This window comes from Microcebus murinus, chromosome 23, assembly GCF_040939455.1.
Source record: "Microcebus murinus isolate Inina chromosome 23, M.murinus_Inina_mat1.0, whole genome shotgun sequence".
NCBI classification, from domain to species: domain Eukaryota; kingdom Metazoa; phylum Chordata; class Mammalia; order Primates; family Cheirogaleidae; genus Microcebus; species Microcebus murinus.
In genome coordinates, this window is record NC_134126.1 from 32130421 (window position 1) to 32256819 (window position 126399).

Sequence of the window (126399 nt, forward strand, 5' to 3'; positions counted from 1 at the left end):
CCCCCCGCCCACCACCTTTCTAATCAGGTCACAGGTCACTGTCTCATGGAAGGCCCTGCATTCTGTGTCTTCCCTGCTTACGTCCTCGAACGTCGTCATCGAACTTGCTCCTAAGCCCTGTGCTTCCTGGAACCTGGCACTTATCCCCAAAGGCTTGCGTGGATTCAGGTGTGTCATTTCGGGCGCGGAGAATCCCGCCCAGGTGGTGCTGGGCGCTCCGTCCCGCTCCTCCTCCCAAGCACAGAATGTCCGCCCGTCCCTCCTACAGTGACGCCAAGCTGACGGTGGGTTCAGGTGGTGACAGCCTGACCCCTCCGTCGTTGTGTTGCATTTCCCCTTATCACCGGGAGGCGACCTGCCGGGTGACATGTTGGCGTCTTGCAATGGTCCAACTCCCCAGTAGCTTCTCGCTGCTGAGAGCTTTTAGCAGCCACGGCCGCCTGTTGCTCGATCAATTACCTTCTTATCAGAGGTTGCAAAAGGTGATTTTCAATTTCTATGAAAATAATTTTTACTGTTAAAAAGTGATAAACCTCACATGATATGATCATCTTCTTCGTCATCATCTATCTTCCCAATTCAGCTTGTGATATAAGAAAACCCCATAAAGAGTAGCTGGGACTAGAGGCATACGCCACCACGCCGGCTAATTTTTTCTATATACTTTTAGTTGGCCAATTCATTTCTTTCTATTTATAGTAGAGACAGGGTCTCGCTCTTGCTCAGGCTGGTTTCGAACTCCTGACCTTGAGTGATCCTCCTGCCTCGGCCTCCCAGAGTGCTAGGATTACTCATAGTGATTATTTTTTTAAAACTAGCTTTCCTATGAATTAGGAACAGCATGCTGGGGGCCCCCCCGGGCAGGGTTGTCTTTCTCGGACCGTAACGTCTGAGTTTGCAGAGCATGTGTGTGCGCCAATCACAGTATAGGACCACGTAGAATCAGGCTCTTAAATGTCAGAAAGCATTTATTGAGTGGCTGATAAATGTGTTTTACTTGCACAAATAATGATGTGAGTTATTTCTCTTTCTGTGGTCTCCTGTTGATGGGCTTGTTCATAGTGATGGATGGATTCTTTTTATTGTTTTGCCTTGTTTAATTTTTAATTGATGAGGCCGAGCACCGTGGCTCACACCTGTAAACCTAGCACTCTGGGAGGCCAAGGCGGGCGGATCGCTCGAGGAGTTCGAGACCAGTTCTGAGCAACAGCGAGAACCCGTCTCTCCTAAAAATAGAAAGAAATTATCTGGACAACTAAAAATATATAGAAAAAATCAGCCGGGCATGGTGGCACATGCCTGTAGTCCCAGCTACTCGGGAGGCTAAGGCAGGAGGACCACTTGAGCCCAGGAGTTTGAGGTTGCTGTGAGCTAGGCTGACAACACGGCACTCACGGCATCAGAACAAAACTCTATATGAGAAAAAAAAATTTTTTTTTATTGATGGATGTATGCCTCTAGCGTTTTGACGGGTGCATTGTATAAGATATTTAAAAATTGTTTTAAGACAATAAACCAGATAAGTCCCTGGAGAGCAGGCTAGGCCTACAGTCTCGGGATTTGAGAATCTTCTGGCCGATGGGGATCAGAGAGGTCTCCTTGTCCACCCCCCAGCAGTGCCGGGGCCTTGTCTGGGGCAGGCCGGCTGTCCGGCGCCGGACACAGGACTGTCGCTGTGGACGGTGCCCTCACTCGGTTGCGCTCATTTCAGGAACGCGCTGGGCTCTGGCAGGAAATTCCCAGCCCAGAGAGACAAAGTGTCCCGGGACGTCCCACAGGCCCTCACCCTGGGGACACAGCGATCACTCATTCTCCAGAAATCAGCAATGCGCCAGAGCGACCCAGTCGCGGCACAGAATTCTCTGTATGATTTTTAGTTTCAAGAAAAAGAGATAGGAAAGGAAAAGAAACATTGCACTCAAAACTAAAGATCCGTGTGGCTTTTATTTTCTTCTTTTATAAGGGTAGGACTACATTTCCCATCTCTTTTAGTGTGTGTGTGGGGGGGGTGAAGACTCAAATTATCTATCGTGGTCCTGTAGGAGATCTGGGAGTCCCTCTTATTTCCGTGGCACCGGGGCCTTGCGCGCCACCTGGCACAGAAGTAAATGCAAAATACAAGTGTGCTGAATCCATGAGTTTAAGAAGAGAATCCAAAACCATGGTAGAACTCAATTCCACTTTTTTTTTCTTTTTTTTTAATTTATTTTTTAAAAATTTATTTTTTAATCTTATATATTTTTAAATTCTAGCTCAAGACTTCTATGGAATTCCACTTAACAAATATTTTTATTGTTTATTTGACTCCCAATAATTTTTATTGTTTATTTTACTCCTAATAATTATAGCAAACATATAATACTTAACATGTTCCATATAGTCACAGTCAGCACATTTAACCCTCACACATGCCCTGGGAGATAAGAAGTATTATCCCCATTTCACAGAAGAGGATTCGGAGATGGAAAGAGGTGCATAACTTACTAAGGTCACAGGGACAGTGGGAAGCAGAGCTGGGAACTGGACTCAGGTAGTGGCACCAGAGTTTGTGCACTTAACTCCTGTGTATAATCGCTAACACACACTGCCATTTTATCAACGTGCTGGTCTACTTTTTTTTTTCGAGGACACTTTATTTACATTTTAAGACTAACTTTAATCTCAAAATCACATATCCATACACCTATTTCCTTTTTGTTGATTTCACTTAAACTTAAATGCACGGTTTGTTAAACAAAGACTGCAACAAATATTTGCCATGTCTATTACACGTAACATACAGGAACAACTTTTTTTTTTTTTTTTTTTGAGACAGAGTCTTGCTTTGTTGCCCAGGCTAGAGTGAGTGCCGCGGTGTCAGCCTAGCTCACAGCAACCTCAAACTCCTGGGCTCAAGCGATCCTCCTGCCTCAGCCTCCCGAGTAGCTGGGACCACAGGCATGCGCCACCATGCCCGGCTAATTTTTTTTTTTATATATATATTAGTTGGCCAATTAGTTTCTTTCTATTTTATAGTAGAGACGGGGTCTCGCTCTTGCTCAGGCTGGTTTCGAACTCCCGACCTGGAGCAATCCCAGAGAGCTGGGATTACAGGCATGAGCCACTGCGCCCGGCCAGGAACAACTTTTAACAGAAAATGATCAACCCCTCCAACATTTTTTAAATTATAAATACAGGTATCAAAACAATCCTGAACATATATATATATATATATATATTTTTTTTTTTTTTTTTGAGACGGAGTCTCACTGTGTTGCCCAGGCTAGAGTGAGTGCCGAGGTGTCAGCCTAGCTCACAGCAACCTCAAACTCCTGGCCTCAAGTGATCCTCCTGCCTCAGCCTCCCAAGTAGCTGGGACCACAGGCATGGGCCACCATGCCCAGCTAATTTTTTCTATATATATTAGTTGGCCAATTAATTTATATTTATAGTAGAGACAGGGTCTTGCTCTTGCTCAGGCTGGTTTCGAACTCCTGACCTCGAGCAATCTGCCCGCCTCGGCCTCCCAGAGTGCTAGGATTACAGGCATGAGCCACCGCGCCCAGCCTGATCCACACATTAACATGGGTAGAAGGTTGTTGATTTAAGATGAGTTTGAGATCCACTAAAATTAATCGTTGTATGTTCGGTGCCTGTGGAAGCTTCAGATTTTCCTTGGACATCGTCAGACGTCTCAGCTCCTGAAAGTGCAGCTTTCATGCTCTGCGAGTTTTGCCGTCTTGCTAACACTGGTATGCTCCATGCATCCACCACCCCACTGGAATTATTTATTCCGTGCATATTAATTTTTTTTTTTACAAATCTATTAATAACTGACGGAGGGGCTTCTGCGTATATAGGTCCACATTCTACTTCAAGCTATGTATTCTGTTTTCACGATTTGCCCCTGGTGGCGCAGTGACCATGCCTGTCCACCTCGTAAGTGTCATATCTCCATCATGGTCAAGCCCAGCTAACCGTGCCCTCGCCTAGCCCTTTTGTCCCTCTTCGAATTCTTCCAACAAGAGAAAGCGCAACTTTAACTCGGGAGAGTTTAAAGTTCGGCTCATGCAAGAAACAGCGTGTCCTTTCATTAGCGTTCCTCTTGCTCCCTGCTGTCGTTTTGCTCGGGCTGCAGCTTCTCCCTGGAGGCCGCCTCCTGCCACAGCCCCCCAGCCCAGCCCGCCCGCCAGGCCCTTTCAGAGCGCTTTCAGAATGCATGTGTGTGGGGGAGGGGAGACAAGGGCAATGTATGTGACCTTAGCGTTTGTACCCCCATAATATGCTGAAATTAAAAAAAAAATGAAATGAATTTCCTACAACTAGTACCATAAAAAAAAATGCATTTGTCACAAGTCCACGGCTGCTGCTGTGGAGGGGGTTTCGATCTTTTGAAGGAGAAGGGACGAAAGAGGTGATAGCGTCTGTCACAGGAGGCAGAGACGGGGAAGAGCCTCAAAGAGGGGGCAGCTGGCGGGGGCTTTCGTTCAGTTTGAAACAGACACTCAAAGTCAGCCCTGAACTAGGTGGAAAAGACGTTCACTGCGGCACAGTCCCAAAAGCAAGGGCTCCTGCGCGGCGTAAACGTCTAACAGCAGGGAGACGGGCGGTTTACACCCCGGTCTAGCCACCGAAGGAAGCCTTCAGAAATGACAATTACGAAATCTATAGTGGCACAGAAAAATGTTATAGTATAGTCTGCAAAATTAAAAAAAAAACACCACACGACCTGATCGCAGCGATGTAAAATGTGATCGCGAATAGAGAAGGGGCAGGAAGAGGGTAGACAAAAATAAAAATTAATTGCACTTGGGGGCGAAGGATCTTGAGCCGTTTCAGTCTCCCTGTTACACTTTCCTATCTTTACGGCAACGATAATCTCAGGACTTGACACCTGAGAGGGCCTGGGGCGATAGGTCGCATAAAGAACAGGACTTTGTTTGGAAAGGGAGAGGCCGGGAGCCTGGCCCGCTCTGTGCCCCGGCTCTGTGCTTGTAGGACGCGGCGGGCGGCCCAGGCAGGCCGCCGGTTTCCCGGTGTGGGGGGCAGAGCGCGACGTGCGGGCGGGAGACAGTCATTCTCAGAGCAGCGAGAGCAGTCAGATTACTCACCCTCGTCTGGCACCTCCGGGGGCAAACCGCAGCCCCGCCCGGCCGGCAGCCGGTGTCTGAGGTCTGCGCTTGGGGCTCGCTGCCCACTGAAGCCAAGCTCCTGCTGCCCCGCGCTGCCAGCGGTTTGTCCCGCGCCCTGCCCCCAGCGCCCCGGAAAAGGCCCCATCGCCTGTCACCATGTGGACCAAACACTTCAGTGTTGGCCTCCGCAGCGAGGGGAGCCTGATTTTGGGAACAGAACCAGGGCCGTTTCGGTGCAGGGCCCGTCTACAGCTGCCTAGGATTAAAGCGCGGGGCACCCTCTGGTTCAACACTAACTGGCGAGAAGCAGGGTGAGCCCGCAGCTGGTGAGCCGGCGGAACATGAAGGGGCGTTGAGCTGTGGACCCGCAGGGTTGGGTTTTAAGTCCTGCCCTGTGTGTGAGGCCCTGGCAAGGCGACCACGCTCCTGGAGCTTCAGTTTTCCCATCTGCAAAATAGGGACAGCAGCACAAGTCCTATAGGCAAGCTACTTTGGTCAACGTACATAAACTCTCCAAAGTTCAATGTTTTAATCTGTGGAATGGGGACAATAATATCATGTGTCCCTTAAAGTTAATGCAGGGATTAATAAGATGACGTATAAAGGCTTCAGCTCAGTGCCTCTCATGTGTGCTCAGTAAATACCTGCTATTATTTTAACACCTACTTCAGAGAGATGTTGTAATGGGATGCTGTATATAAAAGGTCTTTGACTTTTATTATTATTATTTTTATTTTATTTTTGTATTTTTATGTTTTGAGACAGAGTCTCACTCTGTTGCCCGGACTAGAGTGAGTGCCGTGGCATCAGCCTAGCTCACAGCAACCTCAAACTCCTGGGCTCAAGCGATCCTCCTGCCTCAGCCTCCTGAGTAGCTGGGACTACAGGCATGCACCACCATGCCCGCCATGCCTAATTTTTTCTATATATTTCTAGTTGGCCAATTAATTTCTTTCTATTTTTAGTAGAGACAGGGTCTTGCTCTTGCTCAGGCTGGTTTCGAACTCCTGAACTCAAACGATCCTCCTGCATCTGCCTCCCACAGTGCTAGGATTACAGATGTGAGCCGCCACGCCTGGCCAAGGTCTTTGAAATTATATAACAAGATAGTAAAATATTTTTCATTTTAAACTGGGCGGATACCAAATTGACAGATATTTTTTTGAAACAACGATGCCTAGCGCTGTTTGTTAGGGGTGTGGTGAACGGGCACGCTCATAGAACTCTAGGAAGAATGTACATTTTTCAACAGTTGGCACAATTTTCAAAAGTCTTAAGTTATTCATAATCCTTGATTATTAATTCCACTTCTAGGAATTTGCCCTGAAGAATTAGAGACGGACACAAAGATTTTTGTATAAGGATGTTCATTGCAGAATTATTTATAAGAGTGAAAAATGGAAAAAAGATTAGGGGCTTGGTTAGATAAACAAGGGTATAGTTAAGGATGTAATGTCACCTAAAAGTCGTGTTTTAGAATCATATTCAATGACACAATAAAATATAATAAAACTTGGTAAGTGAAGAAAGCAGGCTACAAAACAAGACATAATATCTATTCAACAAGTGGTTTCTGAGGGCCCACTTTGTGCCAGGCGCTAGGTGACAGCTTGGGAACGCAATGGACTTGGGGTTTGGTCGCACAGACATTATACAGACTGACCCCAATGTAGCTGGGAAAAATGTGCATGTATGTATTTTTAAATACATAGAAAGATACTCTAAGGTATTCGTATGGTGGAATAATGGGTGTTTTTCATATTTTTCTTTATAGTTTCCTTTAAAAAGAAACAAGAGCCTGTAATAACCAGGGTCGGGGGGATTCTTCAAAGTCTTAGCAGAGAGCCTGGGTCAGGGAGTCGCCCAGTGGGAGCCAGGCTCGAAATCCAGAGCGCCTCTGTGTCCTGCCGGGGAGGAGGGAGGCAGAGAGGAGGGTCTGAGCTGCAGGGTTTGCCGGCCTGTGACCTTGCCCACGCCACTTTCCTTCCGAACCTCAGTTTTATCAGCAATAAAGTGAAGCTAATTATTCCCACTTGCCACGGGGCCATTAGAATCTATGAAATCGTTTGTATCAACTTTTAAAAAATGTGCAGGCCGGGCGCGGTGGCTCACGCCTGTAATCCTAGCACCCTGGGAGGCCGAGGCGGGAGGATCACTTGAGCTCAGGAGTTCGAGACCAGCCTGAGCAAGACCGAGACCCCGTCTCTACTATAAATAGAAAGAAATTAGCCAAACAACTTAAAAATAGAAAAAAACTTAGCCGGGCACAGTGGTGCCTGCCTGTAGTCCCAGCTACTCGGGAGGCTGAGGCAGGAGGATCGCTTGAGCCCAGGAGTTTGAGGTTGCTGTGAGCTAGGCTGACGCCACGGCACTCTAGCCCGGGCAACACAGTGAGACTCTGTCTCAACAAAAAAAATAAAATAAAAAATGTGCAACATGTTACATAGGTGTGTTTGTTTTTTTTTCCACTGTTGCTATTGTTATTATTTTAGAGACAGGGTCTCGCTCTGTCACCCAGGCTAAAGCGCAGTGCTTTTATTACCTTGCGCAAGCGACTTCCCATCCTGGCCCTCATTCTTAGAATGAACAAAACGAGCTTTACGCGAACGCAGGTCCCAGGCAGGGCCTGCTTTCCTGGAAGATGCAGCCACACGCCCGATACACGCTTTTTGGTTTTGATGACAAGGAAGGAGGGGGTGAGTTCGAATCTTGGCTTCCTCTCCTCTTCTCCTTCTTCAGGCGGTTCTGGGCTTCCCATCCTTTGCTCCCCCCACCCCCACCCCCCAGTGCCTGAGGCTGGGGCTGCCTTGGGACCAGGACCCCCTGCAGGGCGCTCCACCCCGAGGAGGGACAGGGACTCAGCGCTCCAACAGGCCAGATGTCCCCGCAGGTGTCGGCTGCCCTCACTCTGCCCCCAGGGTGGCGGGGGCTGAGTCATAGCGGGGGTGCCAGCCCTGGGGCGCTGCCACTCTGCTGAACTCTCGGGATCACTCACCCGCCCCCGGTTCCCACACCGTGCCCTGAGAAAGCACCCGTGGGGCGAGGGAGCTGAGGAGAAAGCCCAGAATCAGTCACAAGAAGTCAACCAGAGTCGCACCCGCCCCGCGTGCCCAGCCTTTGCCCAGATGCCTCCTGGTGAAAACCCCGAGCTGCTCTCCTGCCCCTGTCCCCTGCCCCTGTCTCCTGCCCCTGTCCCCTGCCCCTGTCCCCTGCCCTTGTCCCCTGCCCCTGTCCCCTGTCCTCTGCCCCTGTCCCCTGTCCCTGTCCCCTGCCCCCTGTCCCCTGCCCCTGTCCCTTGCCCCCTGTCCTCTGCCCCTGTCCCCGGGGCCACAAGGCTGGGGCGTGGGCAGCCCCGCCTGGAGCCAGCGAGTCCTGCAGGCCGCTCCGGCATGTGCTGCTGTGTGAATGCCACAGCTCGCACAGTGCTTTCAAGGAGGTGATCTTTGGTCTGTGAGGCAGCCTGAGCAGATACGGTCGTCTTGGTGGCGAGGACAAGGACGATGGTGGCCCGTGACGGAGAGGACCTCTCCCCATCTCACCGCAGCTCCAGCGGTTTGCTGTTTGGTAACAAACTGATCCTCCTGCCTCAGCCTCCCTTTGAAGAAAAGCTTATAGAAAATTTTGAAAATAAAGAAATAGGCCAAGCGCGGTGGCTCATGCCTGTAATCCTAGCTCTTGGGAGGCTGAGGCGGGCAGATTGCTCAAGGTCAGGAGTTCAAAACCAGCCTGAGCAAGAGCAAGACCCTGTCTCTACTATAAATAGAAAGAAATTAATTGGCCAACTGATATATATATAAAAAAAAAAATTAGCCGGGCATGGTGGCGCATGCCTGTAGTCCCAGCTACTCGGGAGGCTGAGGCAGGAGGATCGCTCGAGCCCAGGAGTTTGAGGTTGCTGTGAGCTAGGCTGACGCCACGGCACTCACTCTAGCCTGGACAACAAAGCGAGACTCTAGCTCAAAAAAAAAAAAAAACAAACAAACAAACAAAAAAAAGAAATAGAGGGGGAAAAGGATCTATAACCCTCTTAACACAATCCTCGAACACAATCATCGCTAACATTTATTGTATTCCCTTCTAGCCTTTCTTTTCTTCCTTCCTTAAATTTTGTTAGTAATGGGACCTCGCTCTATTGCCTGGGCTGGAGTGCAGTGGCACTCTCCATCGTAGCTCACTGCAGCCTCCTGTAAGAACAAGGCCTCATGGGGTCCAGCGATCCTCCTCCCTCAGCCTCTCAAGTAGCTGGAACTACAGGCATGTGCAACCGCACCTGGCTAATTTTCTTAAAAAAAATGTTTATAAAAAATATTTCTAAGAAAAGTTTTGTCTTGCTGTGTTATCCAGACTGCCAGCCAGCCTTTCTTTTGTGCCCTTTGGTAAAACACCCAGTTTGAAATGTGGTGTCTTTCCCTTTGTTCTTCAAATTCTATCACGTTCTTTCTTTTTTTTTTTTTTTTTTTTTTTTGAGACAGTCTTACTCTGTTGCCTGGGCTAGAGTGCTGTGGCGTCAGCCTAGCTCACAGCAACCTCAAACTCCTGGGCTCAGGCGATCCTCCTGCCTCAGCCTCCCGAGTAGCTGGTACTACAGGCATGCGCCACCACACTCAGCTAGTTTTTTGTTTCTGTTTTTAATTGCTTAGCTAATTTTTTCTATTTTTAGTAGAGATGGGGTCTTACTCTTGCTCAGTCTGGTCTCAAACTCCTGAGCTCAAGCAATCCTCCTGCCTCGGCCTCCCAGAGTGCTAGGATGACAGGCGTGAGCCACCGGACACAGCCATGTTTAAGTCTTTAAAAACTATAACTCACTGCATCAAACTTTTAAAATTGAGTGTTATTGCATTGGAAGAGAGTGTCAGAAATGAAACCACAGGGGGGTCAGAAGGTGTGAACATTTTATCGGGATGGAGCATGAAAAGTTCTAAAGCTCTTGACACAGATCGACAACTTGTTTTTGCAAAGAATCCCCTGGCTGTCCGGCTGTCTTCCGGCCAGCGCCCGCGTGCGAATGCCCGTTCCCCAGCTGCTCGGGACGCGGCCCCCACCTTCCCTAGTGGGAGGCGGGGAGCTCGTTGGTCCTCTTTCATTCTCGTCTGCACGCCAGAGAAAATGTCCAAGGGGCACATGGGGGACCCATTCAGGGATCTACTCACACAAAGGGAGGGAACTTTCTCCCCACACTGAGCACGGTTCCACCCCGGGAGGGACGTGCCGTGCGGGTCCGATGACAGCTGCAGCGGGGGAGATGGAAGCCTCCTAGGGCGTGGAGAAGCCTCTCCCCGGGTGTTTCGGGGAGCCCATCTAGTCAGAGCAACCTGGCGGGGGTGGGGGTGGGGACCGGGTCCCAACAGCCTGGGAAGTGCCTCCTCTGTACCCGAGACCCGCCACACTCAGACCCAGAGGAGAGTCGGCCTCCCTATCCCGGAAACTCGGGGCCTCGGCCGTGTACAACAGAACGATTTCGGGAGGGCCGAGACACAACCGAGCTCTCTGCCATCAAGGGGCCTGAACTGCGTCCTGCTGGCACAGGTGACCCCACTGTCTGCAAGCCTCGCCTCCCTCGGGGCAAAGGGGGGTGGGGTGGGGGATGCGCATAGATGCTCTGTCTGACAGGCTAACCTGGGAGCGGCTGACAGGTGGGGTCCAGGCGAGGTGTGATGTTCAACCTGCTCTAACCCACAGCCCCAAGTGCGCAAGAGAATGCAGCGGGGTTAGATGGGGGAGGGGCTGGACACCCCGAGAAAGGACGCCAGTTTTCAGACCCGGGCTGGCACGGAGGTACCCATCGGAGCAGGCACTGCCCCAGAGCCTGTGGCGTTGTCTGGCCAGGATCTGCCTCTCAAGAAGAGCAGAATCACTGAGTCCCTTTCCCCGTACTGAACGAAACGCCTTTAGGTCGAATCCTCCCAAATCAAAAGTATAAATAGTGAATTTCCACCCCCGCCGATAAAAAACGGCGAAGGATAAATTAGCGGCAGAAAACGGCTAATCCTGGCCAGGCTCGGTGGTTCACACCTGTAATCCCAGCACTCTGGGAGGCCGAGGCGGGAGGATGGCTCTAGGTCAGGAGTTCTGAGACCAGCCTGAGCAAGAGCGAGACCCCGTCTCTACTATAAATAGAAAGAAATTAATTGGCCAACTAAAAATGTATATATAGAAAAAATTAGCCGGGCATGGTGGTGCATGCCTGCAGTCCCAGCTACTCGGGAGGCTGAGGCAGGAGGATTGCTTGAGCCCAGGAGTTGGGGTTGCTGTGAGCTATGATGACACCACTGCACTCTAGCCCAGGCAACAGAGTGAGACTCTGTCTCAAAAAAAAAAAAAAAAAAAAAATCCCCAGCTAATCCCAAACATTTGTACTGGAAGGTCTCAAAAGGGTAGGAAAAAAGGCCCAATATGTATTTGAAAATTGAAATGATACATGTCCTCTTTGAAGTGACACCTAGCTGGCAGATGCCCTTGCACCTTTTTTGTTTCCTTTCTTTAACCTTCAAAATGGGAAATGTCCTTAAAAATAATAAGAAGAAACAATTTGCTGCCCTCCTGTGGGGTCACAGTGCAGCTGGCCGTCACGGTCCCCGCATCCCCCAAGTCCTCGTCATCCTGAGGTCAACCCCAACTCCTGCGTTGAGTTCTGTCTGGCCCAGCGTGCCACCCCCTCCCTGCCGACACTCACTCCTGTCCCACTGCTCAAGCAACGCAAGCTGTCAGGCGAGGGCTGGCGAGTGTTTATTGAGAGGCGCACTCACACACCGGAGTCTGGGGCCCCGCTGAGCGGAGGAGAATCCCACTGCCTGGCGAGGGATTTCAGGAGCCTCTGTCCAGAGGGAAGGCCGGAACGACTTTCCAGGTGAGTCCTGCAGCTTCGTGGGAGAGCGGAGAAGGGTCACCAGACACAAACCAGGGCGGGCCATCACTTGGGGAGAAATGTCCAGAGGAACGAATGGGGCGGCTCACTCCCTTTGGGGCTGGTCTCCACGGCTTTGGTGAGCTTTGGAAATGAAGCCTGGAATTGATGGTGCCCAACGACACAGTCGAGGCAGCTACAAAGACGATCCAGTACCCAGGGCTGTGGATCCCCATGTTCTCTAGAACGTTTTGGAGAGTGAGAGGGCCAGAGGGTCTGGCTTGAAGAAGGCGTTTCTCAGAAGGCACGGGCTGCTGTCGGGGACCAGAGGGGGCAGAGAAAGGAGTGGCCTCGGCCGGTGCTACTCTGGCTGAGGCAGAGAGGAAATCGGCTGCCCTCCTGTCTGGGGAGGCTGTGTGCCTGCTCTGTCTCACAGGGTCTCTCCGGGACTGGAGAAAATCAGCGCAGGCGCCGGCCGCGCTGAGCGAGCAGCTGGTCTGGGCAGCCCGGTTGGGGGTTCAATCAGCTCGGCCGGCGTGGGGAGCGCGGGCTGGAGCAGAACGGGCGCGGCCGGGAGCGCAGCCCCGGCCCGGCCTCCCCTCCCCTCGGCGCTGCGCTGCCGCCCACCTCCAGCTCCACCGGCGGGGCAGCGACCGGGTCAGCAGTTGCGGTCAGGGCCGGCCCCAGAACACGGAGCTGTCGTCCCTGGAGGGCGAGGAGGCGCCCGAGAGCGAGGAGCTGGCCCTGCGCGCCCGGCGCCCGGCGCGCCCACACGCCCCGCGGCGCGCGCGGGCTCGGAAGGAGCGGTCCAGCAGGAGGTAGATGAGCGGGTTGGCGCAGCTGTTGACGAAGGCCAGGCAGGTGGCGATGGTGAGGCCCCAGCGCAGCGCCAGCAGCAGGCGACAGGGCAGCGGCAGCGCCCCCAGCCGCGCCAGGTGGAAGACGGCCCGCAGCGCGCCGAAGGGCAGCCAGGAGCCCACGAAGGCGCCCTCGATGGCGAAGATGATGCGCAGCGAGTTCCGCGGGGCCCGGCCCACGTGCGGCGGCCGGCGCAGGCGGCGCGAGATGCAGCAGTAGCAGAAGAGGGTGACGCCCAGGGGCAGCACGAAGGTGAGCAGCAGCAGCAGCAGGCTGAGGCCCTGGAAGGCGTCGGAGGGCTCCTCGCCGCACTGGCTGCCCCGGCCGCCCGGCAGCGGCTGCAGCCCGCGGTAGAGCAGGGACGGCAGGCCGGCCAGCAGCGCGGCGGCCCACACGCCGCAGCACGTGGCGCGCGCGCAGCGCGGGGTGCGCAGCGGCCGCGCGTCCAGCAGCTTCACCACGGCCAGGTAGCGGTCCACGCTCATGCCCGCCAGCAGCAGCGCGCCCGCGCAGCGCGTGCCCGCCAGCGCGAAGCAGCTCAGCTTGCACAGGCCCTCGCCGAACGGCCAGCGGCCGCCGCGCGCCGCCGCCGCGGCCCACAGCGGCAGCGTGAGCACGAGGCCCAGGTCGGCGACCGCCAGGTGCAGCACGAAGGTGTCCACCAGCCGCCGCGGGCCGCGCCGCCCGGCCGTGAGCCGCACCACGAAGGCGTTGCCCAGCAGCCCCACCGCGAAGGCCGCCAGGTAGAGCGCGGGCACGTAGGCGTGGCCGTAGGGCAGGTCCCGGGTGGGACACAGCTCCAGCTCCTCCTCCAGGCCGTCGGACCCCGAGTAGTCCCAGGACGCCCCCCCAGGGCTGGGGCTCCAGGGCTGGGTGGGGGGCATGGCCGGGGTGAGGCCTGTGCGGACGGGGCGCAGGCGGCGGCGGCTCTGAGCGGGAGGGGGTTGCTGTTCACGGCCCGTGCCCGGCACCTCCCTTCCTGCCACCCCGGACCCGCGAATGGGTGGGCAGGAAGGTGGGGGGGTGGGAGGGGCAGGCTCCGTGGTGGAGATGGTGGCCTCCGATTTGGGGCTGTCCTGAGGGGGAAGGGCGGGGACAGGCAGAAGGGGCTGACGAGGACGAGGACCTGTCCTCAGGCCCGGAGACCTGCTGCCTCCCCGCAGGAGCCTGGCCCATGGCTTCCCCCTCAGTCGCTCGGTTTCTTCATGAAATCGGGGTACGCGCCTGACTTCCTCCGGGCCTGCTGTCGGGGTGCGGTAGGCCGTGGGTGGATGCCCGGAGCCCTGAGCCGTCCCCGCGCCACCCGGCTCCTTCCCAGCCCGGCGCTGCGCTGCTCTGTCTGGTTTCAGCGCCCAGGGTTTCGAGGCGGACGAAGCCTGAGGCTGCCTCCCGTCCTCCCATCCGAGTGTAGGAACCTGGTTCACGCGGGGTCTGGGGGACCCTGAGCGGGGACTGGCGCCCGAGCTCGCACGCCCCTGTCAGCCTCCCGAGATTCCGGGGTAAACGACCCCGAGAGTGGCTTCTCTGACCATCCAGGTCCTCGCGAAGCCAAGGGGAGGAAGGGATTTAAACCCGCGAGGGAGCGGCGTGGCCAGACTATCCTGCCGGAAAGGGGGCAACGCCTGGGGTTCACACCCGGCTCTTCCCATCTTCCCGCTTCCTGCGAGGCCTATTAGGCCAATCGCAGACGCGAGCACAGTCCAAGGCGTGACGCCTAATGACACACGGGATGAGTGGTCCCAAATTGGGAGTCAGGGCCTTAGACGGGCCGAGACGCCTTATGAAGGAGGGCGAGGGAGGGGTTCCCGGAGAAGGGTGGGAAGGAAGAGGGTGGGTGGTGGGACGTGGGGGGCAGAGGACGGGGAGGGGTGCGTCCAGTTACGTCTGACTCTGCTTAGCGGAGTCCTTCCCGGGAGAAGCCGTGTCGGGACTAGTGTCACGGTGCTGTGTGCCCTCCCAAAGGCTGCATGCACCGTTATCACCGGGAGTGAGTGACTGACGGGTCGGGCACCCTGGTGTCGCAGATTTGATGTGGATTATCAGTTGTGTTTGAGTCAGTCCCGTGAACATGGCCTCCCCGAGAAGCAGGCCGTGCTTCGGGCACGGCAGGAGATGCAACTCTTGACCTCAGAGGTTTGTCACTTAGGCGGGAGGGAGACACACACGCGCAGCGGCCCCCACGCCGGGAGACAAACCGTGGCAAATGTTAAAAACAAAGTCCTCCTGGGGCTCTGAGGAGGGAGCGACTGCATCTGACGGGAGGGGGCATCAGGCAGGGGTTGCAGGAGATGACGCTGGGGGCCAGTTCCAGGAAGGAGGCGAAGGTCAAATGAGAAAAGAGAGGAATGCGTCAGGCTAGGAGGAGGCGATAGTAGGAAGGCGAGCTTTTCCTGGGACAAGAGGCGGTCTGCCTGGTGTGACCAGAGCCCAGGGCAGGAGCCGGGTGGCGGGAGATGAAGCAAGAACGGAGGCCGAGGCCAGACTGTGCAGGGCTTGGGATTGCAGACTGTAGGCGGTGGGAGCCACCAGTCACCAATCTGGGAACGATCAATGGCGGGCAGAACTGTGGATGGGAGAGGGCAGAGGCTTAAGCCAGGGAGACTCCACAGTAGGTTTTGGTGTTTGTGTCTGGAATAGATTGTTGGCAGCGAAGATAGAAAGGAAAGGATCTGCTCAAGAGATACCTGCAGTATCAGGAGCTCGCAGAGAGGCGGCAACGATAGGCCTGGGGTTTCTCTGCTTAGAGACCGTATGGACGTGTCCCCTTAATTGTCCAGAACACAGAGGGGCAGGTGTGTCTGCGTGTCCCGTTTGATGTTGATGTGAAGTCGGGCGACAAAATAATTTTTGATCCAGAGCAGGATGCGTCTGAGAGTGAAAGAGGCACCATCATAATTAACCTGGGCCACAAACCAGGATCGTTCCGGGCAGTCCAGGACATGCGGTCGCCCTCGCGCCCTCGCTCGGGGTCCCTCTCATGTTTAGAGATCCCCGCAGCGGGGTGGAAAATGGTTCTAGAGCTCAGGCAGAGCTGCGCGCGCGTGTGTCTGGGCTGCTCCTGCCGAGAGTTTCTCTCCCAGGCCAATGGCAAGACGGGCGAGGCAGGCGGGGGGCGAGGCCGGGGAATGGGCAGTCCTGGACCCGCCTGCCCCTCCACCTGCAGTCCAGCTTCCAGGTTTGGGTTTTCCCCGGAGACCCAGCTCAGATGGCAGAAACCCGAGGGGATGCGGGAGGTTCAGAGCAGATCTTGTAACGTCTGAGCACAGGGCTGCTGTGAGTGGCGCCCATGCCCTGGCCGGCACGGGGGCTGCGGCCGCCTCCCCTGGCCAGCTGGCAGCCGGTGCTCGCAGAGCCCGGAGACAGCCAGGGACAGGCCCGACGCTGTGCACTGCACTCCCTGCGGGCACCTCAGTCCGGGCCTGGAGGGTCTGAGTAATCCTGAAAGCTAGAGATGGCAAAGGAAACCGCCAGGGGAAAAAGGAGAATGGGGTGAGCAGGCAGAGGGGGGACTGTAGGCAGGGGGTGAGGGGAAGTAGAAGTAGGTTGTTTGTTTTAAAAAAAACACAGAGAGTCTTGCTTCCTGGGCCGTGGCCCCGTACCCAAGGGAAGTCGGCGGCCCAGAGCATAGGGTGATTTTCTCTGCCGGGGCTTGGGTGGGGTGGGCCCTACCCAACCTGTCTGGATGGGAGGAAGCAGCCAAGGTCAGAACCAGGGACACTGCCCAGGCCTGGCCTCCCAGGGTGCCCGCCAGCCTGCCAGGGGACGCAGCAGCTGCATCCCAGGTGCAGTGACCAAGGCCAGCGCCCCCACGCTGCTCTCTCTGCTGCCCCCCCCCAGGACTCCCCACAGGATTCCCAAGTCAACTGATGGAAACGTCCATCCTACAGGCTGTGGACGCGGCCACTCTCCGCCGGTGTGAGCAAAGCTGCCCCGTCTGACCCTGCCCAGGGAGAACAAACTCCTGGGGCAACGGGAGCGTGACTGGCACAGCCTGAGAACAGAGGTGACACTTTAAATAAATGCTTAGAACTAAATTGCTTTCAGGAGTACATTTATTTCTGTCCCTTTGTGAGCTATATTTAAGCTCTTACAACTTATTTTTTCCCATTTTCATTTTCCTGTATAAATAATCTTATCTTTAACGTTTTTAGGAAAAATTTTGAAAACTGTACTTGCCTTTTTCATCATATAAGCCAATGACAATCACATTACAAAACACGGAAGAAGACATCCCAGACCTCACTCAGCACGGCCGTGCTTAGCGTTTTGGTGAATTTCCTTCCAGCCAGTTCAAGATGTTCTCAAAAGTAAAGAATTCACTCAAAAATCCATCGTCCTTGAATTTTTTTTTTCACCTTCCATTGCAGATATCCTCCACGCGTGTATTCTTCTACACAGCGGTTTCAGGCATATTTGTAATTAGGGCAGACACAGTGTTATGGTCTGCTTCTCTCAATGAATATTAATACCAGAGGAATCCGCATTTATCTATGTTGTTTAATTTTCTAAAGCCTTGAATTTGGACATTTAGGTTGTTTCTGGTATTTTTAACTGTTATAGAAATTTATAATACATAAATCCACTTATGACATTTTTCCTCTTCAACACTTTCATAATAATAATGCCCTTGTATAGATCAAAGGCTATACAAATTTTTATTGCTCGATACAAATGTTTACAGTGATTAGAGACTTAGAATGTCACTGGCATTGTATGTGGACATTAGGTTCAGCACAATCTTGTTAGATGTTCATCGGCAATGTGTATTTTTTCCATTTAATAGGTAATGAGGTAAATGGTGATTCATTTTAATTTGCATTTATTTGATCACAAATGAGATGGAAAAAAATCTTTCCATATTTATTTCCTCTTATTTGAACTATCTAATCATGTCCTTCACACATTTATCTATTATAATCTTATTATTTCTTTTTAATTTGTATGAACTACATATTTAAGATGAATCACAATCCCAGTTGATTCAATTATTTTTCCAGATTTTTCTTCTTAGCTATTTTGTTATTTTAGTTTTACATTTCAAATAGTCAAATCTGTTGCTCTTAGCAGTTTCAGAGGGTACAATGTTACTTTGACAATGTAAAAATATTCAGTTTTATAGTTAAAAAATATTTTTAGTCATTTTTAATGTACCTAGTGTGTAATCTATGTTTTTTCAGATTTCTATCCAGCTTTCCTAACATCGTTTATTAAATTTAAAACTTTTTTAAAAACCCTGCTCTTTGTGTTACAGTGTAGAATTTATCATATAAATTTCTTATGTCATTGCATCTGTTTCTGATCAGTGAACAAACAGATGAGATGGTTGGTAGTGAGGGTCTAGTCTAAATGTCAGATTTATAATTTGATAGCTCTGTGGTCTTGGGGCCACAGAGTTTCTAGTTTCCACATCTTAAAGTAGGCATGAGGCCAGGTGCAGTGGCTCGCACCTGTAATCCCAGCACTTTGGGAGGCCAAGGTGGGAGGATCGCTTGAGGTTAGGAGTTCGAGACCAGCCTGGGCAATATAGTGAGACCCCCCCACCATCTCTACAAAAAATATGGAAAATCGGCCGGGTGTGGTGCACCCTTAGTCCCAGCTACTCGGGAGGCCAAGACAGGAAGATCAGTTGAGCCCAGGGGTTGAGAGCTGCAGTGAGTTATGATTGTGCCACTGCACTCCAGCCAGGACGGCAGAGCGAGACCCTGTCTCTAAAATAAATATTCATACATAAAATTTAAAAAGTGAAATAAGTGTGATAATATACTTGATAGGGGTGTCGTGACGATCAAACGAGACGCTCTGGTGGAAGCCAGCTCTGATGCAGGTTTGAGCTCATGGGCGCCACTGGGTTCCTCGGCTGGGTCATCGGGAAGGGCCACTCTCGTTTCTGGCTGTCCCGCTGCTGGCGCTGGTGCCCCTCCGGGACACGGTGCTTGCTTTGCACACGGCGGGGGGTCTGCGATGTCGTGGGGATTGCGCTGTGAATCTATGAAGAGAGGATCCCCACCTAGGGGTCTGGAAGACTCAACCACCACGGTTCGTGGTGCCTACTGTCACCCTGGCGGTGGTTTCCACAGGGTGACGGACAAGAAGCTGCAGAGAAACTGCTGACGGGACATGCCTACTTTAAGACGTGGAAACTGGAAACTCTGTGGTCTGCTATCAAATTATAATCTGACAGGGCAGCGTGGTCGGCGGGAGGTGAGCAGGAACTGGAGTCCTGGGTGGGAGGAGAATCTCGCAAAGCCAGGTCTCCTTGTTTCCACTCCCCATCTTGGTAAGGACTGAACTGGGAACGGGGAGTCCTCTGTTACAGTCACTATCACTGGCTGGCCACCAAGAGCAGCTGCCCCACGCACCACAAGACCTTGTGGGGGTGGGGGAAGCTAAAGGGGGGGTTCAGTTAGAGGCCAGGAGGCAGCAGCAGCTCTTGCTCCTGCCCTGCAGCCTCACCACCTAAGGGACGCCTGGCACACAGCTGGCAAGGGCAAGGGGACCCCGCCCTGGATGCCACGGGCCCTGCAGTATGTTTCAGATGCTCATTGATTTCAGAAACTTTCAGGTACTAAAAATGGACCAGCTGGCAAAGGACATCTGAGCTAGACATGAGCACTCAGCTTCAGCCCGTACTGCTGAGGGATGACTCAATGTGAAATTCTTGTGGCCTGCAGCTGTGTGATTGTCCCAGGGCCCCGTGTACCCCAGACATCACCGTTGGCTCTTAGCGGACACGGGGGAGCGGGTCAGGGATTGGAGTGGAGGCTAGGAGGAGGAGTGTGTACGCTTTCAAGGAAAGTCTCGACTCCTCTCTTTCTTCCATAGCAGGTTTTTGCTGCTCAAGGGTTCATTTTATTTTTTGAGATAGTGTCTCGCTCTGTCACCTGGGCTAAGGTGTAGTGGTGTCATCATAGCTCATTGCAACCTCAACTCCTGGGCTAAAACGATCCTGCTGCCTCAGCCTCCTGAGTGGCTGGGACTATAGGTGCCACCACGCCTGGCTAATTTTTCTGTTTTTTTATAGAGACGGAATCTTGCTCTTGCTGGTCTTAAACTCCTGACCTCAAGTGATCCCCCCCCACTCCCAATTTGGCCTCCCAAAGTGCTGGGATTACAGGTGTGAGCCACTGCACCCAGCTCCAGGGTTCTTTGAAAAGTAAAAAACAAACCCATCAGAAACTTAAAAACAAGCATTAGGGAAGTCCCTCAATATAAAAATGGCCCGAGAATTTGTTTGGAAAGGAAGTAACATTTTTTTTCTCTGCAGCAATGATTCTGCTCACAAAAACCTCTAAACTATGACTTGCCATTACTTTTCAGTGATTTCATAGAAAGTATAAATTTCTAGTTACCTGCAGCAGGAATTTGGCAGCATCCCCTTGGCACTGGTGGGGGTCCCTCCACAGGGCTGTGATCCTACCACTGACCAGTGAAACCCATTCCTAAGGTCACCTTTGATTTCGATGGACTGTGCAAACAGTCCCTTCCTACCTTGGGGCAAGCACTGTTATAAAGTAATGTAATAGATACAAAGACTTTTGGACGGTGCTTCCTCTCGGGGAACTTACACATTGTTGGAGATGAGCTATAATGTACAAGTCACTTTGATAGAAGGCAGGTTGTGATATCGAGGTTGAAGCAGGTCAGCCTTTCTGAAGAGGTCTGTGTCTAAGAGCAGACTGAGGCTGGGCGCAGTGGCTCACGCCTGTAATCCTAGCTCTCTGGGAGGCCGAGGCGGGAGGATTGCTCAAGGTAAGGAGTTGGAGACCAGCCTGAGCAAGAGCGAGACCCCGTCTCTACTATAAATAAAGAAATTAATTGGCCAACTAATATATATAGAAAAAATCAGCCGGGCATGGTGGCGCATGCCTGTAGACCCAGCTACTCGGGAGGCTGAGGCAGGAGGATGGCTTGAGCCCAGGAGTTTGAGGTTGCTGTGAGCTAGGCTGATGCCACGGCACTCTAGCCCGGGCAACAGAGTGAGACTTTGTCTGAAAAAAAAAATAATAAGAGCAGACTGAAAACCAGGATTAATACCTTCAGTGGTTCCAAGCACTGAAAAGGTTGCAACCACCTCAAAACCCCATCCCCATCTTCCTTGCAATTCAAAATAAAAACAGTGCTGAACTGCAAAATAACTGCTTTCATGACTACTGTGATGTTATCTTGAAATGTCAAACTTTTCTCAGTTTTATCGTGCCCAGTGAGTATTTCCTTCTCAGGTGTTCTGGCTTTGCTGAAAAGGTAGGTTGGGGAAAGCCTGCTCAGGCTTTAAATGCTGATCCCAAGATTTTGATTTTACGGTGTGATAACAAGGCACCGCCGAGTCTCTGACTAGTGGGGGATGGTGTGAGCAAATCAGTGCTTTAGGAAAATGGAGTGACGATGTGCAGTACAGCTTGGAGGGTGAAATAGAATTAGGAAAAGACCACTCGAAGGCTCTTGCGGAGTTAACGCATGCGTTACTGGTGCCTGGACAGGAGGCCGGTGGCAGTAAGGATGAGGAACAGATTGACAGGATTTGATGGCTGTCTGGGCATGAAGTCGTTCCATGTTGGACAGAGAACAGGGAGTGAGAGAAGACCTCGCAAGGATTCAGTGCTGGTGGCTGGCTGTATGTCGGGAAGGGGAGTTTTACTAGGAAGCTGACGTTTGGTTTTTTAAGGGGATGGCATTGGAACGTCCAGGACAGCAGTCAGATGCGTGGGTGGGCTCAGAGGGAGCTCTCAGGGCTAGGGATGGTAGAGCAAGAGAATAAAATCTGGGGCCAGGCACGGTGGCTCACGCCTGTAATCCCAGCACTCTGGGAGGCTGACGGAGGATGGCTCAAGGTCAGGAGTTGGAAACCAGCTTGAGCAAGAGCAAGGCCCTGCCTCTACCCAAAACAGAAAGAAATTAATTGGCCAACTAAAAATATATAGAGAAAATTAGCCGGGCATGGTGGCGCATGCCTGTAGTCCCAGCTACTCGGGAGGCTGAGGCAGGAGGATCGCTTGAGCCCAGGAGTTTGAGGTTGCTGTGAGCTAGGCTGACACCACGGCACTCTAGCCCAGGCAACAGAGTGAGACCCTGACTCAAAAAAAAAAGAGAGAGAGAGATAAAATCTACTTTAACTGCAAGTTCCCAGTTTTCCATCAACGGTTAATACATTATTTAGCAAGTACAGTCTGGGGCCATAAAGTGTTTTTACTCCACGACATCTATAATGTAGTGGGGAACTCTGTGCCATGTGGCAAAGGGAAGGGGATTCGAAATCAGAAGGCTAAGACTCCAGTTTTGATGCCACTTACTGGCTTTGAGTTCCCAAATCTAAAAGCATTTTAAAGCCTCGTTGTCCTCATCTATAAAACAGGGAGAAGTAAATACTCACCTCTTCCCAAGTGGCAGGAAGTTAAAAGAGAAAGCAAGTCAAAGGAACTTTCAAGCTGTAAACTATCCACTAAAGTGGATAGTTTCTATTTGTTTTGGAGTTGAGAGCCACTCTCCTTTTTTATATAAACATGCAAATCCTCGAGTATGCGTAGCTGGGTTGGGCTAGGAATCCCAGCAGCTGAATACGACTGTAAACTAGAGGCGCTGTAAACTACACATGCCATCCTGTGTCCTCAAACCCCCCTCCAATGCCTCTAACACTTAAGTGAAGGAAGTCACAAATGCGGCCACCTAAAACAACAGATTGGGGTTAAGAATAAAATACACTGGTAGCCCAGGTATCATAGTGGCTTTGCTTAACACGTTCAAAAAAAATCTTAGTGGGTAGTGGACTTAAAAACATTATTTGTTCATTCATTTGCTTTTTCCTCTTCAGTGGAAAGTAATCATTTCTCCCTATTTTTTCTGACATAAATATAAGCTACTGTGGATAGAGATAACTTTAGCTATGAATACAGTAATAGTAAACACATGCACAAACTAATTTCTGTTGTTTAAGCATCTGGCCTTGGAATACTGACATGCTAGAAGGCCTGTATGCCCAGAGAGGCGAAAACAGGTGACTGGAACTAGATTCTAGCTCTACTCATTTGAAGAGCAACTCTGACATTCTAACCTGTGCGCCTCCACCAACCCTCATCAAATTAGGCAAAATCGGTTGGGTGAGATGGTGCACACCTGTAATCCTAGCACTCTGGGAGGCCAAGGTGGGAGGATCTCTCTCGGTCAGGAGTTCAAGACCAGCCTGAGCAACATACAAAGATCCCGTCTCTGCAGAAAATAGTAAAATTAGCCGGGCATGGTGGTGCGCGCCTGTAGTCCCAGTTACTCGGGAGGCTGAGGCAGGAGGATCGCTTGAGGCCAGCATTTGGGGTTGCTGTGAGCTATGATTGTGCCACTGCACTCTAGCCTGGGCAACACAGTGACAGCCTATCTCAGAACAAAATAAAAACTAAAACAAAACAGGCAAAACGATTGGTATCGCATTTGTTTCTTTTGAAAAGCAAAACTGCCATTTACGATGACACAGATCTATGTCTTGAGCGCCTGTACAATGCTGAGGGGTGACAATTTCAAACTCATTTTACAGACATGTTTTCCAGTTCCTGACTCCTAGGTCATAGCATTAGTTATGTTTCCTTTGCTGGACTTTATTCTTTATTGTCTCTCTGTGTAGTCAGGTTACTAAGTAAAGGTGTCTGTTCCTATTCACTAGAGAATATTTTCCTTTGCCTTAGTTAAGAACTATCAATTAGGCAGTCAGAGAACACATTCTGAAATTGTGTGCAGCCTCTAGGGTTTGTGTATATGTCTCTAATATTGCCTGAGTCGTAGGGGTAAATTCTTTCATTTTTGAAAATGAAAGTACTAGAAAATATTATGGAAATGTAGCTCTGTTCTTAAGCTACAGAACCTGTCAAAATGTCCCAAAGTAGAGAGCCACATTTATACCTAATAACTGCAGATATTTCTTTAAGTATATAATTATACTTGAAGTTCTTATTGAATTTTTTTGTTATCAGATCTCTTTTTTCTTTATTGCTGTGGTCTGAATAAGCAGAATCAGCAAAATCAAAGTGAAACGTATAGAGTAACAGTCAAGAACTGGCTTCCCATGGCTAGAGATGATCAGTGAGCTCAATTTCAAAGACAAAGAGCAGTAATTCTGGCACAATTTAATTATCAATTTACCAAAAGATAGTTATATGGACAAGATTAATATGAGCACAGACATTTATACATCATGCTATATAGGCTATCCAGGCTAAGCACAGAAAGCTACAGAATTTTAAACATTGCCTTAGTATTGAAACAACATCTAATATTATTCAAATTGTTAAATTTAAATATAGGTTAAGGGATAGAAAAACTACATGGTTGAGTTCTCCCGAGTTTAAATAATTTTACCAAAAAATGCACTTTATTCAAGAAACAGAAAAGGAGTCATTTGGTGCCATGCTTTTATTCAAATGAAAGGGGAAAAACTACACTGTACCAGGAAATAGTAAATATGACAGTATTTTACAGCACAGCATCTTAAAAGAAATCTGTAAGCAATGCTCTCGAGTGGACAGGTAAGCACACCATTCACTGTACATTGCTCAACAGTGTCCATGAAACCGTAATTAAACAGCTGAATTTGACTTTAAACAGCCAAATAAAAACTGTAACCATCATTCTAATACAAAATTGGAAAACTGAGAAGAATTAAAAGCTTTCCAAGCTGTGTCAAATAGCAGAATCTGACAGGCTGCACGGGCAATCCTGACAAGTATTTGGCAAATTTAACTGGATAATTATCATAATAATTTGACTTCTGATGATGAAAGCACCAGTGTGTTTCAGGAAGGTTGATGAAAATCCCCAGACTTTAGGAAATGGCATATTTTTCATTTGTAAAATTCTAAAAACATAATTAAAAAAAAAAAGCTGCACCATAATAAAAAATCTGCAGACTTAAAGAAATATATCCATATTCCTTCTGCATTAATAAAGTAAAATCTTATACCGAGAGCAATGAACCTGGCGGCAGTATGCACATTCCACCTTCAGACATTCAGTTCAACTGCTAGACACGCAAATTTAAGAATAAAGGATGGTCCTGTTTAGTTTTAAATAGTTCCTCCATTCTCTTGCATCCAATTTTTCTTTATTTAATAGCCAAATAGTATCACAAAGATTGCTTTGATAAGGGAAATTTAACTGAAATGAACAAATTTAGTAATATAAAATGTTTTGATTACATTCACTTATACTTTTAAAACTAGTTTAATCTAAACATGTATTTGACAATCATTTCCTTCTAATTGTGATAGAAATTGTTGTCTGAAAGGTAAAATGTGCATTTCCCTGTTTTTAATATTCATATATTATATACACACAATATGTATACACTTAAAATATAAGAGTTACATATCCTGGTCTCTTACATGCAAACAGTAGATCACAAATAGTTTTGAGCTACACATGTATCTTGCACAGGTACTGGAAAAAAATCTGTGAAATTTTTTTTACAGTTTTAACAAATATACATAAATATAAGAACATAAATTACAGTAAAATATTGACAGCATTTCAGAAAATGTTGATAACCCAGAACACTGATGCCTAAAGGCCTTATAATAATAGAAAAGTACAGCTCAGGGACATCTCATTCCTATTCTTTTTTTTTTTAAAATAAGTAATTACATCATATGAGACATTAGTTCTCTCTCTAAACAACTCAATTAGAGAAATGTATATATTTTCATCTCTACTTCCCATGAAAGAAAACAAACTACGCATCTCATTTATGATACAATACTGTCTTTCCCCCCTGGTTTACACAGTTGTCACAACACTGAAACATAACAGGGTCACATAATCATTCAAGTCTTTTCCTGAGAATGAAGTTTTTCCCCAACTAACCCTCTGGTATACACTGTTAAAGAACAAAGATTATGTGGAGGAGATTTCAAGTGTGTATTCAATTTAAGCTGTTCCACTTGAAAAGGATTGAAAAGAAGAAGAAAAACCCAATATAAGTAAAATAATGTGAAGCTATTTTAAAATTAAAATGTAGCCCTTTGTACATGTTTAAAAATTCTAAATATAATTTTATATCAGTTATAAATATAACATAAAGACCTCTTGAGAACTTGTTTTAGGAAGTCTTAACATCTTCAGACTGAAAGATGACTCTCAAAGTGTCATTCACTTCTGCCAGCTTATAAAGTGACTTGCTTTAAAGAGATAGAAAGCCTTTTTTGTTAAAAGAACAATCTAAAGTATTCTGAGTTGGCCAGAAGTGGTGTAAAAACAGCACTGATTTAATCAGCAACTTCTTATATTCTTGGTTAAGCTCATGTGGTTTTTAAAGCGAACCTACTAGCAGCTCTTTATAATACCTCTTCTTATTTAATAGAGAAATGTTAATACTTGAGTGAATAATAAATACAGAATTGTAAATGCTTGGCAGAATAATTTTTGCAAATGCTCTAACACCATTAAAATATGATGGTTACTTTTGTAAAACTAAACACTAGTGTTTCTCTTAACATCATAAGGAAGGTGCAAGTTACTTCTGAAGGTGTATATCCTACTTTCATGATCATCACATGAAACAAAATACAAATGTATCTTAGAATAAACCCCCAGGAGAGAAAAATACCAAAATAAACCATCTACAGACAAGCATGTACATTAAAAGGTTAAAAAAAAAAGCAACAAATAAAACACATAATTTGTAATCTTAGCCATACTTCAACCTTAAGTCCAACTAGTATCCACGAAAATTCAGTGCTTCAATGTATCTAAGATCAAGCAGGTGAACCCAGTAACACACACAAATCTCCATTTGTGGATCAAAACATTGACTTCATCACTTGGACTCATCACCTAAGCAAGAATCTTCTGCATTCCAAAATACTGTGGTTTACATTCCAGTTGTTCATGACAACAGAGCTTAATGTCCAGTTTTAATTAATAAAAGTCTTGTTGGCAATTAGAAATATTTTCTATAGGCAGGAAAGATGAAGTGCAAATTTACCACGAATGTTCTGAAGCAAATATTTCCCAACTCCTATGCCTTAGTGGGTAAAAGTTTTTTAGGTGTCACTGGTCTTTTGGTCTGCCACAAATGGCTGTGAATGGTAATTGCATCAACACTGGCAGATAAAGTTTTAGCAGGTATGTGGCTAAACTGTTTCCTGTCAGAATTGTATTTGTAAAGTCCTTCAATCATTTTTTTAGTGATAGATTTGGGGCCTATCCCAGTCAGTTTACTGATTTCTTCAGTTTCTGGGCAGTAAGTATACAAAGACCTGAATTGGCAGCCTGAATCCCGGAACAGGATTAAGAAGTTGTTGGCATCTGACTTCTCCATTTCCTTCAGAATAAAAAATAAAAACAAAACAACAATAAAAACCTTTAAACATTTTGCTGAATAAAGTTTATATAACTGTGTTACATTTCTTGGTCACATTTTATGACATTATTTTTAATGACAAATTTTAAAGTCTATTCCTGGTAAATCTGTAGTCCTCTAGAACCCAATTTGAAAACTAAATCTAATAATTAAAACACCTAGTTACAGATCTTTTTATATAGTATTGAAATTCTAGGCGGCCTAGGAAAGTATGTTCTCTTGAATTAATAGAGAAGACCCCTATAGTTTTAGAATGTTGTTAAATTTAATTTTCATGCAAACATGTTTACCTCCAGTATTTTTTTCTTCTGACCTTCATTTACTTTTCCAGCCAAACAGCAATGAGCTAAAGCATTTTGTATTATATGCTTATTGGATTTTGCACTGGGTTCTTTGTAGAGCTTTGGTCCTGTGGTAAGGAATTAACAACAATAATAAAAACATCACTCCTAAGTCAGAAATAGTACTATTTTTAAATGATGTAATTGTTCCCACACTGATGAAACACCATAATAGAAGACCAAATTCTGTACTCAAAAGCCTCTTACTGGCTGTACTCCAATCAAAATATTATTTTATCCACACAGGGACACACCTGGAGGATGTTCCTATGGCCATCTGAGGCTGCCGCGTGAGAGCAGTGCTGGAAATAAAATACTGCTGAAATTGTCACACCATTTAACCTTTCTTAAGTATGGTAAGGTTAGTGACCTTGAAGTAGAAAAGGTCCATGAGTAATTTAAACATTTAAAAAGGCAAGAAAATGCTATATCTTTTTTCAGATTGCTCAACTGATCTAACCTAGAGAAGCAGAGAGGGTAACATGGAAACATTATCCTATCTCAGGCTTTAAAAACTGTCAGGCTGGCTGTAAGAGGCTGTATTAAAAGACACAGAGTAGAGTCTCTAGCAAGTTCTGACTTCTTTAGGCCTTTATAGGGCTTCCATTTCCATGTATCACAGGTGGATGGAGGCAGTCTACTATTGCTCATATATGTTCCTCTCCTGTGCCTTTCCATTTTAACTCTCAATGTGCTACTCCCATTTCCTCTTGTTTCCTTGCCAGCTTCATTTCTTTAGAAGTATCCTTAACCTACAGTCTGTCCTTCAATTTGTCTAAATTTGAAGCATGCCTACCGGAGTAGCTGGGACTACAGATGTGTGCCACTATGCCTGGCTAATTTTTTCTATTTTTGGTAAAGATGGGGTTTCGCTCTTGCTCAGGCTGGTCTCAAATTTCCAGCCTCAAGCAATTCTCCCACCTCGGCCTCCCAGAGCATTAGGATTATAGGCCTCTGGGCTGCCAAGCCCAGCCTTTAGAGCCTCTTGATACTTATTAAAGGTGCACAATTCTAGATACCCAGAAATCCCAATGTTAGGGAGAGGGCTTTGTGGATTCCAGCCTTTACTCAGTACCAAGGGCTTACATATTGCTGAAAGAACTTCTCTAAAACTTCTTCAGACCCAAATCATACCAAGAAACAGTCAACATTTTTAAGATAGAAATAGAGGGGCCGGGCTTGGTGGCTCACGCCTGTAATCCTAGCACTCTGGGAGGCCGAGGCGGGCGGATTGCTCAAGGTCAGGAGTTCAAAACCAGCCTGAGCGAGACCCCGTCTCTACCATAAAAATAGAAAGAAATTAATTGGCCAACTAATATATATAATATAAAAATCAGCCGGGCATGGTGGCTCGTGCCTGTAGTCCCAGCTACTCGGGAGGCTGAGGCAGGAGGATCGCTTGAGCCCAGGAGTTTGAGGTTGCTGTGAGCTAGGCTGACGCCACGGCACTCAATCTAGCCTAGGCAAGAAAGTGAGACTCTGTCTCAAAAAAAAAAAAAAAAAAAAAAGATAGAAATAGAGGAATTAGATGTAAGCAGCATTACTCATTTTGTTTAGAAACCTATTTCAATTCATCTGGGATTAGTCACTACTTCCCTCAGTGGAGCTGTATCACTGAAACTGAACTACCCGAAAGTGACCACCTGTATTCACTATTTTTTATTAGTCTCCTGTGTTTAGACCAGAAGATGAGCCAATAAAACTTTCTTTGGAATATTATCTATAGCCTACATCTATGAGTATGTTAAATTCAAATGTTTCCCTAAAAGTGTACAGACACTAACCTGTGTATTCTGTTCCAGAAGCCACCGAAGAGGTTGTTGATGCATTTTCCCAGTCCTTTTCTCCATTTCGACTGCCACAGCGACTTGGAGACAAGAAGCCTTCTACAGACTCTGACCTAAACAGTAAATAAAATATTTTTTATGTCTCAAACAGAGAAAGAATGGGGCCAGAAAGTATATGTGAGAGTACCAACCAAAATCAATCTAGAGGCTTAAAAATAATAACATGATGACAATGTTTTCTGTCTTACAGCTAACACAAGCCAAGTCCCTAGAATATTGTAGGCACCCTATAAATATTTGTTGAAAGAATGTTTTTCCATATGAAAATTGGCAATCTACACAAGAGGATGATGATACAAAGATTAAAATTCTAACATGACTGTCACTAGAAACATTCTTTTCTGATAGGGGTATTTCATTACCTCATAATTCATTATATTCAGTACTTTATATTTTATTGTGAAGTAATAAAATACTGACTTTCAGCCTCTAATCTATACCCCAAAGAAAGAGAATAAAAAAGAGATCTTTCCTAAGTCAGAAGCAACTTATTTTGGAATTATTATAATGGGGATAAACTCGTTATATTCAGTGGGAAATACACTAGAGAGGCTGGCACTATACAGATTATGTACTTCCTATTTCTACTGACCATGATTTAATCATAATCATGCTAGCAATTACTGGCATAGAATTACTGTTAATGTTTCATAGCATATAAAATATCAATGTCAATAATTCTAAATTCTAAAACATAAACACTGAAAGTAAATAGACCTCTTTACATAATTTAGCATAACATAAAAATTTATAATTATAATTTAGACATTATAAAAATATAAAATAAAAACACTAAAGAATTTTACTTATAATTTTGTATAATCACAGATACCATATTTTTTTCTATAAAAAAAATTCATGTTATGGACTTACCTTGGTGTCCTCTTGCCTGAATGCACACTCTCGTTATCACCTGTGTTTAGCGATGCCAAAGAAAGGCTAGAGACTGAAAAAACACGACAAATTCGTGATCCTGAATAGAAACAAAATTAGAAATTTAAAAGGAGCAACTAGCAAAGAGTCTGTTCATTAGATAACACCAGCATATGAAAATTAAGCATCTCGTAGTTTCTTTTCCTTTCTTCTTAATCTAAACACATAATATGCTTGCATGCATATATATATACAATTTATTTAAAGTTAGCAAGGACTTAGTTTTAGGAAACAATGATAAAACTAACTTGCTGTTCTAAAAGCAAAGTGCTAAGATGAGATATATTGTGATCCTAAAGGAAAAAAATTACCAGAAAGAATAAAATATGTTAAGGACTATCTCATTCCTAGGTGGAAAATTAATTTGCTGATTTCACCCAATACTGTATATTAAATAGTTTCACTGACTAGAAAAGACAGAATTCTCTTTGAACAGTCAATGTTATGTTATTTTTCCTCCCATTTAGAATAACTATGGGAATTCTCTAAAATTTTCCATGGTATTTGGTTTTAATAAAGATTTTTTAAAAATAATAGTATGCTTATATAGAAATCATTTTTTAATCAAATGAAACTTGATTTGACTTTTGACAATGAAATATGTAATAATCAAGAGATGCCAATGTTTTAAGGATTAGAAATTAGGAATTTCAATTGTTTGAAATAAGTTATATTAAAAACCATACTACTAAAATAAAAGCAACAATTAGGATGGGGTAAAATTCAGTCTTTTAATCAAAAGCAGGTACTGTCCCAGGAAATGACAGTATAACAGTGAACAAAAGAGTTCCAAGCCCATCCCTCTCCAAGGGGAAGACAGAATATGCACAAACATATTAGGAAGAAAAAAATGGAGAAGGGATAAAAGACGATTAAGGAAGAGTGCCCCATTAGGTAGGGTGGTCACAAGGACTTCTCCAAAGAAATGATATTTAAATCAGTGAAAGATGTGATCACTCAGCATAAGTAATTTTGGGGAGAATATATACAGTTATTTTTGTAAGTCTAGAATAACCAAATATATTTTTATTAAATAAAAGTGAAAGATATTTCAGAGCTCATCTGTATTTATTATATATCCTCTCTTTTTCCAGATGTGGAAAGCAGTTTGGACAAATACTGCTCAGATCACATAGCTTTTTGGTGACTTGTAATTATTGATAGAACCTGGTTTCCCAGTCCCCACACCAATGCTGTCTTTACCAAGTTCTTCTCTATCACTCTTTGCATTGGAAACTTCTTGAAGGGGCACAAAGCTGTACAATTTTGGCCTGAGAGGATGTATGGAATAGGGAAGAGCCAATTTCATTCCTTTACAGAGCAATGAAGTGTAATTATATCATGGGCCAATTCCATGTATTTGAGCCTCAGGTGTGTTTTCTTAGCACAAATCAGTAGAGCAAGCACTTTTTATTACTGGATGTCCCCTTGAGTTGATGCCTTGTCACGAGCACCATGGAGCCCCTAAATGTTGAGACCTTGAAAATTTCCTTGATTTACTGTATATTTTTACAGAACAGATGATTCTGCAACTCAAGCCATTCCTCTTTGCTTTTGGGAGACATCTGGCTATTGATTTTTAAAAAGCGGGTGGGAGGGGATCATGAAATCCAGCAAGGGCAATCAGTCAACCAGAGGCTCAGCTGGTTCCTATTATGTCAACTGCACCTGCTTTACCTTCAGGTTTCAATGTGTGTGGGGCACACGAATCTATGACAACTGACAGAATAGATCATTCTCTTTTTCACAGTTTACTTATATTTCTTTGAATGGCATCAATATCAATGTATCAATAAAAAAAATTAATGAAAAAAAGCGTATGCACGTTGAATTTAAAAAAAGTTATATTCTCAAGTGCAGAAGTTATAAATTTGGACTTCTGACCATTTCTAGGAAGAACTTGTGAATTTTCTGATCTTATATTCCTTATTATACCAACATGTTTGTTGTACATTTCATGCAGATAATATTTACCCTTAAATTTACAAGTATGTAAAGGATAGTTAATAATTCAGAGAGATTATATATGAGGGCACAGTTTCCTAATAGGTTAGTATTTAAACTGGATTTTTAGCATTCATATTTGTTCTTTTGCATATATGCATGCACACATAATACACTTAATTTGTTAAAAACTTCATTTGCTCATTTTGGTTTTCCAAATAACGAACATGCATAATCTCAAACTGTGTCTCCAATTTTGCATATCAAAGCACAGTCAAGGTGGCATGACAAACCAAGCTGGTGTTTTTTATGAACAGACTCTTCATAATAAGCTGTGTTACCTGGAGGACCTTTTATTGGTGTTTTTGGAGATTCAATATGATCTCTGTGAATAGATTTCGGTCGCTGTTTTTTTTGTTTTGATACTTGAGGACGAGGTTTAATTACTGTATCCATATCTTCCATAAGTTTCAGTTGTTTTCGCCTCATATATTCTTGCCTAATAAATTCTCTGCGTGCTCTCTCATCTTCCTTCTTCTGACGTTCTTCCTCAGTTTTTCGCCTACGAAATCAAATGGTTAAATTTCTTATTCTGCGTGCCAAAGACAAATGACATTGGAGAGAATTACGAATTTGATATGAGAAGGGAGAATTAATTGTATTTTGGCAAGTTGGGGTAAAAATGGTTCATTTAAAATGTATTTGAGATAATTTAGGTCATACATGTATATCTCCCAGTAAAGTTATTTTAAATTAATGTTTTTTACACATTTAAATTAATGGTTCTGGAGAACTTCACAGTAAGATGCCTCAAACTTAGGATAAAAATATAAAATCAGGCAATACTTTGGAAAAATAAATTGACTTCTACAAAGCACCAAAAAGCAGCATTGACCCAGTTGTCTTATATACTACAAATATCTCTGGAAAAAAATCTGTTAATAAAAATAAATGAGAAACTGCCTCTCTGAGTACATACTTACCAAATTTTCCTAAATATGCCCACGCATCATCAACGCTCAAATTTAGAACTGGCACAACGATTTCCTTTACCTTGTTTCCTCTTTCTTATGCTCCATTTCTGCTTCCAGCTGTTGTTTCCGAAGCTGAGTTTCTTTTTCCCTTCTTAATCGTTTCTCCAACAAAGCTGCCCGTTTCATTGCCATATCATTTTCTGCTTTTTGATCATCCTAAGAATTTCATTGAAAAAGATGAAATATTTTAAGTGCGAATATTCTCATTTTTAATTGTTGTAGTCACATTTTGTGGTTACACTTGTAACTGAAAATTTGAACTATGACAGCCCCATGGAATATGATCAAAGTCCAGAAATTATGAAGGGAGAACTGAAGTTGTAACAGTTCTATTAAGTAACAAAGGACACTTAAATTTATTTAAGTATATTCTTTCAAAACCTAAGAACTTTGCAAAGAACCATAAAAAGAAAAAAAAATAAAGATTTTTTTTTATCCTAATACAAAACTTAAAGTGGGGAGTTTCTAATTTTTAAAATTGCATTTAAATTATATTTAAAATATATGCTCAGTTAAAAAACAAACAAAACAAAAACAACAACAACAAAATGCAGGTAAAAAGCACCCCCAAATTAGCTACCCAGTGTTATATCACATAAATAAAACTACTGCTGCATGATTTTTTTTGAAGTTGAGGTAGTGACAGTTTGCTTGATAGGTTCTGAATTACACTGGAAGTTTTTTCTTTGAAGAGAATTAGGCATGATTATGCTCCTCTTCGAAAGTTCTTTAAATCTGAGGGCTAGTTCATTATCTGTAGGCCTCCTGGGCCTGCCCCAATTTCTACCCGAACTCTAAAGGATAGCTCTAGTTCTTAGAGGGCTTGAAAATGCTTCAAAGTTCTGGAAAATTATAGGTTGTAGATATGGTTCATTGTCTTAATGACTCCTTGTCAACTGTCCTTGTCAATAAAAATTTCTTTGGTATGTAATATATTCACAACATGGTGCCAGACATTACAAATATTAAAATACATGATGCCTTAGGTCAAGGAGCTTAAAAATCACAATAGGAAGAGGTACAAATAAGGTGCTTTGTGCTAGAGAGACATTTAACTCTGAATAGAGAGTCAGAAGATACCATTCAGACAATCAGTTCAAACACTCATATGTCTGTATCTAACAAACTGCATACATTTTGAAGTTTTCCAGGAACTTTACTGTGCTCTGGGGATAAAAAGATGCAGTACCTCTTGGAGGTCACGGTCTAAGAGACAAAGCAAATCATAACAAAATAGATGAAAACTTTGAGTCACAGGTACTACAGTTATGAATATCTTTAGGATACAACAGAACACACAAAGGAGGAAACATTTAACCTCTACTATGGAATTATGAAAGGCTTGAAAGCATGAAGTTAGCCTTAAAGAATAAAGCTAAGTCCAAAATAAAAGTTATGGGGAAGAAGCTGGACAAATAGGTTTAGATTAGTCTCTAAATGTCCCTGAATGTTATACTAAGAGGTTTGAACTTTATGAAGAATGGAATGCCATGATTATCAACAGGGAGCCTACTTAAGAAGCTATAATGGTCCAAGGGATGAGTACTGGGGATGCTGAGGACGAGGAAATGAATGGGATAGCAGGTATGGAATGGAAATGAGGGTGCAGATGTGCTGCCTGTTTTACATTATAGGTTTTTCCTCTGTTTTCTGTTCTCTGCAAGAAATAGAGGTAGCAAAGGTCTCTAAAACTAGACAGTAAACTTATATTAGTGCCTATAGTAGCATTCTTTTAAAAAATGGTGGTGTTACATGATTAAGGGACAAAACATGACTCACCTCCAAATTTTCAAGCATTGAGAGGGGCCAAAAGGGTAATCATCCTGAGATCAACTTTAAAATAAGTTATAAATTTCCAACATTATGGTCCTTTTCAGAGGGTACAAAAAGATATTTTTTCCAACGTTAAATGATCAAAAGTAAAACTAGCAATTGTAATCACTTTAGTATTCTTGTGTTCTTATTGCACTATTGCTGTTTGCTTCAATTTAAAATCTTAAAATTATAAATTGTTGCTGTTGGGTGTTGTCTTTTCTATCTAAATTTCAAAATTGTAGGGCTACACAGGATCAGAGATTATCTGCTTTAGTCCCTTAATTAAAAAAAAAAAAAGAAGTATGAATAACATACATTTCCAATTATAAAAAAAGTTCTTCTCTATATTTGGAAAATATAGAAAAACATAAAGATGAACAAAATGGATGATAATCTAGTAGAGAACTTTTAAAATATTATTAGGCTTTTCTAGTTTTTCTAATATCTATGATAAATTCTAATATCTTTACCATCAAGAGATGATACTGTTCAATATTTATGTTAGTTGGCTACAGAATTGTTTATGTTGTATCCAATACCAATACTGAGATTAAAGGTCATGTGCTAGACTTTTAGCCAATGCTTTTAAAGGAGCTATTTCAATGACAACTGTTCAAACTATATATGCTTTTTAAAATATTTTACCTTGCAAGAGCCTATCTGGTCAGTTTTTAAAAATTTCTTTAAAAAGATTTTTAAAAGCTTACTGTATACTTACATATGCCAAGTTATCAGCTTTTTACAAATTGGCAATGGAATCTCTCTTTGAGGAGATCTGAATAGCTTAATTTTTAAAAGGCTTTTGTGAAAGTGAGAAAGAGCAGTAGAGGAGTAGAAACAGGGAGTGTATCTAAACATGTACCATAACTGGGATAAAAGGATCCATCACAGCTTTGAGTCCACGACGGAAGGATACCGTAGAAATCACAGTGTGCTGGAATGTTACTCTAGTCCACCAAGGGGGAGGTGCCACATTATACTTTGTAGGATTAATGACAGACTTGCAATAAGAGAGACTGGTACTAAAATAAGTAAGCACGTTAACCAAAAAAACCCTCCCCAAAACCCCACACTCATCTAATGAAGATGCCCAGAAATATGCAGATTAACATTACCTTAAAAAAGAATCCACAGCATACTTTCTGGTCATCATCAAATTGTTCTTTATCACTTTCTCCATCATATTTTTCAACAGATACATCAGCCTTTTCAGGTGGTTTCAAATCTGAGAGGGAAACTTCAATCAGGTTGACATTTTTAGGAGCGGTAGGTGGGAGAATGAGTTTAGGAGGTGGTTCTGTGGGTTGATTCAGCTGGTCCTCATTTGGTGTCAGGCACACAGTCTCTGTGACAGGCTGTGACAGGACTTCAGAAACTGTTGACTCAAAAGGTTTGATCTCCTTTTCTTCTGGATCATGTCCATCACGCCGTTCCAAAGTCCCTTTGGATTCCAGCTCCTCCTTTTTACCTTCTTCTTTAGGTTTGGATTCTTTTAACTGAGGTTCTCCATCATCCCCAAAACAGACAAACGACCTGGTCTGAATAGGAACCTGACTTGGAGAAAACCTCCTTAGCCGAGGAAGACTATCCACAGACCGGGGGGGAGTCAAGGTTCGATTCAAAGGTGTTATTTTTAACTCATTTGGCCTAGGAGTCCTTTGATTTTTAACAGAAAAAGATGTGCTTTTCCTGTTAGAGGACTGCGGAGATGGATGGGTGGGACGAGGGGAGTCTGCCAGGAAAGGCGCGACGGCTGATGACAGGCCTGCCTGCCTAGAAGGCTTAAAATCTCTAAGCTGTTTCTGTGGAGAGGGTTGTGGAGGTGAAATCACCCAAGACTGCTGCTCTCTCATCTGCATTAACATCTCCTGCTGAAGTGACAAGCGCTGCATTTCTTGTTGTAGAAAATGCAGGGACGAATTTAACTTTTCAATGGATTTTGTATATTCTAAAATCTCTCCTTCATTTAAAGTTTCTTCTGAGGGGCTTGCCAGGTTCCACTGCTTCTCAGGATCCACAGGTGTGGTTGGAGACTTTAGCCACTTGGCCTGAGGACTCTCCATGCTTTCTTTTATGTCTGCCAGAGACTTGCTCCTCTGCCCATCAGTTTTTTGTGACTCCTTTTCCTTTGCTCGGTCAGTATACACTTTCTCATCTTCAGCACCAGCGGCTTCCTCTCGAAGAGGGGAAATCCCTTCCCCTTTCTTTTTCACTACAGTAAGGAAGGCTGTCCTTCCCATTTTCTGCCTCTGTTTAGTAAAAGCGGCTTCCATTTTCTTTTTCTGGGCTTCTATAGCCCGCCTCTTTTCCTCTAGCTTCATCCTAAGATGCACCATTTCAGAAGCCAACAGCTGGGTAGTGTCCCGTCCTTGTGGAATGCCTGTTTCTTCTGGAATTTGTGCCCAACCAACCACATGAGGAATATTAAGTTCAGAGCCCTCTGGTGTAGTTTTTTGAGAACTGCTTCCACTACTTTTTCCATCAGTGTGATTCAGTTTCCTGAACTTCTGTTCAGCAAAGCTGGTCATTTTAACTCCAGAATTGGAAGAAGCACTGCTACCTGGTTGAGATTTGGTGCTTACAGTGCTTGGACAAGGACTCAAAGCATCTCTGGGGTTGCTGGTTCGTATATCATAATCCTGAAGAAATTTAGATGCATCATCCATGTCAGAGTCTAAGCTTACAGTATAATCTCTCAAAGAAGAATCTTCATCCATAGTTTCAGGAATATCTTCTGAAGGAACATGGATTCCAGTGTCTACTTCAGTATTGTCAGTTATGGGACTCAAGGCACCTTTTGTATCAGTTATATTATCGGGACTAGATGGATTTAGCTTGATGTTTGAATTGAGGATACTCATTTCCTGGCTATGAAGAAAGAAGCCATTAGCAATTTGGTCTGGCCGGGGAGTGTGAGGACATTTTTCAGTATCGTGAATTATCTGTAAAGCCTCTTCAATGCTTGGTGTCTCTATCTGATTGCCAAATTCATCTAGAAGTACTCTATTTTGTAAAGCTCCATTTGGAAGCTTGTAATGAACATTTTCATTAGAATTTAGTTCGTTTGTATTAACGGGTACATAAGACTTGAAGTCACCATGAGAATCTACATTAAGTTCTTCTTCAATACTTTCTGCTTCCTCTTCTCCATTTATTGGCTTGAAGGATAAATTTTTCCTAATGTTTTTAGATACACGATTGTTGTTCACAGTAAGTCCTTCATTACTAATAGAACGGGTGATTCCTCGGTTTGGAGTGGATCTCGGTACACTATCTTCTTTATCAAAAGAAATATCAAATGAAACGCCATGCACTGATGACCTAAGAAAAATTTAAAGAGAAAATCTTTAAAAATTCTGGAAAACAAATTAATTTTTTATACCATTGAACAACAATTATTTCAAATTATATTTCCTTTCTTTCCCATTTCTCATAATCACATTGTTCTCAAGGTGAGGTTAGGGCTAACTAGCTACCTTTTAAAGTTAGCCCCTTTAGTCTCTCTATAGCTGCTTACGTTGCCCTTTTCAAATTTAGGTATGAATTAAAAGTCTAATTGGTTATCAACAAAAGAGAGACACACAGAGATAAAAAATTAGCATTTCTTGATAATGTGAATACACTAAAAATAATTCTTTTTGCCTACCTTTTCTCTTTGGGCCATGTCCCTATGAAGCCATCAACATAAGACATAGATGAAGACCTTCTAATTCCTCCTTTAAATGAAAAAAAAAAGCCATTGAAATCACATAAAAAATTTTAATTTATAGCACTTTAACAGATTTCATATATTTGAGAATTCATTAAGAGCAATTAAAATTAAGTAGAATTGGAGAATTCTGGAGAATTAGAATTATAGAGAATTAGAGATCATTTTATTAAGAAAAATGAGCATAAAGAAACAGACCGAGCTTTTAGTGTGTAATAACAGCTAATTTGCAGAAAAAGAATGGGTATTTATTTATATTTATTCTCAATTATTACCTGGGTAACTTAAAATAGGATTTTCCTAGGCTTTTTCAAATATATTACCTGAGGCTGAAGAATGAGCTTGGGGACGTGAATATCTAGAAGGCAAATGATGATGAGACTGTGCAAATGTAGCTCCTTCCCCACTGCAATGTAAAATAATTTTGAAATATTATATTTTAGCTGCTTAATATAAATACTGTATAGAATGACTGAAGTTAGAGATAATACTATCATCTGATTGCTTATTCTAAATTTTAAAAATATGGAAATGTAATATATTGTTTAAACCAAAGAATGGCTATGATTATAGTATATATCTATATATATTTTATGTCTTTCAGCCAAACAACTTGAAGTACTTTCATATACCTCTCAATGCCCTTGTGAGGTAAGATAATGGCATATTATTTTCATTTTATAAATAGAAAATGGAGAAATAAAAAGAATTTAAATGAAACTTACAAACTTGAAATATTTTGGTCAAATCCAAATCTGTAAAAACTGTAAGTATAATAAGCCCTTGTAAAGACCTGACAGCCTCCTTGCTCACAGACCTATGTCTGCATTATCTCTATGCCCTTTTGGGGTCATCGCCAAAGCAGCAGTGGCTAAAATGAAGTTCAATCCCTTTGAGACGTGTGACGAAAGCAAGAAACACAAAAGGCCTTTCGATGCACCTTTCAGCATTCACAAATTACGTCTTCAACTCTTTCCAAAGAGCTGACACAGAAGTACAATATTCGATACATGCCCATCCAGAAGGATGAAGAAGTGTGGGTTGTGCAGAGACTCTATAAAGGTCAGCAAATTAGCAAAGTAGTCCAGGTTTACAGGAAGAAATATGTCGTCTACACTGAATGAGTGCAGCCAGAAAGGGCTAATGGCACAGCGGTCCATGTGAGTCCATTCATCCCAGCAAGGTAGTTATCATTGGGCTCAAACTGGACAAAGATCACGAAAAGATCCTTGAACAGAAAGCCAAATCTCACCAAGTAGGAAAGAAAAAGGGCAAATATGAGGAAGAAACAATTGAGAAGATGCAAGAATAGGGTAATTTTTTTTTTTTTTTTTTTTTGAGACAGAGTCTTACTTTGTTGCCCAGGCTAGAGTGAGTGCCGCGGCGTCAGCCTAGCTCACAGCAACCTCAAGCTCCTGGGCTCAAGCAATTCTACTGCCTCAGCCTCCCATGTAGCTGGGACTACAGGCATGTGCCACCATGCCCGGCTAATTTTTTCTATATATATTAGTTGGCCAATTAAGTTCTTTCTATTTATACTAGAGACGGGGTCTCGCTCTTGCGGAGGCTGGTTTCTAAGTCCTGACCTCAAGCAATCCGCCCGCCTCAGCCTCCCAGAGTGCTAGGATTATAAGCGTGAGCCACCGCGCCTGGCCAGAGTAAGGTAATCTTCTATAAAACTTTCATTAACAACTGCTACAATGAAAAAAGAAAAAAATCAATTACATTAAGATTAATATAGTGTTACACGAAATAACTTGCAAATAGAAAGTCAAATACTGCATGTTCTCACAAGTGGGAGCTAAATAATGAGTACACATGGACACAGAAAGTGGAATAATAGACACTGGAGAATCAGAAGGGTGGGAGCATGGGAGAGGGGTGTGGGAAGAGTAATTACCTAATGGGTACTACATACACTAATTTTTGGGTGAGAGTCACACAAAAAGCCAAGACTTTACCACTATGTGACAATCCATGTAACAAATCTGCACATATACCCCCTAAATATGTTTAAAAAATTTTTTTTTAAGGATTAATATAGTGAGCTGTACCTTCAAGACCTCAATAACTATAATGACATGAAGCTTTCCTGTTATTTCTCCTTATTTAATTCCACTCTATTCCAATTAATGCAGGGGCTTAGATAGTCTATTTCTCAAATTGTAATATAATGACATTTGGCCAGAATCAAACTATCCTCTCTTAATTTTTCTCTTTACATGTTTTAAGTCTGCAATGTCTCTCCTTGCAGTTAATTGAAGAAGTTAGGTATACCCACTCCCAAGTGATTGAGAGTAAATTGGGAAACAAGATATAGTGACTGTAGCTCTATAGCTCTCTCAAACCATATTATCTTTGGCTAATGTAAACTGATATGATGAACAAGTCAACCAGAGAATTCAAAAGTAAATAGCAATGCAGTATTCTTACTATCTAATGAAAGCTTAATGAGCTTCTCCAAAAGCAACAATACCTGAAGAACTTGTCCAAAGCAAATCTTGTCTGCCCCTATGGAGCTTTCCCCTCTAACTACACATCACATTTTCCTTCAGTTTTACTTGTAACCATTTGTTAGGACTGTCAGAGCACACTCTCCCTGCTCTCTTGGTATGTTTTTCTCTATTGGCCACCCCCCCACCCCCGCCCAACATCACTTCTACAATTTCTACTCTCCCTTAGATCTCCGACAGTAAGGTAATCTTGACTACAAGCAAGTAACTTATTATATTCACTCTTTTTCTTTCCCAAATACTGGCTACAGTGTTGTAAATTCCTACTGTCTCACTTTCACATCTGCATAGAGGATTTTGATCTGGTGTAACTCTTCAATAGCTGGCTGCCAAATGTGTAGAGTAGCTGCTGAAAATGTCTTTTGCTTTGCCTATCTTTTTCTCTCTCTTTTTTTTTTTTTCCTCATAAGAGCATTATTTAGGTACAATAAAATCTGTCGATGTGTCTACATTATTCCCAGGAAGAGTAAAAATCCTTGAATCCTTCAAAAGTTCTACAATGTTGGAGAAATACAATGGACCATGTGGAGACTTACAAAAATGAAAGGATGACTAGGAGCCTAGAATAACAGCTATACACCAACTCTTCAAGGAAAAGAATTTAGACCTCTATCTGGGTTATAAAAATAGTTCCTACTAGGAAAAATAGAAAAAAAGAGACACTTAGATGTCTGAGAAAAAAAGAGATGAGTCTTCCAGGGAATCTGAATTTAGACATTTTTCAATGTTAGAAATGTGGAAAACTGTACTTTTAGGTTCCTAGAAATAATAATTATGAAAGGAGAATTTAAAGATTTAATAGTACAAGAGTGATAACCTAGAAAATATTGAGTGTTTCTGAAATTTTTTTTTTTTTTTTTGAGACAGAGTCTCGCTTTGTTGTCCAGGCTAGAGTGAGTGCCGTGGCATCAGCCTAGCTCACAGCAACCTCAAACTCCTGGGCTCAAGCGATCCTCCTCCCGAGTAGCTAGGACTACAGGCATGAGCCACCATGCCCGGCTAATTTTTATATATATATCAGTTGGCCAATTAATTTCTTTCTATTTATAGTAGAGACGGGGTCTCGCTCTTGCTCAGGCTGGTTTTGAACTCCTGACCTTGAGCAATCCGCGGGCCTCGGCCTCCCAAGAGCTAGGATTATAGGCGTGAGCCACCGTGCCCATCCTGAAATTTTCAAGGAAGGAAATGTCACTATGTAACCAACCCAGGAAAGCACTGAAGAAATAATATGTAGAAAAAAGTTCCCCATAGGAAAAAATGTACAGAAGCTCTTAAATCAACAATATTTTAACTTAACATCTTTGCAGTAAATCTCAGGGATAGTTATGGAATAGAAAACGTAATGGAAATAATAACATTTGTAGTAGTAAACCAGAGGTAAGGGAAGGACATGCTTTCTTAAGTTGTAATTTATAGACATTAGAAAGTTCACACAGTAAGAAGCCCTATAAAGGTAATAAGAGTTTTGTCAAGGTTTAGATTTCACATTCATTAACATGCACTTGAAGAGAGAAATGTCTTAAATGTGAGGAGCAGGTGACAGCTTCAGCAGTACAAGCTCATATTTTGTGTTAGGCCAAGAGTTCATACAGAAATTACTTTGAATTTTTCACTAATAATCTTTTTGTTTTGTTTTTTTTTTTTGTTTTGTTTTTGAGACAGAGTCTCATTCTTTGCCTGGGCTAGAGTGCCCTGGCGTCAGCCTAGCTCACAGCAACCTCAAACTCCTGGGCTCAAGGGATCCTCCTGCCTCAGCCTCCCGAGTAGCTGGGACTACAGGCATGTGCCACCATGCCTGGCTACTTTTTTCTATGTATTTTTAGTTGGCCAATTAATTTGTTTCTATTTTCAGTAGACAGGGGGTCTCACTCTTGCTCAGGCTGGTTTCGAACTCCTGACCTTGAGCGATCTGCCTGCCTCAGCCTCCTAGAGTGCTAGGATTACAGGTGTGAGCCACCGCGCCCGGCCTACTGAAAACATTTTTAAACAAACTAATGTTCCTATCACATACTTGGATGAGAAGTCAGGATTATCCTGATATCAAATGGTAGGAATTTTTACTTTGCTTTCAATTCATTCCCTGACATTAAGAACTGAAGCATTTGATATGAACAATTTGATATCACAATAAATATGCTACTGTGATCTCTCAATAGGTATAGTAACCAGAAAACAAAAAGAAAAACTTTTTCAAAGATTTTTTTTTTTTTTTTTTTTTTTGAGACAGAGTCTTGCTTTGTTGCCCAGGCTAGAGTGAGTGCCATGGCATCAGCCTAGCTCACAGCAACCTCAAACTCCTGGGCTCAAGCGATCCTTCTGTCTCAGCCTCCCGAGTAGCTGGGACTACAGGCATGCGCCACCATGCCCGGCTAATTTTTATATATATATATATATCAGTTGGCCAATTAGTTTCTTTCTATTTATAGTAGAGACGGGGTCTCACTCTTGCTCAGGCTGGTTTTGAACTCCTGACCTTGAGCAATCCGCCCGCCTCGGCCTCCCAGAGAGCTAGGATTACAGGCGTGAGCCACCGCGCCCGGCCTCAAAGATTTTTTTTAATTATAAAAAATTTAAATCCTAACAAAATTAAAAAATCACCCCCAGGCCTAAGAGTTACCTATGAAACTGTTCACAATTATAAACAAGTCATGCAGCAAAAATCTGGTCTTACATTGGTTATTTAGAACTTAGAATATATTCCACAGATGTAGCCAATCAAAAAAAAAAAAAAAAGAAAAGAAAAGAATATAGTCTCCTACTTGTAAGTGTGGTTTATAAAAGCCTATTTGCCTATTTATTAAACATTCATTTCAGCGTAAATTTCAATAATGTGTAAGTTAAAACAGGCTTTAACAGGATAATCTCATTACAACTTAGTTCAAAATCCAACTGACATTTTATAAAACCTTATTTAATGCAATAAAATATTACTTGATTTCATTAGCATAGTGAGTGGAAATAGTGAAAATAAAGTTCCTGTGGAGTCTACCTTGAGGCGAAGTCAGAACTACACGAACTATCCGGCAAGCTTCTCTTGGCAGCATTCAAGACAGGCATTGATGGCATGTCTGCCGCAGGTTCAGCTAGAATAAAAGATAAAAAGCTAAAACCTGAAAATGACATGTTTAACATGTTTATAATATTATCTCAAGAGCTATGGACAATAAATAAATGTTTAAAATTGAATCTCTATTTCTCTTACTGCTTCTAGAGAAATCATACCATAAAGCTTCTTAAATAATTTTCAAAGTGTTAAATTTTCTTTAAACTCTTCTTGAAGTATCCTGACTTAAAAAATTCATTTGATTAAGGATGATTAGGGGGAAAAGGCCTAACATAAAATACAGATATTCAAAATAAAAATAAATTTAAGTGTTTATTTTGTGAAAGCTTTCACAGAAATTCAGATATATATGGTCATCTTTGCTTCTTTATGAAATAGCTGGTATTTTGGTAATCAGTTAAAGAAAGATAAAATTTCATTAGAGAATTAGAAAATAATTAAACCCACTGGTATAGTTTACATTTTTATAAGTAACTCTGGGGGAAGACTCAATTTCCTTTTTGACTTTGAGATCTAATGCAACAGCTATTGGCATTTTGAATAGTGGGCTTTACAGCTAAAATCACAGAAAGCAATGTATGTTAAAATCTTATGTTAACTGTAAAAAATTATACAAATATTGGTTATGATCATTACTAAAGATATCTGACTTTACTTAATGGCCCAGGGAAGGACCTCAATTCTTTTTTTTTTTTTTTCTTTTTATTTCGGCATATTATGGGGGTACAGATTTTAAGGTTTCAATAAATGCCCATTTCCCCCCCTCCCCCCAAAAGTCTGAGTCTCCATCATGACCATCCCCTAGATGGTGCACATCTCACTCATTATGTATGTATATACTCGCCCCCTCCCCCCTCCCACCTGCCCAATACCCTATTACTGTAGTACCTATGTGTCCACTTAGGTGCTACTCAGTTAATACCAGTTTGCTGGAGAATATATCTGATGCTTGTTTTTCCATTCTTGGGATACTTCACTTAGTAGTATGGGTTCCAGCTCTAACCAGGAAAATATAAGATGTGCTATATCACCATTGTTTCTTAGAGCTGAATAGTACTCCATGGTATACATATACCACATTTTATTAATCCATTCTTGGATTGATGGGCACTTGGGCTGTTTCCACAGCCTTGCAATTATGAATTGTGCTGCTATAAACATTCGAGTGCAAGTGTCTTTTTTGTAGAGTGTCATTGGATCATTTGGGTAGATGCCCAGCAATGGGATTGCTGGATCAAATGGTAGATTCACTTGTATCGCTTTAAGGTATCTCCATATTGCTTTCCACAGAGGTTGAACTAGTTTGCAGTCCCACCAGCAGTGTAGAAGTGTTCCTCTCTCTCCGCAACCAGCATTTATTGTTTGGAGATTTTTTGATAAAGGCCATTCTCACTGGGGTTAAGTGATATCTCATTGTGGTTTTGATTTGCATTTCCCTGATGATTAGAGATGTTGAGCATTTCTTCATATGTTTGTTGGCCATTCCTCTGTCTTCTTTAGAAAAATTTCTGTTCAAGTCCTTTGCCCACTTTTTAATGGGGTTATTTGATTTTTTCTTCCTAATTTTCGTGAGTTCTAAGTATATTCTAGTTATCAGTCCCTTATTGGATGCATAGGATGCAAAAATTTTCTCCCATTCTGTAGGTTGTCTGTTTACTTTCATGACTATTTCTTTGGCTGTGCAGAAGCTTTGTAGTTTGATCATGTCCCATAGGACCTCAATTCTTTAAAGGTATTCTTTGATGTATTATGGCTCAATATTCAGAATCTGCCTTAAGCAGCTTAGAGATACTAGAACGGACTAAATCCTCAATAAATTTCACAGATTTTTGCCTGAGTTACAGTGGGCTGCCTGGAGTAAGTTCATTGTACGCACTGGAATATGCTTCCCCCTTAGGTATAAATTTTTTCCTTATCTCCTTCTTTTTTGGGGGGTGGGGGTGGGGGTAGAGGTAATGGTAGTGGTTAAAAAATAACAAACTTGGGGGAGCAAAGGAAAGCCGGTAAGTAGTTGGGACACACAATAATCATGTTTTGTGTTGTGTGGGGCAGCCAGTGGTAGCACGAAAGATCTGGTCCTATAAGTTATGCTGGAAAAAAGTTCTTTAGTGGGGCTAAACTTATAATTTAGGTTTTATAATAGAAGCCAATAGAAATTTTGTTTTTGCTATGTGAAATTCTGCTTCAGAGACAATTTAGGTAGATTTAAGTAAATTTTTTGTTTTTTATTATCTAGGGATCTTTTTATAGTAACCTCCCTGGTATTGGTTTTATTCTCATTAATGTACAATCAATAAATCATGATCTTACAATAATCACAAAACCTACTAGATTTAAAAATATATACACAAACATTGTTATGGTTTAATGGTAAACTCAAGCTGTAGGTTAAGGCCAAACTATAATTTGAGTATATTCTGGATAACATAATGTTAAAAATGAATCATCTAAAAGGGAATAAAAGCATGGCACATGGGGTAAAAGATGAAAAGAGAAGAAAATGGGCCATGTTTCTAAAAGTTCCATACCATAAGACTTCAAATTCAGAGCCATTCTCTCCATTTTCTTTCTCTCCTTTATAACCATCTTAATCATCTGTTTCTCACTGAGAATTTAGTGGCTTTAAGTATTACAATACTGTACTCAGAATCTATCAAGGCTAATAGCCAAAATCTAAAAAATAATAGGCTGCTCTCTAAAAGCATAACCAGGTGAGCTTATATAAACTTTCTGTTTTTTTCTGTTTATAGGAACATTTAATATTAAAAAAAGATTGATTACCTCCTTGTGGATGAACAACACGAGGCTGTACAAATGATGGCTTCACAACTTCAAACCACCAGAAGAGTTCTGCCATGAACACCAAATAATTACTCTATATAAGAAAGTTAAGAAAATTAAAAGAAAACCTAAATTAGGTAAAACTTAATAATAAATAGAATTTTATTCTGTTTTAAGTATAGGCCTAAATCTCATTCAATCACTGGAGTATATCTACTACAGGCTGTTAAGCCTGCAATAAATATTTGCTCCTGTGAGTAAAAAATATAAGAACTGTTCAAAACCTCTTTGCTGATGATTTGCTCTATAGTTCTGGAATGGGGGTTCAATTTATCTAGCAAGCATTAATACCTATAAATGTGTAGAACTTTGAGATAATATTTAAGGTACTTTGATTCCAAATTAAATACAAACAACTTAAACAGCTATTCAATTCTTCGACACTCTAAAGAGTGGTTATCATTTTAAAAAAATAAGCTCTATTCAGATCCCTAAAAATTTCTCCAAAAATTAAGTGTACATAGTTAAATTATACACATTAAGTATATAGTTAAAATATATTTTATGTATGTGCCCAATAATGCTAAACTCAACAGTAATCCAGGTGCTAAATAACACCAAAACTCTATAGATTGTTATAGCTAATTCTTAATAATTTTGAAATATACAAAAACATTATTTATATAATTTAATGCATCTACCTAATTTTGAAAAGTTATTAATAAGGATCAATCAACAATATTACCTTTTATTATACTTTAAAGTGCTAATAATACATACATCATAAAGGCTGTAAACATAAAGAATTACTTTAATTTTAAGCATCTGGTAAGTTTTTAAAAATAATACTATATAAAACCTGTTTTCATAATTATTTAAAATAACAGTATGCATTCTAAATTTTGGGTATTTGGCATTTAATAAAATAGTTATCAAATTTATTAGTATTTAATGAATGAGGTCTTATTTCATATTAAATTTTAAAATTATCACTAGAAATATGAATGTTTTCCAATGTCTTGCCTTCTTCCTCCTCCCTACTAATTATGAATAATCCTCAAAGCTCTATACATTCTCCCTCAGAGTTCATGTATTCTCTTGGTTTTGTTTATCATATTTAAGCTGGTGACTCTCAAACATTGATCTCTTAGCTGACAGTTCCAGAATGCTATTGTATATGTAGGAAGTTGCAGGATAGAGAAAAATCAAGGGTGACTTTTAGGTTTTTGTCTTGAGCAACTGATAGTGAGATAGAGAAGACTGAGAGAAATAGGCAGTGAATGGAATCATGACTTACTGTATCTGAGATGTTCATTAGACATTTAAGTGGACCTGTCATGTAGGTGGTTGAGCGTAAGAGTCAGAGTGGTGAATAGAATTTGGTATGTTTTCTACTTTACTTTCAGCATTTGCTTTTTACTATAAATTCCCAGAATATTCAAATAGTGATATACTAACATATACTATTAATATTTAAAGCAGCCATTAAAATTTGTGATTTTAGGCCAGGCGCGGTGGCTCACGCCTGTAATCCTAGCACTCTGGGAGGCCGAGGCGCGCGGATTGCTCGAGGTCAGGAGTTCGAAACCAGCCTGAGCAAGAGCTAGACCTCGTCTCTACTATAAATAAAAAGGAAATTAATTGGCCAACTAATATACATAGAAAAAATTAGCTGGGCATGGTGGTGCATGCCTGTCGTCCCAGCTATTCGAGAGGCTGAGGCAGAAGGATCACTTGAGCCCAGGAGTTTGAGGTTGCTGTGAGCTATGCTGACGCCATGGCACTCACTCTAGCCTACGCAACAAAGTGAGACTCTGTCTCAAAAAAAAAAAAAAATTTGTGATTTTTTTTTTTTTAAGTAATGGGAATGCTTATAATCTCTAAGGGTTACGTACTGGATCTCACCCCTGCTTGCCTCCTCAGAAGCTTCACATTCTTAACTCCCTTTTTCTCTCCTATATATTTGTCCTTCCCTTCTCAACTGAATCCTTCCTACGTGGCTTTGAAACATGCTCAAACTTCTCCCATTAAAAAAATGAAACAAACCTTCACTCATCTCATGATTCTACAATTTCTCCTCACCCCTACCCTTATTTACTCTTCATAAACTTCTTTCAAGAGCAAGCCTCTACCAACACTCTCTATTTCATCCCTTTTACTCCCCAAGCCACCCCAGTGTGGCATGGAGCCACACTATTTCTCCAAAACAGGATTTGCTCAAGTCACCAATGACTTACATGTGCTCCCAATTCAAACACACTTCGCGTCTTATTTGACCTCTCAGCAGCATTTGATATTCCTGATCTCTCCCCTTTAAACACTTCCATGCCTATGCCCATCAGCTACTAAATGACTCTCAAATGTATTTATATATGCAATGGCTTATAGAGCATTTTGCTTTGGATATCTCAAAAGCATTGTGTCCAAAACTGAAATAACCATCTTCCCAACAAATCTGATCTTATTCCAGAGTTATGTCTCACTGAATGGCACCACTATGCCAGTATGCAAACCAGAAACCTGGGGGTCATCCTTGATGCCTCCTTTTCTCTCCCTTCCTGTATCCAATTCATTACTGAAGCCTACAGATTTTGCATCTCGAATATTTCTAGAACCTACCCACTTCTCTCCATCTTCATCATAACTGTTCTGATTCAACCATTTTCATATCTTGTTTGGAACATAATAGCTTTTTCTTTGGCTTATTAAGAACAAACTTTTCAAAATGCAGCCCCTTATGCTCCCCCTTTTCATTGCTCTTGAGATAAAGGGGAAATTTACTATGGCCTAGAAGAGGCAACTTGATGGAGTCCCTTTTTCTCTCTTCAGCTTCATCTAATAACGCATTCTCTCCAGGGTTCCTCATCTTACCTGCCACACCATAAGGTCTAGAAAAACAAAGCTTATGCGCATCATTGTATCTTCAGTGTTGAAGACCATTCCTGGCACAAAATGGATGCTCAAAAAAAATAATAATTTGAATGAATGTACAAATGAATCAATCTATACATAACAAAAAAGATGTCAGTAAAACATCAAAATGTTGATAGGGAATATTTCTGGGTAATAAGATTATTGTGATTTATATTTTTTCTTTATATATTTTTTAATATTTTTCTTTATACTTATCTTTATAGTACACCCTCTAAAGCCAAAGTATAAAATTATTTCTTAAGTAGTGGTGCTAGATTCCACTCTACTAGTACCGTTAATCTTTTGGAAAAACACTGCTTAAGTGTTCAATAATGAGTTAATATTGTAAGAACTCTGGTGAGATAACTGTCCTAGTAACATAACTGTACTGTGTTTGGCCACAAGATGTCAGTACAGTAAGAAATAATTTTCCCAGTGACCAAAGCTCATTATTTCTTTCTGAATTCATGATGATTAAACAGCAATAAATTTGTAACCATATTTCAGAAGTGATACCAAATCAATTTCATTTGAAAGCTTCTTCTTTCCTTCTTTTTGTTAAGCTACATATTAACATTGTAAAATAATATAAATACAGAAGGATAATAGATATACAGAATATAGAATAAAAAGTAAAAATATGTCTTAATCTCTTTCCCCCAAATCCTAATGCAACACTCAAAATAAACCACTGTTAACAGTTTTGTGTGTATCCCTCTATAGAACCTTTTCTGTGCATCTATTAATATACACGTGTACAAGTTTGTATACAAACAGCAGAAAAAGAACTTTTTAAAAATATATAAATTACATCATGCTATACATTATGTTTGTTGCTTGGTTTCTCCACTTAACGTCTTGGAGAGCTTTCTATATCAGTAAAAATACCTTACCTCCTTCCTTTAAACAGTTTGACTACCTTACAAAACATTTTAATTATGCCCCTATTAAGATGGATTGTTTCCAACTTTTCACCACCACAAACAATCCTTATACATGCCTTATGTGGATTTTAAATGTGGTTAATGTCAGACTACCCTCTAAAATGGCCATACCAGTATATACCTCTACCAAGAGGGGAAGATAGTGCTCATTCCCTACACTTCCATAAACACTTGTTTTTAAAGTTAAAGTGAAGGCTGGGCGCGGTGGCTCAAGCCTGTAGTCCTAGCACTCTGGGAGGCCGAGGCAGGCGGATTGCTCAAGGTCAGGAGTTAGAAACCAGCCTCAGCAAGAGCGAGACCCCGTCTCTACTATAAATAGAAATAAATTAATTGGCCAACTAATATATATAGAAAAAATTAGCCGGGCATGGTGGCACATGCCTGTAGTCCCAGCTACTTGGAAGGCCAAGGCAGCAGGATTACTTGAGCCCAGGAGTTTGAGGTTGCTGTGAGCTAGGCTGACGCCACGGCACTCACTTTAGCCTGGTTAACAGAGTGAGACTCTGTCTCAAAAAAATAAAATAAAATAAAGTTAAAGTGAAAACAAGGTGCCCAGCATCATGGACCAAGCAACCTCTTGTAGGCTATATAGTCTTAGGATATTCAATTGAATGAAGTCAAAGCTGTGGTTCTAATAATTTAGTAAAGAATACAAAAAGAGACCAAAACTTTTTCTCCAGACAATTATCTCTTTTAAATATAACCAATTTAAGAAAGTTTCTTTATATCTGGATCATGCCAAAAGTTGATCTAACCATCAGGATTATGTATTATTTTATTGCAAGTCTAAGGTATACCAATTTACACAAATGTAATCTTATGTCTCAATACATTTAATGAGATGATCCTTTTTCTTTGAGATTACAGAAGTGTTTAAAATTTTTAACAAGCAAGTATCAGAAAAGGCATTAACAAGATATATATGGAAATAATATTTCCTAATTACCATTCTGATAAGAATGGCAGGGTATAGGCAAGGCACGGCGGCTCACTCCTGTAATCCTAGCACTTTGGGAGGCTGAGGCAGGAGGAACCCTTGAGGCCAGGAGTTCAAGACTAACCTGAGCAACATAGTGAGACTCTATTTAAAAGAAAAAAAAAAAAAAGAAAGAAACAATAGCAAGGTGTAAACCTTCAAAATTAATCAAGATTTTTATTTTGATGTGTTAGTCATAAGGGAGTGGATACTGTATTGAGTCAGTAGGAGTAGTGGCTTCTTTTGGAAATGCCTTTACCATTGGCTTTATCTTTTTTTTGAGACAGAGTCTCGCTTTGTTGCCCAGGCTAGAGTGAGTGCCGTGGCATCAGCCTAGCTCACAGCAACCTCAATCTCCTGGGCTCAAGCAATTCTCCTGCCTCAGCCTCCCAAGCAGCTGGGACTACAGCCATGCACCACCATGCCCGGCTAATTTTTTTTCTATATATATTAGTTAGCCAATTAATTTCTTTCTATTTATAGTAGAGACGGGGTCTCGCTCTTGCTGAGGCTGGTTTCTAAGTCCTGACCTCGAGCAATCCGCCTGCCTCGGCCTCCCAGAGTGCTAGGATTACAGGTGTGAGCCACCGCGCCCCGGCGACCATTTGCTTTAACTTGTGCCCTGCTGTTTCATTCACCACTCTATCCTCAATGCTGAGCAGTGTCTGGAAATAACTCAATTAATATTTGATGATGAATGAATAAATGAACAAATCCCCCAGCCTTAGCACAGTGCCTAGTGTATAATAGGTTCTCACTTAAATATTTGTCAAACATTAACAGGGATCCTGAAATGTTCTAAAAATTATAATAATCTCCAGTTTTTGCCATTTTACATTTTCCTGACAAATGTGTTTAATGCTGCTTTTCTTTTCATTTTAATAACTTTTACACACTTGCATTCTGTAGTTTCGTCAGACACAGTGTCTTAAACAGGGCTTTCCTCTAATGATACACATGCAATACTTGGTGGTTATCTACAGAGTAGCTGCAAACAAATCCTATCATTCTTTAAAAGCAACAGATGTACCCAGTTCATTTTCACAATCTACTTTGAAATAGTTTACCAAAGTATAAATTGTATCCATGGGGGCTTCCTGTTCTTGTACATGTGACTCCCACCATATATTGAACAAAAACAAATCTTGAACTTCAAATAAATTATTATTTTAAACACTTTTTTCCTTGGAAATTACAAGAAAAAGTCCCCAAAGATTTTAATATCCATAATTATGCTACAGTTATATTGTAGTTCAAGATTTTATAAAAACTGTCTATATGATTCAATCACAAAAACATTTCTGATTTCTGAATTCATTTTATATTAATGACTCACATAAAATATAACACTAATATTACTAAAATAGTCTCTGAAGGATAACAAATAATCCTTTAAGTATTAAAAATACAGTATTGATAACAACTCAATTTTCAAAATTAGGACAATTCTGAAATTTCACCAATGTGAAATTTTAGTTATTTTCTTAACAAAAACTGAAAGCAAACACTGATGAACACTCAAAGGATCAATAAAGGTGACAAATCTCAAATAGTCTGGTAACTAAAGAACAATAATTATCTATGAGCTAGTGAGAATAAACTAAATTTCAATTTCATGCTCAATGACTCATTACACATATAAAAATAAGCAAGGGTACCAAATCATCTTATTTCATATAACTATATGAAATACATATTTATACATATGGTAGTAAATAATATACAACCTTACTTTTCAGTTAATTTTTTATTTATGGACCAGAAACATTTAATAGCTTATCCTCTATTTTGCCAACATTAAGACAACAGACCAATTTTGTACGTGACTTTAAGTTTGGCTTTGCACTACAAAAGAAATCTCTAGCTAATGGTGTATTAAAAAAACATAAAATAAGCAGAAAAAATCAAACAAAAACTATTTTTTCAAAGGCTCTTTTGACTGATATAGTTAATCTGTAAGCTAAAAGTGGCTAAGCTACTTATATATCTTGTTCCAAGGTTTTTTTTTTCTTTAACAAAGTAAAGGGAGAAAAAATAATTTAATTTACCTTTATGGATGAAGCTGCATAGAGCATGTCTTCCAGGGTGAAATGGCAACACTGGTTCAAGTATTCTTGGCAAAATTCTTGAATCAGCTGCAGATTATACAGGCTATCAGCCAAAGACATAGTTTCTTTCAAACAAATATCTTCAAATAGGAAAAGAGTAAGGTGATGACTTTAGGTTAATTCGATAAAAACATTTCATATCAATTTTGTAATTGGTGATTTAGTACAAATACACAATTATGTGGAATTTGTTCAACAGACATACGTTTTTAGATATAGTGGTCATTACACAGAAAGACTAAGAAATCAAGCACTACTTTTCTCATTATCTTCCTCAGAATTATACATAAATATTCTTTTTTAAAAAGCTGTCATTACTTGTTAAGTATTGTTGTCTTAAATATCTGTTACTATCTATCTGTAGCTCAGAACCATTCTACTGACACTTACCCTCTAACCTGACAACACCAGGGCAGTAGAAGTGAATGAGGGCAGCTAAGGCACAGCCGTCTGTGCCGTCCTTCAGCAGATTCTCCACTAGCGGAATGCACGGCAACTGCTTCAGCAGTGTTTGCTCTTTCCTATAACGAGCCTATAATAGAAAAAAGATATGAAAATAAGTAAGTACTAAGCAACACACAAGAAAAAAATTGGTGTTGTAGATTCTAACGTATCAGTAATAATTCAACAGAAATGAGTACTCACCAATATCCTTCTTTTCTAAATAATGATACGCATTACCAAAATTAAATATACAGCAACAACACTATAGTTTTGAAGCTAAATAGTTAATATAACATATTGCTAATTTACATGAAATGATGTCTAATTTCAATACTTAAATATAAAAGCATCACAAAACAGATTTGGAATATTTCGTATCCCAATCATCAGTTCTGCTCTTTTGATAAAATTCATTTTCTTTAATGCTAGACTTAATTTATACTCAAAGTTCTTACACAGATAGACTGAAAGTTATATGGGAAGAACAAGAGTACTATTTGAGCAGAAGAATTACAAGAATTATCAAAATCAGGGGCCACGTAGAAGAATATATATAGCGTTAAAGGAAATTTGGAGATTAAAAAACATCACTTTGAGGAACTAGAATAATATCACCAAAGACATTCTGGCTTATCATTTGAATACTAAAATAACACAAATAGTGTTAACAACCTTGAAACTGAAAAAAAAAACCTCCTAATTCAAGTTTCATTAAACAAGAATAGAGCCAAGCATAAGGGTTCCTGCTCCTCCTTAGAAAAACAGAAGAAACTTTCGTTTTCTAAAGATTGCTCGGTGTGTCTGGACAAATTTTCAAGATAGTTCTCTAAAAATAAGACATGCTGTAAAGGTGGCTAAGAGAACAAGCTATTGGATCAGATTACCTGGGTTCAGATCCTGGTTCTGCCACTTATTAGCTTTGTGATCTTGGACAAGTTACTTAAACTCTCATTTCTCATTTTACCCATCTATAAAATGGGGATTCTAATAGTACGTACTTCATAGACCCACCAGAGGATAAAAGATGATGATGGACACAGAGTGCTATGCACACTGCTGGGCACAAAAAGGCAATCAATAAAGCTTAGCTGTTATTAGCTACTAGCTCTCCTAAAGCCAAGAAAAATAATGCTCAAGATTTAGTGAGAGTACATACTATTTTATTAGCAAAATGTATGATAACATAGGTTACTGATATTTAAATATTTTTTAAAAAAGCAATCGAAACTTTTTTCTTCTAATTCCATAAGTGGTCATCTCTATATTTTATAATTAAAATATAATTATGAAATAAAATGCTTTTGTGAGAATAAAAATAGAAAAATAAAAACTTACTTAAAGAGAAAATTTAACATTTGGTGGTAACGTAAGATTTCTTTTAAATAATAGCTCTCAGCAAAGCATACGCATTAATGAATAAAGAGATATTTATTCCTGCTTCTCTCTCACTGGCTGCCCAAGGATAAGATTCATGGAACATGTTTTCCTCTTGAAGATTTTTGGAGGAGCTTGTTCTTATTCATCAGTGCAGGCTAGAATCAGTATTTGATGGTCTGTTCTAACTCAGAGGGTAACTATATTCAGAAAAAAAAAATCACTTACATGTAATATATAGATTCTTTAATTCTTTAATTAATTTATTCTTTAACAGATTCTTTTTACATAAGCCTTAGAAAAATTCCTCACTGCCAGGGGACAGTTTAAAAATCAACCATGGGGAAGGGAGGGGAGGGGAGAAAGAACAAAGAAACCACCAGCATCATCTTCTAGCGTTAGCAACCTTTCTCACCTTCAGTAAGTACTGTTCCAGAGCCTTACACTCTTTTCTTTGGTCATTTAGATTCAAAATAGCCTGCCTCTTGGACATCCTCTAAATTGGGCTAGACTCAGTCTCAAACTTCCCAGGATATTCCCTGGGACTGGTTTATTTTCAGTCTACAATCTGAATTGGACTTAGCCAAGGTCATGGAACAAAGAACTGAATGTGTGATCTGTTGTATTCCTCTCTGCCAAGCAGCACTTCTGGACAAAGTGTGTGCACACATGCACACACACACAGCTTTATGTAGCTTTAGCAATAAATGTCTATGGTTTAGATTAGACAATCAGAGATTTAGGAATGGCATGCCAAAACATTTTCCTGAAGATTATATCCTAGAAGATATATAAGGTAAGCCAACTTTAAATCTCGAGGTTATATGCAACTCTCAGAAAGTCCATCTGTAGTTCATGAACAGTTCATCAAAGCCTTTTATACTTGAACATGCTATATGCTTTATAAACTCACTGCAGGAAAATATTCCCTGTTCTTTCTACAAACTTCAACATTTGGCATTTAAAAGGAGTACCTATTTTCCATATTTTAACATCATGGTGTATTTCTGAATTGTAGTTTTATTTCTGAGGGTGTAAAAGAGTTTCTTAAGTGGTTTAACCACCCCCACATCCACCCTGATTTAATCCTGAGAGATCAACCCTTCAAATAAAACCAGAATTTGATATAGATTAGGTCTAATATTGGTGAGGACACAGAAAAGCATTTGCTTTTTTAATCACACAAAAAGTTAAGTGTCTCCTATAATTCAAGCTAAAAAGGAAATGATTCTGTCAAAAGATTTTAAAATACAGTTAATTTACACCTGCAATTCAAACTCAACTTTGCTAAAATTATGAAAATCAATGAGAACCTACATCCATAAGGATTGTATTGCTTAACCTATTTACCAATGATCTGTCAGTATTGATAAGACTAGCAAAAGGATGCTTACCCTTTAAATTACTTTTAAAACTTCTAATCCATACTTTGGCTAGATTTTTTATCTTTCCATTTGATGTTATGACCAAATACCTTAAAATCCAATCTCTATTCAGTGACTAACAGAATTATATGAAATGACTATACCAACAAGACACAAACAATACCATTCTACATATTACAGTTCTGGAGAGCAAATTGAAGTAGCTGGGCAAACTTACTGGAACCAGTTTCCAAAACCATTTGGAAGGAGACTTCAGAGGAAGCAGCAGAAAAAAAGGGGGAAAGCAAAGGTAAAGGGAAAATTCATCAGAATTATCTTCAATTAACAAATTATAGTAAAGCTTCTGATAGTGGAGTTCCAAGTTTATAACTCTCATAACATTTATTTTCAGTAAGTTAATACTTCAGCTAAAAACATATAGGTTCCTAATGATAAAGACAACCACTTTCTCCTTCCCTCTCTCCTCTTCCCATACAGAAATACACTTTAGGATATCTAGGGTGTGCAATACACTTTGGCAGCAAAGAATTTATTTCTGAGTTCTGGAACCGTATATCAGATTAAAAATTAATTTATATCATGAAAGGGAAGTAAAAAAAATTCTAGGGCTAGATTTGCAATCATAATTCTTAGACATAAGTAGAACAAGTCTGGTAAGGCAATATTTTTCCCAACAAAAGGGAAGAAAGATCATTTCAATAAAAACAAATATAAAGCAAATAACACTGTAGTAGAATTTACTAAGATGATCATTTCTTTCAACTATATAAAAAGTTTCTTGTAATTAAGGGGGAAAAAAACTAGTTGGCATTTCTTACCAATTAAAATCTTTGTTAACTCTCTAAAGCAAGTAACTACTTATTAAAGAGAATATAAATGTTATTAATTTTGCTATCTAGGAGTTCCCCCCAAATCTAATTTTTCTCTTTAAACAATGAATATAATAAACCCGTAATTTCAGATAATATGAACTAATAATTTGTGATTATTTCTTTGCCTATCCTGGAAAAAGTTCTGGCATCTCTGAATAAATATTTGTTGAAGTGAACCAAACTAAATAGGATATGCATTAAAATTCATATTCAATTTTTATGTAGAAAGTTTTTCCTATATAAATTCACATGAAAAGTAAGATTACTTAGAAAAATACTATCAAATAAGGTATTTCCGAGAGCTTTAAAAATAAGAAAAACATCATCCCAAGAACCACAAAAATACCAAATTCCTACATATAAACATTTCCAATACATTTTTCTTATAGCATCAGGAAGATTAACCCCAATAATTTTGTTGTATGTAATAATATTTTAATCTCCTATTTAACTGGAAAATTTTGGCAGCTGCAGTTACAACAGCCATAAAAAGTACAAGAGCAGGAAACCACTGAAAATGTGTCAGCATTCCCAATTTATAATAGAAATTTTAAAAATAGAGAGTTTTTTTGTTTGTTTTCTAAATTAGAAGAATCCATTGCATAGAAACTGATGATAACATGCAATTATTATGGACTATTCATAATAGCAGGTATCTCTAATGGCTCAAGTTATTCCATATTTCTTATAAAATATTCAATAATTGGATTTTTTACTAATTCAGACTGCTCTGGCCTTTCTCTTCTCCCTCCACTGGTCTAAACTGGTGATGGCAATCTTACTAAAGGAAAAAAGAAAACCACATAGATTAGCCATTTGAAGGAAATATGACTAAAAAAAGTAAATGTGCTGGGCCAGGCGTGGTGGCTCACACCTATAATCCTAGCACTCTGGGAGGCCGAGGTGGGAGGATCGCTTGAGGTCAGGAGTTCAAGACTAGCCTGAACAAGAGTGAGACCCCATCTCTACTAAAAATAGAAAAAGATCACCTGGGCATGATGGCACATGCCTGTAGTCCAAGCTATTCTTTAAAAAGTGGGTTATAATTTTTAATTGCTAAGGAACTTTGGTCAAAAGAGAAATTCGTATGGGCTGAAGTAATCAAGCAAAGACCTATAAGCTTTAGCCTACCCTCTCTCAGGGGGAAAGTGTAGTCTGTATTGAGACTATACCTTCAAGTGAAAAGCAATTAGAGCTCAGTGAATGTCTTTTCTCCTAAGGTAATTTCTTCCTCTAATTCCCACACCCCTATAAAACACCTCACAAATATTTCTTTTTAAAAAGTGACAAAGGCCATATCGAGTAGATATGTATCTTTGAAGAAACACTAAAGTTCACTATATATATAGTTAATATTGGAGTGCAAACCCACAAATTCATAGCTCTTTCAAAAATGATCCTGCCAAATTGGTCTATTGAGTAATTCCCAAGTGTGCCTTTTACTCGCAACTTAGTGTTTCTATTCACATTGTTCCCGATGACCTAGTACCCTCCTTTCCAAGTATCATGAAACCTACTAAGGCCCTGTTAAAGCCCCACCTCTAGAAAGCTTTCATAGACATTTCGCTCACACAATTATCAGAAATCTACTAGCAGCATACATATAGAAAAGTCATGACAGCCAACTACTTACTATTTTCACCAACCAACCTTTTGTTTGTGAGTTCCTTATGTTTACTAAAGTATTGAGAAGGGGAAAACTAAGAATCTTTTCAATCACATAATTTAAAAACCATTCAATCCAACCTTTTAATTTTTACAGATTTTAAAAAATGAGGCCCAGAAAGGTCAAGTGCCCTTGTAAAGGTCATGAAGCTATTTAGTGGCAGAACTAGTCTGACTTTAAGTGCAGTACTCATTTTACCATAGCATTTCATACAAACTTTTCAAAAGAATGAATGCTGGACTTAATGTCATCTTGGCCATAAACTTTGGAGATCTTTAAAGTAGGCTTTCTAGATTTAGCAAATAAAAATACAAGATGCCTACGCAATACAAGACACCAATGTAACTTATACTAAAAAATTATTTGTTGTTCATCTGGAATTCAAATTTAACTGGGCACACTACTTTATAGTCAAAAGGAAGCAAAAAGAGAAATTTGGGAAAAAAACAGAAAATAACATTACTAAACTGTTTAAACAAAACTTTCAACATTTTCCTAGGACATGATACTATTTAAAATGCCTTTCTCTTAGGACACCAACCAATCCAATGATGAAAGGACATAGTATCCTAAAGAAATACCTTTGGAATCTTTAATTTTGGTCCAACCCTAATAATATAAAGTACACGTATCCTTCAACATATGCATATAATTTACCAAGAATATGGTTATAAAAAGAACTTTCATAAAATAAATTCTATTGGACATCTGAGTTGAGAATAGTTTGGCAAGGACAAAAGGTAAGGTATGTTATCATCCAAAACCACGACTCTGTCTACAGCTAGACAAGTAACGGACATAGGGGTAGGCAGCTAAGTATGCTTCACTAGGCAAGCCAGCTAAAGCAGATGGAAAGAGTGATGACTTCTTATCAACTATATAATAATAAGAGCAAGTCATTTTATCTCTCATTCCTAAAAGGAGAAAAGGATCACAAACCATGCTTTTACAGAATTAAAAAAATCAAGAATGGAATGATAATATTTCCAGCCAAACCAAGAACACAGTTCAAATGCCAAAAATCCCATTGTCAAGTAATGGAGTAAGATTCCTTTCCCTAGCTTATTCTGTGACAGTGTGTTTCCTCATAATGGTAACACCTGTACCTGCAATAAGACTATGTGAAATTAACACTCATTTTCACAAAGACTCTAATAATGGAAAAAAGGATAAAATTCATTTGAAAATGAAGGTATAAATGCTATGTGGTACAATAAAAATATGTACTAATCCAAATATTTAAAATCGAATCTCACAATTATTCCTTCATTTACTCAATCACTATTCAACAAATACTAGTTTTTTTTTGTTTTGTTTTTGAGACAGAGTCTCGCTCTTTGGCCGGGGTAGGGTGCTGTGGCATCAGCCTAGCTCATAGCAACCTCAAACTCCTGGGCTCAAGCAATCCTTCTGCCTCAGCCTCCCATGTAGCTGGGACTACAGGCAAGCGCCACCATGCCCAGCTAATTTTTTCTGTATATTTTTAGTTAGCCAATTAATTTCTATTTATAGTAGAGACAGGGTCTTGCTCTTGCTCAGGCTGGTTTCGAACTCCTGACCTCAAGCAATCCACCCACCTGGCCTCCCAGAGTGCTAGGATTACAGGCGTGAGCCACCACACCCGGCCAACAAATACTAGTTAATATGTGCAACTGTATGGAGCTAACTGCTATGGAAAAGTCAAAGTGGTATAACAGAAGTAGTGTTTAGATTCCACTAAAGGTCACTTAATCTCACTGTTTGAAATACAATTGCATTTTTTCCATGGAAATAATGTTTATTAGGTCCTCTGTAAGCATATAAAATCTCCATTTGGTTCATAATATATATGCAATACTACAGAATTTAACAACTGCATATAATAAACAAGATTTCTATACAAAAATTTCATTACTGTTATAACTTAGAATGATGCCATCTTTACCTTATTACTGGTTAGAGCCAGGAGCAAAATTTGGGGGCAGGATTATATATACCTTCAAGGCAAAAGTTTCAACTGTTATGGTATCAAAAAGAGAAAGGAAGAGAAACTAACAGCAAAGGACTAGGGGGCATGAGATGGAAGGGATAGGGATAGAAGCTGGCTGAAGGCAGGAAAATGAAACGTGTAATCTGGGGGTATGGGAAAAGAGGAGAATTCCATGCTGATATACCTTTAGGGGAAAGGACCACAACAGAGTTAAGATGAAAGAGTAAGCACAGATTGTATTTTCAGGAGCTGGTCAGTAAGCTAGACAGGGGAAATCACTGTGATTCCCAAAACATCAAAGTTAGACAAAATTTTAGGTGGTCCTCCACAAAATTTTTCTATTGGAGTTGGTAACAGACAAAATAGCTTTCCTTTTCCTTTCTTTTTTCCCTTTTCCTTCTTTCTCCTCTTATGGAGATATCAATGACTAGTAGAATAAGCCCCAAATGTATAGTATTGTATATAATAAAGAATGTTAATCCAAATAGAAAATAAGGTCTCTGAATAATTACAATTTCTTATATCTCACTTCTAGTACTATACAACATGTTTAAAAGGTTCTCATTACAATACATTTTAAGAGATAGATGGCCGGGCACAGTGGCTCACGCCTGTCATCCTAGCACTCTGGGAGGCCGAGGCAGGCGGATCGCTCGAGGTCAGGAGTTAGAAACCAGCCTCAGCAAGAGCGAGACCCCGTCTCTACTATAAATAGAAAGAAATTAATTGGCCAACTAATATATAGAGAAAAAATGAGCTGGGCATGGTGGTGCATGCCTGTAGTCCCAGCTACTCAGAAGGCTGAGGCAGTAGGATCGCTTGAGCCCAGGAGATTGAGGTTGCTGTGAGCTAGGCTGATGCCACGGCACTCACTCTAGCCTGGGCAACAAAGTGAGACTCTGTCTCAAAAAAAAAAAGAGATATAAGATATTCTATACTATAGAAAATACACTTTTGATCTTAGTATATGATAAATACATAATTCAGTTTTCAACGAAGAAAACTTTTTAAGTCTGTTCAAGAATGTTTAAAGAATAAAATCATGTTAATGTTTTTTCTTTCTTTACAGAATAATCATGTTGTACAACTTGAAATTCCAGGAATATTGTTTGAAAGGTTGGTTTCACCGAAAGTCATTATAAAGGCTGATACATTTAAATTGTTTTCTTGTTGTTTCATACATTTTACCAAAGAAAGGCAAACTTATTTTCACCAAAAGAACCTCAAAACTTGAGTTCTAGTCATTAACAGTTTTCTCACAAACTCCATCAGCCAATTAACCTTCATTTTGTACTTGTTATCTACTTAATGTTTATGGCATGACTTTTGAGGGTACACTTACACCAAAAAAATAATTTAATAAACACAACTATTAACATTTCTCTAATTAGTACATGTATATAAACATATATACAGTCTCATAAAGGAACACTTTTGTCTTTGAAATATATACCTTTTGACCTCCTGGAGCTTCAACTGTGTGATGTTCTTTCAATTTTTGTTCTTGTTCCATTATGTCTTTCAAATGTTCATTTACCTTAAAATATAAATATATTAGTTTGAATTTATATTCAAATATAATGATAAAATATTACATACCTAAAATACCTATAGTCAGATCCCTGATGTCAAATTTCAGTGCCACTCAAGTAAGTAAAATCCCAGCTTAAGAACTTGATGCTCAGAGTTTTCTATTGATAATAAAAAACATTAATTTTTAGATAGATGATTTTCATTTACTAGTTTCAAAATAGATTGTAAAATTTTTACTTAAAATAGTATTATTTTGCTTCCTAAGTATTAGAACTGATGTTATCAAGTAATTTTTTTTTTTTTTTTTTTGAGACAGAGTCTCGCTTTGTTGCCCAGGCTGGAGTGAGTGCCGTGGCGTCAGCCTCGCTCACAGCAACCTCAAACTCCTAGGCTCAAGCAATCCTCCTGCCTCAGCCTCCCGAGTAGCTGGGACTACAGGCATTCGCCACCATGCCCGGCTAATTTTTTGTATATATAATAGTTGGCCAATTAATTTCTTTCTGTTTATAGTAGAGACGGGGTCTCGCTCTTGCTCAGGCTGGTTTCGAACTCCTGACCTCGAGCAATCCGCCCGCCTCGGCCTCCCAGAGAGCTAGGATTACAGGCGTGAGCCACCGCGCCCGGCCTATCAAGTAATTTTTTTCTCTAGCATTCCAGTAAGTTCCTGATATATAGTAGGTGAATTTTACCATGATGCTCTATAGCTGAAGAAGAGTGGGGAGAAAAGATCAGGAACTCCAGGATCAGAGCATTAAATGGGCCTTCTACAGTGATACTGATATTATAGATAATGAAGATAGCTGTAGGAGTGGTTTATATATTTAGCTTCTTATTAGGAGCTTCAGACAAGCATTCAAGGAAGGATACCTGAAGGTATAACTATTTTTAAGTTTGTTCAGTGCTTGCCCACGTATCAGGTTTAATTTTCTCTGGGGTGGTAATTGTAAATGAAAGTGGACCAAGAGAAATTAACTACCTAAATTAGCAAAGGAGTGATAAATTGACAATTTAAGCACCTTTAAAGCAGAAATCACAGTCCCATCAAAATTTCCAAGAACAGGAATCCACAATGAATATGATCTTGTGCAACTTAGTCAAGCAAACCTAAGAATCCTCTAATTGGAAATGTGAGAACATTATTTCATTCCTGGATTCAAAAAAATATTTACTGAATACCCACTGTGTATAATTCACTATTCTGAGTGTTCTGTTTGAATTCTGTAATAATCTGTTATCTAGATTACTCATTACTAAATGTAATTATAGAGATTACTGAATATATAGAAATCTATTTTTATCATTTTAACAGTTTTTTAAAATAAAAAAATTTAAGTAAATTGTACAACTTCAGCTTGCACTTTGATTTAAAATAAAGAGTAATAAAGTGACAATGTATAATTTAGAATTCACATTTTCTACTTAAGAGGGTCATTTTTACTCAAGTAAGCACAATCCTACCTTGTTTATCCAGTACATGACAGCATCCTCGATATCATAGGGCAGATCCGCGGCTTGAAAAAAAGCTGAATACTGTTGAGCACATGTGATTACTTTTTCTATACTGACCATTTCTACGGTGTACGCCATCATTAGAGTATCGATCATAGCCAAATGTGCACTCTGAAAATATAAAACAAGAATAGCTTTAAAAATACCTTAGAAATTGCTGTTTGTATATTTTGAAATGTTAATAACATCTTCTAACAAGCAGCAGTGGAATTAATAACTATAGAAGACTGGCCGTAGTAAGAAAACATGCTAAAGATGAGCTAACTGAACCAAACTGATTTGTTATTCAAAGTTATAGAGGAACCAGTTTAAGATGCTCATTATCTTCTATTCCAAAGATGTTCTTTTCCCTGTTTTTCCTATTTTTGATAGTGTCATAATCATTTACACAGCAATACATTTTACAAACTTCAGAATCATTTTTTATAATCTTTTTCATTCTTCAAATCCACATAGTATTATTAAAGTTTATAGATTCTACTCCTAAAGTGTCTCTCAAATCTATCCTCTTCCTCGTTCTGATTGCCACAGTTCCAATTCAGACCATAAACATTTCTCACACCTGAAACAGGCCAAAAAAATCTTTAACTGATTTTCCTTGTTCCTCATTTAATTCATCCAGGACAGGAATTCTAGTCTTTCTTTTGGCTTTTTCCCCCCAATATACAAACTGTTATATGGTGGTTCTTAAAAAAAAATCCCAAATATTACCAAAGTATATAAAGTAGAAAGTGCCCTTCCCATAGCAGTATTTTCAGTTTGGTATGCATTCTTACAAAAAAGATTAACCCACATCAAATAGGTACACATTTACATTGTTTGGCATTACAAACAATGCTACAACATTGTGTTTCTCCAGGAATAATTCTTAGTTTGGGGGCTACTGGATCTAAGAGCGACCACAAGTTTTGATAGATAACCACTAATCTGCTCTCTAGAAAGTTTATACCGACTTGTACCTCTCACCAAGAATGTTATCAGCATGCCTATTTCTCCACCTTTTGCCAACAGTACATATTATTCACTTTATGTGTATCAGTATGAAAAGTTAAAAGATCCCACTCTTGTTTAACTTGCAGTTCTCTGATTATTACTGAGGATAAGCATCTTTAATGTGTCTTACCAATCATTTGTATTTCTTCTTTGGAATATTGCCTGCTCATATCTTTTGCCTATTCTTCCTTTGGGATGTCTTTCTTAATTGATCTGTAAGAGCTCATATTAGGTATATTAGCCCTCTGTCATTCAGGTAGCAAATATTTATTCCTAGTTTGTCTTTGGATTTTCAACTTTAGTCTGTCTTTTGCTACAGAGTTTTAAATATTTACTGGGAAAAATCTGTCCATCTCAATGTTCTTCTTTATGGCTTTGGAGTTTATACCAGTTTACAAAGGTCTTCTCCACCCTAAGAATACAGAAATACTGTCCTCTATTTTTTCTATTACTTTAAACACATCTGGAATTTATTTTTGAAGATGTTATAAACTAAAGACTAGTGGCTTTTTCCAAATCAGAGATTGCATTGCATCTTTCTCTCATAAAGTATATCTCATGTTCTACATAAAGTCTGAACACTCCTTACTTACCAGAGATAAAGCTCTATCTTATTAGCTGGTTTGTACTTACCAGGCTAGCCTTATAACCTACCATTTACTTCTCCAATCTATACTCCTTTCAACAGTCACATAAGACTGCTGTTCCTCAAATCTGCTGCCAGTTTTCAAGCTTCTGTGCCCTGGTTTGTTACTGCTGTCCTTACAATATAGACTAAGTCATGCCATTGGTCTGAATGTTACCCTCATTGTGAAGCTTTTTCCAATTCTCTTTCCAATCAAAATGACTCATTCTTCCTATGAACAAGTACATGTTCCTCTAGAATGTAGTTTATGCTTGCATTCAATTTTGAATTAGTTACCTAAAATAGGGCACAGGCATTGGTGTGTTTAAACAGCTCCCCACCCTAACGCTTCTCAGCCTTTTGGCTAAGATCAAGTAAGTACAGACAGCTTCCCAGATGATACTACCAAGCAGCCAGGGTTGAAAACCACTGATTTATCTCACCAGTGTATAGTCACCTGCATACAACTCTATTTCTCTACATGGACAGTAACACTCTCCCGGGCAAAGACAATATCTTAGTTATCATCCTATTCCCTACATCTAACATGGTACCCGGCAACTAGCAGGGATAGTGGGTCCAGCCTCTAGAAAACTCAGCAGTATTTATAGCAAGGGAGATGCTTTGTTTGAAGCAAAATGCTTAATGTTGGCAATCATAAAATCAATGGTGACTCCTACTTATTAAGTCTAATTTATGTGCTGGATACTGTCCTAAGTGCTTTATTAATGAACTCTTTCATTTCAAATATTTTTTTGAAATAAGGTTAGAGATAATAGATAAAATAAACCTTCTATAATCCTCAGAACTCTCTGAAGAAAGTATCATTTACATTTTATACGTAAGGAGACTGAAGTTCATACAATCAAGTAGTTTATCCAAACTTACATGCTCTTTCTACTATATCACTCGGTTGGGCAGGAGTTAAATCATTTAGTTGCAAAGAGAAAAAAATACATTTTGGAAATGATAGAGACATAATATGCAAGAAAAATAAGCATCAGTATTCAAATTAAAATGATATTGTCATATTCTACCTCCTCTAAGAAATCTTTTCCAGACTGGCACTGTCCAGAAAACCTCGTTCTTCCTTCAGACTCAAAGTGTCATATCCTTTCACGCAAGTCATTTATCTTTATATATCCTCTGTATTAGCCCTAAAGAGCAAGAATCCTGTCTTTTCACACCTTTGTTCCTAAACAGTGTTTATGGGTGAAAGCTCTTAGTAAGTTAGTATTTAATAGCATTAAAAAGCACAACGCTTTGGGACAAAAACATGAGAAAACATTTCAAAAGTCATAAAACCATTCATGTATTCTGAAGACTCCTCTTGGCAATCTGTTTTACAGGTATATGATAGAGGGGGAAAGAGATATATGAATGAAAATAATCATTATAGTACTATGTAGCAAAAAGGAAACCATGTAAACATTGAACCATAATACATAATTTATGATATATTAAACTACTTATTGATAGGGGAAACGTGTACAATATAAAATTAGGTGGAAAAATTAGGACACCATACTATATTAACGATATATATGTATATTTTTTTATATACCATGGTCTATGGCCTACCAGGAACTGGGCCGCACAGCAGGAGGTGAGTGGTGGACCAGCAAGTGTGCAAAGCCCCACCTGCACCCACAGCCACTCCCCATGGCTAGCATCACCACCCGAACCCCACTTCCCTCCACACACACACCACTGTCAGATCAGCAGCGGCGTTAGATCTGCACAGGAGCAGGAAGCCCACTGCAAACTGTGAAGCCGTGCATGCAAGGGATCCAGGTTGCATGCTCCTCCTTAGAGTCCAACGCCTCATGATCCAAGAGGGAGCCAAGCATCGAGCATCGTCTCTCACCTCTGCCCCTTCCCCCAAGGCCCAGTTGCCATCCGTGGAAAAACTGTCTTGCACGAAACCAGTCCTGGTGTCAAAAAGGTTGGGGACTGCTGTTTATATGTATATGAGAAACAAGAAGGGAACGGAACAGAAACAAGAAAAATAGAACACCACACATAATAATGTTTTATATTCTCTCTCCCTCTCTCTACAGGCAGGTACCTGTAGTCCCAGCTGCTCAGGAGGCTGAGGCAGGTGGACTGCCTTGAGCCCAGGAGTTTGAGGTTACTGTGAGCTAGGCTGACACCACGGCATTCTACTGGGGTGACAGAGCTAGATTCTGTCTCAAAAAAAAAAAAAAAAATCTTATCACCAGTCATTAGATGGGACATAATGTGGTCTCTGCCTACCTCTCGTATCTTAGGTTCATCTAACCAATTTGCTAGACCCATGCTATGTTTTCTGTTCCTAAGTTATGACAAGATGATTCCTGCCTATGAATTTTGCACTTGCTGGTTCCTCTGACTGAATGGCTCTGCCCTTACTTCTTCGCATGCCTAGCTTGTTTCTTTTTTCTAGTCCCATCCAAAATACCATTTCCTCAGAAACATCTTCCCTAAAGATTGTGCCTGCCTCCCACCCTAATTATTCTCTAACAAATCATGCTCTTTTTTTTCATGGCAGTTACCACTATCTCATGCTGAGTCATTCACGTTTCTCTTCTGTCTACTATGTCGTGCACTCTTCGCATACTCATCTCATTCCAGAGAGCATACTTGATGCAAAATGTCCTTGGTTTAGCTTACCCAGGGCCTAACACAGAGCAGGGCAAAATGAAGGAATGAATATTAAACCACAAAGAAACCAGCTCCCAACAGCCTTATTTGTACTGAACTGTTTTGTCTCATCCTGCCTTGCACTTGCCAGTGATCCTTGACCTTGCTTTACCTCCCACTAATAGCTTTATCCTTATCTTCTCAAGCCTTCTATCTGACATTACTCCCTTCACATTTGGCTCCACTTGTCAATTACAATTCACACTCACCTCTGGGATCATATCTCTTCTGACCAGTTTCATTTAGACATCTGGCTTGATCTAGTTAGCCCTGGACACTACATCCCAAGATGGATCCTCCAGGTCTGAAGCTCCAAAGCATGGAGGCAACACAGAGGACAGACTGAGTGAGCAGGTTCTGGAGTCCACCTGCCTAGGGCAAAGCTTGGCTCTACCAATGATCTTCCCTGTGACTCAGAACAGTAAATTTAATATCTCTGTACCTTATTTTCCTCATTTATAAAATAATACTACAGACCTCAAAGAATTATTAGGAATTAAATCAATCAATAAATATAAATGGCATAGGATAGTGCCTACACTTAAAATTCTATAAATATCACCTGTTGTTATCTAAAACACAGCTACTGTGACCATGAAGCCGTAACCAGTACCAGACTTGCCTTCCTGCCACATACAACTAAAAAACTGGACAAAACATATAAAACAACTATTTTCAGACACTCTAGACAACACAGGGATGTGATCCTTGAGAGAAAAGAAACAAGTGAGGGCTTTCCAGCCACCTCAGTTTTCTGACTAACAGCACTGCATGGAATACTGAAAGGGAAAGGGTTCCTGCAAATCATTTGAGGCAGAAAATAGATAGATAGATAGATAGATAGATAGATAGATAGATAGATAGATAGATAGATAGATAGATAGATATTTTAAAAAGAAAGAGAACAGGAACCCTCTGCATGGCTAGCTCACTAAATTGAAGAGACAGGACTAGAATTTGGTGAACCAGCTATAACTTGTGGGGCAGAGTACCAGAGAGGAGGGAAGCTCTGCAGAGAAAGCAGTTTGGGGTCCACAGTGGCAGAATACAAACTTGCACAAGAACAAGGTGAGACTCTGCAAGACTGGGCCAAAACAATTATCAGGTAAAGGACAACTAAAAGGAGCCATAGGTGGAATAACTCCCACAGTTTCCCTGGGCTCCAATCAGCAAGAAGAGAAAGATCACACTGAATATCCAGGGTATCTAGTAGAAACTACGGAGGGGTCATACCTTAGTAGCAGGCTTAAAATAGCCATAGAATAAAGGTTACTCTAGACCCACAAAATAAAGCTAAAAAACAAGTCCCAAAAAGATCAAGCTCAAGCTGATTTGCAAGTGCTATGATCTGAACGTGTCCCCATGAAATACATATGTTGGAAACCTAACCCCCAAGATCATGGTATCAGGAGGTAGGTCCTTTTAAAGATGATTAGATCATAAGGGCAGTTGGGATGGATGCCCTTATAAAAGAGGGCCCAGAGAGCTATCTTGACCCTTCTACCATGTGGGGACACAGCCAAAGGCACCAGTTATGAGAAAGCAGGCCCTCGCTGGGCAACAAATCTGCTGGCACCTTGGTTTTGAATTTCTCAGCTTCCAGACCTCTAATAAATAAATTTCTATTGTTTATATGCTACCCAGACTATGGTAATTTGCTACAATAAACCAAATGGACTAAAAGAGCAATTAACTTAAGTGCCAACAAAATCAAAATTCAAAACTTTTTTTTTAACGTTTTGTTTTAAAATAATTATAGGTTCAAGAAAAATTTCACAAAATTCAAAACTTTTTAAAGGAGAAAAAAAATTCAGATACTTAAAAGTGTGACAGTTATAATGTCTAGCATTAAATAAAAAATTACTAGACACAAGAAGCAGAAAAAAGTCTCGTAATTAAGAGAGGAATCAGAAATGATGGAGATCATGGAATGACCGCACAAAGACTTCTACTGTTTGAGTATTTGTCCTCTCCAAAACTTATGTTGAAACTTAATTCCTAAAGTGGCAGTATTGAGAGGTGGGGCCTTTAAGAGGTGACTGCATCATCACAAGAGCTCTGCCCCCATGAATGGATTAATCCATTCATGGATTAATGGGACATTATGGGAGTGGAACTGGTGGCTTTATAAGAAGAGGAAGCTAGCACATTAGCACACTCAGCCCCCTCGCTATGTGATACCCTGTGCAACTTGGGACTCTTCCCACAGTCCCCACAAGCAAGAAGGCTCTCACACGATGTGGCCCCTCGACCTTGGACTTCTCAGCCTCCAGAGCTGTAAGAAATAAATTCCTTTTCTTTATAAATTACTTAGCTTCAAGTACTCCATTATAAGCAGCAGAAAACAGACTAAGACAAGAACTTTAAACCAATATGATAAAACATGAACATATTGAGAAAAATATAAGTTATAAAAAAAGAGAAACAAATGGAATTTCTAGAGCTTAAAAACAGACTATCAGAAATGAAAGATACACTGGATGAGCTTAACAGAAGATGAGGCACAGAAATGAACTTGAAGACATGGGAAGAGAAGCTATATAACCAAAGCACAAAAAGAAGAAAGCCTGAAAAGAAAAAATGAACAGAGCCTCAATGACCTGTGAGACAACTTCTTAAAAGTTAAACATACACTTACCTATGGCCCACCAATTCAAAACCTAGGTATTTACTCAAGAGAAATGAAAACACATGTCTATACAAAGATGTTCATAACTACTTTGTTTATAATATGCCAAAAACTGGAAACATCAACATCCATCAACAGGTGAAGGAATAAATAAGTTATGGTATTCATAGAATAGAATACTACTTAGCAATGAAAAGGAATAAACTACACATAACATAGAATGTTATGTGAATGAATCTCAAAAATATGAGCAAAAGAATCCAGTAAAAAGAGTTCATGGCCCTTTTTTTCTTCACCTTCCCCTTGCTCTCCCTTTGCTGAGACAACGTGTCTGGTTGTCATCTGTGGTGTATGCATCATGCTCTGTAAACATATATCTTGCTCTTGCTCTACAATCCTCTCTTTTTCTCCTCAATAAAACTCATTTTCATGCTTGCAGAAAAAAAAGTTCACACATTATGCTTTTATCTGTATAAAATTCTAGAACAGGCCAACTAATCAACAATGATAGAAATGAGATTAATAGATGACTGAAGTTGGGGGAGGACTGACTGAAAAACTGCATTTTGGGGATAATGTTCTATATCTTCATTGGAGTGGTATTTACATGAGTATACACATTTGTCAAAACTGATCAAACTACTTTAAATGGGTATGTTTTATTTTATGTAAATAATGCCTTAATAGTCAATTTTGAAAAAGAAAGCTCGGACCTTAAGAAGTCAATTGATTTCACCGGGCCTTATCTTCTTCATGTTATATGTGGGATAATACTTGATTTCTCATCACACAAGACATCAAACAGATGTATATAAAAGTGCTCCAAAAATTTCTCAGTAATATAAACATCTATGTAGTATTTTTATTAGTTAAGGCATCATATACTATATGGCTATGAAATTAGCCTACAGAACAGTTTTATAATAAATAAAATCTAAAGATAATCTTCAAACTTCATCATAATCACTTATCTTATATTTTCCCGAAACAAATGTTATATTAATTAATACTTTAAGGACTTAAATTAGGAGACTTCTATAGTATCACCCTTCATGTGCCTGGCCAGCTAATAATGGAGTTACCAATGAATCCAAGACAGATGAGCTGGAACAAATAATAACCATCAAGACCATAAAACATGGGCTTTATGAGAAACCCACTAAAGTAGATGATTATATCCAACAAATCAAGATTTAAGTACAGAACATATGTACTTTCCAAATGTCCTAACTGTAGTGACCTGGGCAAGATTTATTTTTATGATAGTTTATATATGGCAGCTCAGGCTTGTCCACCACCACTCAACATAATTGCTATTACCTTATGCCAACAATGTCAAATGATAGCTGAGTTCTTTCATTTGCTAACCAATATGACCTTTCTAGTATATTTTAATCAGTCACATATGTTGTACTTCAAAGTATGTTGTGTTTTATAGCTTTCCAGATTTGAAAGTTTTCCAGGCATATTTGATCCTCAGCCAAAAACTGTGCTTCAAATCTCAAAATCTAAAACAAGTTACATAAAATTCACTGAAATATGTTTTATCATACAAAAATTACCAACAGCAAAAGCTCCAGTTAACACTCAAAAAATTCCCTTAAAAAAGTTTGGCAGCAAATTCTTTCAGCTGGGTGTGTATAAAAAATGCGCCCAACAGCACTAGTTTCATGAGAAGAAAAAAGAAACTGAACCACACAAGGTTTGCCTCTACCACCCAGTCAGGCTTCCTTTCCCAGCACTATGTATGAGAAAGAGAAAAAGGAAGGTCATGACATCCCCCTTGGTAACTACACATCCAGTTTACAGTTGAATAACAGGAGGAAGTTTCACAAAATTTAAGCATAACTATCTATGGCAGATACTCAAACAGCACAGTAAGAACACCTTTCTTCCAACCTACCAAGTGTCTAGAAGTCACCCATTTCCTTCCAGACCAATGCCTGCTGGCAAGCAATTCCCAGACTAACATGCCCTAGAGGTGGAATTAAGAGATCAAAACTTTACCTAACTCTCAGCCTCATGGCTTATACACGTAGACACTGGCCAGAGCCCAGAAAGCTATAGCTATAAGAAAACTAGAGTTGTAGATTTAGGAGGTACAAGAACTTATGCTTACTAGAAAGAGTTTGAATATATGAACCAGTATGCTAGAATGTATGTTGTTCAGCCACAAAGCAGGTTTTTCCCTTGTTCCCAAATTAAGCAAAAAATGGACTCTAAGATGACATGAAGAAATGCTCCTACCCACAAAAAACTATCAAAATTCTGAATTAACTTATATAATTAAAAGACTTCTAGATCAACCAATGCAACTATGTAATGAACAACCTAAAATCTACTGAAATTGGATTTAGTTTCTAAAATACATCCTTGCTATTAATAGATTTATAGTATTTACATCTCATCATGCTTCACTCCATGAAAACAAATGGGCAAAAATGCAGGTATTATATATTAAACAGGATTAATTAATTGTTAAAATTTAAACAACACAGGCCGGGCGTGGTGGCTCACGCCTGTAATCCTAGCACTTTGGGAGGCCGAGGCGGGCGGATTGCTCAAGGTCAGGAGTTCGAAACCAGCCTGAGCGAGACCCCGTCTCTACCAAAAATAGAAATAAATTAATTGACCAACTAAAAATATATATACAAAAAATTAGCCGGGCATGGTGGCGCATGCCTGTAGTCCCAGCTACTCGGGAGGCTGAGGCAGTAGGATCGCTGAGTCCCGGAGATTGAGGTTGCTGTGAGCCAGGCTAATGCCACGGCACTCACTCTAGCCTGAGCAACAAAGTGAGACTCTGTCTCAATAAAAAAAAAAAAAAAAAAAAAAAAAAGAAATTTAAACAACACAGATATACACAAAAAGCAAAGGTAGAAAGGAAATGACCATTGGCTAATTGAAACTGAAAATCCACATTCTTTTTTCCCCATGAGTATTTGAAAGTAGACAGGTACTTATAATGTTAAGATGATAAAGTAGAAGAGTAACAATCTAATCATTTAATTAGATTCTCTTATAAACTCCAGGAGTTCAAGAGCTTTCCCCAGAACTCCCTAATTTTTGAAACTCAATAAATATGCATTTCAATAATTATAGCTCACTCTATTCAAATCTGTAGGGGAAAAAAACAAAACAAAAAACCTCCACCACTTTCTTAGTAATAATTCTGAATGACTTTCTTCTCCTTCAAAATATATTTAATTCTTAATTAAAATATTCACTAATATCTCTAATTCATTCCCTGATTCAGCATCATCTCTGAGCCAGACACTGGGAATACAAAGACAAACATTACTAACATGGCCCTGTTTTCGTGGAACTGATTCTATATAAAATGTACACTTGCTGGAACAACTATAACGTACATTTTAATTTTCCTATTAAGAACTTGATTTGTGGCTTGGCATTGGTGGGTCATGCCTGTAATCCTATCACTCTGGGAGACCAAGGCAGGAGGATTGCTTGAGGTCTGGCGTTCAAGACCAGCCTGAACAAGAGCAAGACCCAGTCCCTACCAAAAATAGAAAAAAATTAGCCAGGTGTGGTGGTGCCCACCTGTAGTTCCAGCTACTTGGGAGGCTGAGGCTGGAGGATCACTTGAGCCCAGGAGTTATAGACCAGCCTGGGCAACATAGTAAGAACCTGTCTCAAAAATCAAAACAAACAAACAAAAACAAAAACAACAAGCTAAAATCTATAGGCATCCGCCTTTTCTAAAAATGACTTCTATACGTTAAAAAAAATGAAGCTTAAAGATATAAAAGTTGCTTAGTACTTTTTAGTGTATCAGTACCATTTTTTGCTCATTTATGAGCAAGACAGAAAAGCCTTATTAGAGATAATAGAGATGAATGCAATATTCTATTATTTTTCAGATTATTACACAAGATGTTCCACCATGCTTCCTTCAAATAATTTTGTTTTTCTGAAGAAGCTTTATCATATAGACAAAAAACCAAAAATCCAAATCCTTTTCATCATAAATTTGGCTCAAGGGGAAGGAAATACTTTCTCTCTTCCAATCACCCCATCCTAGGAATTACTCCATACCTAGGAAAGAGAAATACCAATACGAAATAGACTCCAAAACACAGATTGGGCCCCATGTTTTGTAGGGTTGGTATATTCAAGGAAGTTCAAGGTCAGCACTGAGTCATGACCTCTTCTTTGCCATCTGCCCATGTGGCTGTAGTGTCATAAGCCCAGGACCTGACCTCTCAGGAAGAAAAGCTGGTCATCCTTCTCTCGTTCTCTCTTCCTTATGACAAGTAAATAAGACATTAAGAGAGGCTCTGAAAAATCCTGCGTTCCTTCTTTCTCCTTTAAAGATTTTTTCCAAGTAAGGGGCCTTGAGGCAGCTTCTGCCTGGAAACTGTCTTTTCCTCCCCATTCCAGTGCCTTCCTTTCCTTCCTTTCTTACTGCTTCTCTTTATTCCTTTTTCTCACCCAACTTCTCCCCACTTTATCCACCAATGACCAGTTCTCTAGCTTCTCCTGTCCTCCCTACATGCAACCCTGCCCAGATTTCTCTCTCTTAACTTCAGGTTATTTTTCCTCTGAGTCAGGCAGGATGGCCATTGACTCTATTGAAATAATAAGTTCCACGTTTGGTTGTTATAGGAAAATAAAGGACATCCTATGACTATTTGGTTCTAGGCCAATCTAGCTTAGGACAAAAAGAGCCCTTTTATTTGGTCTTGTTTAGTTTACCAGATTTCTGCATCAAGGGTTGGAACCAAACCTGAGCTAACACTAAAATGTTTTCTTTGTCTTCCTTTGCTTTTTCTCTACATAGATCTCTCTCAAGGATTTCTCCACAAGTAACCTGCAGGCTGGGTCAAAGAATAATTAGACTGTCGCTAAGCTTCCTGACCAAATACTATGATTATAGCACCTAAGTCTATGCATTTTCAACTCCTATGACAACTAACTTTTTAATTAAAAGAATGAGCTTGGCAAAACTTTTTTAAAAGTTTTTAAAAGCTTTTAAATGTCCTCATCTGTATTATTAATCATGTGGATTCCCTGCTTTGCCATGCAAGTAGTGATTTTATATTGGTATAGCACTCTGTACTTACTAAAGGCTATATACTTGTCATCTAGTCCTTTTCTAAATTATTTTGTTTTACTGTAATAATACTGTATTAAAATACTGACATTTATGAAAAATGAAGCTTTTTTATTATACTAAAATTACTATAATGGCATTTAATGATTCTCTATCCACATTCTCTTCCTAAGTGCTTTCATTCAGTCCCATGTCTCTAACTGTTGGTGAGTCCCAAATTTAAATCGCTACAGAGGATGTCTAAATTTCAGACTTGTGTATCCAACTGCTTGCTTGGTATCTAGAAGGCATTTCAAACGTATGCCCAAGATACATCCTGATTCCCCAGCTGCCTTACCCCATCCCCATTCTCACCTTTATCCCCTATGCCCACTGTCTACAAAGCAACCTGAAGGAACTTTAAAAAAGTAAGCTAGATCAACTCATTGCCCTGTTTAAAATTCTCCAGTGACTTCCTTGTACAATCAGAATAAAATGTGAATTTCTAATCCTGGCCTACAGGGCTCTATCTGCTTTGGCTACAATCTTTTTCTCTAACCAGATGCCATAACAGTCTCCATATCAATCTTGCTCACTACCAAACTCAGTGGCCTTCTTTTAGTTCCATACCACACTCACTCTTACATCGGGGCCTTGCTGTTTCTTTTACCTAGACTGTTCTTGTCCCAGATCATCACCTGCTGGTTCCTTTTGGCATTTAGGTATCAGTTCAAATTGCAACTCTCTAGATAGGTCTTCCCTGACCACCTCCTAAGAAGATAGCATGTTTTACTCCTTGTAGCCCCTTACCAATTTATTTTCTTCAAAACATTTACCATTTTCTGAAATTGTTACAACTTATTTAATTGCTCATTTGTTCATCTTTGCAACTAAAATCCTAGCTTCACGAAAGCAGGGGCTTAGTCTGTCCTCTCATTACTACATTACCAACAAGTACTTATTTAATGAATCAAGTACTTCAGATCATACAAATCACAAGGTAAATAAACGTGGCTCAAAAATTTCAAATTCCTGAATATGTTCTCTTTAGGAAATTCTTTGCAGGACCTTTATCATCCAGATATAGGATGAATTTTATTTATTTTGTGAATTATCTACCAACTCAAGGCCTTTGTATTTATTCCTTCTCTCAGCACTGCTCTTCTCCTAACTGGCTCCATATCATCTTTTAGAAATCTGCTCAAATATTATCTAATTTCCTGGGTAAGGATGCCCTTAACCATTCTAACTATAATAAAATAACACAGAATCCCTTCAGATCACTTTATCATATTATCCTGCTTTTATTCAGAGTTTTCACTCCTCTCTAAAGTTATCTTCTTTTTTTAAATTTGTTTACCTGTTTGCTTACCATAAACTAACATTTTTAGCTTCAGGAAAACAATAATCAGTATTCTCACATCTGTAGGTATATCAAAAGAACTGCCTAAAAAGACCAGGCCTGGGACAGCTTTGTAACACAGCTCACTTGGTAACATAGCTTACTCTAACACTGTTTTCAAACACAGAACAGTATAAGCTCAGAAGGAATCTGAGCATTGTACAGATTTTTTTTTCCCTATTACAGAAGCTCATTTATTCAGAAAAGAAACTTGGGATGAGACTTAGAGAGCAGCCTTTACCTTTCTCATCAAAAATAAGAAGTTCAAGAATATCAGCTCAAGATTTTTATACTATAAAGCTGTTACTTTACTTGTTTCGGTTTTTTACCATTATTAGGTAAATATGTCAAAGTTCAAAAACACTAGGAGCAACAGAGAATGAGGTAGGGAACGTCTAGGCCCCAAGGTTCTCAGAAGAATAGTGAAACCATGGAGCTAGTTCCTCTCACCTTCTAATAGTTAACTACCAATTAATTAATTAGAGTTGAAAAAGGATAAGATATTTTTTGCCAACCTCTTCTAGGTTCTCCTCTTCATCTCTCAACTCTTGATGAATCAAAAATTTCATTTCAATTCTACCTTTAAAAGGCCTCTCCCACTTCCACATCTTCACAGCCTCTACCTCAGTTCAGGCCCCCAGCTTTTTTCAACAGCCTCCTAAGTGGTATCTCTTCTACAATACCCCCCCACCCCCCGAGTGACTTTCTGAAACAGAAATCTGCTGACACCCTATCTGGTTTAAAACCTGACACCAGGTAGTTTCTTATCACTTCCAGGATAACATACACACTCGGTGTAGTATAAAAGTCATTCATGCCCTGTCCCCATCTGACTGTGATCTCATTTCTCAACACCCCTCAATAGGCAGCTACTGATAAAGCTACAACCAAGCCACTTGCTTTTCCGTAAGGGTACCTCATGCTCCCATACTCCCTTTTAACATCAGTTTATACTCCCACATAAATACCTTACAACACAGTCTACATTTCTCTTACCCAGTAAATTCCTTTGCATCCTTCAAAACTCAGCTTAAGTGTAGTACAGAGTTTGGTGCCTCTATACTCCTAAAACATATGTATTATAGTAATAATTTGGTGTATTTCCTATAATCCTCTGCTAGAAAGTGAGATATGAAAGGACATGAACTCTGTAATCACGATAGACAGTACAAAGGACATTGCAAAAGCTCCTTAAATAAACTGAATAAATTAATAAATGGTCTGAATGAATTCAGTTTTATTATAAATACAAACGGTTTTTGTGTGATCATCTGGTAAAATAAGTATAATTCATCAAGTTATTTCTATAAGAATGTATACTTGGAGTTCCAAATAAATGATTACAAATAAAGGGTGACTCAAAGATGATAAACATGGTTGTAAGATATCAAAAGATAATGAGAATTTGTAACACATGTACATGTTACCCAGAAATAACAGAATCCAAATTAGATACACAATGAGTGGGGAAACAGAAAATTGAGTTCCAGCATTGCATGAAGAAGAAAACCCTGTTCAACAATAGCTATGAGAATTATTATAATTTTTTAAAGACAAGTTCTGCTTATGTATTTGCATTACACAAGAGTGACCAGAAATTGTTCCCTCACATACCATAGTAATACTACATTTATACAATCCTTTTCCTCTAAAGTTGAATTTTAAATCTTAAACAGGGAAATGATTTTTTTCAAAGCCTCTAAATGAGTAAATTACACTGAGTTCCAACAGATGGTGGCACCATGGAAATTCATAAGAATGGTTGCCAAACAGGACCAATTATGTTTAAAAAAAAAAAGAAAATAGAGGAATAACACAGTGTTCCCTGGATCAGCTTCTCTGCTCTTCAAACATTTTGTGTATCCAGCAAAAATAACGGTACCTTGCATATTCTTAAAAACTGCATGAAGAAACTCACATCCACCCAGACTCTTACAGCTCTGCTTCATCCTCTATCAGCAGCCATGCTTACTTAACTGTTGTACCTACTCTCACAGTACACAGAATTAACATAACCTTTAAAACAGGAATAGAAGGGGTAAATTGCCAAGATTTCAGACTACCAAGAGGATTTCCAGGTAGCACATCATTTCTATTTCTTTCTACCTCAGGACTTCCCATCTACCTATTCTCTAGGGAAAGACAAAAATACAACTTAATAGTTAAGAACATAGGATTCATAGTCAAAGCAGAGATGGTCAGAATCCTACCTTCACAACTTGCAGTACCTGCTCTGTGACATTAGTTATGTTGTCAAAGCCTTGGTTTCTTCATCAATAGAATAGGGACAATATTTTCCCCTTAGAGTTATTGTAAGAATTGAATTATGTGAGATAGAGTGCTAAAGTGTAAGCACACTGCCTGGCACATAGTAAATTAAATTTAAAACGTTATCAGATAGTCTGGCAAGTAAACAAGTAAATAGATACAAGCAAATCATAAAGATCTGAGAATTAATAGATCGCAGTCATTTACACTGAGCTGACAGTATAGCAGTTTAGTTCACAGAGTGTTTCAAAGTGTTTTGCAAAGTTTTATTAGGTTATTAAGTAAGAAATGTCCAATTTCCTTAAGTTCTAAGTTTGATAGTTGGTATCTCTGACATTTCACTTTGACACTTCTTGTTTTATTTTTATAGTGAAGGTACATTCACATCCTCGTTCTTTCAAACACATGGTTTGGCCTGTGATTATCTTTCAAATTTTTTTCTCTAGAGAAATTGTGAAATAATAGATTAGATAAGTCAAAAATTCATGTCATTTTTTAATATGAGTCCATCATGGAACCAATCCAGCACAGACAGCTCGAAATATCAACGCAATGTTTGGGAAGGATGTGGCTAATCAATCCACAGTACAATGGTTTGAGAAGTTCCGCTCTGCTGATTTTATTTTTGAAAATGAGCCCTATGGGCAACTAGAGACCAAGGTGGATCACGATAAGCTGAAAGCTGTAACAGAACTGAATCCATCTCAACCTATGCGTGAATTAGCAGCAAGGTTTGATGTTACTATTCCAACAATACTGGACCATTTGAAACAAATGGACAAAGTAAAAACAACTCAATAGATGGATTCCGCGTGAATTAAACAAGCAGCAGAAGAGAAACTGTCTCGAAGCTTGCCTTTCTTTGTTGTCACAACATAATGGTGAGCCATTTCTACACTGTATTGTTACATGTGATGAAAAATGGATCTTTTTGATGATTGTAAGCGTTCAGCACAATGGTTGGATAAAGATGAAGTGCTGGGCTGGGCACGGTGGCTCACACCTGTAATCCCAGCACTTTGGGAGGCCGAGGCGGGTGGATCATTTGAGCTCAGGAGTTCAAGACCAGCCTGAGCAAGAGCGAGATCCCATCTCTACCAAAAATAGAAAGAAGTTAATTGGACAGCTAAAAATACACAGAAAATTAGCCTGGCATGGTGGCACATGCCTGTACTCCCAGCTACTCAGGAGGCTGAGGCAGAAGGATTGCTTGAGCCCAGGAGTTTGAGGTTGCTGTGAGCTAGGCTGATGCCACGGCACTCTACCCAGGGCGACAGAGTGAGACCCTGCCTCAAAAAAAAAAAAAAAAAAAAAAGATGAAGTGCTGAAACACAGTTCCAAACTGAATATTCGTCATAAAAAGCTAATGGTGTCTGTTTGCTGGTCCAGCGCTGATATTATCCACCACAGCTTCATGAAACCTGGTCAAAGGATTACAGCAGATGTCTACTGCAACTAACTGGACAAAATGATGAGGATGCTTGCGATTAAGAGCCAAGATTGGTCAACAGCAACAGGCCAATCCTCTTGCAAGACAACGCTCCACTACACGTTGCATAAACGACACCGCTCAAACTACAGAAGCTGGACTTGGAAACTCACTTCTCTTTAACAATTTAACTATCAGAAGTATTTAGTATACATACATGGTACTCTACTTCTGGTAACGAGCATTTCTATTTGAATTTAAATTTTTTCCGCATATTTTAAATTTTAAAATAGTATAATCCTATAAAAATGTTAATAGTGCAGAAATATACCAAATAAGAAAGTTTCCATTTATCTTTCTAACCCCATTTTAATCCCACTCCCCAGAGATAGCAGCTGGTGTTTTTAAAACTATTGTCTTAATATATATAATTTCACTGGGAAGTTTTATACTGCCTGAGACTTTCATCAGAAAGAATTAGTACTAAGATTATTTCTTAAAAAGGTGGGATGAAAGTTTTGCTACAACTACACATTTTCCTTCCCGCCAAAAGGCTGTGAGGCAGCATACAGAAATAAAACATCTCAAATTATTAAGAAAATTTAGAGGTGGAAAGTGGTAGGAGAGGGAGTCAGTATATTCAGCATGATTAAACACATCATTTTTCACTATACCTCCCAAAAAGCAAGAAAAAGAAGAAAATGAGTAATTTATATAACTCTTATTTTACTCTTGAAAAAAAAGTTTCTTTTTTTTTTTTTGGAGACAGGGTCTCACTCTGTTTCCCAGGCTAGAGTGCAATGACATCACCATGGCTCACTGCAGCCCCTAACCCCTGAGCTCAAGCAATCCTCCTGCCTTAGCTTCCCAAAGTGCTAGGATTACAGGCCTGAGCCACCATGCCAAGCCAAAAAAACCAGTTTCTTAAGGAACAAGTTTTTACTAGTAGTCTGAGAAATTTTCTCCAGTAGGTTTCAGGAAAATAGTCATATTATAATATTATCAATCAAAACGTCACAGCAGGCCGGGCGCTGTGGCTCACGCCTGTAATCCTAGCTCTTGGGAGGCCGAGGCGGGCGGATTGCTCAAGGTCAGGAGTTCAAAACCAGCCTGAGCGAGACCCCGTCTCTACTATAAATAGAAAGAAATTAATTGGCCAACTGATATATATATATAAAAAATTAGCCGGGCATGGTGGCGCATGCCTGTAGTCCCAGCTACCCGGGAGGCTGAGGCAGAAGGATCACTCGAGCCCAGGAGTTTGAGGTTGCTGTGAGCTAGGCTGATGCCACGGCACTCACTCTAGCCCGGGCAACAAAGTGAGACTCTGTCTCAAAAAAAAAAAAAAAACAAAAAAAAAAAACGTCACAGCAATTGAAAAACTTTAAATCAAATTGTGACAAAAGTTGAAAGAAAACATAGGTCAGTAAATGTGACACTGCAAAGTGTTAAGATGACGTAGCTGAGTATAAAGTTCTCAAGTTCTAACAACCCACAAATAGAAGTTAGAACTAAAGAAATAGAGATTCTGTATCATTTAAATTACATGCCTTAAATATCGTTTAAATGCATTCAAAGCAATCAGCAGGATCAATACAACAGGAAGGAAACCTGAGTCATGTAATTAGCAGTCTACCATACCCCTCATTTTTAAAATTCATTCTACAACTATTTTCATACTGTATCTTCACACACACAAACTGCACTAGAAAAAAATGTATAAAACATGAAAAGCTTCTTTAATTCTTATTAAAGAGGATCTGAAATAGATAACCTACTTTAAGGACAATTAGGTTATCTAACACATGTGTAGCTGTATCTGCAAGAGCAGCTACCAAGCAACATTAACAAAATCATCCATGTGCATTGTCACTACCCACTCGGCCTTGAGACAATGGAAGTGGAAGTAACCACAAGTGGGAGCGTCCAACTAGGGGAGTGACTCTGGAGGAGCTGAACGTGAGACACCGACAGGACCCCAGGAAGAATTCTGCTTGTCCCTGGTGTTGACAGACTGTTCATACACATGATATGTAAGCAAAGCAGGTGTATGAAAGTCAGAGGGTTAACTAATGAAATATAAAAATATCATATCTGATAATAAACATTCTAGTTATCTTTAATAAATGTACTATAGATCTGTAACTAAATTCCATTAACTACATTATTGAGACATTATTCTCCATTATTTAGAAGTATTAAAATAGGTACTTTAGGCCGGGTGCGGTGGCTCACGCCTGTAATCCTAGCACTTTGGGAGGCCGAGGCGGGCGGATTGCTCAAGGTCAGGAGTTCGAAACCAGCCTGAGTGAGACCCCGTCTCTACCAAAAATAGAAATAAATTAATTGACCAACTAAAAATATATATACAAAAAATTAGCCGGGCATGGTGGCGCATGCCTGTAGTCCCAGCTACTCGGGAGGCTGAGGCAGTAGGATCGCTGAGCCCCGGAGATTGAGGTTGCTGTGAGCCAGGCTGACGCCACGGCACTCACTCTAGCCTGGGCAACAAAGTGAGACTCTGTCTCAAAAAAAAAAAAAAAAAAAATAGGTACTTTAAAGAAAGAAAATAGACAGAAAGCAAAGTAGGTCATCACCTCATTTAATACTAGATTTGGGGGGCCGGGCGCTGTGGCTCACGCCTGTAATCCTAGCTCTTGGGAGGCCGAGGTGGGCGGATTGCTCAAGGTCAGGAGTTCAAAACCAGCCTGAGCAAGAGCGAGACCCCGTCTCTACTATAAATAGAAAGAAATTAATTGGCCAACTAATATATATATATAAAAATTAGCCGGGCATGGTGGCGCATGCCTGTAGTCCCAGCTACTCGGGAGGCTGAGGCAGAAGGATCACTCGAGCCCAGGAGTTTGAGGTTGCTGTGAGCTAGGCTGACGCCACGGCACTCACTCTCGCCTGGACAACAAAGCGAGACTCTGTCTCAAAAAAAAAAAAAAAAAAAATACTAGATTTGGTAAACTAATTTTTGTTCACTCTTCTTAAATTTTATGATTTCGTAAATTTTTTAATATACTTTTCTACATATACCCCTTCCTTTCTTCCCAAGACTACCACATTTTAATTAAGTCAAATGTGCGGAACTGTTTTTCTTTCTAATACCATTCTTGATGATATCCACATTTTGTGAAACTTAAGTTAAAGTAGTACAAGAGACTGAAGCAGCATACAATGAACTTATTAGATGTCCCCAGACACCATGTATGAGAGAGTTCCCAAAGAAACTTAAATATCCCCAGAGACTATGAGAGAGTTCTTGCTTGTCCCAGGCCAGCTTAGAGTACTTCCGTGTGTGTTTTCTACAAGAATGAGTTCATGGTTATTAAATAAAAATATCTGATATGCAGAAATTTACCAAGAGGTTATTCAAGTATGTAAATGTACACTCACAAATCTCAACTGTTTCCTAATGATAATAAAGTCAAAGATACATTTTCTATTTCTTCTAGCTACTCTCTGTAATGAAAGAAATAAATTTTTTTTTTTTTTTTTTTGAGACAGAGTCTCACTTTTGTTGCCCTGGCTAGAGTGAGTGCCGTGGCGTCAGCCTAGCTCACAGCAACCTCAAACTCCTGGGCTCAAGCAATCCTGCTGCCTCAGCCTCCCAAGTAGCTGGGACTACAGGCATGCGCCACCATGCCCGGCTAATTTTTTTTTTTGTATATATATTTTTAGTTGGTCAATTAATTTCTTTCTATTTTTTTTAGTAGAGACGGGGTCTCGCTCAGGATGGTTTCGAACTCCCAACCTCGAGCAATCCGCCCGCCTCGGCCTCCCAGAGTGCTAGGATTACAGGCGTGAGCCACCGCGCCCGGCCAATAAATTTTTAAACTAAATAAAAATTACATTAAAGTAGTTGGAAATTATGTTTCTCCCAGGTATTAGAAGGCACCAAACATTCCAAAATAGTTTGTTAAAATCTTCCTTGTTTCCTTTGGAAACAAGGTTTATTAAAAAAAAAAAAAAAAAGATGGTTTTCAAACTCTAGGCAGAAAAGACAATCCAATTCCAAAACATATTTCTCTCTGTTTTATAATATAATTCACATTCAAAAGTACACACTTCAAACTTAAATACTTGGGTATATAAACTTAAAATAATCTTGGGTATATAAAGACTCACCATCTGTATGGGTTTCTTGTGGAGATCTCGTTCAGTTACCAATTTTTCCTGGTCAGTGACATAAAGACCTTTCTGTGCTAAAGCCTGGATTACAGCATCATGGCCCAAAAGAGGTTTTGCAGCATCACTCTTGAGAATGAGACTCCCAGCACGACAGTATAGTTCAGCCGATAGAAGCAAATTAACAACAGGTGGTTTGATGTGTTCCTGGTCATACTGATCTGTGTAAAACGGTTCTCGAAGTTCCTCTGGCACATTTTCTATAAAGATTAATGGAAAAAAATTCTCTTATAATATTTTTATAAAAGAAACACACAATTTATTTAATAATTATTATTTATGTCACAGAACTTAAGATTCCCTCTAAAAATAATAACCCTTTAGCTAAAAAGATGATTCACTGGATGTTGGCATATAATCTACAATGAGAGAAAAATACAAATTTCCTTTACAGAAGATACTGTTCTGAGTATTTCCAAAAAGGGACTACAAACCAAACAAGGAGAAAAGTTTTCTGAGTCTAGTGGCTCTTGGGAATGTATTCTCACAAGCATAGTTAAGTCTACAGAATGAACTATAAGATTCCTAACAGCTAACTTCAGTGACTCTCCTCACAGGCAAGTAGCCAACAAGGACGTGCACCACAATAGCTATTTCAGGGCTTGCCCCCTGACAGTATATAATCATTGCCCAAAGTTTTACAGCTAATGAGTTGCAGAAGAGACAGCCTAACTTGTCCCTCTGTCTCAAGACCCCTAGTATCTCTCCCTTCTTGCCTAGCCTGCTGAAGCTATTGATGGGGAGTTAGAATTATTACTTAGGCAAGAGCTACTCTGAAAAATCCCCTACACCAGTGAACCTCTGATATCTCCACGTTACTACTGACCACTCCTCATCCTACCTAAAAAAGACCTTCTGGACACCCAACGGATAAGTCTGATGAAGACACAAGAAGGAGTAGTTTACAAATAGGACGTGGGAAGGAAATCAAAATGTGTAAGTTTCTTTTTCCTGCGAGCTACTTCCCTTTAAGAATGCCAGTCCCAGTCTCCCAGAGTCCACTCCCAAATCGACAATTTAGGTTGCCTTTGTAGCTGATGGCAGCAAGATTACTAAAACAAACAAGAGAAAGAAAATACTTCCCATTGTTTTACAAGTTTTCTTGCCTTTTTTACCCTGTATCTCTTCCTCTTTCACCCCATTTTCTTACCTAGGCTCGATGCTTCTCGTCAAAGCAGGACAAGAATGAGGACTACCCCACTTTTAAAGGAAGAGGTGGAACATCTGAGTTAGAAGTTAACATGGAGCTGCAATTTAAGAACCTGATATCTCTGGCCTGACTCTTGGCCAATCCCTCATCTGCCTTCTCTGGAAAGTGAGGTTCCAAAGCCAGCCATCCTTTCACTGATTTTAGCAGTCTCTTCAACAGGCAGCTTTAAATGTAAATTCAATACTATCATAATACTAATCAAACTGGTACTTAGAAAAATTTGTTCACGAAGTATTAATATACTCCTTAGCAATTTTCACCTTAAAGTTTTTGAAAAACTCCTACTATTTAGAAAAACATCATCACACCACATTATATATCAGCATGGTTCTGGGGAAGCCAAGGAGTTAGCAATGATTATTAACTCCTACCTTCAAGAAGTTAATAATTTACAAAATTCTAGACATACAGACAGGTAAAGTTAAGCCATTCAGAAATTAGAGTACTAAACAGTAAATGATTAAGCACCAACCAAATGAAAGAAATGAAAAATTAAGTACTTAAGGGTTCAGAAGAGGAAGCATCACAGTGTGCTGACTTCATCTTAAAGAAATAGAATGGAAAAATAGGCAGAATTTGTTTAGTCAGAAAAAAGAGGCTTTCTAAAGAGAAGGAGATGTGGGGAGAGAGAAAGAGAGAGGAAAAAAAGATGTGAAGAGACATTAAACTGAATAGTCGGGGTGCAGGGAGGGTTCAGTTTAATGTGAAGAGACATTAAACTGAATAGTCGGGGTGCAGAGTAGGACAGCAGTGAGAGGCAAAGCTGGAATGGGAGAGGCTGGTGAGTAAGACTTGAAAGTAGTATTTATCTTTTAAACATGAGGCCTTTCTATATTAGCTAACAAGGAGTTGCTGACAGTTTTACAGGAGAGTGACACATTAAGATTGATGTTTGGGACAATCTGGTATTCAATATTGATGGCTGTAAAAATCACAGACAGAAGATTATTTTACAGAGATAAGGAAATGAAGTTGGACGGCAGCAGTGAAAACAGGAAATGCAGAACATAAGAGACCGCTAAAGACAAACAAAAAGTACCCAGGAATAAAGCAAAGAGAGGGGTCAGGATGAAAATCAAGGATAATCAAGCCTAGGTCACCAAGGAAACAGTGATGTCATTAATAGAAAAAGGGAAATCAGAAGCAGCACCAATTCTGGAAGCAAGATCATAAAAACTTAGGTTTGAACATGTTGAGTTTAAAATGATAGCAAAAATATCCAAGAGGAAATACCCAATAAGCAGCTGGAGATATAGGACTTTGGAAAGAGGTCAAGAATGGGTGTATCAATTTGGGATGTGGGTGACATCTAAAAATACCATCGTCACTTAATAATTGAAAACACTTAAACACTTTCCTTCCTTCACAGTGGCATTATCTAGTAGTGAGCCAGCCTTAAACCTAACACAGCTGCTTCAGCATGATACTTAAGCTCAGTTGTAAACCACAGAATAGAGTGGCAGTGCTCATTTAAATTTTGGTATTATAGGAATTACATAGAAGCTATCAGTAGAACAACTGTAAAAGGAAAATTATTTGCTTTTAAGATAACTATTATAAAATGTATACATAATGGATTTTTATTTCCAGTAGCAATAAAAAAATGACTAATATAGGTTACTTGGCATCTAAACATTAGCTGTGAAAAATGAGTGCTCATTATCAGGATTACGAATATATCTATACATCCACCTAACATTTACTTACTGCTTTTACATCCATTTGGGCACATGATCTTCATAACATCTCAGTGAAAATGGCAAATCAGATAATACACGGATAAATAATATAATCTTTACTAATACTTACTAAGGACCTTCTGTCTGTCACTTAATCCTGGCAATCCTCTTATCCCCATTTTATAGATAAAGAACTCAAGAAAGATCATCTTGCCCGGGAGAACACAGTTGATAAGTACAGAATTCTAGCTCTAAACCACCTAGGTAACCAGACTCAAAAAATTGTAATGCTTTGCCAAGACCACAAGGGTGGAAGGTAGAAGACAGAGAGTCCAGGGGTTGTTTCCATTTTATTAAGGCAGACCCACAAACCTAAGTTGTGCAAGTGTAAGTTTTAAAAAGACCCCAATGCAAGGAAAAGGGAAAGGAAAAGGATCTATAGCAAATCAAAGAGTGTTTCAAGAATACCACAAAAACAGATTTTTTAACTCTTGAAAGAATGCAAAACTGGGCTGGGCCTGGTGGCTCATGCCAATAATCCTAGCACTCCAGGAGGCAGAGGCAGGAGGATCACTTGAGCTCAGGAATTCAAGACTAGCCTGAACAAGAGCGAGACCCCGTTTCTACCAAAAAGAAAAAGATCACCCAGGCATTGTGGTACACCCATAGTCCAAGCTATTCAGAAGGCTGAGGCAGGAGGACTGCTTGAGCCCAGGAGTTGGAGGTTGCAGTGAGATACAATGACGCCACTGCACTCTACTCAGAGTGACAGAGTGAGACTCTGTCTCAACAACAAAAAAAAGAAAACAAGGAAACTGAATAACCCTCCTCACATCCTCCCCTTTTAAAAAAATAATTTTAAAAAATGCAAAACTGCATATTGAGTATTAATAAAATAGGTCACCTTAAAAACAAGTTTTCAAAAACTAAATGTACTTAAGACTTAGAAAATGTCTATCATTTTACCAATGGTACAAGACTTTTATTTTTAAAAATCAATTTGGAATTGTATCGCATATTTTAAAAATGAACTGAAACAGCATATATAAAAAAATAGGCAAAATCAAAGATAAGAGGTTTCACTGTCTCCCTAACCTCCAGAACACCGGGGAGACATTAATACATATAGAATGGCTGAGTGAAATACCATTGCTAGAATTGCAGAGGATAAAAGACAAGTTTTTCTTGTGTACCAGGACTTAGGCAGAACATACATTAATCATGTTATTATAAATCCTGACTAAATCTAAGTTTTGAAATTAACATTCACCTGAAATGCTTGAGATGCAAGTAGAGAGAGAAGAGACAGTATTGCTCAACGCAATTTTCTGTAAAACTGGGTTAGCTACCAGTTGCATCCATACTCTAGCAAGTGATACAGATTTCTTTAAAATAATAAATGGGCAAAAGGCAGGAAGGGAGTGCATTTTAGAAATAGCATCACACTAAATCATGAGAATATCCCCTTATTTTCCAAATCTAAAAAATTGTTTCTAAAACAATCACTAATGTATTAATAGAACTCTGGAGTTTCAAAAAATTCCAACTGAAAACAAGAGACTTTAAACTTCAAATTAACCAAAAGATATATAAATGGTCAATAACACAAAAAAATTCATAGTACCAGTAATCAAAAAAAAAGTTACAATGAGACATTTTGCCTATCAAAATGGCAAAAAAAAAAAAAAATTAAATCCACTGTTGACAAGGATGTACTGAAATGAACACCCTCATATATGACCAGAGGGCAAGGACCATGCCTACCGTATTTATCATAATATGAATCCCCAGCATCTATTCAGTGACGGGTACATGTAAGCAAATATCTAATAAATGAATGAAAATGTTATTTTAAAAAAATTTCTAGTCATTAGCCTTTTTCTTAAGGGACTCCTAGATTTCAAATTTCCCATCAAGTAACTCCCTGATTCTACACTAGTAATCATTATCTACTACTTATATCTGCTTTTAAAATTTTTAGTTTTCTCTGGGAGCCACTCTTAACCTCTGTAATAGCAATCCCCCTCAAAACCATACCTTTTTTCAGCTAACCTACATGCAATACCCACATTCATTATGAAATTTGGGGGAAATTTGGGCTTTTGAGAAAGTATGGGCTTTGGATTAAAAAAGACTTGGTCAAATCCTAACCCTACCACTTACTTGATGTAGTCTCTCAGGACTACTGTTTCTTTGTGTCTAACAAAAGATAAAAACCATAGACAAAAAGTGTTTGTATATACATGTAAACTGTGCATGGGAGTAACCCTGGTGCAAAAATATGGAACGCTTCATGAATTTGTGTCATCCTTGCGCAAGGGCCATGCTAATCGTCATGTATTGTTCCAATTCTAGCACACATGCTGCCGAAGTGAGCACGACATGGGATCTTGAGTGCAGTAATTAACATCTCTAAGTTCCAAACACCCAAGTCTTGCTGTTGCAAGCCAAGTTCAGACATTTTGGCCTGTGCATTGTGTTCCTCCCCCAACCGAATGGTTGGCTATTTCCCTTCAGATCTCAGGTAAATGTAACCTCCTCATATACACCTTTCCTGACCACCTGGTCCAGTCATTCTATTTTAATTCTTTACATAAAAGTTACCATTATCCCATAATATTTTATTTCTGCCCCCTCCCACTATAAGATACTTCAAGGAGATCAAGATACTTCTCTGTACTGTGTCACTAGTACCTAGAACTGCACCTGAAACATAGCAGGCACTCAAGTATTTACTAAAAGAATATAAAGTACATCTCAGTCCAGTAGTTTCTAAAAAAAAAGAATATAAAGTACCTACACATAAAGCCTTGCCTTCATAGATGGTACCAATTAAAAGTTAGCTCTCTCCTTCCCTCCACATTATTACCAATGTTTTAAGTGCTATACAGCATTCCAGAGCTTAAATTATCATTTCCACCTCTCTCAATACCCTATGACACAAAAAGCACCTTTTATGAGCTCCATCCAGATCTATACAAGCCACTAGCCTACGCAACTCTTCAGTTGGATGTAACAAAGAAGCCTCAAACTCAGAATGGTATCCAGGTTTCTCAGTGACCAAGGGAGTTACAAATATGGAAAACGGGAAGAGAAAGCAATAGATACAGCTATGTATCATATATATGTGCATGTGTATGCTAGCTCTGCCTGCTAAATAACACTCCGTTTGCAATAAACCTAGCATCTGTATCTTGGTTTCTAATAATACCCTTCCCACTAAAAGCAACAGGGCTCCTTGAAGAAATGGCTCTTTCCAAGGCTGGAGCAGGGAAAGTACAAGATAAACTAGAACACCTTTGTGTGTATATATATCTGCCAGAGAAAATAAGGAAATGTTAACAAATAATTAGATAATGTAATATCAAGGTTACATTTCCTGATTTTTAACTGAGACTATATACAAGAACTAGCTTTCATTTTAGGAAATACACAACGAAGGAGTGTGAGGGCACAATGTCCCTAATGCATTCTCAAATAGTCCAAAAAATATTATATATATATTTATACAGAGATGCACATACATACATATAAAATGTATACATGTATTTATGTAGAAGGTAGGGAAAGAGAGAAAGAGAGAATGACAAAACAAATGGGACTGGCTGGGTGTGGTGGCTCACACCTGTAATCCTAGCACTTTGGGGAGGCTGATGCAGGAGGATTGCTTGAGGCCAGGAGTTGGAGACCAGCCTGAGCAAGAGCAAGATTTCGTCTCTACAAAAAATATAAAAATTAGCTGGGCATGGTGCCACAAGCCTGTAGTCCCAGCTACTAGGCAACCTAGTTTAAGAGGGGTCCTAGTTTAAGAGGACCCCTTAAACCCAGGAGCCTGAGGCTACAGTGAGCTATGTTGATGACACTGCACTCTAGCTGAGGTGACAGAGAGAAACCCTGTCTCACAAACAAACAAACAAAACAAAACAAAACCAAAAATGGGACAAAATGTTAACAATTGGTAAATCAGGGTAAAGTGTATTTGGAGTTGTTTATACTATTCTTGTACGTCTGAAATTACGTTGAAAAAGTTACAAGACCTCAAAATGCCCCAAATCAATCTTTTCTCCCAAACTTTTATGATCTTCCAGTGTTCCTTACATCAATGAACTATACTATATCCATCTAGCTGCACAAGCCAGAATCCTAGGAGTCATCCATCATTAATGCCTCCCTCTCCCCTTCAACTCCCAAATAAAATCCATTAAGGAATTCAGCCCAAAGCTATCATACCCTTCTCACAGTCTCAACTCATCTCCCTAGTCCAGGCAATGAGCACTTTTCAACTTAGGAGTAAATGCATCTTAGTGCAACAAATAAATGCACGAAGATTCCTTTACTTCTATTTTTGTCTTCCCACATCAACTCCTGTCCCCACACCAAACTGTTCTTTACTGTAGCCAGAATTTGCTTATTTCCAAAAGCAAATCTGATCATGTCACATGTACCACAACAATCACTACCACCATCCCCAAGGCTTTTCAATGACTTCTCACTTCTTTGTTTGTCTGTTTTTGTTTCTTTTTAAAATATTTTTGTCTTTTTAAATTTTCTTTTTCTATTTCTTTGGAGCATCATGGAACTGAAGACTTCTCACTTCTTTAAGGATTAAAATCCTTCCTCTGGCCTACAAGAAAGGAATGATCTAATCCTGCCAGCCACATTCAGTTCCTGGAAACCACACTCTCTTCCACTGCAGAGCCTTTGCATACTCTGGTCACTCAGTTTGGAATGCTCTTCCTCCCTATTCTTCACCCTCTTTCAGATTCTCAGGGGCCCATGATCCATTCAGTTTGGCCCAATTTGCCTTCAATAAAGGGAAAGAATATAGCATTTATCCTGCATTCCCTGTACCTCACGGCAATAAAATTTTACTTGTAAGACTATCCAATTCTATTATAAAAGATGAATGTCTGTAGTTTGTAAAGCATACGTGAAATATTTTAAGAAATATTAAGTATAGATAAGTAGCTAGTAAAAAAGGTTAGAATTGATAGAATATGTTAAATAAAGGTAAGCAGTATCACACATATATTAAAACACAGAAAAGGACAGAAAAAACAAGATACCTAGTATTTATGAGGCACCTAGGTACTAAATATTCACAATATACCAAATATGCATTAAACAAGAGTCAATTAATACATGAACACTTAATATTCATGAGTTCTTAATTCAGCTGTCCATTAATGATGCTCATTCTGGTCTGTGTGTCCTCTGCCCAAGGAACACAAAGCCAGCCCATGACCATTCATCATCAGGCTTATGGCAAGCCACAGCTGTGGCAGGCATGCTTGTCCCCTGTGTCTGTCTGACAGAGCAAGTGTGTGGCATTGGCCTGTGTCTCTGTGGGCCTCTTTGTTCAAACCTCAACTCTGGTCCTGGTGACCACACTAGCAGCAGCAGGGAAGGCTAATGTGGCCGAGACAGGTGACATATGAACACTGCCCTTCCCTGCACACACCCTAACCTAAGTGTTTTAATTCACTCTATCTTTCCTCTTACTTCTAGACCATTCTAAAATGATCTAACAAATCACATGATTTGAGCATTTTAAGTTGTTCTTAAATGAGCTTTCTGTTCTGTAACCTCTGGGGCAGTTTGCCTGGTGTGTACCTGGAGGCTACCATTCAAGATAATTTCCTTCCACAGACCCACTTAATTTTGTTAGAGTAAAAGAAAATATATAAATAATTAAAAGTTTTAAAAAGTATATAATTAAAATAAATTAATTTTAAAAAGAAAAATAAAATAAAAAGGTAATTTCCCACATAGCACTCAGGGAAACCAAATAATAAAAGTTTCTTTTTAAAGTAGCATTCTAAGCCAGGTGTGGTGGCTCACACCTGTAATCCCAGCACTTTGAGAGGCCTAGGCAAGAGGATCAATTGAGGCCAAGAATTTAAGACCAGCCTGGGTAACACAGCAAAATCCCATCTCTACAAAACATGCAAAAACAAATTAGCCAGGTGTGGTGGCCAGCACCTCTAGTTCCAGCCACACACTAGGCTGAAGTGGGAGGATCGCTTGAGCCCAGGAGTTCAAGGTTACAATGAGCTATAATCAGGCCACTGCACTCCAGCCTGGGCAACAAAACAAGATACTGCCTCTAACAAAATAGAATAAAATAAAAATAAAAATACTTATGAGAACATCAGAAATGTTAATACTGATGATATGAAGCGGTGTGATGATAGTGCCATGATGGCAGTGCCATGTTTATGTTTAAAAAAGGGAGTCCTTGACTTTTGAAGATAAAACAGACTGACATATTTACAGATGGAATGATATGATGTCTGAGGTTTGCTTCAAATGATTGGCAGGGGGGAAGCTGTTTATAGATGAATCAAGACTGGCCACAAACTGATGACTATGGAGGCTGGATGATGAGCACATGAAAGATTATTGTTATTATATATACGTAAGGTTTTCTATAATCAGATGGCTTTGTCTGTTTAAAGAGAAAGAAAAAAACACATAGGTACTACAGTAATAGGGTATTGGGCAGGTGGGAGGGGGGCGGGTATATACATACATAATGAGTGAGATGTGCACCATCTGGGGGATGGTCATGATGGAGACTCAGACTTTTGGGGGGAGGGGGGGAAATGGGCATTTCTTGAAACCTTAAAATCTGTACCCCCATAATATGCCGAAATAAAAAAAAAAAAAAAGAGAAAGAAAAAAAGCAAGAGAAGAGTGCAGAACTTTCATGCAACGATTAGGGAAAAGCTCTGAATGGTGTGAATAATGGACTTGAGATCTGGAACTACTACAGCCATGTTCTACCATTAGAGAAGACAGCCAAGAATGAAATCCATCCATGATCAAGGACACAGCCAAAGGAATCACAGACCAATGAAGCTAGAGCCCTGGTCAAATCAAATCCAAAGCTCATCCTACCTCAAGACTTTTTCAGAACCAACAAATCCTCTTTCCTGTTGGCCAATTTGAGTTGGATTTTCTGTCACTACAAGTGAAGATAGCATAGCTGATACAATCTCCCATTCACCTTCAAACTAGTCACATTTCTGTCTCCACATTACCCTCAAAATGTCCTCAGCTAAGTCATCAATAACTGCCTTGTTGCTAAATCCAGTGAATATTTTTGAGACTTCTTGTTTAATCTTTCTCAGCTTCACCTCACACTGCCTCATCCTCAATGTCCCCTTCCCTAGGCTTCTGAGACTCCACATTCCCTGGGTTTCTTTCTTCCTCTCTAGCCCCCGATGTCTGGCTTTTCGCTGGCCCTCCAGTCTTGGGTCCTCTTCTCTCTCCACACTCTCCTTCAAAGTGACTGGCAGCCACACACTTTCTTGATTTTAATTACCACCTGTATTTCTTGTCCTTGAGGTCTTATAAGCTTCACACATGAATTTCCAAGGGCCTAATGCACACACTACCATTTTAAATGTTCCTAAAATTTAATGCTGTTCTTTCCCACCCTCTCTCTTACATACATACATACACACACACACACACACACACACACACACACACACACACACACACGATCTGGCCCTCTTCCATTGTCCCTTTCTCACAAAATAGAATCAATCTTAACACTTTCCAAGATCTCACCTTTCCTTTCACATAGCCAATCAATCACCAGGTCTCATCTTTTATATTCATCCACTTCTCTCCATATCACTGCTACCACCCAAATTCAAGATGTCATCATCTCTCACCTGGACCATAAGAACTTCCCAATTGGTTTACTCCTTCATGACTCTTAGACCTCCTCCAATTCATTTTCTATTGATTCCAAGAGATCTTTTCAAAAATTATGGTAAAATATACATAACATAAAATTTACTATTTGAACCAATTTTAGGTGTACTCAAAGAGATCTTTTGAAAAACAAACTTCTGATGTTATCCTGCTCAAAACAGAAACTGAGTGGCTCATGGTCTGAGTAAGAAGGAGATTTTTCACGAGATCTACTCTTTTATACTTTTGAGTTTTTAATCTGTGCCTGTTTACCTATCCAAAAATATTTTTAATGCGGGGCTCAGTGGCTCACACCTGTTAATACTAGCACTCTGGGAGTCTGACTGAGGTGGGCAGATTGCTCAAGATCAGGAGTTCGAAACCAGCCTGAGCAAGAATGGACTAAAAATAGAAAGAAATTAATTGGCCAACTAAAAATAGATAGAAAAAAATTAGCGGGGCATGGTAGCACATGCCTGTAGTCCCAGCTACTCAGGAGGCTGAGATAGAAGGATCGCTTGAGCCCGGGAGTTTGAGGCTGAGCTAGGTTGATGCCACAGCACTCTAGCCTGGGCAACAGAGTGAGACTCTGACTCAAAAAAGTGTTAATAAATTTTCAAAAATAATATTCAAGACCTCTAGCATCTATATAAAAAAACAGGGTAGTTAAAAAAATAGACAAAATTTCTGCTGTTTCAAAATCTATTGCAATACAAAATTCTACAAAATATAAATTGGAGAACAAGTTCACAGTCAGCAATCTCCTTATTTTAACATCGTGGAAAAAAAAGGACGGAGAATAAGAAGACAGCTATAAAAGAGGGTGGGAGTAGGGGTGGGAAATACTACTGGCATCTAGTGGTTAGAGGCCAAGAATGCTGCTAAAATCCTATGATGCACAGGACAGCCTCCAACAACAAAGAATTCTCTGGCCAAGAGTTCCGCAGTTGAGAAACCCTGCTTTACAGTCTTAGAAAAAGAAATAAAATAATATCTACTTAATAAAGTCATTTTCAGAATTATAAGAAATATGTATATAAAATGCTCAGAAGAGTAATTAGCACAAAGTACATGTTTAATAAATTAGTAATAGTATTTCTTTTTCTCCAATGTGCTTACGATAATTTATCTACTAAACAAATACCAAATTCCTTAACCTGGCCCTTCACACAATTCTGTCCCAATTTGTCTTTCAAGCTGGATCCTCCACTAATTCATTACAAAAACCTCACCCAATCAATCTGGTCTATGTTGTTTCATTAACACTACCTGGGTTTCACAACTCCATGTGTACAAACAAACCATTTCCTCCATCTACAACGCCTACTTTCATTCACCTGACTCTCTTCACGTCTAATTTAAATACTACCTCCACTACAGAGGTCTTCCTTCACAGACCACTGAGGCTGAAAGTAACCATCTCTCCACTCCACCCTACCAGATCCCACCCCCACTGGTTTCCCTCTCAGTATCATTCTTCCAATTGCATGGCTCGTATCATTGATTCCCCAAACTCTATTGTATTTATACATTTATAATATCTACAAGAGCATAAACTCTTAAAAGGAAGGCATAGCTTTAGCTCAGACCAGCAGGATTTGACATTGTTAATCAGATAATCAGAACACTCTCCTAGAAACTTTTTCCTCCCTGGGCTTCAGTGTTACTATACTTTCCTAATTCTCTTCCTAACCTTCTGATTGCTAATTCAGTCTCCTCTTCCTGTGCCCTTCCTCCATTCTAAGTATTCACTACTCTAGATTCTGTCTCAAATTTCTTCTCACTCTCTACTATCTCATCTACTTCTAACTTCAACTATGTGCTATGCCATACATAGATTATCAAATTATTATTTCTAGCCTCAACTTCTCAATCATATTGCAAACCTATTTCACTGAATTTCTCAGACAAGGTATCTGGCCAACACATCAAGTTCAAAGTTTCCAAAAACAAAGCTGCCTTCCCATTCCAACTTGCAGCTTTCTCTCTGTGTGTCAATGCCATCACGATTCATCCTCCCAGTCACTAAATCTCAAAATCTCAGGTAACCTCATCCTTCTTAAAACCTCAGGTGACCTCATCCTCTTATATGTTCCCTTTTCATTTAAACCATTCCCCTCATACCCCAAATTCAGTCATTTAGAGAAACTGGGGATTAAATCTCTGCAATATTTTTCCTATCATTTGCTTCATTTCCAAATTCCTTTGACTTCTACCCATAGAGTACGGTGTTAAGAGCACAGACTGAAGTCAGATTCCCCAGATTCAGATCCCAGCTCCATTAGTCAGGTAGCTTTGGACCAGTTTCTAAACCCCTGGACCTCACTTTCCTCATCAGTAAAATCGGAATGATTAATAGTTTCCACCTCATAAGGCTGTCAAGAGGATTAACATTAGACAATATGTATACAGTGCTTGACACACAGTAAGGGCTCAATAAATATTTTAGCAGCTTTATTATCATTTTCTCCCTACTTCAAGCTCTCATCTTTTCTTGCCCAGACTTCTGCAATAACATCCCAAACTGGCCTCTCTGCTAGCAGTCTCTCTTAACCACAATGTTACTTAATGTCTCACAATCTTCCTACATGGATCAGAGTCAGATCTTATGTAGGATTTAGTTGGGATATACAAAGAAATTTAACAAGGCATATTTATAACAGCAATTGATTTTATATCATTAAACTAAAGGGTATGAAAGGGGAATAATATTTGATAAGGTTGAAATGATAAACTGACACTAGGAAGGGGGCCTTGAATTCCATGTTAAGAATTCTAAATTTAAGAATTTAGTAACAAAGAGTATTATAAGAGGTTTTGCACCTATCATTTCCCCAGAGGATTTAAGAGAACAGAACATTTAAAACAAACTCAGTAATATTGCTTAAATGGGATAAGTTCTTCAAATATAGTAGTAAAAAAGGCAGGTTTTAACTTCCTCCTCTTTTGCAATTTACTTAGAAAATGTGTTTATTGTTTCCAATTCATCTACACAAACTTATTCTTCATTTGATCAAAACTGTATCTGCACTATTCCACAAAATAAAGTATGAAGATTGGGACTATTTAGAATATTTTTAGCATAAAGAGAAAAAAGTGATTCAAAGCTCCTGATGTTAAGACTGAAAATTAAGTAAATATTCCATATCTGCTTTCTAGGTATTACAATGCTAGTGCTTTATCCATCTTTTATAATTCAACTACTTCATTCTATGCCCCCAATTTATTTTTAGCTGTCATTTTAAATTACTTTCCCAACATAACGGAAAATTTACTGCTTTTTTAATATGTCAAAAGTTATAAAGTTTCTGACAGAAAAACACTAAATCAGTACCTGAAGACCTGAAGACCCCATCTGTCATTGTAAAAGGAGTGATTTTAGTAAATCATAAACTTGAGAGTTGGGCTAATTTTTTGAATAACTGAATATAATTAGGCAATAACTTTGAAATATTTAATCTATTGACCTTTTCTGTAAACAGTATCTACAGCCAATACAGAATATTTACATCGAAAAAATAAAATCTTACTTTTTTTCTATTCATTCCATATAAATTTATGTTTTGAAAGACTATTGATAAAGAATAAACAAAAATGTACAAACATACTCTTAATAATGTATCAATTTTGTTACTAAGTCACTCTCAAGCTTCTAAACTTGTTTTTCATCCTATTTTGAATATAGTCTTTTTATCCATTCCAACTGCTGCCAAGGCAAATGGAACTAAGTACCAAAAACGTTCTCATAAACCATCTGACAGTGAGTTAAGGATCTGCACAATCTACATAGAAAAAATAATATTAGACTTCAACGTGTACTATGTGCACATTTTTCACACTTGCAGATAAAAGGATTACTCTGCAGAATGGTGTAGAGTAATAAGCAAAGATTTCAGAATCAGAAAGACCTGAGCTGGCATGCAGAATACCACTTGCCAGATGTTTAATCTTGTGCAAATTAATCTTTCTGAGCCTGTTCTCTCACCTACAAAACTAGAACAGTATCTATAAGGCTGCTGTAGGAGTAAATGAAGCAATGTATTTAGAGTGTTTGGTATCTAACAGGAATGTCCAGCCTTCACCCATATCTTACCCTCTGGAGTCAGACCTCAAATCAAAACACATTTCTGCCACTTACTACTACTAACAGTGTGACAATAGGAAAGTTCTTTAACCTCTCTGTGCACTGGCATTTTTTAACAATTGGGAACGCACTACATACATCACACAGTTGTTGTGAATCCCTAATGTACAACTTAATGCAAAGCATCCAGCAGAGTGCTGGCAGATGTCAGGTTCCACTGATACTAGATTCTCTTCGCTTTCTTATTAAAGAGTGTTAAATGTATTTATCAAGTGGTCCAGAATCTAGTAACCTACCTGACACATCCAGAAAGTAGGCCATTTTCTGGTCAAAAATCTTTGTGAAAACACAGCAAAATTTTGACATCTGTACTATAAGTAATCTCTCAGTTTCAGATGAAAAAATATTTCATATTTCTTTTTCCTTCTGCCTTCCATTTTGTACACACTACTTTTCCACATAAGTTACTATATAAATTTCCCTTTCCAAAATAAATAGCCTTCATTTACTCTCCACATAGATACTAGCTTCAGTAGGCTGCTTAAATTAAAAGCAAAATATATCTATTCTCACTGCTTATATCAGTGACGTCAGAAATTTTAAAGGCAGTAACATGAATCTTAAATTCAGCTGATTAAAAAAAAAAAAGCAGTAACACTTTGTGCTTCTTCCCATGTGGTATGCTAGACATTTAGTTTCAAAGAAATGTTTAAAATTTAAATCATTTCAAAAGGATTTATTACATTTATTCCTAATGGCAGTTCAATATCAAAGCATGAGAAGTCAAACAAAATTAAGGCTGTCATAAACATAAAATCACATCAATATGAAGTTTCCCCCAAAATCTAATTCAAATAATTTTCCGAACACTGAGATTCATCTTGTATTTAACTGAGTTGTGCAAGTCCTGAAAATACTCAGCTGTGTGTAAGTTTAAGCAATAAAACCGAACTAAACCATTTACCAACATGTTTTCACAGTCCAAAAATTAGAAATCAGCCATCATCCACTAAAACCTGTATCAACATCTGGAGTAGTATGTAAATACTAAGGAACTTTTCAACGAATATTTTATGTATCTAAAATCCATTAACTAGGGAATACAAATCTTGCAAAATTACTCTTAAAAGTTGACGGACTAAATTGCTTTACAGGAGCATCTTCCAATGAAAAGCCTCACTACTTTTTTTTTTTTTTTTTTTTTTTAGCATTCCACAACATGGGCTCCTAAAAGCAACAGCTCAGAAATTACAACAAGAGGCCCTTTTCCTGTTATTTTGCAAAGACTGGGTTATGGAGGGAGTGTTTAGCTGCTACTGTACTATACAATTTGTGTAGCACATGCCCTCAAAAAACTCCTCTATCAAAAAAAAAAAAAAAAAAAAAGCCAAAGTAGGGATTTTTTTTTCCTCTTAATTTACGAGTCCAAAATATATTTGGGAAAAGGAATATGCCTCAGCGATAACACGAAATGAAGATACGTCAGTTTGCCTCCAGTCAGCAAACTAAACGTTGGTTTTAAACAACTGATTTAATAAGAACCTGAAATGTGTACGGAGGAGTGACACAGGCTTTAAAAAATGACAACAAAATTTAACCGTGCACTCGACACAGGCCGCCTGACATCCCCTGGAGCGTGAAGAGCAGCCATCACCACAAACGTCAAAATCGATACGGTACTAGGAGCCATCCACCTTCTCCCAACAATGAAGACACCAACTCTGACTTCTTGCTGGTGCAATCACCATCACGACTCAGGGGGGAAAGGTAGGCAAGCAGAATAAAGAAAACACCACTGATTAAAACCATCCCGTGTAAAAGCGCGACAACGCCGCTCACGGAAAACAAAAACACTTTTGCTGCCCAATAAAAGGGAATGCGGCCGAAGCCCACCTGAGCACTCAAGAGCCCCTCGGCAAGCACCAAGCCTGCTCTCGTTATTTCTCCTCCCTTCCTCCGCTCCCCGGCCTCCCACCGCCGTCCTCCCCGAAGCTGCGCGAGGAGCCAGGCACGCTCGGAGCGGGGTTCGGGAGCCGGGAACAAAAACCGGGACGCAGGCGTCCTCCTCGGCAGGAGGAAGCGGGGAGGGAAGCAGGGAGGACGCCACTGACCTGTCCCAAAGGCTTTGGCCACCAGCCAGGCCAGGTTGCAGGCGACTTTGGCCCTGGAGAAGTCGTAGTGGTCGAAGGGCTTGATGGCCGGGACAATGAACGTCCTCCTCAGCTCCCGGGGGTCTGCGGCATCCCCCATCTTCCGCGGCGGCTCCTCGGGAGGCCCCGGCTCTAGCCTTCACATGGCGCGGCCTCGCCGCCGCGGGGGTCGGCAGGGCGGGACGGGCGGGCTCCGAGGAGCATCGGGGCCGGGGCGAGGCCAGCCCGGGCGCCGCCGCCGCCGCTCCCGGGCATAGGAATGTGGCGGCGCCGCGGCCGCCCGTCCGTCCGTCCGTCCGTCCGCCCCGGAGCGCGCGTGCGGGCGAGGCCGCTCCCCTTTGTCTGCGTTCAGTCACACGGGCTCGGGGGAGGGTGGCGGCTGGAAGGGCCCGGAATTTTAAGGGGGGGGTGGCGGGGCGAGTCAGTGACAATCACGTTGTGGAAAATGTCCCCGCCATCGCGACGTCCGCGCGCCCTCGCCTCCGCTTCCCTCCCCTCAGACCCGGAGACCCCTCAGGCCCCGGCGGGCGGGACGGCCCAGTCAGCGCGGCCCGGCCGGGCCCGCGGGGACGACGCGGAGGAAAACGTCAAAATCACTGCGGCTCCCAGGCCGCCGGCGGCGCGTCCCCTCCTCCGCGGCCCCCTCCCGCCGCCGCCGCCGCCTTCCCCCGCCGCCCGCGCGGCCGCCGCCTCCGGGTCTTCCTCCCGCTGCCGGCGACGGCGGTGGCCGGGCAGAGGCTGCTGACCCTGAGCTCTTGGGTCCCGCCTTGCAGCACGTCCTAGTATTTTTTTTTTTATTATTTTATTTTCTATCCCCTTCGGCTGCCCGGCTCCGTCGCTCCCCCTCAGCCGCCTCAGCCGCCGCCGCGGTTTTCCGGCTGCGGCACTGGATGGAGAGCAGATGCGGGCACTGGGCATGCGCGCTCGCGCGGCTCCCGAGCACCCCCGCCCCCGCCCGGCTTCGCTCCCGCCTCCAGCCGCCAGATCCCGGCCGCGCCGCCCGGCCCTCTGCGCATGCCCAGTCCCGCGCCCCGGCCCCGAGCGGCTGCTTTTTCCTCGTCGCTGTGGGGAGCTCGCCTGAGTGGACATGCTCCGCGCCCCCGGCGTCCGCCGCGCTGCCTACGCCGCCGAAGGAGGAAAGGGAAGGGAGGCGGGAGGGGGAGGCCGCGCAGTGGCTTCCATAGTTACACAGTGGCTGAGCAGAGGGAACTGAGATTTATTGAAAATGCTTATTTTATGTGGCACACGCGCGCTGCTGCGCACTTGACCTGCGCAAGCCTGTTTCGTCGTTGAAGTAGCCCTGAGGGGCGGGTGGGCGTTACCGCTGGCTGACCGCGAAATTTTACGGAGGGGAAGTGAGTTGGTTCAGTCCTCCATGGAGCTCGACCACGGTTGAGGGTCTGCGGGGCTCCAGACCTGTACTGCATGGTATCAAAATACTTACTTTTTTTTATTTTTATTTTTTGAGACAGAGTCTCACTCTGTTGCCTGGGCTAGAGTGCCGTGGCGTCAGCCTAGCTCACAGCAACCTCAGACTCCTGGGCTCAAGCGATCCTCCTGCCTCAGCCTCCCGAGTAGCTGGGACTACAGGAGTGCGCCACCATGCCCGGCTAATTTTTTCTATACATTTTTAGTTGGCCAATTAATTTCTTTCTATTTTTAATAGAGATGGGGGAGTCTCCCTCTTGCTCAGGCTGGTCTCGAACTCCTGACCTTGAGCGATCCTGGGGCCTCGGCCTCCTAGAGTGTCAAAATACTTTCTTAACTTGAGGCTCTCCACTTAATCTCTAAGTGAGGTCGGTTTCCTCAGAAAAAAGCATGAATTCTTTCACAAAGCAAACTGACACCCTCCGAGCTGTGGCATCTACAAACCTTTCAGATAGCTTATTGTGTCACAGCTGCTCTCTCTTTTCCCAGATGGGCCGTGCTTTCTCACATCTCTTCGCCTTTGCTCAGGGCGGTTGCTCTGCCCACCAGCTTACTCTCCTGCTTGACCTTCAAGTGTCTTCATGGTAGTCACCCCCTCCAGGAAGCTTTCCGTGATTGCTGACAACTTCCCAGTCAGGGCTGTCACATAGGTGCCTCCCTTATTGTTCCTGTAGCACCCTATTCTTATTTCTGTAGTAGCACTTGTCACATTGTATGGCAGTCATCAGTTACTTGTCTGTTTTTCCCATTGATGACATGATGACATACTTCCAGCACCTGCATGATGTCCAGCACCGTAGTATTTGCTCAATTAATGTTTAGGGACCAAGGGTGAATATTACTGTAGTTAACACTTACTGAGCTTACTTTACTCACTAAATCCTCATAACATCTCATCTTAATACGTTTGCTAATTTTAAACAATATAAAATCCTGTGTTATCTTCATTTTACGGATGAGGAAACTAAGGCTCAGAAAAAAATGTTTACTCCATCTCCTGTAAAGGCAGACGCAAGATTTGAACCCAGAATTATCTTACTCCAAAGCCCACGCTTTGAACTGCTAGGCCCTCCCTTAAGATAGAAGCAAGACATGAAGCATAGGGGAGGGGAAGGGGCTTTGGACCCTGTATTTAAAAGGGCAGCTCCCATTGTTTCTACTTAATCCCATAAGCACTCCTCCCTAAACCTAGCAGGGCACTACAGGTAAACCTTGCTAACAATGTGGGACAGGAAAAGAACGTGAGTGAGAATAATAATATGCCAGTGGTTGATGCAATTTTTCAGTAATTTAATTAACGTTACTAAAGGTTTCCTCACAGGCAAGGCCCTTTGCTAGATCACATAGGGGATAATAAAATTAACATGTAGATAATAGTTGATAAAGCACATTCATATGATAACTAATTTCTACATCCATTTTAAAACAGGCATTATTATCTTCCAATTCTAAATGCACAACTGAGAATAGTAGAGATTAAGTGGCTTGGCCAAGATTTCGTGGTTGATTCATATCCGAGCCCAGCTTCAGATGCAAGCATAGGTCTTCTGGCTCCCTTCCTCTGGCGCCTTTCCCTGTGCCTGCTCCCTTTCTGGATTATGGAGGCTGACATGTGCATAAATAAATATAATGCAATGTAAAAAGTGCTGTAAGAGACATAAAGTGCAGAGAGGACATACAGGTGGAGGGATCAGGAAGGTTTCTTGGAGACTTCTGTTAAATCCAATGTTCTCAAATCCAACTTCAACTGAATCTAGAGCATGCATATCAAATTAAGAGAAACCTATAACCTAGAAAGGTTGAAGAGAGATACTGAAACATTCTGCCAGTCATTATAATAATCTGCAAGTCAACACAAGATTCTCAAGACCAGAAATCATGTCTAATCACCTTTATTTTGCATGTGACCTAGCACAGTAATGCTTTGCTCGCCATGGGTGCTGAGTAAATGCTTGTTAAATTTCATTGAAAAAAAAACGATTTCAACCTAAATAAACAAGATGAGGAAGAGAAGGAAACAAAGAAAGTTGTTCCAACTTGTCTTTTGGTTCGGTGGTGATGGATTGAATAAGGATGACATTACTAGGACCCCAATTGGGAAGGAGTGTGTTTAGGAATGGGGTGGGGGTGGGGTGATGCTTAAACAATGAGCAGCTTTTACTTTCAGGGAGGCTGTGGAACAACTTGGGGTCACAGTAGGAGGCTATTATTAACAAGGAAACACCCTGAATACAAAGAAGGAGGATTCGTTTTCAGGGAGACAGACACTCTAATAGGGTGTTCTTTGTGTCACCTTCAGAATGATCCTTTTAAAACCTGGAAATCTCTGCAGAACATCACTGTCAAAAAGAAATGCTCTCCAACGCCTCCTTAAGATACCCGACTTTGTTCAAAACAAAAACAGAAACAAAACCCAATGGTTCCTTTGGGCCAGCCTGCCCAACTGCACAGCGATCCCTCCGCTCTTTATCTCCAGGCCTAGAGCCTCAGTTCATTGGCGACGGGTACTCTTATTCCCACAGACACAACCCTCCTCTCTGTTTTGAAAGCGCTTCTCTCTTTTCTCCTGGAGAATCCAAAATGCCAGCCAGACTACCTTCCTCACGGCTGTGCTCTGTGTCTCTGTCTTTGGATAGGTTCACAAGTTCTTTCATTCCCTCATTCGTCGGCCAGTGCCGCTGGAGCACCTGGGTTCTAAGGATGCAAAGTTAAACGGACAGCTGAAGAAGCAGAGTTTTAGTGAGAAAACTTGGAAAGCCTATGGCCTGAGCAGCCCAGCTCTCCTTCATTCTCATGTGCATAGCTCCACAGGTCAGAAGCCTTGTTACTGCACCTGTAGAAATCTTCAGTGTGTCCCCTCAGAAGCAAAGAAATACTAAGCCAGTGAGCACTACCTCATCATCTTTTCTTAAATAGAAGGCATATATATGTACACTATCACCCCCTTTCAATTAGTTACATTAATAGCAGCTAACACTAAGTACTTTCTATGTATCAGGCCCTGTTCTACATATATTAATTTAATCCTCACCACAGCTCTATTTATTTATTTAGAGACAGAGGCTTGCTCTGGTGCCCAGGCTAGAGTGCCGTGGCATCAGCCTAGCTCACAGCAACCTCAAACTCCTGGGCTTAAGCGATCCTCCTGCCTCAGCCTCCCAAGTAGCTGGGACCACAGACACGCAACACCAAGCCCAGCTAATTTTTTTCTATTTTTAATAGAGACGGGGTCTTGCTCTTGCTCAGGCTGGCCTCAAACTCCTGACCTCAAGTGATTCTCCTGCCTCAGCTCCCAGAATGCTAGGATTACAGGCATGAGCCACTGCACCCAGCCCACAGTTCTATTATTATCCTCATTTAGCAAATAGAGAAATCAAGGTGCAGAGGACTTAATTAAGTGAAGACCTTGTTATTTTGCAACTCCAGGAACTAGAGCCAGACATGCTGGTTTGTGCCTATAGTTCCAGCTACTTGGGAGGCTGAGGTGGGAGGATCACTTGAGCCCAGGAGTTTGAGAACAGCCCCCTTCCCTCTGCCCTCCTCCCTGTCTCTAAAAAAAAAAAAAAAAAAAGGAACTAGAATAAGTAAACTTTGAATCAACTGAGTTAAGAACAACCAAGGGGTGGGTGAAGAGGGAAAGGGAGAGAGAGAATGCTTGGCTAACTGATGACAATAAAAGGTTTAATTGGTTGAGTACAGCAGCCTATGATAAACCAATGTGAGACAGAGGAGTCTGTGCTGTGTATCTGACAGTCTATCATTTCTAGACACAGCTGTGGCTTTCATCCGAGTAGCTAACAGAATTTTATAAGGATTACTTCATCAACCTTCACAACAATTCTAGCGAGGCCTGTGTAGTGTGATGCCAAGTGTGTGGCTGGAAAGACTGAAACACAGGGAGGCCACAAAACTCCCGGAGTCACACTATGAGTCAGTGTCTGAACTGAACAGAGAAACCTGGCCCTCAGGTTCCCAGGCAGAGCACCGTACTGCCCCAGATCCCCAAAACATTTTTCCTTTATTAACTCGCTACTCAAACCCTGCTCCCTTAGCCTCCAATAACAGGCAAAGCTCCCATCATTTTACACGTGACCCCTCTCTGCCGTCAGGTTTCCACTGCAATGAAACGACAGGGTGGAACCGGGCACGTTCTAAAGCGCCCTCATTGCCAGCAGTCCAGCAGAGGAAGACGGCGTCTCCAGACTTTGCTAGACTATAACTGACGGTTAAATCACTCAGCTGCCTAGCATTTAGGATTTAAATCTTTAGAGCAGGAATTGCTTTTTTGTTTCCAGAAAGCATTAAGATGGGATCGTGTGGAAAGGCTAGGGGAGGTTAACAGAACAGAAAATGGAATCCTCCAGTAGAGGCAGAGACCAAATCAGAAAGGGAAGGACTGTAGAGAGAGAGGGAGACGGATGCACCTGTTTGGTGCTAAATACAGTAGTGGTACCATAAAAGTCCACACGGCCTAGAATTCTAAAGTATCACCTAGTCAACCAGGAGGATGTTGCTCTTCTTATCAACTTCTTTTTTTTTTTTTTTTTTTATACCAGAGGTAGTAAGTATCCTTATCAACTTCTTAACGGACACACCCAAATGTCCGCCAGGAGAGACTGAACACATAAATTATGCTGTACATAGGGATCCATTGCATCATATGGAAAAATCTCCAAAACATCATATGGTCAGGCAAAAAGAGAAAAATGCACAGCGGCACGTTTTAGTATGATGATTAATATATATATATATATATATATATATATATATAGGCAAGGGCAGTATACATAACCTTAACATCTGTACCCCCATAATATGCTGAAAAATATATATATAAATAAATAATAAAAACAAACATATATATATATTCATGAAATATCTGGATACCTGGGAAACTACAGAAGTAGGTGAGAGATCCAGTTTTTTCTTGATATGTTTTGACAGCTTTTGATTTACTTTGATTCATGTGCATCTTTACGTATTCAAAATATAAATTAATTTTTTTTAACTAAACTTTTCAGTCTTACCTCGCAATGTGGCTTCTGCTTCCACTACTGTCTTACTGCTTACTGCTACCGCTGAGACTGTTCTCACAAAAGTCATTACAACGACTTATTCTTGTGACTCTCATGCTCTTGTTCCCTTGGCCTCTATGGCATGTGGGACTTATGAGTACCCCTTTGTTCTTAAAACTGTCTTCTCTCTCAGGTTCCATGGCCCTCCTGTGGGCACCTGGTTCTCTCTCACTTATCTAATCCCTTTTCTGCTGCCCTTCTGACCTCCTTTGTTTGCTTGCCTTCCCCACAGAGCAGCAATCTAAGACTCCGTCCTTGTTTCCTTCCTTCCTTTACTCTCCCTCTCATCAAAAAGAAACTCATCAGATTTTTCCCTTACTTGGCTTCTGGTCCCAAAGTCCCAAATTCCACTAACAACACCGTTCTCTGCTTAAAATGTATTAATATCATCCAGGGGCCCTCCCTCTTTCTCATCCCACTCCATCCAAGTAATCCAAGTATCTCTCACTTCTGTTTACTCTTTTTCTATTCCCCCAAATTTCTCCTTTCCTATCTTTCACTCCCACTCAGTGTCTCTCTCTTGAAGTTACACTTTAACACATTAATATTCCTAAACCTGAACTTCAATGATTCAACAAATGTTCACAGCCACCAAACTTAGTGAATGGTGGTGTCAGCAGAATTTGGGAGACTGGGACCAGAGGCCAAGTAAGGGGAAAATCTGATGAGTTTGTTTTTGACCATGTTGAATTTGAAATCCTAGGACTACATCTGGGGAGAAATGTGCACCAGGCTTTAAGAAGTTACCCAGGAAGGGGTCGGGAGCTGAGATACAGATTAGGTAATCACCTGTACAGGGGTGAGAATTGAAGCCATAAAACAGCATGTAACATCGTGTTAAATCAAATCTGGCCAGTAGGTAGTGAACTGCAACCTAACTTAATATACAATCTGCAAGGAATTTAAGAGAATATTCTAACATGAGTTATGAGTCTGGGCCACTCACAGCAGCAACTGAGCTTCCAGCCAATCACAAACTGCAAACTGCTCAGCCATGTCTAAAAAAGGCAAACTCCAAGCTGTAACCAATCAGGCGATTACTGTATGTCACTTCCTTTTTCCGTCTATAAATACCGCCTGCCCAGTGGCTGGGCGGAGCCCTCCGAAGTTGAATAGGTTCTTTGCTGAAATAAACTCTGTTAAATTTAATTTGTCTAAAGTTTTTCTTTTAAAAATAGATATTAGCTTCATTTTATAGATGGAAAGTAGAAGCTCAGAAAGATTAAGGAAATTCCTCAAGGTTTCATGAGAAACATTTGCCTTGATCTTGACGATCCTCTACAAAATGGCCTATTTTTACATTCACATCTCCCTGATACCACCTATACATATCAAGCCAAACTACTTTCAGGACCTCGAACACATTAAATCCTTTCTAAGTCTTATCTGTTTGGCTGATTTTATTAACCTTTCTCTAAATGCCCTTCATGAGCCCAATGAGCTATTGAAATCTCATCTTTCTATATCTACCTTACTACCACCTCTTCCAGAAAGCCTTCCCTGCCCCACCCTTGGCTCCCTGATCTATTTGTGCTCTTTTATGGTATATTTTGTCTTGAATTATAACCCTTCCCATGCCCCATAAGGGAAGAGACATCTTATTCAGGTTTTGCTTTGCCAGGAGTGCTTAATATATGGTAGACCATAGCAAGTAGCAAGTATTTGTTGAATAGATGAAGGCATCAGTGAACTAACAGATAACCACAACAACAACAAAATACATGTTCACACACATTCTAGGGCCATGAAGTAGATCCATGTAACTTAACTAGTTTACTTAGGAATTTAAAAAAGGGAAGTGGATCTCCTTAATATTATTACTATACTGAGTAGTTCCCAGTGGTTCCTAAACACCAGTCTATTCTGCTTTATTAAAATATATTCTGAGGCTAGGCATGGTGGCTTATGCCTATAATCCTAGCACTTTGGGAGGCTGAGGCAAGAGAATCACTTGAGGCCAGGAGTTCAAGACCAGCCTGAGGCAAACCCCCCAAACACAAATTAGCCGAGTGCGGTGGCATGTTTCTGTAGTCCTAGCTACTCAGGAGGCTGAGGAGGGAAGATCACTTGAGGTGAGATATCGTGCCACTGTAATCCAGCCAGGGTGACAGAGCAAGACCTTGTCTGTGGCCAGGTGCAGTGGCTCACACCTGTAATCCTAGCACTCTGGGAGGCCGAGGCAGGTGGATTGCTCAAGGTCAGGAGTTTGAGACCAGCCTGAGCAAGAGCGACACCCTATCTCTACTAAAAATAGAAAGAAATTAATTGGCCAACTAATATATATAGAAAAAATTAGCCGGACATGGTGGCACATACCTGTAGTCTCAGCTACTCAGGAGGCTGAGGCAGGAGAATCTCTTGAGCCCAGGAGTGTGAGGTTGCTGTGAGCTAGGCTGATGCCATGGCACTCTAGACTCTAGCCTGAGCAACAGAGTGAGACTCTGTCTCAAAAAAACAAATACCTTTTCTCTAAAAAAACAATAAAAATTGTATGTATATATAATATTCTTATATATATTCTGAGAATATTTAGTGATTTTTTTAATAACCTAAATTTTTTCCTCTGAAGGACTGTTTTTTATTATATTATTCCCATGCCACTTTTTTCCCCTGTGAAGATGTCCTTTCTGTTATGAAATAATGGTAATGGTAGATGTTAGTTGAGCTTTTGTCTATCCTTATGGAGGGAAATGAAAAAGTTGATAATTGTGTATTCACCCCTCTCCAATTTATTCATTCATTCCTCAATCCATTAATGAATTTAGGAAACTTGGTTGCTCTGTGAAATCCTAAAGTCTGGAGGCCATCGCTCTAATTAACTGAACTGAGTGACTTAAGTCTTACTTAGCTTCTTAAACAAAATTAGCACCTAATACCATTCAGAAAAACAAATAAAAAAATCTGTTATCTTTGTGTATCATATTTGCTATGGAAACAGTTATCATTGTAGTTTTAAATACGCTGGTATTTGATGACATATGGGCTACATTTTCTTTCTTTTTTTAGTCGCTAAAAATACAAGTCAAATCATCCTTCAAAACATTAGTTAGGAGCTATGATAAAAGAGGTTGTGGCCCTCTTTTAAAACAGATTTTGAAACACTGGTAGATCAGAGGAAATGGTCATTTTGTCCATTTTGTTATGATCTATAGACAGCTGGAAAAATACACTGCACTTTTTTCTGGTATTTTTAGTTGGGATACCAGGAGGGTTTTGAAGACGTGATTTTGATTGAGAGAAACAAAACAGGACGGCTTCCTTCTCCTCATTTAGTTGTCCCCCATCTTCCTCCCAATTTTCTAGATCAGAGAAATGTAACTTCCTGTTTACTTTCTTCTGTTGTTAATTTAAAGGTTCTGGATAAAACTGGAAGAGGGAAATTATAGCTTGACATTGAGAATTTGAAAAGGCAAAAGCTTGTGGCGTCCAAAATGATATTCTTTATAGAATTCAGATAACTCAGAATGTTATTTTTGCCATGTAAAAAAACTCTTTACTGTTACATTATTCAAGACGAACTCTGGAATTGGAAAGAAAAGCAACAACAACAGAAAGAGCGTAGTGAGTTAAAAATGTGCTGAGGTAGTCCTTCGCAATTCCAAAATAAAAGAAGTTTCTTTAAAAATAGAAGAAACACTCTAGGCTTTCACTAATCCATTTAAAATCTGCTTAAGTCTATTTCTTACCATAGTTAAAAGCATTTTTTTTGTTACATTAAATTACTGAATGCAATTCAGAATGATAATCATTTGTAACTAAAATTAGGAAATTTTAATTTGTTTATAAATGAAATTATCTAAGAACTGCCTGGATGTGTGCTAATAGTAAGTAATTATTCCCCCACCAAGTCTTGTATATTTATCTTAATATTCACATAAAGGAGCTGGTCCAAGTAGGTTGTATGCTTGTGATCATTTAACTTTTATTTTGGTTGAAATGAATTTTATTGTTTTTTGTTATGAGACAGAGTCTCGCTCTGTTGCCTAGGCTAGCATGAGTGTCATGGCATCAGCCTAGCTCACAGCAACCTCAAACTCCTGGGCTCAAGCAATCCTCCTGCCTCAGCCTCCCTAGTAGCTGGGACTACAGGCACGCACCACCATGCCCGGCTAATTTTCTCTCTATATATTAGTTGGCCAATTAATTTCTTTCTATTTTTAGTAGAGACGGGGTCTCGCTCTTGCTCAGGCTGGTCTCGAACTCCTGAGCTCAAACGATCCTCCCTCCTCAGCCTCCCAGAGTGCTAGGATTACAGGCGTGAGCCACCGCGCCTGGCCTATAAATTTTATTGTTTACCTTCCATGAGCCTCTAGCTAGTCTGGTTAGCTTTTCAGAGTAAAGGCAGGAACGGGAAATGGGAGTAGAGAAGTAGGGGTAGGGTGGACAGGAGGTGGTCGTACTCATAGCCTGTACCCAAATTACCCCAATCTTAGCCAGCTTTTTTTAAAATTAAATATGTTATGGATTTTTTTCATCAGAAAAAAGGAAAACAGTATAAATAACTTAAGGAACCCTACATCAATACAAAAAAAATTTAGAATATATCTCTCTAATTACATTGAGTGTATTTTTTATACTTAAAAAATTACATTTTTTCTAATGATGAAAGCAATTTGTATTCATCTATTTAATTTTAAAAATACAGAAAAAGAGGTGGGTGCAATGGCTCACGCCTGTAATCCTAGCACTCTGGGGAGGCTGAGGCAGGAGGATCGCTTGAGCTCAGGAGTTCGAGACCAACCTGAGCAAGATCAAGACCCGTCTCTACTAAACAAATAGTCATAGTCAGGCATTGTGGCTCATGCCGGTAGTCCCAGCTACTTGGGAGGCTGAGGCAGAAAGATCATTTGAGCCCAGGAGTTGGAGGTTGCAGTGAGCTATGATAACACCACCACATTCTACCTAGGGCAACAGCCAAGATTCTGTGTCAAAAAATAAAACAAAATAAAATAAAATAATGAATGAATAGATGTTGTCTCCAGACATATTTTGATTTCTCTGTTTTAATCTCAAGAACACTTTTACTCTGTGTACTAACAAGCATTTTAATCAGAATTATACCAAAAATGTTGACTGTAAAGATGGTGTTTTCAGAATGAGTGCCATTAGGCTAATTTTTTGATCAATTTTCTCTGCGCTGCAATTCAACTACTCCCATTTTTCTTTTTCTTTTTTTTTTCCTGTCATGCAACTTTTTGTACACATCAAATTCTAACAACAAGAGCTTTTGCTATTATCTGTTTTCTTTTGTGGCCATTATTTTTAACAAGTTCAATTTACATAAGTCACATTTTGGAAGCTCTAATTTTGTTAAAATTTTGTGATCTTCCGGGCAAAACTTTTACTGTATGCAGTCTGGGCCATTCTCTGTTTTATTTTGTATGAATTATTTCCATTAGCGATTTTTGTTACGACATGGATAAAAGACTGATGGGCTGAGAAGGGATGTTATAAATGCAACGTGCTAGCTTCCCACGCAGGAGGACAGAGGGCAGGACCTCTTCCTTTGCCAGCCAGGGAGGGTAAGTCGTATGGTGGTTTAAAATACGTCCACAAATTCTTTGATGTTCCCTCCAAAAGGAGGAGCCTGATTCCTCTTGGCTTTTGTGGGCTGGATTAAGGAACTCATTCCAAATACGAAAAAAGGAAAAGGAGTAGTGTCCATAACCTGGCCACTGGAGAGACTAGGTCATGAAAGGCATGGCAGCTTCCTGCTTACTCTCTCTAGGTCCACTTGCTGCTGGGGGAATCTGTCGCCATGCTGTAAGGATGCTTGACCAGCCTGAGAAGGGGCCCACTAGGTGAAGAACAGAGGTAGCCTGCCAGCAGCCACGTGAGTGAGTCATGTTGGAAGCAAATTCTTCCATCCCTGTCAAGCCTTCAGAAGACAAATATTGGCCCAGCCAGTAGCCTCTTGAGAGACTGAGCCACAGCGACTCGGCTAAACTGCTCCTGGATTCCCGAGCCTTGGAAACTTTGTGAGATGGTTTTGAGTTAATTTGTTATGCAGCAGCAAATGACGAAGAAAGGGGATATGACAATGAGCTGGGAGAGGGGTCAGAAAAGACTTCCTGGAGGTGGCACCTGGGCGGCGGTTTATGCTCCATTGTTGGTGCTATAGTGAATACCCCGCTCTATATAGTCCTCCACCCCCTTCGCCACAGCCTCTCCTTCCAGCCTCGCCTCTCCACCCTCCTGCTCTTATCCTTGTTCCCCTCCCTGTTGTCTCTCGCTTCCTTTTTGCTTCTCAATCAGATAGCAATGGGAAGGTAGTATAAACCATTTTGGGCTTTTGGTAAAAAGGAAACAGCTTTGATGATTACATATTGCCACCCCCTACCAATTTTAAATTCCCTTCTGTGGTGCAGACGTACATGTGACAGACAGATGCTCCACCCCTCCCCGCAACCCTCCCCCAGCCTGCCCATTCCTTTTGTGCCCACTGTGGGTGGACGCCACAGGGTTTCAAAGGAACTGTTTGGGAAATGACCATTTTACGGTAGGGAATGCTTAAAACGACTACACTATAAAAACAGTGATCCTAAATGATCCAATTATATACTTGATGTTTATCGATGTTTCTCTCAGAACAGAGAGAATGGATTCACAAGCCCTGAAAGCTTTTTTGCCAAGAAGAAAATTTGCTGACGGAGGCAGGATGCACAGCTGAAAACACAAAAGTAAAGGCTATTGGTACTGCTTTTCAAAAAGTTTTCACTGGTGTGGGGGAATTGCTTATAGCATTGTTCATTCTACTTAGAACTCAAGTAATATTGATAAAAGACAGGATACATTTTTAGTCTATGGAATGACCAGATTTTCAACTCGTTTATTTACTCTTATCACTCGCACAAATAAAGCATATCAATTGTTTCTTTTTCTCAACAAATGTCTCAGCAATTATTCTCGAGGGTTCCTCAGCTATAATATACTTTGTGTCTTAAGATAATTTATTTTCCTCAATAAACTATTTTTTTATCAGACCATTCAGACTGAATATTTAAATAGATAGTACATCATTTTATGAAATAATTGTACATGATAAAGCAATAAAACACCATGTGTTACAGTAGGACCTTATTACAGCATGACTCTACATAGACCACGGTGGCTCATGCCTGTAATCCTGTAATCCTAGCTCTCTGGGAGGCCGAGGCGGGCGGATTGCTTGAGGTCAGGAGTTCCAAACCAGCCTGAGCAAGAGCGAGACCCCATCTCTACTATAAATAGAAAGAAATTAATTGGCCAACTGATATATATATATATATATAAAAGAAAATTAGCTGGGCATGGTGGCGCATGCCTGTAGTCCCAGCTACTCGGGAGGCTGAGGCAGTAGGATCTTTGAGCCCAGGAGTTTGAGGTTGCTGTGAGCTAGGCTGATGCCACGGCACTCACTCTAGCCTGGGCAACAAAGTGAGACTCTCAAAAAAAAAAAAAAAAAATTTTGAACTAATGCTTATTCTATGAATTACGTACCAGGCTAACATCCACCTCCAAATAGAATACCAACATTAAAAAAAGAGTATCACTGCCTTAATTTTAAATCTTTTAGTGAAGGATTAAAAGCAGCATTCAATTTAGAAAATCATTTCTGCTCAGCATTGCTCTAGTTGACCAGATGTTGCAATGCAAAACACAATTGTAATTCAAAGGACTATATTCTGTTGCTTTAGACATTCCATGAGACTCCAGAAAATGCTGAAAAAAACAATTGAGGGGACAGTCCTGCTGGGTGGGAAGACAGGGCAAGTGACTTCCGAGGCCTGTTCATCCTTGAGTTCTGTAACACTTCACTGTTACAGTTTCATGGAACTTTAAAAAATTTGTTTTTTTGCATTATTTTACAAAGTATATCAGTTATTGTAGTTTAGAACATTAAGTGATTTTTACTACAAGGTGTTTTTTTTTTTTTTAACTGATTCAGTAGACTCCCAGGTACTTTTTCTTAGCGGAAATGCCCTGACTAAAAGAAAACAAATTACCACACTTTTTCCAAGTCTTAGTTTTTGCAAGATTCCAAATGGAACTAACACTACATTACGTAACAGATGTTTGCCCAGGGTATGATTGATTTTTCATCAAAGGTCTCATTGAAACACCCACTTTCCTAATTGCGTCTTTTCCCGAAAAGTAAAAACACAACTTATATAAGAAGGGAGAAAAATCAAGCTCTGCCCGTTTACAAAATGTTTGATTTGTTCTATTTGGTGTGTGTGTTTTCAGACTTTATAAAAAGTAATCCTTTGACACGAAGTTGTCTGATGAATAAAGTGTCCCAGCCAAGCTCTAAATCTCAGCAAGGGGAGGTTTAAATGGCAAGCGCTAGGCCGGACAGTGCCCTACCATAGCACTTCTCTGCCCAGACAAAGACGCATTCATGAGCCGTCCCAGCCACTCAATGCTTGAGTCTTTCACCAGCTGAATATAAGGTTGCTAAGCTGTGAGTGAAGTTTATCAGAGAAACTCAAAGTCGTGGCAAGAAGCGTTCAAAAATGCACCTGGTGTCTTCCTACGCACTGGCCAAAATTATAGACCAAATGCTATTTTGGCATGTATATTTCACTGGGAAATAATGTGCTTTTACAGTTTAATAAAACTAAGCAACTTCAAGTTCAATGTATCACACAGCCAATTTGGTTTTTATTTGCTTGGTTTCTTTAATTTCCCATTTTATCTTAAAACGACCTCTTAACTAGAAAAATCAAAAACTATTCCAAACAAGGGCTTATTGTTCAAATTTGATATACTTCATTCTTTTTTTTTTTTTTTTTGTAAAGGGAAATGACAGCAATCATAATGGAAGTATTTGTAGGCCAGCTCCTCTTTTGTGGGTTGTAATCTTATTTTAGGGCCTAATTAAAGAAGATTCCTTTTTGATACTTTCTCTACTGGATGACGAGGAATGTGTTCGAGAGAATGTTCTGCAGGAAAAACAGAAATAAGAATAGTATAAGAATGGATTCGTGTAACAGTTGTTGATATTTTTCATTCTCAATTTCCAGTTTTTATTTCTCCGTATCATGTGTCTATTAAAATACCTAAAACAGGGCTGGGCACGGTGGCTCACGCCTGTAATCCTAGCACTCTGGGAGGCTGAGGCGGGTGGATTGCTCAAGATCAGGAGTTTCGGACCAGCCTGAGCAAGAGCAAGATCCCATCTCTACTATAAACAGAAAGAAATTAATTGGCCAACTAATATATATAGAAAAAATTAGCTGGGCATGGTGGTGCATGCCTGTAGTCCCAGCCACTCGGGAGGCTGAGGCAGCAGGATTGCTTGAGCCCAGGGGTTTGAGGTTGCTGTGAGCTAGACTGACGCCACAGCACTCATTCTAGCCTGGGCAACAAAGTGAGACTCTGCCTCAAAAAAAAAACCCTAAAACAGGAGAAGCATGCCCCACTATCTTTTTTTTTAAAAAAAGACTTAAAAACAGAAAATGAGGACTACACAGGCATAAAAGTGTAATCCTGCTTATGTGACTCTGTTGCAACCATATTCCAGAGTTTTCCTGCCCTGGGTGTAGTGTGCCTGGTGGCGCATGCCTGTAGTCCCAGCTACTCGGGAGGCTGAGGCAGGAGGATTGCTTGAGCCCAGGAGTTTGAGGTTGCTGTGAGCTAGGCTGACGCCATGGCACTCTAGCCCAGGCAACAGAGTGAGACTCTGTCTCAAACAAACAAACAAACAAACAAACAAAAAATACGTGGAAGACATACATTGGTTTGGCCCCAAAAGTGGGACATCTCAAAGCGGGGGCTTACAAATCACAGGTAGATTTAGGGATTCTTTAGTTGACAATTGGCTGAAAGAGTTAGGCTCTGTCCAAATGCCTAGCAATCAGCGGAAAGGACTGCTTGAGTTAATTAAGGTAAGGGCCTTCTATCTTTTACGTGATGCTATGCCGGAATCAGGTTGGGAAGTAAACCACATCATAAAAACCCGTTTACTGAGATTTTATCATTTGTAGGCGTGGCTCACCAGGCCCCCTTAGAAAGGAATTTTTTGGGCAAAGACGAAGACCAGAGTCCAGTTCTCAGTAGGCAATGCAGCGGGTGGATGGATCACTGCATCAAGCTGCTCTCGGCGATGTGAGTTCTACCTCCCGCTCCGTAGTGAACCACAGGGAAACTTACTTAACTCAGACTCAGTTTCCCCAATCTGAAATAAGAGTGTTGAAGAAAACATTGGTCAACTGTAAAACTCTATGGCCTAAGTAAATTAAATCACCTTTAGCATCTGAGTCTCCCTTTTAAATTAATTGCTATAGTTACATAAAAAATCACCTGCTCTATTAATTTTCAGTCTACTCCCTTTATTGTTGGTCTAGAGTATGCTTCCCTTTTAATTCTTTTCCTTTTCTCTCTGGCTCCTCTTTCCTCCTGGTTCCTCAGCAGTATTCCTTTCTCTACCCTAAGCTACATCTGCAGCCTATTTCGCCTTTTCTTTCATTATTTGCTTATTTTCACTAAATACTGCTGTCTTGACTCTTTTACCTTAGTGAAACAATTTCAGAAAGCACTGCTTGATTTTAAATTATTGCTTCATTTGTTATGAAGAAGATAAGTAGAACATGCTGTTATTTTTATTTTTATTTTTTTGAGACAGAGTCTCACTCTGTTGCCTGGGCTAGAGTGCCGTGGCATCAGCCTAGCTCACAGCAACCTCAAACTCCTGGGCTCAAGCGATCCTCCCGCCTCAGCCTTCCGAGTAGCTGGGACTATAGGCGTGTGCCACCATGCCCGGCTAATTTTTTCTATATATTTTTAGTTGGCCAATTAATCTCTATTTTTAGTAGAGACAGGGTCTCACTCTTGCTCACTCTGGTTTTGAACTCCTGACCTTATGCGCTCCTCCCACCTCAGCCTCCCAGAGTGCTAGGATTACAGGCGTGAGCCACTGCCTGGCCTTTACTGTGCTACTGACCTCACTTTGATCCCTGTCCTTGCTTCCCCAAACCCCTTTGTGGGGTCACTGACCTCAGGTCCCCACTGCTATTCACCTGCACCCCAGGCAGCTCTGACTCTGCATATCTAAGGTCCTAGCTGAGACCAGAGCCCTGGACTCTCTACTACCAGGGAGGAAAAATTGGATGCTAGACTTATTGCTCTAGTTTTAAAAAACCAACAGGAAAATTAAGGATTGACCAATTTACAATAAGCAAATTCAGATGATGACAGATTATCTAGATAGTTCAGTTTCTGGGCTTATTTTTTTTCCTGAATTATCCAGAGAATTAACTTAGCAAATAAAACTTGCCAGATAATCTCATTATTTTTTTGCTTTTCTCCAAATAGTGGTAGTTTCTCAAGCTATTTGCTTTCTTTGAGAGCAAATGTCGATCTCGCACTTAATCTGCCTTGTGCTAAAATAGGGTGCAGTAGACTCCTCCTTGTGACTAATAGAGAACAAGTTTGGAAATGGAAATTGGGATATAATTTCTAACCTTTAGAGAATGAGAAGGCTTTGAGTTAATGTTTTCTTCACAGTGTTTAAATCTTTGAGACAAATCAATTGATTCATAGCCCTGCTATCTTATTCCTAAAGGGCTGAAAGCTTGATTTCTAAACTGACAAACATATTAAAAAGAAAGTCCTTTGAGAAGCCAGAATCCTTTTAATGTTATTTCTGTATCGTTCCAGAAATGATCTTGCAAAAGGCTAATGACACATAGTCAAATTTATGGAGAAACGCAGTTCCCAGCATCTCATTTGGTTCTGCTAAAATGCTTAGTGATTATGCCAAGGAAAATATATTGTTGTTCCCATTTTTAAAATAGAGAAAGTAGCACAAAGCCTTTCTAGAAACCTGGACCACAGATCATTAGCAAAACCTCGAGCCCATGGTCTTGATTCCCAGTTCGCTGAGAAGTTGATTTAAGGGCAATAAATATTTGGGAGGTGGGAAAGGACCGCAAAAAGGGAAGAGGAAAGAACTGAATCATCAGCAACATAAACACCACCAACAAACATTCACCTAGAATCTACTGCGTGCTAAGCCTGCGGATGCACGAGACAAATAATAATAATAATAAAAGCACTGCTCTCGAGGAGTTCTAGTGAGATGTACAGCATAAACATGAAAGTAAATGATGACATAAAGTAGAAAGGCTAGGTGGATGGTGACCATATTTTTTAAATGAAAATTGGGCTTTGTGATCTGAGGGTACTTATAGGGACAGAGTTGGGTTTTTTTTCATTGCCAATCAGCAATATGGTATTTTCAGTGGAAGGAGGGATTTTTAAGAATCTGGGCTGGCTGGTTAGACAATGTTGTCCTGCCTCATGGGCATCTCTAGCTAGACTCCCCACCCTAGGAGGGGAGAGTAGGACCACCAGTCTCTACCTTCATCCTGTATGACACAATTTGCTGGAGACATTATCTCCCCAAAATGTTCTTATGTTTCATTGTGCTAGCTCATCCAGCTTCCGGCTAGAAAATGAGATAGATACCAGTCTCCTCTCTTGTAGATAGCACCAATCTTTAAAGTGGGTCATTTGGACCCCTCCCAAGTGGGACCAGTTCTTTTGATTTGGTGGTGGGAGAGAAAGCATGCTATAAGGCTTTCTACTCACACGAATTCTCTTACTACCAAGAATCTCATCAATAAATCTCTTTTCTTATATAAGTTGTAAATGGGTAGTGGTGCTGATTGTTGAAGAATCGGTTTGGTGAGCTCTTAGTAAGTCTTGCATGGGTGTATCCAATATCTCCCTTTTGAACATAAGGGCATTTGTCACCTGTTGTCCTCAGCTTTGAGGTTTAAGCTGAAATTTTGAGACAATTTTAAAATCTCTTTCCACATCCAATGACATGAGCAATGGGCGCCTGAGGAAGGAAAAGACAGGAAGAAAGGGAACACACTTTCACCCACACTGAAAGGTAAATAACAACTTTCTTGGATATAGGATTCTTGGATTGCAGTTCTTTTCTCTCAATAGTTCACAGAGTTTGCTCCACTTTCAGCCTCCAAAGCTGTAGATAAGTCTCATGCCTGTCTGACTCTTTTTCTTTGCAATTTACTCATTTTTCCCCTGGAAACTTGTAAGGTTTCCTCTTTATCTTGAAGTTTAAGAATTTTACCAGCATATGCCCAGATATGTTTCTCATTGCGTATGTCTGGAACTTAATGAGCCTTTTGAATTTGTAGACTCAGTTCTTTCTTCACCACAAAAAAACAAATTTTTTCTATTATTATCTCTCCTCCTTCTGCTGTTTTTCCTCTTTCTATAATAGAATCTATCCTTCAGAGGCTATCTTCCAAAATTCTCACCTTTTTTTTTGGTCATAACTTCTATCCTTCTGTATTTTTTGCTCTGTGATTTGAGATATTTCTTCTATTGGATTTTCTAGGCTTCTAATTTGAGTCTCAACAATGGCCTTTATTCTATTATTAAGTTTTTAGTCTGAAAATCATGGTTTTACTTCTCTCCAGAGCGTCTCCTTTGTGCCGCATTTAGATCTCCTTTGTGGTTCTTATTAATTTTTTTCTTGCTGTACAAGTTGTCATCAATCTCTTCCATTAACTCTGTTTCATAAGGGACTTGCTCTGATTGTTTTATTTGCTCTTTCTCAAGGCTGGGCGCGGTAGCTCGCATCTGTAATCCTAGCACTCTGGGAGGCCGAGGTGGGCAGATCATTTGAGCTCAGGAGTTCGAGACCAGCCTGAGCAAGAGCGAGACCCTGTCTCTACTATAAATAGAAAGAAATTAATTGGCCAACTAATATATATAGAAAAAATTAGCTGGGCATGGTGGCGCATGCCTGTAGTCCCAGCTGCTTGGGAGGCAGGAGGATCGCTCAAGCCCAGGAGTTTGAGGTTGCTGTGAGCAAGGCTGGCGCCACAGCACTCTAGCCCGGGCAACAGAGTGAGACTCTGCCTGAAAGAAAATAATAATAATAATCAATCAATCAAATAATCAATAAATAATTTGCACTTTCTCTTTCTGGTTTTGAGTTCCTTGGGAATAGCTTAAGTGTCCCTGGTCCTAAGAGGGTGGAAGGCCAGTGGTATTTGATAGCCTGATGTTCTGTAGGGGCAGACAGGTTCTCAGGAAGAAGGGAAGGAAGCCCCCCTGCCCCCCGATCTCCTCCAGTTCCCCTAGCCTATCTGGTTCTTCCCCAGCTGCTGCGGTCAGGGAGATATGGGCACTTAAACAGGGCAGGAATCAACCCCCTGACAGGCCAACTATCATGGCATCATCAGGGGGTCCCACTGCCAGCAAATACCATTTTTAGGTCTTCGTGTCAGAACTATCCCACCCTGACCCCCAGCTCCTGTCCTGCCCACTGTGAAGAAACCATCACTCGGGTGCCACCTGAAGACTGAGTGACCCCAACAGGTGGAGTTGGGATGGAGTTGGAAGTAAACAGAATGGGAGGGACATTAAGCTGCCATCTTCTCCTTGCATGAATGTGAAATTAAGTATTTTTTTCATATTCATCCGGATCATCTTTCATGCCAAAGGGATAGTGTGCAAATAAAGTCGTTATGAGTCATCTAAATATAAAAGCAAACTTGGAACTATAATTTCAAGGAACATTTCATATATTCCTTACAGAGCTCAAACCAACCAAATGATTCTGTTCAAGCTCTCCAATGTGAATATTTGTATGTAGACATCAAGCATGAGAAATGGCAAGCCTGGTATGAAAACCCAACAAATGGCAGAATCTATGGTTTTAAAATGGAGTGGTTATTTGATCTCTATGCGAGCCTCAGCATATTTCTTCATCTTTTTTTTTTTTTTAAATCCCCTGGAAAGCTATAATTTGAATTTAAGAGCAGTAGTTAGAAGAGAAATGCTAATCAAAATCAGAAAACCATGTATTAAATCGTCTCATGAGCGAGGTACTATGTAAAGCTGAACTCAGCATCCATCTTTGAAGACAGAAAGCACTTTTTCCAACCCAGTATCCGTCCTTCATGGGTCCCAGATTTCTTCTTGCAGTTTTCTGGGACTTTTCTTCCCAGCTGTGGTCAGCCCAGATTTTCTTCCAGAAATCCTTTTCCCCAAAGTTTGCCTCAAAGGGGACAGCTTCTGCTAAATTTTCTTTTTCTTTTCTTTTTTTTTTTTTGAGACAGAGTCTCACTCTCTTGCCCTGGCTAGAGTGAGTGCCGTGGCGTCAGCCTCGCTCACAGCAACCTCACACTCCTGAGCTCAAGCGATCCTCCTCCCTCAGCCTTCTGTGTAGCTGGGACTATAGGCATGTGGCACCACGCCCAGCTAATTTTTTCTATATATATTTTTAATTGTCTGGCTAATTTCTTTCTATTTTTAGTAGAGATGAGGTCTTGCTCTTGTTCAGGCTGGTCTCGAACTCCTGACCTCAAGCAATGCTTCTACTAATTTTGAAGCAGGCTCACAAGGCTTTTCACTTAAACGTTTTCACTACTCTACATTACTGAGAAATAGGGGATTAAAAATAGGCATTAGAAAAGTTACAGAAGTTTGTGAAATTACCAAAAGTTATCTTAAATATGCGTCCGTAGGCCATAGTAAAACATCTCGGAGGCCAACCTTTCTTTGGTTGCCTATGTTGGGAGCTATAAAGAGAGAGCCCTGGGAAACCTCCCTTTCTCACTTTCTGTTGCTCTTTTATTTATTTATTTATTTATTTATTTATTTATTTATTTTTTGAGACAGAGTCTTGCTTTGTTGTCCAGGCTAGAGTGAGTGCCGTGGCGTCAGCCTAGCTCACAGCAACCTCAAACTCCTGGGCTTGAGCGATCCTTCTGCCTCAGCCTCCCGAGTAGCTGGGACTACAGGCATGCGCCACCATGCCCGGCTAATTTTATATATATATATCAGTTGGCCAATTAATTTCTTTCTATTTATAGTAGAGACGGGGTCTCACTCTTGCTCAGGCTGGTTTTGAACTCCTGACCTTGAGCAATCCGCCCGCCTCGGCCTCCCAAGAGCTAGGATTACAGGCGTGAGCCACCGCGCCCGGCCTATTTATTTATTTTTTGAGAAAGAGTCTCACTCTGTTGCCCAGGCTAGTGTGCCCAGGCTAGTCAGCCTAGCTCACAGCAACCTCAAACTCCTGGCCTCAAGCGATCCTCCTGCCTCAGCCTCCCGAGTAGCTGGGACTACAGGCATGCGCCACCATGCCCGGCTATCTGTTGCTCTTTGATTCTTTGGCTCCAGCTCAAGAATATCTTCCCTTTTTCTTCCACCACCCCCAGCCCCTCTGCTTTTCCCTGCCAATCTTTAAAATGAGATAAATCCTTTGTTTCTAGGATAATCCTAGTACAATCATTCCCTAGAAAAGATGTGCTAGACCTCTAAGCTCCTTTCAGCCTATATTTTATTATCTGGCCAACTACAGGAGCTGTTTAGACTTCATGTGCGTTAATGAACACCAGGGCCACTCTCATAAATGGGACTTTTCCAAAATGGCAACGTGAAGTATGAATGTTTTTTATTATTTTGACATTATATAGGAATCCATAAAAAATGCTCTTCAATATTGTCTTTTCAAGATATTTTTTTCCTGTAGTAATGCAATTGTGCTCAAAAAAAGGATACTTTTTTTTTTTTTTTGAGACACAGTCTCACTCTTTGCCTGGGGTACAGTGCCGTGGTGTCAGCCTAGCTCACAGCAACCTCACACTCCTGGGCTCAAGCAATCCTCCTGCCTCAGCCTCCCAAATAGCTGGGACTACAGGCATGCGCCACCATGCCTGCCTCATTTTTTCTATATATTTTTAGTTGGCCAATTAATTTCTTTCTATTTATAGTAGAGACGGGGTCTCGCTCTTGTTCAGGCTGGTTTTGAACTCCTGACCTTGAGTGATCCTCCCGCCTCGACCTCCCAGAGTGCTAGGATGACAGGCGTGAGCCACTGCGCCTAGCCAAAAAGGATACTTTTTGAGGGACTTGCAAGAAGTTTGATTAGTTCTATGTTACATTTGATATTATCTTACTCTGAATTATTTATTCGCTCAAAGTGGTAAAAAGTATTGTT

The 126399-nt window shown here is 40.4% G+C and overlaps 2 protein-coding genes, 2 long non-coding RNA genes, 1 other non-coding gene and 1 pseudogene across 10 annotated transcripts; 3 read left to right on the forward strand and 3 right to left on the reverse strand.

Annotated features, from left to right (window-relative positions):
- Positions 1-11633: 11633 nt before the first annotated feature.
- On the forward strand, positions 11634-17140 carry LOC142863859 (uncharacterized). 2 transcript variants are annotated; one of them, XR_012914493.1, is made up of 3 exons: positions 11634-11958; positions 16651-16816; positions 16965-17140. It is a non-coding gene; the product is annotated as an uncharacterized LOC142863859 (long non-coding RNA). The 2 variants fall into 2 exon arrangements; XR_012914494.1 differs by lacking the exon at positions 11634-11958 and adding an exon at positions 13918-14029.
- Positions 12552-13744, reverse strand: GPR25 (G protein-coupled receptor 25). The gene has a single exon (XM_012744394.2). The coding sequence runs from the start codon at positions 13695-13697 to the stop codon at positions 12627-12629; it is 1071 nt and encodes a 356-aa protein (XP_012599848.2). The 5' UTR covers positions 13698-13744; the 3' UTR covers positions 12552-12626.
- Positions 17141-24189: 7049 nt separating the features above from the next.
- CAMSAP2 (calmodulin regulated spectrin associated protein family member 2) lies at positions 24190-104107 on the reverse strand. 5 transcript variants are annotated; one of them, XM_075996978.1, is made up of 18 exons: positions 102889-104107; positions 86038-86297; positions 64772-64933; positions 63234-63317; positions 57491-57523; positions 54461-54602; positions 54011-54150; positions 47130-47223; positions 44274-44367; positions 39095-39177; positions 38709-38778; positions 36178-38383; positions 33267-33403; positions 32555-32775; positions 30210-30282; positions 29274-29389; positions 27439-27557; positions 24190-27109 (listed from the first exon to the last, which is right to left on the reverse strand). In XM_075996978.1, exons 1-18 carry the CDS (start codon positions 103025-103027, stop codon positions 26804-26806), a joined length of 4479 nt encoding a protein of 1492 aa, XP_075853093.1. In that variant the 5' UTR covers positions 103028-104107; the 3' UTR covers positions 24190-26803. The 5 variants fall into 5 exon arrangements, with proteins under 5 accessions (XP_075853093.1, XP_075853092.1, XP_075853095.1 ...); XM_075996977.1 differs by having other exon boundaries at positions 30210-30309; XM_075996980.1 differs by lacking the exon at positions 57491-57523.
- Positions 29307-63048, forward strand: LOC105860035 (uncharacterized). Its single transcript, XR_012914495.1, has 4 exons — positions 29307-29396; positions 39376-39422; positions 47099-47266; positions 62850-63048. It is a non-coding gene; the product is annotated as an uncharacterized LOC105860035 (long non-coding RNA).
- On the forward strand, positions 39565-40083 carry LOC142863858 (large ribosomal subunit protein uL24-like; annotated as a pseudogene).
- On the reverse strand, positions 91262-91365 carry LOC142864019 (U6 spliceosomal RNA). Its single transcript, XR_012914617.1, has one exon. It is a non-coding gene; the product is annotated as a U6 spliceosomal RNA (small nuclear RNA).
- Positions 104108-126399: the final 22292 nt, after the last annotated feature.

Bases quoted from the DNA above. Each gene is read 5' to 3' on its own strand.
- GPR25 (XM_012744394.2), bottom strand. From the start codon at position 13,697: ATGCCCCCCACCCAGCCCTGGAGCCCCAGCCCTGGGGGGGCGTCCTGG.
- CAMSAP2 (XM_075996977.1), bottom strand. From the start codon at position 103,027: ATGGGGGATGCCGCAGACCCCCGGGAGCTGAGGAGGACGTTCATTGTC. The intron at 54,603-57,490 runs GTAAGTTTGCCC...TTTCTATTATAG, and splicing joins GGTTTTGGAAACTGGTTCCA to GCTCGTTATAGGAAAGAGCA. The intron at 39,178-44,273 runs GTAGACTCCACA...TTTACATTGCAG, and splicing joins AGTTCTGACTTCGCCTCAAG to TGGGGAAGGAGCTACATTTG.